At 41.4% G+C, this 115,111-nt stretch overlaps 3 protein-coding genes across 4 annotated transcripts; 2 read left to right on the top strand and 1 right to left on the bottom strand.

Moving 5' to 3' along the window:
- The first annotated feature begins 11,642 nt into the window (after positions 1-11,642).
- On the top strand, positions 11,643-34,138 carry slc12a1 (solute carrier family 12 member 1). The gene is made up of 26 exons (XM_052063715.1): positions 11,643-13,453; positions 15,609-15,749; positions 16,755-16,830; positions 18,020-18,115; positions 18,194-18,333; positions 19,590-19,700; positions 19,807-19,918; positions 20,930-21,057; positions 21,181-21,265; positions 21,470-21,627; positions 21,711-21,818; positions 22,405-22,528; positions 22,667-22,768; positions 25,924-26,079; positions 26,163-26,262; positions 27,692-27,803; positions 27,894-28,034; positions 29,560-29,666; positions 29,768-29,850; positions 30,180-30,305; positions 31,079-31,207; positions 32,089-32,200; positions 32,379-32,465; positions 32,538-32,673; positions 33,381-33,448; positions 33,535-34,138. Exons 1-26 carry the CDS (start codon positions 13,208-13,210, stop codon positions 33,668-33,670), a joined length of 3,120 nt encoding a protein of 1,039 aa, XP_051919675.1. The 5' UTR covers positions 11,643-13,207; the 3' UTR covers positions 33,671-34,138.
- Positions 34,139-35,066: 928 nt separating this feature from the next.
- dut (deoxyuridine triphosphatase) lies at positions 35,067-37,712 on the top strand. Of its 2 annotated transcripts, XM_052063737.1 has the most exons (7): positions 35,067-35,263; positions 35,858-36,008; positions 36,338-36,429; positions 36,559-36,603; positions 36,762-36,836; positions 37,407-37,477; positions 37,577-37,712. In XM_052063737.1, exons 1-7 carry the CDS (start codon positions 35,131-35,133, stop codon positions 37,631-37,633), a joined length of 624 nt encoding a protein of 207 aa, XP_051919697.1. In that variant the 5' UTR covers positions 35,067-35,130; the 3' UTR covers positions 37,634-37,712. The 2 variants fall into 2 exon arrangements, with proteins under 2 accessions (XP_051919697.1, XP_051919696.1); XM_052063736.1 differs by lacking the exon at positions 35,067-35,263 and having other exon boundaries at positions 35,275-36,008.
- Positions 37,713-38,455: 743 nt separating this feature from the next.
- fbn1 (fibrillin 1) lies at positions 38,456-107,870 on the bottom strand. Its single transcript, XM_052063740.1, has 66 exons — positions 107,594-107,870; positions 107,124-107,381; positions 103,933-104,015; positions 101,328-101,426; positions 99,545-99,640; positions 98,052-98,147; positions 87,567-87,764; positions 86,560-86,685; positions 85,568-85,693; positions 82,121-82,273; positions 81,780-82,037; positions 81,554-81,706; positions 81,334-81,453; positions 80,135-80,260; positions 78,255-78,377; positions 76,298-76,420; positions 75,411-75,563; positions 75,023-75,076; positions 74,629-74,754; positions 74,415-74,540; positions 74,203-74,322; positions 72,951-73,088; positions 72,833-72,883; positions 72,646-72,771; positions 72,327-72,554; positions 72,119-72,244; positions 70,013-70,141; positions 68,522-68,647; positions 67,945-68,070; positions 67,728-67,850; positions 66,623-66,748; positions 66,126-66,251; positions 62,493-62,615; positions 62,149-62,271; positions 61,929-62,054; positions 60,355-60,477; positions 60,122-60,244; positions 59,846-60,013; positions 59,211-59,279; positions 58,999-59,124; positions 57,235-57,357; positions 56,725-56,883; positions 56,576-56,647; positions 56,358-56,483; positions 56,161-56,283; positions 55,068-55,193; positions 54,869-54,985; positions 54,659-54,784; positions 54,458-54,577; positions 53,202-53,327; positions 50,922-51,074; positions 50,761-50,823; positions 50,568-50,693; positions 50,355-50,474; positions 49,941-50,063; positions 48,753-48,884; positions 48,209-48,334; positions 47,567-47,773; positions 47,263-47,388; positions 46,909-47,031; positions 45,384-45,500; positions 43,210-43,338; positions 42,997-43,116; positions 41,466-41,697; positions 41,193-41,376; positions 38,456-40,027 (listed from the first exon to the last, which is right to left on the bottom strand). Exons 2-66 carry the CDS (start codon positions 107,297-107,299, stop codon positions 39,641-39,643), a joined length of 8,727 nt encoding a protein of 2,908 aa, XP_051919700.1. The 5' UTR covers positions 107,300-107,381; positions 107,594-107,870; the 3' UTR covers positions 38,456-39,640.
- Between the last annotated feature and the right edge of the window lie 7,241 nt (positions 107,871-115,111).

Below are 115,111 nucleotides of genomic sequence, written 5' to 3'. Positions count from 1 at the left end.
CTGCTGCTTGAAAAGATTTGTGGACCAATGACTGACAGAGGCGAACTTGCAGCAAATGTGGGCATTCACTGTTTTATGTCTAATGGAATTACACTGTCTGGCAGACATATGCTCCCATGCAACAGGTCGAAAGCCATTTGGTTTCCCAAAACTAACATACAATCCATCGTGTCATGCCTGAATGTGATGCAATGTTTTCATTGTTATTGCTGAGCATGTGTTTAATATCTGACGATAAGCACTGCGACACCCTGGAATTCTAACTAAGAAGCTGTATGGTCATGCTTTCGGCAAGACGTCCTCTTATTACTGACTTCATGAACCCCCGCCTTTGCTGTTTTCTTGATCTCAATCTCTGCAACATTGTGCCAAGATGGAGAGATCGAAGTTTTGACTCTTAGCATAACTGAATGAAGCTATTTATAGATTTCTTCACCATTCATGAGTCACGGTGAGTTCTTGTGTGCATTGCAAATGATCTAAATTGAACATTTTGCCTACCCGTGACTTTATTTCTTCTTGGTTCGTCAGTGGATTAGCAGTATTACAGACTGTTTCAATTAATTTTACAGACCCCATCTGAAGCCATCACATCATCTTTGTCTAGGTAACATGCAACCAGTGACCCAGTCAGAGGAGAGATGAGGCACCTAGAAGTTGATTTACAATGTGTAGCGTCCACTACAACCACTCCCTGGCTGCCATGAGCGGAAACGACATGATGGCGCACTCTCTGACTCTGGAACAGAAGACGGCGTTTGCCTTTGTGGGGATGCTACTCGTGTTCCTGGGACTGCTGATAGTGAGGTGTTTTAGAATCCTACTGGACCCTTACAGCAGCATGCCATCCTCTAACTGGGCAGACGGCATCGAAGGTCTGGAGAAAGGGACGTTTGAGTATGCCTTGACTTAACACAGGGGGACAGACATCCATAGATGTCCTCAAAAAGCTTGATTATTTTAGGCTTTCACATGCATTCAGTCAGTCACTGATGGAACACACGCACAAACAGAAACACAGGTCATTGTTGCTTACTTGACTAGAGCTGGAAACTTAGGTTTCAATCAAGTGCAACTCAAGAGAATTTGGTTGATATCCAAAGGCGAATACTTTCCATGGGGATCACTTCGGTACAGCAGTTCGTATTTAGTTTCAGAGTCAACATAATGTTGTTTTGCAGATTATCCGTGCATGTGGTACGTGTGGTCTACATCGGCATGCAGTAAAATGTGTGTGTACGTGTTAGGTCAAAAAGTGAGATTTGGTTGTTTCAAAGACTATGGGACAGAATGATGCTTCTTTCTAAATACTTTATGTTCTCAACAAACCTTCAATTTTGTAAACTTTACATTCTGTCCGTTCATTCCCATCCAAAGTGTTAACCTTTGAGCATTTCTAGAGGTTTGGAACCAACATGTCAGTGACGGCCCAATGAAGACAAAAGTATTTGGTTGCCTGCCATGACATGCATTTGATCTTTTGTGGCATCCCATTCTTAATCCATGGGCTTTAATGTGATGTTGCGCCTCATCATGCAGCTCTAACAGCTACATCTCTAATGGGAAGCTTTTCCCCAAAGTTCAGAAATGCGATTGACAATTTTTTTTTTCATGGTGCACATTCTTAGGTCACACACTGATGTTGGACGTACTATTCAAAAATATTGTCCACCTAGTTCCAGTGAAAGGAACTCTGGATGCTTCAGCATAGCAAGAGATTTTAGACACTTCTATGCACGATGTTCTATGTTCATGTGCGAACAATTTGGGGATGGTGCTTTCATGTTCCAAAATTACTTTCTACCTAAATTACCTTAAGACATTGATGAGTAAATCTGGTTTGGACGGATTCTCAACTCAACTCAACTGTATTTAGAGCACGTTAGAACAGCCATCGCTGTATCCAAAGTGCTGTACATGTAGCAACTATCATATATATGTACAACAATAAAGCAATAAATCAGTAACAAAGACGGTAGAAAGCACCAAATAGTAGATCAAGTCTGAGTCATGCTGAGTCAAATGCCAAAGAATACAAGAAACAGTGAAGCTGCGATATAGGCAAAGGGAGGCCCGACGTCGGACTGAACCATATGGATTCGGAATGGCATGTCACTCACTGTAAATTCATACGCAAGTCAAGGCAGGTATGCAAATACTTTTGGTAATATACTGTAGTGTCCGTATGTTGATCATAGCGTTTGCTCTTCAGTCAGCATAGGCTGGTTTCTACTGCGTCTACATGGTATTGTGGGAGTGAGTGTGAGGCAAATGCTGCGTCATATTCTCCTTCAGCTCATCAAATGGCACGGAAATGGCTGAACCTCCCTTTAACCCTCACCCGAAAACCGAATATGTGCAGGCGCCCACAGCGAAAGGAGGACATGTAAGAGGTTTTGCGGTACACAGCGGTATTATTCCAATGTAGACTCAGGGACAAGTTTCCTTAAGTGATCTCTAAATAGCAAAAGCAATTGCACACCTCTGCACGGCAGAGTCGTCCAGCACAAGAATAAGTATGTGATTGGATACAGGGTATTGGTGTGAAACTATCATGTGGATTGTGTGAGCCAATCAAATCCAATCAGACAGTGAATTAAAGACATGATGCTGCTGTGCACACGTCGGTTTGAGAAGCCACATAGAGGACGGCAAATTGATTTGTATTATGGTGTTACTGTTTCTTAATGATGCAAAGCCATCATTCAGAGTTTGTACAGCTGTTATTGCTGCTGTTGAATGATGGCTTACTGTTTGGTGCCAAAGTCTGAGAGAACGAAACACGTTTACTCTCCATTTCATTTGTCTCGGAATGACAAATGATCAAGAATGTCTGTCAAGGATCCTGTCCACAGGTTGGCTGATGGAGCCGAAGGAACCAAATAAGGATTAAAGAACAAGAAAGGAGTCATTCTCTATCTTTTAGTGCTGCTAGACTCTCGTGACCTGTCTGAATAGGAGAAGGTCACATTGGAACTGGACATTTATTAGCACTGTAGAGGAAATCGTCTATTCTCAGCCAACCCCACTCCACCCTTCAGACAACACAGGACTGGATAGTTCAAGACGGAGAGCATCAGTCACGTGGCAGACTGGTCAACGTCTTGAGCTTTTCCTTTGCAAATATCTACACTTTCCCTGTAGTGCTGTGAATTTGCCTTACTGTGACCTTCATTGGGTTTATGTGCCTTCATCTAGAAACATTAGAGCTCCTCTATGTTGTGTGGGCATTCGTGACATATCATGATGACAGATATGCGGACCTGTTGCCTGCTCAGCTGCTGGTAGAGGTTTCTTGATGACATTTGACTCAATGATGTAAAATAAATGGAGTTTCTTCATTTAAAAGTGTGCATTTGAAAGCTTTGTGTGGGAAATGAGGGAATGTTGTCAATTTCTTGTCAGAGGTGTCAAATTCATTTTTATGCAGGGTGGACATTAGGACTCTAAAAAGCAAATCAACTTATCATGTTACGGCATATACAGTACATGATTGCCCCCGCAAATATGACAAACAATCATTCACGCTCACATTCACACAGAGGGAGAATTTATAGTCTACAAGTAACCTAACATACATATTCGGGGAATGTGGGAGGAAACCGCAGTAACTAGAGAAAAGTCATACAGGCACGGGCAGAACATTCAAATTCAACACAGCAAGGCTACAGCCTGAATTCCAACCTGCTAATGCTGTATTGTGAGGTGGATGTGCAGACTGATGGATGGATGGATAGATGAATAGATAGATACCCCCTCACTCTCTCACCCTCTAGCTAGCTAACTAGATAGCTAGATAGCTTTGAAACAAGAGAGGACTCAGGACCCCATACGGTACATCATAATATTACCCAAACTGGAATCCACGGTTGCATTAATATTTGAGACGGGCTTTTTCCTTTTGGCCAGACAGTGGCAGTTGGACTGGTCATCATTTTCATTGCCTTTGACAATGTCCCTGTCTCACCTTGGCCACTTGCATTCTTTTTTTTTTTTTCAAGCAGCAATACATACCGTATTGCCAAATATTACTGACGAGGGGTGGGGAACATCCTTGAAATATCCTTAAATGTACAACTTGACAACAGCACATACTTTGCTGAATACATTCGCGCAGCAATGCTGATCCCATCTTGAATGTCGTCTTTTGCAACAACCACAAGCAAATACAATCATAGATAATATTTACCTTACATCTACAAAGACACCTTTTTTAAGACGTTTGACGCTGTGGCTGTATTGGATGTGGCACAGTGAAGCAAATTGTGAATATGGATATGTATCATCAAACAAAATATGGAATTACTGCCTTTAATTGTATAATGTATATGTAATATCGTAAGCTCAGCTTTACGATATTATTTGCCAAATTTATATTGAATATTATATCGAATTTCAATAAAATAAAATAATGATAAAAAGAACGTTACAATATGAACTCTCTTTGTTAAATTACTTATTTCACTATAGATGACCAAAAAGAAAGAGATACAGCGAGACAGAGAGAGCGAGAGCGAGAGAGAGAGAGAGAGAGAGAGAGAGAGAGAGAGAAAAGCTATTCTTAAAAAGACAAATAGATTTTTAAAATGTAAGCCTCAAGATTGAATAAAACTGCATATAATTAGTTTTGGTCTTTAGGCTTTTTAATGCAAATGTTTTTCTATTTCAACTTGATTTCATGGAATCTGGCCTACATTTGGCTGAGAACAAAAGTCATCTGATAGGAAGTAGATGACTTCCCTTTGCAGGATTCATAATTGGCAAGTCAGTTATTAAACATAATACTTTTATGATCATTAAGAACACGATTCATGTCGCAGTAGAGAATCATTAATAGATCCAGTAAAAGGGGGCCAGGTTAGTTAGATCTCGCTTGACTTGATATTTCAGAGGACAGTCAATTGAGGAATTTGAGGAGGGGTATAATTTGCGTCAATATTTGCAGGAGCTGCAAAACTGTCCATTCCACTTATAAACCATTTCTTTAATGTCTTTTTTCTTCTTGGATAAAAGCTGTTATGATAATTTCTAATGAAGTACAAATAACACCAGCATCGTCTTTAGTACTGTTTTTAGAATTGCTGTTGCTCAATCAAATTAATAAATGTTCATGTTATAGTGGTTAAGGGCTGCATAAAAAGCTTCAATATTTAAAAAAGAAAAATGGCCATTGTATCTTGCGATCTTATCACAACACAAAAGGCTCGAGAAGTCCGAAGACCACAAGTGATAAAATTTATGATTTATAATCAGTAAAAGCTAAGGTTCATGATTTGTCTTCCTACTTGTTCTTACACTTTGTAACAGGTGTTCAATGAACACTAAGATCTACTGTGATTATAGTTGAGTCCTAATCACCTCTTTGACCTGAAAATGCTGATTTCTCCAAGGACGACTCTCTGTTATCCAATAGCTTATTAGGAGAGGGATTTTCCAAATTTGGGTCTGGACTAAAAAAAATAGATCACGAGTAAGGAAGAAACAGGTTTTAAAACTAAACTCTGATGTATTAATATTAGTAATGTTAGTACTGGTATTAAAATATTTCACGTCCCCCTCAACTCAGTACCACAACTATGAATAGTTTCATTTGTTTCTAAAATTGTTATAAGTGCACCAATGTATAACACAGTATTCTTGCTAATATTGAAGGACAAAAATAAATAAATATAGATCAACTTACTAAAAAGAATAAATTTATTAGTATTATACTCTTCTTGTTGTCTGGTTGGGAGGGAAGAAATTTCATCTGCGCTGTATGTTGCACATACAAATTAATAAATGTTCATGTGTGCAAATGTGCTGTATGTTGCGCATACAGCACATTTGACAATAAAGTTGTACCTGACGACTTGACTTATCAATGTTGTTTTCCATTTTCTCGACGAATTCCGTTTCATCCCTGTTAAACATGTTTCCCTGGTTTCTCTTCAGGTTTCAGGCTGCTCTCTGCTGTTGGGTGTGCGTTTACCTTAGAGCAGGGGTCACCAACTCAGGTTGTCGATGGCGCCAATCCATAATGTTGTAGATACTTTCCTCCTCCAACACACCTAATTCAAATGATCAGCGCATGAAAGCAATCCTGAACCTTTGAATCAGGTGCGTAGAAGGAGGGAAGCATCTAAAACATTGTGGATCGGGGCCCTTGAGGACCCGAGTTGGTAATGCCTGACTTAGAGCTGACTCCCTGTGCACACTGCCAATGAGAGCGCCACTGCTTCGTTCTGTAGTGGAAGTGCAATTACACTTTACCCCCTACAACTACCAATATCGCACCATGCACCCTCAGGGAGGCCCACCCCACTATATGAGCCTAGTTACAGATCACCACAAGAAAATCACCATATTTGTCCGCACTACAAAGACGCTCTGGAGTATATGGTGCACTCTCAATGAATCTCCTATTTTAAAACTGGTTTCATATATAAGGCGCACCACATTATAAGGTGCTTAGAATAAAAGCTACAATCATGGCTGAGGTTGGGTTAAGCATCCACTAAATGGAGCTATGCTAAAGGAAATAAAATATGATACAAGACAGCTTTATTTATATTGCGCTTTCACAACTGCATCAGCTGTAACAGAGAGCTTTAAAAAACATTTAAAATAGTCAAAGAAATCAGAATATTGATCTATATATAAGGCGTATCGAATTCTAAGGTGCACTGTAGGCGTTCGAGAAAATTGAATGCTTTTAGATGTGCCGTTAGTGTGGAAACTACGGTATGTCAACTGTTTTATTAATCAGCAAACATGCACACAGCTGCTTGACATTTTAATTTATGTCCGTAAAGGTAATTTATATGTATATGCCGATAAATGCCTAGATGTCAGCGTAACATCAATGTATATACTGGATGAACCATGGTACTAGTGGGGGATAATGGCGCAGCCAGGTCGCCAAGAGCAAAAATTCACGTGCAATTGATGCACTCCCTTAAAAGGACTTGTAAAAAATTGAATGCTTTTAGATGTGCCGTTAGTGTGGAAACTACGGTATGTCAACTGTTTTATTAATCAGCAAACATGCACACAGCTGCTTGACATTTTAATTTATGTCCGTAAAGGTAATTTATATGTATATGCCGATAAATGCCTAGATGTCAGCGTAACATCAATGTATATACTGGATGAACCATGGTACTAGTGGGGGATAATGGCGCAGCCAGGTCGCCAAGAGCAAAAATTCACGTGCAATTGATGCACTCCCTTAAAAGGACTTGTACTTGCCTATAGATGCCACAAGATGGCGGTGTGGATGATGCATTTGCACCAAAAATTCAGACAGTCAGCCATTCGCACAAGTTGGAAAAATTGAACTACAGTGCACTCCGCTTAATAGAACACCATTGGGCCGAAGCGCTTCTGTTCTACTAAGCGGAGTTTCTATTAACCGGAGATGGTCATCAGACACGTCGACGACCAAGTTATGCACGCAGAAAAACACCTGCTGACGAGTTAGAAGAGATATTTCGACTGTGGACGTCCATATCATTAATCAAACATCGTATCGTCTGAGTATGTCCTTCTTATCCGCAGGTGATAGCCCTCGTCTCTTGAATGAAGTTGAAGCCATTGTGACGTGCGTGTGTCTATGTGTGGAGTGACGCGTGCTACCTGTTATACGGCTAGAACTACACATTGCGCAACATTGTATGGCGTAATCGTAGGCGCAACAGCATAGCAGTGGTATCGCGTTTTCTCGGAGAACGATTGCTACACTTCGAAAACCACTAGTTTACAATTTTCATTGCTTACGGCCTGTTCTATTAAGCGGAGATCTGTTCTACTAAGCGGAGTATCTTTATAGGAAATTGCATTAGGCAAATCCGTTCCAGAGCCTTTTGCTCTATTAAGCGGATTACTCTATTAACCGGAGTTCTATTAAGCGGAGTGCACTGTACTATCACAAATTGCATTGCGGAAGCCATTCAGCTTCTAGAATGTGTAATGTCACAGTGTCGTACAAGTGATTTTTGATTCAAGATTTAACAACAATGGAGGAAGAAACAAATAGCACAACAGTCTGTCAATAACTTACTACATAACTCGAAGAGTAGCAGAAGCGCAAACAAACACACAGCTGGTCAGTTCGCACCAAGATGTATACAACAAAGCAAGCAAACAATTCCTGCTGGGACTGAGCCAAAAAGGAGATGGCATGGAGAATGGGGAGTGAGGAAGTTGGCGTGTCGGTGAGCGTATTGTTTACAGCCGACTGTCATCCAAGAGAACATTCAGTAGCAGCTAAAGTAACACAACCACCGGCCACCTGATTCACTAACCATGTTCAAACATTTTTTTTTCTGTCAGAGGTGAAACAGGAGCCCCTCCTCTTCACCGCTCTAAGCAACTACATGTTGTCCCCCTGCGAACAAATCCACGTGAGACAGCTGGGGCGATGCAGAATTTCATGTTCGGACTGAACATATCATTAGGATTGTCTTCTAACTTTAAAGTCTGTTCAGTTCATGCAAACAATGCACAACACTATAGACAAGGTAACATATCTGGCCTAATCTCCATCCTCAACGTCCTTGACCTGAGTGAAGCCTTCGATACAATCTTTCACCCCATCCTCCTCAACAGACTTTCTACCATAGGCATCACCAACACCCCTCTACGTTGGTTCCACTCATATCTCACTGGCCGCTCTCAGTTCATTCAACTCAATTCTTTCCTTTCATAATCCCTTCCTGTCTCTTTTGGTGCGCTCCTAGGTCCGCTCCTAGGTCCACTCCTTTTCATTATTTACCTCCTTCCGCTCTGAAACATTTTCCGCAAATTTGGCTTACACTTTCACTGCTTTGCGGATGACACCCAGCTCTACCTCTCCAGCAAACCCGACGCTTCTCTCCCACCCTCATCCCTCTCTCACTGTCTCTCAGAAATCAAATCTTGGTTCACCCATAATTTCCTCAAGCTAAACAGCAATAAAACAGAACTCCTACTCGTCGGTACCAAATCTATTCTAAACAAAGCCGACAGTTTCTCCCTCATAATTGACAATGCCACTATATCTCCTTCCCCCCAGGTGAAGAGTCTGTGTGTCATCCTTGACAGTTCACTATCATCCCACATCAATAACATTACCCGGTACGCTCATTTCCACTTTCGCAATATAAACCGCCTCCGTCCCTCACTCACTCCTCACACCACTGTTATCCTTGTTCACAGTCTCGTCACTTCCCGTATTGACTACTGTAACTTACTCCTCTTCGGTGTCCATCAAAAATTCCTCCATAAACTTCAACTTGTTCAGAATTCAGCAGCCCGGATCATCAGGAGAACCCCCTCCTTCCATCATATCACCCCCATCCTCCGACAGCTCCACTGGCTTCCTGTCAAATTTAGAATCAACTTCAAATTACTTCTCTATACATTCAAAGCCATCCATAACGTTGCGCCCCCCTATCTGTCAGATCTTCAAATCTCCATTCCCTCTCGCTCACTCAGGTCCTCATCCTCCCTCCACCTTTTTTACCCTCTGCCCGTCTCAGTACAACAGGGTGTAGAGCCTTCAGTCGCTCTGCCCCCAAACTCTGGAACTCACTTCCTCCCAGCATTCGTAATATTGACTCTCTTTCCATTTTCAAAACCCAGCTCACAACCCACCTATTCAAACTTGCCTATCCACCTTAAATCTTTCTTTCTTTGTTTATTATTTTATCTGTGTTTTATTATTGCTTTTGGTTGTACAGTATCCTTGAGTGTTATGAAAGGCGCTTGTAAATGTGATGTATTATTATTATTATTATTATTATATAGCATTGGTGTCATTGTGTTATGGCCTTTTAAGCAACAGATATTTGAAGACAAATGATGGAGCAACATACTGTATCTATACAGACATTATAACACTCCTATCAGGCATCTATTCTTTATCCTCTATGAAGGGCGGCTAATATTACCGCTGTTTACTGAGCATATTGGACCTTCTCCTGTATATCGCTGGTGTTGGGCCAGAACCTCCTATGTCCCAATTGAGTCCGTTTTCATCTTTTTTTTTAACAAATCTATATTATTAATCAGTCCCAGCTGCAGGTGTTATTTTTTTCAAATTACTGACCAATTTATAGAATTGAAAATCGACTGCACTCTTCGACAAATTAATGTTAGAGGTAGACCAAACGTGACATTTTGGGGGACTGGGATAGGCTCCAGCACATCCACGCGACCCTTATGAGGATAAAGCGGATCGGAAAATGGCTGTCAGTTTAACGCGTTTTTATTGGCATTAATAAATTTTATCGGGATAAAAGATTTTCTTGCGTCATTAACGCGGCACACGTCACAGCGGTTGTTACGTTGCTCTATAAATAAACCAGAAACAAAACAACAAGCGCGCTGCACAGGTCCACGCACATTTGTTTTGCCAGCCATGGCAGTGCGAGACACCTAAAACGGATACTTAAAGAGTTTATGAATGGAAAGTTTACTTTGAAAAAGTTGCCAGATTGTTCCACCGACAAGACCAAAGTTACCTATATGTTTTGCAGTCGTAAACTGAGCTATCACCATAGCACGTCGAGTCTGTAATACCACTTAATGGCCAAGCATACAGCTGACGTGAGTACCCCGCCCCCTCGTCTCAGACCGACAGCAATGGATAATTTCAAAGAAAATGGATGACACGACGAAGAACAAATTTGCTGATTTGCTGAAGCCATAGCTAAATGTATGGCTACTGCATGCAAGCCTGTCAGCATTGTCCACAGCTTGACTCAAGCTGAAATCATTCGCATTGCAGTCACTGCACAACGGATTGCCAGTGAGAGCCTCCATTACAAGCTGTGTATAGAGATTGTACGTAGCAGAGAAGGCAAAGGTACACCAAGTGGGAGAAGACACTGTTTCGGGAGAGTAATAAGAATAAAGAGCAAGTAGCCTGTCGAATACGATGTATGCCAGTGACGCGATTGTTACTTGTTTGGAACTATTTTGTGTGGAAGGTTACAGTGTTCCATGTCCATATAAATAAGGCGGGTGGAGCTTCTCTATGTTCGTCTGACAGTGACGGTGCGCTTATGCATGTCGAGATTTCAGCGGTGCAGTCGTAGCGACCATACTGAAAATAAAACGTCTCCAGTGTTGTCATCGAACCAAGTGCAGTCATCCGAAATGATGTTTACACAAAACCGTAGAGACTTCCGCGCAAGAAGGACCAACAGAATCAACATCGCCTGACTGCTGTGTTCAAAGCAAACTTGAGAAAAACGAAGTATGCAAACATGGTTTAAATCTACTATAGGCTGAGTACTAGTTTACCTTAGATGTGCACTTTATAATGTTATATTGCTGTTTTGATTACATAAAAAGAGCTGTTTAAGCAGCTGTTGTGTGACAACATATTTTTTTTCACTGTTGTTGATGGACAGTAATATTGTGTGAGAGATTATGTGTGAATAACTGCTCCAAGTGAAAAATGTTCATGTCAAATTGAAAATCGAAATTGTTATTTCAGTAAATATTTGCATTTTGCACATAGACAACTGATTCATGATTCCACGTTGATGAGAGCATTAAAATGGGGAAAAATAGGACAAAAAAAATATAATGGGAAATTCAGAAACGATCAAAAATGCGTGAGTAATCACAATTATTTTTTAGTGAATTTGAGTTAATTATGACAGTTAAGATGCACAGAAGCAGTTGAATCTTTTACTGACTGCATTCATTTTACGTCAGGGATTTTTCCTTTGTTCTCTGCAATGTACACTTCTCATGAGTTCACATTGCAGTGAGAGGAGCCACCTCTTAGAAAAGGCTGCAGTGTACTGTCTCCTGAGCCCCCTCAACAATATAATGAAGATTTCCTGCCTGCGCCGTTGCTGCCGATACAATTTGGAGTGCTCAACCCACTGCTCTGTCCTAAATGGAGTATACAGTTGTTTGAGGTGACCTGTAGACTGTAAATTAATGCAGACACACAAAGTCTAGTGGCGCTGCCAGTTTGAAGGATTTTTATATCCAGGCGGAAGACAGCAGCAAGAACCAGGTGTTGTCCAACGAAGAAGACTGCAGTATTTTTTTTTATATCTGTGTTAATGTCAGTCAAAATTATAAGCTGATAAAACAAAGATAAGAAGAGAGAAAAAAAGAAAGCCTTGATGCGAGTGTGGAAAATTTTCTGACTCAATCAGTTCAATTCCTGAAGAAAGGGGTTACAACCTAATACTGATAAGCCTTACTGCCAGGGATTGCTTCCTTTCTATATGTACATAAAACATACGCTGGACAACTACTTCTCCACATTGCAAAGCAGCCCCAAGGTCAGATTTCGAGTCATTAGACTGCCTTTCACTAGTGCATAAATCACAGAGCATGCCAGTAATAAGGAAGTTTACCTGTTAAAAAGTATTTCAAAGGCAATTCGGGAGTCATGTGGCTGTAGAGAAGTGCCTTGGGCATGTTCCTGTAATTCATAGTCTCACATTAACTCTCATTTTATGGCTAATTCTTCACTTCAAGTCAAACCACTGCTTTCCCTTCAAAGACTTTCCTGCAGAGAGTATGACGAATAGCATTTATTTCGCCAATACTGTAACAGATTCACTAAGTTTTAACCTGTATTTCATCCCGTTAAGCTACTTGATCTAAATCCAAGTAATCATCAAGGCATCATTAGTCTTCTATTACCGCTGCTACTTAGCTTTGCGCTGCTTAGTTATGTGAGTTTCCTCAATGGGAATTTCCTGCAGCAATGACTCATCCAAAACATGTTCTGGTCAAAGGAAATGCCCATAGCATCATAAAGTGCCACCGTTGAACAACATGTGCTGCACTTCAGACAATAATATTAGTGATCAATTCTCCAGCGTTCAGGCAATGAGCTTCGTTATCGCTCATTTGGCGTTTTATGGCCTGGTAAATCATTAAGCAATGCCTTTGTGATTGTGCAAGGACATAGTTGGACACCCGTCGTTCGGTTTTCTGAGGGTTGATCCTGAGAGTTAGCCAATAATTGAAATAGCTGGGATATGATCCTGGGATGTAGGGTATAAAGGTGGGCCATCGGAGATGACTCGAGTCTGTATATAAGGAGGAGCTCTTGGAAGACGTTTGCCTCAAGAATATATATGTCGATAAACCAGTTGTCAGAGGGCTCTTTTCTTAAAAGACATTCTTAGATGCCTGAAGACATCAAAGCCTTGCAGGTGTTGTTCCCTTGAATCTTTAAACCCGAAAAGATCCTTCAGCTTTCCTGATGGAGAAGGTCAAGTCGAACGGCGGGGAGCACGATAACCTCGCTTATGATTCCACTCTGGATGGGCCGCCGGTCTACAAGAACGACGACGATTACCGGACAGTCCGGCCCTCGGTGGTCAGCGCCTTCGGCCATGACACTTTAGACCGCGTACCCAACATTGACTTCTATCGTAATGCGGGGAGCATGAGTGGTCACCGGGCGGTGCGGCCATCGCTGCAGGAGCTGCACGATGTCTTTCAAAAGGTGAGTAATCAATTTGTGCTTTCTTCCTCATTCATGATCTGTTCTGTTTTGTTACAAATATGTGCCATTTACGTTGAGAAGGGAACCCATTTTCTGACACTTATTTTGGAATTGATGTCATGGTCCTGACCGACAATCAGAGGTCAAAAAAGTAGTCATACGAGCAATGTGACAAGATTTCCTGAAAATGAGTCTGCCAAAATATTGACTCTGACTGGACTGGCCCCTCTCACCAGAATACAACGCGCCACAGTTTGTGGAAACACTTGTCAAAAGCTGCCTTAGATTCAAGTAAAAAAAGTACAACTACCGGGTACATTATTCCTCAGCATATCTCCTTGACTCTCATTACGTGGGGAACTACTTTGATTTCAGTTCAAAATATCCACTAATAAGATCTCCAAGTAGACGTGTCAAAATGAAAAGAGAAGTGTGGGCAATAGATTAGACGATGGACTTCTTTAATCAGATATGTCATTTTTCATTATTGTACTCCTGTTGAAAAAAAATTGATTTAAGTCCTTACTTATTTAAAGTGAGAGGAAAAATGTACCGACTGTGACAGGTAAATTCTCTGCACGCAAAACAATTTATGAACCTACCTAGTGCAAAATGACCGGAGAGGCTAACAAAACATATTTCCATGTATTTGCTCATGTTTAACTAACAAAAACATACTAAATGAGTGAATAATAGCAAGGGGAAAATACACCTTGCCTAAATATCTCTTTTCGGATTAGATTATCCATTTTTGAATTCCAGAGGCTGTATTTTTATTTATTTATTTATTTATTTATTTGGTTTAGCATGGGACCAGGCACAAGGTAGTCACTGTGACAAGGCCATGTCGCCATGGATCTTGCTTCTCCAAATGTTTTGACTCTTGTAACAGTCCATTGTTATAGTATGGTATCACGCCACATGGTGGAGCCTCTTTAATTAACTATGTCAGTTGGCCACCCTTTTACCTTAAACATCCGGAGAACATTTTTGTTTTCATGAACTGTGCTCATGGTGAAGTTGAGGAACTCGTATTTCGTTGTTGAGGAAACTCGAGAGGTCTTTGCTCCTTCGGCTGTCTGGCGGTACATGTCCAGGGTTGGTTTCCTCCACGGCTCACACCACCACCTTACACTTTGTCATGTATTCCTCCCTGGTATATGTTTTTCCATGCTGCTGCTATTTCTTTTGTTCCTGCCTTAAAAAAACCCAAAGATTACAATTGCTCAAGATTCCAACTGCAGTTCACTTAGCCTTTCTATTTAGTTATGTCCTTTTTTGTTTTGTTTTGTTTTTTACATCTTGTGATGTCATCCATAGAGGTTACAAAAAACGCAATGAGCCTCCTTTAAGAAAGTCAGGACTACAAAGAAGAGATACCTGTTTTTAGTTGTAGGTAGTAGTACGTGAAAGTAAAAAAAAAGTTGTCAGATACTCTAATAAAGCTCAGAAACCTGTAATATCTACTGAAGTACAGTAACGATGTATTGGTACCTCCTCTCACTAGTCCATACCACATTTCACGTATTAAATTGAAAGACTTGTGAAAATGAAAACAAGGCGCTGGAAGTTATTCTTTCATTTAAGTGTTTGACACACTTGTGCCTTTTACTGCTTCTTTTATTTGACCTTTATAACACTTTCTATTGCAAAAGAGATTTTGTTTTATAGGCGTGACTGTATTAGCCTTTCTGGACTTTTTTTTCAGTACTTCTGCCTGCTGTCAAACTTCGAAATAAATCAAAAACGTGGAAGGTCATCCGTCAACAAAAAATGGCGCAAACAGTTCTCTAATGGATGAATGGCCTGGACACATAGTTTTGAACTGAATAAAATCAAAATTGCACAGAGTGCAATTGACCGAATTCAAAAGGACACCGACGCTATGACAACAACGAAATTAAACGCATGAGTGAGGTCAGACTAAACAAGATGCTGGGAAGTCAGTCGTTTAATGCTCTGTATTTGTCTTCATAGGACGCTAAAATCAGTTTTGTGTTTTTCTCTTTAGTTCTCGAGGGCACGCATACACAGCATAATCAATTGACAAATGATTGATAATCTTGATCCTGACAAAAACATGCACATTCTACTTCTAAGCAAACCCCATTAAGGTTTAAATGGACCCTACTCTGCTCTAACGCCTTTCCAACAGAACGGAGCCATCTCTGTTCCCGACACGGTGGAGGATGACTGTGAGGGGAGCGACGGCACCCCCTCGGATGATGTGGAGTCTGCCGTTCACTTTGACAGTGGCAAAGGAGCTGTAAAGTTCGGCTGGATCAGAGGTGTCCTGGTAAGTTAGGCTGCGCCGTAACAGGTTGCCATTGCTTTATAGAAGCAGAGTATATGGAAAATGACATGAAGGTTTATTTAATATCCTACTAGCTCGTTGAACTGTCCATGCATTGGAACGCTCTTTACCCGCACTAGTAAGACAATTCAGCACACTTGTAGAACGACTATCTCTTCCTGGTGCCATTTTTCCACCACTCTCTTCACCTACTGAATGAAATTTGTCTGCACTTGTAGAATGACTACAAATTGGTAGTGGAATGCCTATGTCTTCTTTCCAGTGACATTTTTTCCACAATTGCCTTAAACTTTTAGGTTACTTCTGTGCACTAGTAGAATGACTAGAATACACTTGCAGACCAACTACATGTCATACTGGTGACGTTTTTGTCCAGTACAACCAAACACTTGTGTACCGTAATACAGCAACTAGGGCGGACTAAAAGACCAACTGTCTTACTACTGATGTATTTTCCACTACTGTATGACAATACTACAAACTGCTCGAATGACTATGTCTTACCATTGAGGTTTCTCTCCACTACAACCAAACACTACAGTACGACATTTCTTTGCACAATTGCAACAACTGGGGCAGACTAGTCAAATAAATCGAGCCCACGAGTAGAATAACTGTTGCTAGCGAGGCTAAACTGTGTACTAGTTGACAAGTGTGTGCCATTTGTTGTAGTACAATTAGCGACATTATAAAAATATACTGGTTAAAATCTAATATTTCACTAGTACAGGTATAACTAATAGCACAGAGGTTAACTCCAGTACAGCTTTGCTTCACTAGTAACATGAACGTGCCTGTGCCCTTATTATGCTTGCGCACGAAAATGTCATGCCAGTAAGGTGAAAAAAAACCCCATCATTAGCAGCTGCAAGTCAGGCGGAATCCCTCAGACCTACAGGCAAATGCGTTCGTAAATGACACACTGCCCATTTGTTTTAACTTACGATGATAGATCAAGGGCTCACCCATGACATTTGTGGTCCACAGGTGAGATGCATGCTGAACATTTGGGGAGTCATGTTGTTCATCCGCCTGTCCTGGGTGTTTGGACAGGCTGGCTGGGGTGAGTTAGTGCTGCTGCACACAATTAGTCCAGTTCAGCATCTCCTGATTGGAATTGAGTGATGTTGATTTAGCTATTGGCCTACATACCTGTGCTTGTGGTACAGTAGCTATTGTATGAAAGCAATGACGGGAGTGACTGATCACAAGCAAATGTGTCTGCTCAACATGTTATGTAAAAAATACATAAGGAAAACTTATAGGGAATTGAGTGTAGCACTCATGTGGCTTTTGAGAGAACTAGGAAGTTTGATTTCACAGACAGATATGATCAGGTTTTGTCCTGCTGATCATCAAATGATCCATTAAAACAACACAAAACAAACCCGAGTTGATTGTGGTAAAAAGCAGTGTTTGTGTTTGACTCGAATGTTCGGTGATTGAACTTCCTAAGCTCGAACTAAGACAAGCCAACATTCCCAACAGTCTCAGACTGGACCATGAAATACATTTGAAATGGATTACTTTCCGCCAGTGTGTGAAAAACATTCTACAAATATGAGTAAGGGGACAACATTGAAGAATTACACTTTGCTACAATATAAGGTTGAAGCTTTGTGTGCATTTACTGTCCCCTTCAATCAGAATCAGAATCAGATTCATTGGCCAAGTATGCAATAAACACAAGGAATTTACTTCCCAGTTATAACTCGTTCAGAGGAACATAGACAAGACAGCAATAACCAACATGGTGGAGACTGAATGAGAAGCCTGGCGGGTCGCTGTTATTAACTCGTCATCACACAGCTGTTAGTGGCTAAAACCGCTGGCAACAGAAGTGCGGACACCCCCAAGTGAAAATGTCTAGACTGGGCCCAATGAGCCATTTTCGCTCCCCAAGTCCCACGGAAAGATATCATAAAATAGAAACAAAAACGTGAGGGCTATATTCACCTTTGTGAGAAACTATGTACTGAATACAGATAAAGCAGAGGGACTGGGGGCAGAGTGTATTTTCCTTGCACAAAAATGTATTGATCAGCTCCAGCTTTTGTTTGAAGGTGTTTTGAAAAGCTTGCTAAGACTGATGCAGTAGCTAAATCAATTGACGATAACCTACAGCCTCGGGCCTCTTTGCGACTGTGTGCAAAGGTGACTGTAGGTTTGATTTTTGCAAACAAAGAGCTTGACAAAAAATGTATGGCTGTTGTATGTGTCCATTTGAAAATAATGATTTGTGCACATTTTAGGTTTGGGAATAGTGGTTATTGCTCTTAGCTGTGTGGTGACAACAATCACCGGCCTTTCCATGTCAGCCATTTGCACTAATGGTGTGGTCAGGGGAGGTAAGTCAAAACACTCCATCAGATACCAAATAATGAACTGCATGAAGATGATTTCTCTACTTTGTGTGAAATTTTCAGGAGGGGCGTATTACCTGATATCTCGCAGCTTGGGACCAGAGTTTGGTGGTTCCATCGGCCTGATTTTTGCCTTTGCCAATGCAGTGGCTGTAGCCATGTATGTTGTTGGATTTGCTGAGACCGTTGTGGATTTACTCAAGGTAATATGAAAACGCCGCTGGTCAATGCACAAATGTTTAATTTAATTAGCCCAGCACTCTTATGTATGGAGCCATTATAAATGGGTATTAGAGCGTAGAGGGGATATTAATGAATCCAAAGCAGTGTTCAATTCAGTCACTCCCAGCCTATTTCAAAGCAGTGTTGCCCATATTGCCAGCTGTTTTAGAGAATTTTCTTTCAAGGCCCAGAGAATGTGTTTGGACAAAATAAACACCAAATCCATCGGTGTTAGTTCAAATCGGTAATAAAGGCGGTAGAAAGCACCAAGCAGTAAAATCAAGAACAAATCTCAGTCATGCTGAGTCGAACGCCAAAAAATACAAGTGAGTTTTGAGGAGGGCTTTAAAGATGGGCAGCGAGGAGGCTTGCCGAATGTTCAGTGGGAGGTCATTCCAGAGAGAGGGACCAGCAACAGAAAAGGCTTGATCCCCTCTGAGCCTCAGTTTAGTTCTTGGTACTTCTAACAAAGACTGGTCAACAAACAAAGTCGGCAACATTCCATCCCGCAACGTGGCAAACGTCCAATTTTATGGCCAATTTTAATGCAAAAGCCCAATTTTACCTGTGCAAAGTCTAGCAAAATAACAAAAGGAAGAAAACTCCACCCAAGCGCACAGTTAAACTGCGATTTGCGCTAGACTTAAGACCGGCACAAAAAAAGAGCCGTAAGATTTAAACAAATTAGCACACTCACAAATTACAAAGATCAGTTTAGACATAGAAAAATGGTGCCCTTTGATTTCTAGTACGTTGATACTCAACTCAATAGTACCGACCCAAATCTGTCCTGACCAAAAATTAGCGCAGGCTTCAGTACTCAACCATGAGCAATGCTGACTCACCACACGATCTTTTCTAACATTTCTAGCATTCCCAAAACACACTTTCTACTCCCTACTGTGACACATCCGCTGTTTCTACCATACAATATAGACAGTACTCGATCAAAGTATGAGGTGCCAAAACACGTCTGACTTCAAATGTGTTGGAATTTCTCTCCATCAAATCGACGTGGGAAGCCAAGATTCACAGCCCAACCATTATCTTCTTCTCAAAAACTACGGTGGTCTCAAAGTTAAAACGATTGAACAGCACCATTCACATGGCTCTGTTAGTCATTACAGTGGTTTGAAAACAGGAATTTCACAAAGAAGCTGTGAGATAATACCTGAGCACAAAAACTGACTGCTACTGTTGCTCATATGTGACGTTGAATTGTGTTCTCTCGCTTCAGGAGCACGATGTACTCATGGTGGATCCATTAAATGACATTAGAATCATTGGCGTCATCACAGTGGTGCTGCTGTTGGGCATATCTGTAGCCGGAATGGAATGGGAAGCCAAGGTTAGCGTCACATTGAATATTTCGTTTGAAAGCCCTCAGGCATATTGTGGTAATGTTTAGGTGTTGCATTGCAATAAATTCAACCAAATCCTGTTGCCACCCACAGGCTCAGATAGTTCTACTCTTCATCCTACTGGCAGCTATTGTCAATGTATTTGTGGGTACTTTCATTCCTCCCACCGAAGACAAGAAGTCCAAGGGGGTATTTAATTATGACGGTAAGAAAACAATTTTACAGACTTATCAGCATGTACATTTTCAGCAGATGCACTACAGTGGTGCCTTGAGATATAAATTGTTGTGCTTGTGTATTTAATTTAATTAAGAAAATTGCACTCTAAAATGTTGTACTTAGTAAACAAAAACAGAGTATTAGCATAATTAAGTACAATGTAGATAATTTAACAATTTGCACATCATGATTTAATGCTACGTTTCAATTCATTGTGATGCTCTTTCTGGTGTGCATTTCTTGGACACCGGAGGTCAGTATAATAGAGGATACAAACGAAGAAGAATAGTTTCATCACTACTGTAAGTGTGATGTATGTAATGGATACGAACATCGATACGAGATGCTCCTTTTGAGCTGCGTGGACATCAAGGAAACTGAAAAAAAAATGGATGCCGGCACGCTGTGTTGCATTTGGTTGCGTATAACGCTGTACAATTACAACAAGTGTACTGGGAATAATCTTTCAAGAGTAGCAATATTTTGGGAACTTTTGTCTCAGATGTTCTGTATTGATAGCACACGTTTTGGCATTGACAAAAGAGTAAACCTCATGGAAATCGGTTGAGAATTGTGCACAATATGACTTCATTTCAATGTTGATGCATTGCCTTTGATGGGAAAATCACCCTAGCGAACATGGCCCCCACAAAGGCATGAAGTTAGCTGAGCTGCTACAGCATCTAATCATCTACTAACGATGAGTGTTTTTGATGACTTGTTCACTATTTTCCAAACTGCTGCAATTTGTGGAGTTACCGGTAGTTAAATTGAGTTCACAACCACCATACAGCGCTCAAGTTTGTGCTCGAAACAAAAAATACACACATGTATATATATATATATATACATTTAAAAAAATAATTAAACTAATAATAATTAAAATGGCTTGATAACGGCTCAAAAAATCCTAAATTGAGTGACTCATATCTCAGGCCTATGTGTATTTATTCCAAGAGCACATTTGATGTGCTTTTCTCTTTATTTTTCTTCACAGCGAATATCTTTTTAGAGAATTTTCCACCGGATTTCAGGCAAGGAGAGTCATTCTTTTCGGTGTTTTCCATATTTTTCCCCGCTGCAACCGGAATCTTGGCAGGAGCCAACATTTCCGGTGACTTACGGGTAACTTTTCCCTTACAATCAAATGGACATTCCCCAACACTCTATCTTCTTTTTAGAGTCATTTTATTGTCACTGTGACTACAAATGTGAAATTGGCCAATGAAGATTTGTGCTCCTTTCCAGGATCCCCAGGAAGCCATTCCTAAAGGCACCTTATTGGCTATTCTGATCACTGGGATCACCTACCTGGGTGTGGCCCTGTCTGTCTGTAAGTAAAACATTACATTAAAAAACTAAAAACAAAAACAAAACAACAAAAAAATTAATAGAATGTGTATAGCTGACCGCAACACAATCCATTTCTTGAGGGAGTTCAAACTACACTTTTGCTTTTGATTCAATTTTCCTTATGAGAAATAATAAAAAAATAATTCTAAATTATTATTATTATTTTTTATAATTCTCTCGTCAGCTGCTAGCGTTGTGCGTGATGCAACAGGAAACGCAACTGACCTCATCACACCCGGAGTGTCATGTGGAGGTTCAGCTGTCGCAGCCTGTGAGCTCGGCTACAATTTTTCTTCCTGCGCAGTGGAAACATGCAAATTTGGTGCGATGAACAACTTCCAGGTAAAAGGCTCATACTAAGTGTCAGCCTTGCGTACTGTATGAGGGTTCTCATGAGGTGCTCTTTTTATTGATGTGTGTGTCAGGTGATGACTCTGGTGTCAGGCTTTGGACCCCTGATCATCGCTGGAACTTTTTCAGCCACGCTCTCATCCGCACTGGCTTCTCTTGTTAGTGCTCCCAAAGTCTTCCAGGTCAGTCATTTCCCAAACATTTACTCAATATGGGACTACAGTGAGACCTTGAGAAACAAGGGACCTGACTTTCGAATTTTTCAGTAAGCCTATCGCCCACTGAAGCAAAAATATCATATTGCATGCCTTCATTTCTTTTACTGCCCAGTGAAGGCCCAACGAAATTGAGCAAATCACTTACCCAAGAACAAATCTTTACATTCTATTTAATTTTGGTATCACTATGTTTTTATCAAACGATAGGCTCCAGCACCCCCGCGACCCTAGTGAGGATCAAGCGGCTCGGAAGATGAATGAATGAATGAATATTATTGAGTGCTATTTTCCTTTTTTTTAAACAAATGACAATTTTAAAATGTTTTGGGGAGTGAGCCTGGGATGAATTACTGGCATTTCCATTCATTTCAATGGTGAAAAATGATTTGAGATAAGCATGTTTTAAGTTACAAACATGGTCATGGAATTTAAATTCTCAAGGCACCACTGCATACAACTTACTTTGCAGGATTTGACAAATTTAGGTCCCGTTTGGATATGATTCAAGTACAACACTGCCCTTGACTCTTCATTTTGATCTGTGCCTCAGGCGCTGTGCAAAGACAACATCTACAAGGCCCTGCACTTCTTTGCCAAAGGACACGGCAAGAACGACGAGCCCCTCCGTGGTTACATCCTCACCTTTCTCATTTCTGTGGCCTTCATTCTCATCGGTCTGTTCAGTTGTCCTCATGGTTTTTTTTTTTGCCATGCAGTAACTACAACTAAAATACATATGTATTCAGCAGTCTTGAAATTGAAAATGTTTTATGAATGCTATTCCAATTTGTCCAATCTTTTTTTCTCCATAGGGAATCTCAATGTCATCGCACCCATCATTTCAAACTTCTTCTTGGCCTCTTACGCACTTATCAATTTCTCCTGCTTCCATGCGTCCTACGCAAAGTCCCCAGGTGAGTACCGAATGAGTTTTAAAACAATAGGATTACATTCTTCCAGGTTTTTTTGTTTATTTGTTTATTGAACATAAAACATATACAGTAATATTTTGTCACAAAATAAGGTAGATAAAATAGTAAAAAGAAAGAAATCAGTCTTCATTCAACACAGTTATTATGTTCAAGGGAGTAGGAAGAAGTAAAAAACGTATCTAGTCCTACCCCGTTATGTGTTTATATCTAATAAATCATTTTTAAATCAATCAGAAAAGAAAAAAAGTAAGAAGAAAGAAGTCTCCATTAAGGCTCATACTTTACCCTTAACCGTGATATTTTTACAACTTTTGGTTTGTATCGGGATTATATACATCCACACCCTGGCACTCTTGTGTCAATTTTCTCTTGTATTCAAAATGGATATTTCAATAACTTTCTCAATTTATCAACTTAGTTCTGACTTATCATTATATTTAATGTTTAGTATTTATCATTTTAACTCTGATTGATGTAGGTTGTTTGTACTATTTTTTTTAATTTGTTTTTGAACTCAGCAAGCGATTTACTCATTTTCAGGTCCGTTTCGAGATTATTCCACAGATTAACACCTTTGAGAGATACACTTCTTTGCTTGATGTTTGTTCTTGTTTTGAGTTTTTTGAATAAGTTGGTACCTCTTAAATCATAGCTGCTTTCTCGAATTTCGAAAAACTTCTGAATGTTTTGGCAGAGCAGGTTATTGTGTGCTTTTGTACATTAATTGGGCGATTTTAAAGTCAACCAGGTCATAAAATTTCATTGTATTTAATTTAATAAATAGTGAATTTGTGAGTTCCGTGTATTTTGATCTATTAATAATTCGAATTGCTTTTTTTTGTAGTTTGAGAATAGGGAGTGTGTTTGTTTTGCAGGCATTTCCCCATATTTCCACACAGTAGGTCATATATGGTAATAATAATGAAGTGTATAATGTGTACAAAGATCTCAAATTTAGCACTTCCTTGGTTTTGTAGAGGATCCCTACGGTTTTGGTTATTTTTCTTTTTACAGTATCGATATGTGGCTTCCAACATAGTTTTAAGTCTATTACTAATCCGAGAAACATATGCTCTTTTGAGCGTATGAAACTCAATTGAGTTTACCATAATTTTAGCTTGGTGTTTGATTGGTCTTGTGCCAAAAACAATTAACTTTGATTTTTTTGGGGTTAAGTGACAAATTTATTTCTGTCGAACCAGTTTTTTAATTTGTTTAATTTGTTTTCTACGGTTGTCAGAAGCTGTTTCAGATTTATTCCAGAACAGTAGAAAGTTGTATCATCAGCAAATAGGACACATTTAAATTGTTTTGAGACCTTGCAGATATCATTTATATATGAGATGAATAGTTTTGGACCAAGCACTGACCCCTGAAGAACTCCGTGAGTGATTTTCAGTTGATTCGATTTTTTTCTTGTTGAACTGCACGTACTGATCTGTTTTCTAAATAACTTTTTATCCATTTATAAGCTACACCTCTAATGCCATATCTTTCTAGTTTTTTCAATAATATACTTTGATCTATTGTGTAAAACGCTTTTTTTAGATCTAAGAAAACCCCAACAGTAAATTCTTTGTTGTCTATATTAGTGGCTATTGCTTCCACAAACTCCATAACTGCCATTGAGGTGGTCCGTTTTTCCCTGAAGCCATATTGATTTTCACTTAACAGCGCATGCTTTTGTATAAAGCTATCAAGTCTGCGAGAAAATAGTTTTTCCAATATTTTTGAAAATTGTGGTAGTAGTGATATTGGTCTATAATTTGTAAACAGATGTCTTTCTCCACTTTTAGAGATTGGAATAACTTTAGCAATTTTCATTTTTGATGGAAAGATACCAGCTTTGGATGACAGGTCGTATATGTGCGTGAAAGGTTGCACTACATATTCTATAATCTGCTTTATTATTGTCATATCAACATTAAAGCAATCAGTTGACTTTTTATTTTAAAAAGTTTTTATAATATTTGATACTTCTTGTTTTACAGCAGTAAGGAACATTGTGGAGGGTTTTTTTTCTATGTATCTATCTATTTCAAACAAATTTGTTGTATCAGGAATTTGTTTTGCTAGGTTACTGCCGATGTTAACAAAATACTCATTAAATTCAGTTGCTATTTCTGCAGTTTTTTCCAAAATAGTATTTTTGCCTTTGATAAAATACTCTGGATAATCCGTTTTTTAGGATTATTTCTGATTACTTGGTTAAGTATTTCTTGTGTGTTACTTTTATTCTGCTCTAATAGTGCATGATAATGATCTCTTTTACTGGTTCTTATAATATTTACTAGTTTATTTTTATAGGTCTTATATTTTTTTCTGCTTCTTCAGTTCTCAATTTTAAAAACAATTTATATAAATTGTTTTTCTTTTTACATGCGTTTTCTATGCCTTTCGTTATCCATGGCTTACTTGGGTCTTTATACTTTTTGGAGACTTTAGTTAATGGAAAATGTTTATCATATAAGGAGATTATGGTAGACTGAAATACTTCAAACGCTGTATTTGGGTCTTCGTTCAATCAGAATGCACAAACTGCAAACTGCACCTGAATTTCATATTATTTCTGCCAGCCAGTTAACAAAAAAAATACATTTAATAAAAAAATAGGAAGAAGCAGAAATTCCAAATATTGAAACATCTGTGGTAAAAACTGTTAATGAGTGCCTTATAAATCACTGTTTGCTAACCTTTTGTTGATGCGCATATTTTAGTGTAGTGTAATCTCACATCACACAGGTTAATTATGTACCATCCGCAGTCTGTTGGGAGAGAATTTAATTGATTTGACTGTCAATGTACATGATACATAATTTGTAGTATTATCAACAAATATAAATTTTCGGACCCCGTTGATATTCTAATCAGATATTCTACAAAATTCACTAGTCCATGTTTATTTATAACATCCTCGTTGATGAGACCCCGCCTTATCATCACTCTCTGCTCACCATGCATCTCACCAAGTTTGCACTCCAAATTTCTGTTCAAGCACTTTTATCAACCTCTCTATTCCCAAAGTCTGCACAAATTTTGGTTCATCTTCTTTGCAATTTTCGACCACAAACTGTTTTTTTTTAATCACTTTAAATTTCTGTCTTACCTGTCTGCTAACATTGCTCACATTTCAACAGGTTGGCGACCAGCATACAAATACTACAACATGTGGTTGTCCCTGCTGGGTGCTCTTCTGTGCTGTGCTGTCATGTTTGTCATCAACTGGTGGGCAGCACTGCTCACTTACGCTATCGAGATCCTCCTGTACATTTATGTCACTGTCAAAAAGCCAGGTGAGCGGTTTGTGTGCATGGTGGCCTAGTTTTGCCCTTTGACCTCTGGTATTGTGGCACTCACCCGTCATGATCCTCTCCAGACGTGAACTGGGGCTCGTCGACTCAAGCAGTGACGTTCGTCAGTGCGGTCAGCAATGCTCTGTCTCTAACCGGAGTAGAAGATCACGTCAAAAACTTCAGGTAAAGGGTTTGCAGATTAAAAAAGAAAAAAAATTACATTTATTTGCATGTACAGGACTATGCTTCTAAGCAGTGGGATGCATTTGTTACATGTTACAACTTGGTTCTTAAACTGGACAGTGATTTCACACTCGATCGGCAAATTGGTGCCGTTGTTAAATCCAGCTTCTTTCACCTTAGACAGCTGGCCAAAACAAAACCTTTCCTCTAACATGAACACTTTGAGATAGTAATCCATGCCTTTGTCACATAGCGGCTCGATTACTGGAATGCCCTGTACTTTGGAGTCAGCCAGTCCTCCATTAAGCGCCTTCAGCTGGTCCAGAATGCCGCTGCTCGCCTCTTGACTGGTACTCGTAAGAGGGAGCATATAACTCCTACTCTGGCATCCCTTCATTGGCTCCCCATTCATTTTAGAGTTATTTTCAAGATCCTCCTCTTTGTTTTCAAATCTCTAAATAATCTCGCGCCACTTTACCTCTCTGAGCTCATCCGCCTCTACACACCTGCCCGTCGCCTCAGGTCTGTGGACCAGTCTTTGTTAGAAGTACCAAGAACTAAACTGAGGCTCAGAGGGGATCGAGCCTTTTCTGTTGCTGGTCCCTCTCTCTGGAATGACCTCCCACTGAACATTCGGCAAGCCTCCTCGCAGCCCATCTTTAAAGCCCTCCTCAAAACCCACTTGTATTCTTTGGCGTTCGACTCAGCATGATTTTACTGCTTGGTGCTTTCTACCGCCTTTATTACCATTTCGTCTTACTGTTTATTGTGTATGTTAAATCGCTCCATGTACAGCACTTTGTATGCAGCGATGGCTGTTTGAAAGTGCTCTATAAATACTGTTGACTTGACTTGACTTGACATGGGCCCTTAGGACACATTTGAAATCTTATTACCAGTAGTTAAAGAATCTGTCCCATTGTTAATCTAGTTTAAGGTACATGGACCAGCACTACTAATTCTGAAGGCCATGGGAATTTGGGTGAACATAACAACCCATATGGTAGAATTTAATTGGACCCCCCCCCCCAAAAAACAAAACAAAAACAAACGACAAACAGTAAAACCAAATTTGATTTCTAGTGCAGTTGAAATCTCAGACCCTCTAGATGCGTCATTAGGAAATACCTTTGTCCTCACTAGGTGGACAACGACATGTTACCAGTGAAGCAAAAATGTGCAATTGTTAACAACCGGTAGGGCAGGTACATGGTTGATCGGTGTAGTTCAACGATTTTTTCACAATAAAGCCATTTCAGAACACTCCTGCTGTCATATTGCCGTACAACATGTCCATGGTTTGGAAGAAAACAAAATCAAGATGGAAACGATTCACATGAACCACAGAGTATAAAGCTAGTCTCAAATCCCGACATGTGGCCATTATTTGAAATAAAGAAGTGTTTTCTTGCTTTGATGTTTACTTCAGGCCTCAGATCTTGGCACTCACAGGGGCCACTCGCACCAGGCCAGCTCTGTTAGATCTGGCTCACTCTTTTTCGAAGAACTATGGACTCTGTCTCACCTGTGAAGTTTTTGTGGTAAAGTCACATTCTCCGATCTTATTGTTGTAAAGCGCAAAGATTTGTGTAGATCACCAAAGGCAATTTTTGTCCACTTAATCTGCCCAGGGTCCAAGAGTAGAGACCCTGGCAGAAATGAACGCCTGCGTGGAGAAGAACCAGCAATGGCTGAAGAAGACGAAACGTAAAGCATTTTACACCGCCGTAGCATTTGATAAATTTCGGGAAGGAGTGGAAACACTGCTGCAGGTCAGTATAATAAGGTGACACACACACACAAAAAAAAAAACCAACTGACCCAGAAAAATCTATTTTGTTAACGTATAACTGGAGAATGAAATGTACACATAGCAGAAGCCATTTTTATTGACCATTGTTGTCCCTCAGAGATACACCGAGTATCTATTGCTATGCTCTGGGGGAGCTGGCAAGATGAGTTAATGAGAAGCAGGAACACAATCTTATGGCTTCCACTATCACACCTCAGATAAGGCTTTTCATTGTCAGGATGTCTGACTTCAAACAGTGCGTCACTTTAAAAGCTAGAATTGATTAACACTGTTCTGGATGAGGGCCCCAAGACACAGAATGTCCAGATTGATCTGCTTTTAACTTGCGGCAATAAAACAGCCGGCCACACAACTTTCTTTGGGGAACCGGACAACTTTTTGGTCCTTTTATTTGTTTTCAAATACTGTGGTCTCCTAAGTTAATGGAAAAAGTTAGGACTCTCTGGCATGAGCCCGATTCAATACTCGACTGTTCGATGCACGGGTTATGATTGGATTCCAAAATATTTTTTTCAAGGTGCAATGGTTTGATTCAATTCATTTGAGTTTAGGAGTGATGCACAATTGATATGGTGTGACAACAATATGATTGTCGACATTTGTTGATGTTTCGGTTTGGGTTGTTTATTGAACATAAAACATATACAGTAATAATTTGACAGAAAATAAGGTAGATAAAAGTTAATTGTCAAGAATGCAATTTTATAAAATGAAATGTTTACAATATTTTACAGCCCAATCCCGAAACATTGTTGACTTATGGCACCGTAAAATTAAACAGTAACAAAGTACCATTTCAATGTATTTAATTGTACACATGAACAAAGAAAGAGAAGATAACTATAAAGCCTAAGTCAACCAACTCCTTGGGTCACAATAGCCGATCCACAGCCCTACAATCGAGGGTTCCTGGCTGATTCAAACAGATTATGGAGTCTTCTAGTGATGCGGCCATAATGCTTACCTTTACGAATGGCTATGCAGTCATATTAGTTTTCTTTGCTTTCTAACCCTTGCTAACAGCTCATTGGGATCCATTCATATTTAAGGCTCAGTTGTATCCTAAATAAATACTGGAGAATATATGGGAACAGACTTCATTATGTTTGCTGGCGAATCCAAATAAAAACAATAATATTTTTCTTGACCATTTCGGTGTGCTTGCCCCCTTTCACTTCATCAATCGGGTTAGTCACCGGCTCTGACATGACTCTGAACAATGGGCAGTAAACAAGTTTACGAAAAATACCACAACAAGCTTGTTTTCAAAATAATTGACCTAAAGGTGGGATGTTGAACAAGTCATAATTGACCCCAGAAAATGTGGATCAGAAAGAGGAAATACAAAACCTACGAAAATGATCTTTTCAGTACTGTACCGGCTATAATTGTGGTGTCATGTTTGGTCCACAAATTGAGTGCGCGTGTGGTCAAAGTGCAGGTCCGCTGAGCTAATGCAGGTCCATTTGTTGACATGTTGACAGGCCTCAGGTCTTGGCCGCATGAAGCCCAACACACTAATGATAGGCTTCAAAAGAAACTGGAAGACTTCAGGTTCTGAAGCAGTCCAGAGTTATGTGGGAGTGCTGCAGTAAGTTATTAACGTATATCTACACATAACTCCCACACAGTTGTTATGAAGAAATAAGACAGAACTTTTACTTGCATTAAACATTTTTCTTTTTCTGACAGTGATGCATTTGACTTTGAATATGGCACAGTCATCTTGAGGATGGACCAGGGACTTGATGTTTCTCATATTGTTGAAGCAGAAGGTCAGTATGAAAGTCAGATGCATCTTTATATATCTCATATATATCAGTTTCAAGGAGCACCCTTTGGGACAATGTACTTATTGTTTTTTATTGTACTTTTGTTTTCTTATTGAACAAAGTTCGCTGCTTGCTAGCTAGCTACATATATCTATCTATAAGTGCATTATTGTAAGTGTAGTTTGCAGCAGTGTGGAATTGTACTGCATAATACTGCATCATTATATTAGACATCTTTCAGCAATGTCCATTGCAGTTCAAAAAAATGTAACGATATGGCAATAAAAAGATGAATAGCCACTACATAAATGTATCATAAATGTTTTCTTCAGAGGAAATGCTAAAATCAGCAAAAGAGCAACAGGCGCTGGAGAGTGATTTCATGTCAAACGGAGTCAAAGCCAAAGGATTGTTCAGGAAGTCCAGAAAATCCTCTCAGCAAGTGCTCACCACCCGAGGTAAGGTTTAATGCACTCTATTCGCAAAGGCCCGTATCAAGTGATAAATCCTTCAAAACGCGACTTTAAATCTCCGATCTTGGCTTTGAAGAGCATTTGCCAAATGGAAGCAATGTCTTTCCATCCGTTTTTGGAAACTGCTCCAGAATTCCATTAGGATATAAGTGAACTAAAAGATTTGTTGAGGGAGTACCGGTAATCCAATATTTGTTTCAGCATCTATATACACACAGGGCTGCATCTTCCTAAAATGACAAGCAGTGGTAGAACCAAATACAACAATTTTGTTACTGTATTTATTTACATCTGTTGTTTACACTTTTCGTTCAAAACAGATGTCCGGACGTTTTACTGCTTCTTTTGTGAAAATAACTTTTTTCAACTTCCTCGGCTGACGACGATTTGAAGAAGACTTAACCTAAGAGTTGTAATGTCAACCGCTGTTGATTGATTGACATCCTGGCATTTGAAAACCCTCTGTTTAACCAGGGGGGGAAAAAAATGCCAAAATAAAAGATGTACTTTTTCAGTTGCTGTATCTATACTTTACTAAAGTACAAAGTGTGAGTACATTCGCCACCTGTGATGACAAGTGTCTTGTTTGTATCGAATCGGCATCCGGCCTCTGTGGAATTACATTAGATGTAATGGACGTCTCTCCCTGCTGAGGCAGTCATTTCCTCCTCCGTCTTCCTTCTGCCCATTCGCTCAGTGATTTACAATGCCTCCTCTCATCAAACTCTCACGCCTGCAATCGGTTGTCTCCCCCACAGTGTCGGTATGCGGCCCCCCGCCAGCACAGGTTGCCAAGATGAATGAGAAGCTGGTGCAGGCCAGTGCTCAGTTTAAGACCAAACAGCCCAAAGGAACGCTTGACGTGTGGTGGCTCTTTGACGATGGAGGTGAGTGACGCTTGTGTTGTTTATTCCTTGCAGTTAATAAAGAGCTACAGAATATTTGCAGCAGTCGTGCAGGTGCAAATCGCATCACTTAAGGACAACAAATTGGAAGGACTCCACATCTTATCATGTCAGAGTTAACTCGATGGCTGATGGACCGGTGTTTATTTGTAAAGAACTCAATTAGGAAGTATTAAGGATGGGCGACTTTTAATTTGGCTTTTTTTTTTTTGCTTTTTAATTAATTTTGTATTTTGACAAAATTATACTTTAATTCCTGATTGCGTGAATCAATTAGAATAAAAATATGTTGGCTCAAAAATTACACAAAAACTTGACGGTGCAGTGCGCCGAAACAGATTATGTTCAAACTCCAAGTGACTGCAAAGTGATCATAAACGTCTTTCACACACCACGGTGAGGTTATTCCAACACTGCCAAATTTGAATGGCTGAAAGAAGCGCCAAGTATATATTGAAGATGAGGTTTCACAATCTTGCGAAAGCAAGCTGTTTTCGAACACTGTGTCCGCTGAATACGTGAAACCACGCCCCACTGAAAAATGGATACAACATCGGCTGGCATCTTGCTTATGATAACACATGATTATGTTTAAGCCGCAAAGACGAATCTGCTTAAAGCCTCTGGTGGCGGGAGAATATCCCACCTGGACACCTTAGTGCTAATTCCCACCATAGCAAATAGGCACTCTAAAGCAGCCATGCCAGCACAAATCCACTGTCTACATGTTGGCTCTCACGTTGAAGTTGCGTCATTTTCCATGCGAAAATAGCACAAATTTACCACAAATTTCAAAATGTAAATCATAATAATCCATACAATAAAAGCAACTTGTTTCACTCTTATTCCTTCCTTTCTCTCAGGTCTCACACTGCTGCTGCCATACATCCTCACGACCAGGAAGAAGTGGAAAGACTGCAAAATGAGGATCTTCATTGCAGGGCAGCCCGGACGCAGCGAGCTGGATAAACAGGAGTGAGGGAAATCAGCTCATTGTTTCACTATAAATTATTGTCTAACGAGCATGGGTTTGATTACCGGTAACTGTCGATGTGGTGTGCCACGGGCGATGGGATGAAATTAGAGGAGATGTTCCTGGGCGGTGAATAAACATACAATTAACAGTTAATCATGTGCCTTTTCTGTCTTGTAGGATGACGTCGCTCCTGCAGAAATTCCGAATTAATTGCACTGACATCATAGTCATCGATGACATCCATGTCAAACCCCGTAACGAAAGGTATGTGTTGGAAAATCTCCTTGGTCCAATGCGGGACCAAGGTGCCTCATGTTCGTATTCGTATGTTCTCAGCTTGAAGAAGTTGGATGACATGATCGAACCTTTCCGCCTTCATGAGAGGACCAAAGAAAGCACGCAGGTTGAAGCCATGCGGAAAACACAGCCTTGGAAGATTACCGATGATGAGTTGGATGAATTTGAGGAGAAGGTAAATGAACACACGCATGATTACATCGTCTTGAATTGGAGAATTTGCAGGATGGTTTTAGATTTAAAAGACTGACTGCGTTTCTCAAAATGATCTTCATTTGACATACATTTCCACATTCTTCTGGAAATCTTGACAACCTCGACTGACACATCACACCATACAAACTAAAGTAGGAACTTTCAGAAAGACGGTGCACTTGTCCTCATGCCTTTACATAAACACAAGTTGTGGCAGTGTATGGGAAAAAAAACATTAAAGGGTTCCGCCACACCAACCTCTTTTGAACTGAAGCCATTGACAGCCAATGTCTTAAAATGTTTCTACGGTAGAAACATTTATTTCACAGAACTTTACAGTTTATACTTCAGTTATTTCACTGAACTCTACTCCTAACAATCAAGGTGGCACAACACTCTATATGAAGTGGGGTTAGTTCACGCCTGAAACTTGGCATCTTATAGCCTTCACAAGTGTATCAATATCAGGCGCCAAACTCATTTAAAGTGGGTGTCGAAGCGCCCTCTGGTGGACAGAATTAGCAACCGCATTTACATTTGGAATTGCCGTTCATGTGCAAAAGTATGCAAATTGAGACACTGCCACCTGCTCTTACAGGAGTGCATAAAAAACAGATCTTGTTACTGTACAGTGCACCCAGGAATTGTTGAAAGTCATTAAGGGCCAAAACCGCTTCTGCTTTACAGACCAATTTGCAGGTTCGACTGAATGAACTGCTTCAGGAGAACTCCAAATCAGCCAACCTCATTGTGGTGTAAGTTCAACAGTTTTAGCACTGTAACAACCACATGAAGTCACCTGTTAAAAAAATCTGACTCAGAGTCTCTGACCCCTGTGCAGGAGCATGCCTATCGCACGAAAGGAAACCATCTCTGACTTCCTCTACATGGCCTGGTTGGACATTCTGACCAAGGACCTCCCACCCACTATCCTCATCAGAGGCAACCACAAGAGTGTGCTTACCTTCTACTCGTGAGGTCCTCGCCCACGAATGTGCGTGCTTGGAATGAATGCTTCGGCTGAAATAATCCCACGTTCAAGGACCGCTCCAGAACCTTTAGATGTGAAGCAAAGTAGTGGGGTTACTAATCAGCGGAAAGCAACCCTCATGCCACTACAAGGAAATACTTTTCTGACTCTTTCTGGGGTCACAATATCAATAATGGACTCTTATGGATTGTTTTAAATGCATAAGATGAACACATCAAACATCCTGCAACCACAGTCAGATCCCTTCAAGTAACCTGTACATGCAGGTCCGGTGGACCCATGACCTGTTACTGTGAAATAAATGTATTTAGTACAAATCCAATATCATTCATCTGTATTTTTGGCAATAAAACAACATTTCATCAATGATTTAAGAGCATGAACTGTTATAATAATAGGCAACCCTATTTTATGTTTTAAAGTAAAAATGTAAAATATTGTGTTGTTAAGCTTACCCATGACATATTTTATTTTAGTTTAGATATATTTAAGGTTTTGTTTAGATAACCATTGTTTCATAATCATTCTGAATGTATGCAATCGAATGTCTTTCCATTTAAGTGTACTGTTGTGAGTACTTGGGGAAAAAAAATCATTTGAAAATCAAATAATATTTTTGCTCTTTTTGATTTTGTCTGTCATTTATTAGTATCGTTTGCTAAGAGATACAGTGAACTCCATATTAAGCATTGTAAGGTGTCCTTGAGTGTTTTGAAAGGCGCTTATAAATAAAACGTATTATTATAAAATGAAGAGTAATAGTTGGATAATTTCAAACAGGACGTTTCAAATGTCATGATTTAAGTAATGCTACAACATGTTAGAGGCATAAAAGATTGTATGAACAGCTTTAATTACTGCAAATTACTTTAATTACTAATAATTAATTAATTAATAAAGCTAATTTAATTCGTAATAAAAGACAGTAAAGTGTGGCTTTCTTCCACGGAATTCACAACAATGAACATGATATTTTGACATTAGTAGCAAAAGATTTATCAAATAAAATGTATTACTTATTTTTTTCATTTATTTTTTTAGACACGTATTCCGAGAGATCTCTTTGAGGGGGTTGCTTGTTCCGCAAACATATTCATCTTCTTGTGTTTTATGGCGGTTGGCAAGAAACATTCAGGTGATTACCGCCATCTACTGGTAAGGAGTGTGAACCAGGTGCTTTGGCAAACGTTCACTCGTGGAAAACAGCTTCCTGCCCGTTAAATTGTTTTTCTATCGTCATCATAATCATTTTTTTCAATATCTGCTTACACACATATTCATGCTTAATCTTATAAATGTAGAGTGTGAGGACTTTTCTCACCTCTGTGGTTGGTCCATGTCCAAGTGGCAAACGAATGAGGCGTCCTCACTCCTCACCAGCCACATCCAATATGGCGATGGGGGCGACGTCCGTCAGACCTTAAAGGCTGGTTATACACGTCTATAATGCCCCTTGATCGTTCGCAGACAGACAGTAACATGACACGAACACCATTGTGTGCATACTCTCTCAGGAACTTGTGCTGTACGAGTGTTTTTAAGAGATATTTTCACTCTCGGATGATCAATCGAAACAAAGGCAAGAATCTGACGACGATACCTTATGCGTAGCTTTGACATTAGCGTCATTTGCATTTGGGTGAAAGATGTGTTAAACATAATGTATCTGTATTGTGAACACGTAGACAACAACAACAATGCACCTGGATTATTATGCTCTTGTGTGAAAGCAACGTTATATTCGTTTCTCGTCTGTTGTTTGTCGAAGTCTTAAATCAAAGAACTCTCGCGGGAAGACAGTGACGCGTGTTTTGGGTGTCTTACTTAATAGTGACGTGTTTCCTGTTATGTTGTTTAAAAAGACGCGTTCATCTTTGTATTTTTCTATAAATGCACATTTACGTATTTTAAACGTGTTAATGTTTGATATCAAGCAGTTTTCATTCGTATAGTACCTTATTAGTCGAACAAATGTAAAAAAAATGCATGTTTCGGGGCGGGGCTAACGTCAAGCCCGCGATTTTTGTACAAAGAGCCGGGAAGACTCATTCACTCTCGTGTTTTCTTCACTGCCGGGGTCAAGGAAAATCTATTCTATTATTCTTGTTTTTTATTTTCACTGTTTCTTTTTGGCGTTTTATCGATTTTAATCTTGCCAACATGCCCGTCCTAGAGATCGCAGATCCTTGTGAAGTTTCTCCATTAAAAAGGCGCAGAGGCAACCCTGCCGAGGAGAGATCCGTTCTTCGCTTCGCCAAACTTTCAGAACATGCCACGACACCCACCAGAGGCTCCACAAAAGCAGCTGGATATGACCTCTACAGGTTACTTTTACTTTTCTATTAATTTCATTTTTCTCAGATGACCTTAAAGGATGCATCAATAACTCAATCGCATTTGGGATCAATTTTTTACAAGTCAATGAAGTCGGTCACTTTGGAAATAGCAATTAAAAAGTACTAATAATTTCATAGGTCCGTTTTGTGCACATAAACTAAGTCATTGCATTTGTGGAAACAAGCTATGAGGAGATGATTTATCCTTGAATAGTTTGAGCATGTGTTTATTCAAACTGGTAGCGCAGAATAAGCTAAAAAGCTAAAAAATCAAACAATATTAAATAAAAGTAACATTTTTCTTTTTTTTAATACAGTGCATATGATTATTCAATTGACCCTATGGACAAGGCCGTAGTGAAAACTGACATCCAGATAGCAGTACCACATGGCTGTTATGGCAGAGTTGGTGAGTTCTTTTTCCACACATATGTGCGTGCAGAAAAAAGAAAACAAATTCAACAAAAACCCAGCTCAACTGTTTTTGTCCACAAAAAGAGAGTAACTTGTTCGGCAGTAATTTTTCTGTACTTTTCAGCACCGAGATCTGGACTCGCAGCAAAGCACTTTATCGATGTTGGGGGTGAGTTGAGTGTTAGATTCCTCAATTTTTCTACACGGCTGACATGAACATCATACCTGTTTTTCCTTTGGAAATAAAAGACATTAAATTGGACTACAACCAACTTCATCAGTTTGATTTAAAAAAATAAAATAAAACTCCCCCCTATGTATTCTTAGCTGGAGTTGTTGATGAAGACTACAGAGGGAATGTTGGTGTTGTCCTATTTAACTTCGGCAAAGAGCAATTCAAAGGTAAGTTACTGACCTCTCATCGGCTTTCTTTTGTCAATACGGTAATCATCATTTGAATTCTTTTGGGATTTTCAAATGTAAAAAGCAGGTTTTGCCTGAAGAATTGATACCGCTGTTACTTGGAATATGCAGAACTTTAATAAATCAAAATATGATGATTTGTAAATCCTTATTTTACAAATAAGGATTTACATTATTTGCTTATGCAGTTGTTTCATAACTTGGTTAACTTTTAACCTTGCCTCAGCCTTTCTCCTTGTGACCCTTTTTGGGATTCTCCCTTTGACAACTAACGATGATACTCGCTGATTTCCAATCGACATATTCACCTGTGGAATGTTCCGAACACTTGTTGAATCTTTCCTTAATTTTTAACTGCTCCGATCCATCTCCCCTGCCCCCTAAGAAATCTATAAAAGACATCAAAAAAGAAACGCGAATATAGTGTATTTAATCAGTTTCAACATTAAACAATTTGTCTTTTGTATTCAATTGACTAAATGTTGAAGATTTTGAAACCCCTTCTACTTCCAACACGATGTACTTTGTTTTGTTTATCAAAACTTGTAGTGAAAAAAGGTGATCGGGTTGCTCAGCTGGTGTGCGAGAGAATCGTCTACCCAGAATTAGTTGAACAGGAGGTAAGAAGCCAAAGAACCCTTCTTCAAACATGTTTAAGTCTGTTGTTTTTTTTTTTCAACTAACCGACATAAATGATTACATGAAAATGTCTTTTTCAGAAACTCGATGACACAGAGCGCGGTGCCGGAGGTTTCGGGTCAACTGGAAGCAACTGAAGCCCTGAATGTTGAACGTTTTAAAGTTGGGAGTTTAGAGGTCACTGTTTTGAACTTGTTAATAAATATTTAAATATCAGTCTGATTTTTCCCTTTTATTTTAACAATGTTGCGTTTCTCCACATGGGGGCAGAGTATTACAAAGTTCAGAGGCAGTACAAAAAATACATAACGGTACTTTAGTTGTTTTTTTCTCTGTTGTAATTATTTCACCTACTGATGAGTTATGCTATCAATTTGTTTGTGCCATGACTAAGGTTAGTATAATTTAATGACCAACCTCTTCATTTGTATTGAGAATGGGAGGGAATGTGGGTTTTTTTTTCTGACTACTAAATCATCAGAATCGTTTTAGGCCGCGTGACGTCATTTCTGTCACGACTCCATCACGCATGGTGTTCAAATTCACCATAGGTAATGTGGTACACGGGAGGCTTCATCAGGAGGGGTCGAAGGACGCAGCCTTTGTGGAATTTAGGAACCACGTGCGGTCGACTCTCCAGTAGTGACGACATGTGGCCTTCGGAGGCTGCAATCTATCGATTTGGATATTGCCTGCGTCAACATGCATCTTTCCTTGTACTCCTCCCGAGGGCAGCTCCACAAGGGGTCACAAATCCTCTATACAAACGCCATCCCTCTAATTGCCCCACGGGGATAAAGTTTTCTGAATCTGAATCTCTGCAATAACCAAAACGATGTGGCATTTTTGCCACCCGTTGCGGTCACACATGTTGCTCATGCCAGAAACCACCACCTGGAAATAAGGTGCAGGATACGGAAGAAACAGGAAGTGATGAAGGGGCAAGTAGCAATCAGATATACACCAAAAGAATGTTTTTTATTGTGAACGTTCAACTAAACCCCCACTGATGTGAACAAAAACACAAGACTGGTGTCAGGCTGGCCTGTGGTAATGCGGCACTGATTGTACGTGTGAGAGAATTGTGTGGCCGTGAAGGCCTCAGTGCATGATCGGTAAGGTCCAGATTTGCCATCACTAATGTCAAAGGTGTGTGTGTGTATGTCTGTGTACAGATATGTGAATGTATACAGTTTAACAAAGAAAGTAGTTGGTCATTATAAGCACCATTACAAACTCCCGTATTCCAGGGGCTTCCTCTCGTTTACAAAGGCATCATAGATTAAAAGTGGCATTGATTATTACAATATAAACACAATTTACATGAAATATAAGAGGAGAGCGGTCAGCTTAGGGAAGATAGCAGACATGAAATTGGAGTGGCTGACGGAATATCAGAATTTGGTCTGGTAGTACAGTGCATTTCAAAAGCTATGTGGTTGTGTTGCTAGCACCAGTAAATATGAATGATCCATCGAAAGAGATGGACAAGCATTGTTTAAATACGCGGTAGGAATCGTTCAAGCCAGACACGATTACATCTCAATAGTCCTTCGTGGCTCCCTTCCCTCTCCTAACTGTTCTCGTCACGATTCGACAGCTTTGCGAAGGCAGAAATGTGTTGTGTCCGGGTTTGATCAGTCACTTACCTGAGGGGAGGAAATGAATTCATGTCAGACTAATGGGACATCCCTTTCTTCCACTCTGCCACAGTTGTACAAAAACAACCATGAGAGTTTCCGGTTGTCCTTATGCCTTCCAAAGTGGCACTGATTCCACATATCATACAACACGCAAACCAATAATTCTGAAACACATTTCCAATGGTGTTTTACACACTTCTGAAACGCAATGTGTTCATTTGACGGCGAGCTTTCAAGCCAGCATTTTTTTCCTCACAGCAATTGTATCTATGATATGTAGAATCATCTTTGGCAAACAAACGCTGTAATACCCCCCTCCCAACCCCCACCCCCCTTGCCCGCCCGTAGCCCGTCCCCCTCTTCCTTGTCTCTTTGGTGGCAAGCCCATCTCCCTGTTGGGGAAAACAAAAGTGATCCCCGCAGCCCCAACACTGACCCAGAGTTGGAGATGTTTAGCTTCTTGTGGATCATCAACCTCTGCCCGCCACAGGTTTGTGCTGGTTAATGCAGGATGATCTGCACCCTCATCTTCAGGATGTCCCCCAGTTGCCCTGTGAGGTAGTCTTTATCATGTCGGTCCTCCAGCGCCCTCAGCTCCTTCTTCCTGTACAGCGGGACGCTACTGATCTGAAGGTCGTACGCGCCCGGAGTGTGGGCCTTCTTCTTGCTCAGATGCAGGTAGCTCACGCCCTCCCTCTGGTTGATCTTGAAGTAGCCCGCTTCGTTTCCGTAGTCGATGTTGTAGCGCACGTGATCGGTCAAGCCGGTCAATGCCGGGATGAATTCGAGGATGTGGTCGCGATTGCTCAGGTCACTGATGTTTAGGTGGAGGTGCAGGGTGTCCTCGATGTCCATACTGGCCAGACTGATCATCTCATTCTCAGAAATCTGCAAAGTAAACATGGATCAAAAAAGAAGCTTCAAGACGATGTCACACTAGACATAAAACACACAATTTGCTCTAGAAAAGACCACTTACTTTAATACTAACACACACTGCAAAGCGACAAAGACATGCTAACGTTTTAAACGCAAAGGATATTTGAACACAAATGGTCACGCAACACATATGGACAGACAATATAATACTCATAGGCATGTATTCTTAATCCTCTATAAAAGGACGAACATTACAGTGTCTTACTGAGCCACCTCCAGTTGTTGTAGAAAGAGGAGTCTATTCTTCTTTATTTGTGTCTTTATGATTGTATTGTAAGATACTGCCTCTCGCTGGTCAAGGCGGGCACACCAGAAGGAGCTGCACAACAAATTGATTTTTTCTTTCTTTTTCCTCAGTCCACTATTTGCTCAGCCGTGCTTCGGAAGCCATGCTCTGTATTTCACGTTCTTTGGAACTGCGCCGACTTTAAGCCACACGTGTCCCAGACTGCTTCAGGGTGGAAGTTAATGTACTTATGTCTTTTATCATTTATTTTATGAAGCAACATGCTTTTGCAGTACAAAAGATGTGCATACATTTTTGATGATTGATTGATTGGACCATTAAATCATGAAGCGCAAACTGTTTAATTATTTCCTACTTAATTACACTGGTCAACAGCAAATTTTAATCAGAGATGGCTTTATTGGTCCCTAAGCAAATTTTTCATGCCGATTTCAAAAATGCCTTTACTTTTTTTTCAAACACATCAGGTTTTCTAGATGTTTTCTTTGTTTTTAAATTTGTACAGTACAATATTATGGAGTGCCAATTTTCCTCATTAAATTGCACAAACACATTTTTGGTAAGTGGGAGGGATTGTAGACTGGAACAGATTAACAGCCTTTCCATTCATTTCAGTGTGGAAATATGATCTGATCTACTTTTGAGTCTTTTACGTGGTCACTGAACGAGTTATTCTCATAACCCGCCCCCCAATCCTGCTGCTGTAGACTGCAAATTTCCCAAGTGTGGGACAAATAAAGATTATCTTATCTTATATATCTAGGCACCACTGTACTAATGGAAAAAAACACGTATCTCTCATGCTTTGATTGCACCCGTGCACACTGATAAAATGTGAAGCAGCTGAATCAAGCTTGACTGAATTACCTGTGTGTCATCCACAGGTTCACCCTGTGTTGAATTGGCGCTGCGTCGTTGGCGCCCTTTCTTGGGGTAGCCGTTGATCTTGCACTCATAGCAGGCCTCAGGAGACAGAGCATTGTCGTCCTCCTCCCCTCCCTGAGCAACAGTTTGGTCACCGCCACCAAAAGCCAACCCTGAGACACAGTGCCTGAAGCAAATATAAAAGCCATTAGGCTGTATGTGGTACACATCATCTGCAAGCAGCATTTAAACACAGGCCTTCACTTCACAGCATACCCTTGTCCGGCCCTGTAGTACCCGGTGGGACAACCGCAGAGGTAGCCCCCATCCGTGTTGGAGCATCCAAACTTGCAGGGGTTCTGGGTGGAGGAGCACTCGTTGACGTCTGAGCAGCCCCCGGAAGCCTGTTCGTAGTTAAAGCCGGTGGGGCAGAGGCAGCGGAAGCTCCCCAGAGTGTTGTGGCACGATGCTCCCCCGCAGATTTGACTGTTCTGACACTCGTTCTCATCTGGGTCACAGGAAGTTGAGGGGAAGTAAACAAGCACGAGGTCAGTGTACTCAAACGGGCCAAACAATAGTGGGAAAAAGTCAAATGTCAGCACTGCGTCGAGATGACTTTACAGACTTTCTGTAAATGCTCATAACCAAGATGTCAGTCTTTTGCCCACCCCCCAAAAGTTTGTGTGATGTCATGGGGAAAAGTACGATTTCCGGGTTTGCAGTAACCAAATTTACAGTCCTGTATTTTCTGCACTCGAAGGCACACCTAACAGCATTACATTTTCTCAATAGCCGACAGTGCGCCCAATGAAAAGAGCCTGTAACTCTCTTCATATTCCCCATAGAGTTGTTTCCCTGTTTGAGCTCCTATGCCATCGAGAGGTGATTATTAGCAGGAACCAATTGTAACCTAAAAGGGTTCTGCCCGACACTAATTGACATGTGCATTCGCCAACACATCACTCAAACAAACAGACATCTGCTTTGTGAGCTCCGCGCAGCCATTATGACACGAAGATAATACAACAAGCATAGTTAACTACTGACTAAACGAAGAAGGAAACAAGCTAGCTAGCTGTTTAATGCACGTGTTTGTGACCAGTTCTCATTGTTACAGTTGCAGTGGTTGTGAGGGCTGTATAAAAATAAAGCTGGAATGTATTGTATTTCCTATACAATAGGCTCATCTAGTGGATGCATAGCGCAAAAGCAGCCACTATTGTATGCGCATTAGAATGCAGTGCGCCCTATCTAGGAAAACAGGTTTAAAATAGGCCATTCATTGAGGGTGCGCCTTATAATCTGAAGCACCTTATAGTGCAGAAAATACAGGTACCGGTAGTTGTTTTGGGTGTAATTCTATTTTGGGCCACTAGATGTTAGCACAGTCTCATGTTTAAACACTGTAAATTTCCAAGAAGAGTGAGAGTGAAAACAGGAAACATTTCAAGGCTGCAGGTTCATTTTGTAATGTACAACTCTATGCGTATGACTATTGATGGATATTGTGAGAGTTCATTGTGAAAGTGTTTGTTTGGGAAAGCTGACATTTACTGTAAACGGAAGGATAGGTACACTGTTACAACGTTTGTCCAATATTTGTGTGTTATTCACCGCCTTTACTTTCTCGCTTTTAAATGTTTACTTCAAAGGTGTGTTTATGACCTTTAAAAAAGGGCAGTATTTAAATAGGTCACAGATTTCACTTTTGCAAGGGTGGTCAAGAATGTAACTGTGCAATGGGGTCAGAGGGGTTACTGCATACTGATAAGAGAAAGACAAGAGAACGAACCAGTGATTTGCTTACCCACACACTGGTTCCACTGGTAGTGCTGCAGATAACCTTGTGGACAGCTGCAGCGGTAACCACCCACTAAGTTCTGACAGCCATGCTGACACCTGTGGTTACCGTCACACTCGTCAGTGTCTTTGGGATGCAAAAAAAACATCAGAAAACGAGTCAAAACTTTTGTATTTGATCAACCGGGACTGAGACAATGCTTGCCATCTGTTTTCAGACCTTCACAGTTCTGCCCATTGGGGTCTAATGAGAATCCTCGCTGGCAGTCGCAACTGAAGCTCCCTGGAGTGTTCTGGCAAACACCATTGGCGCCGCAGAGATTCGCGTCTGTTGAGCATTCGTTGTTGTCTAACACATTCAAAAGAGGAATGGTTCGGATTAAAACAAAATAGGGCAGAAGTGCTAAATAGAACGGAATGGAAGAGAGCAGAATACGGTGGTCCGATATTCAGGCACTGGCCACAGCATTCGCTCCACCTGGACACTTTTTTTTTTTTTCGTGGAAGCACATGTACTGCATATCTTGTTGGAATTTCAGTCTTTTCATCAACCCTTCAGCTCTTTGGCAGACGGCATAACACCATATGTCACAATTTGTGATTGATATCCGTGCTGTATGTTACACATACAGTACATTTGACAATAAAGTTTATCCAATCCAATCCAACCCAATATACACTGATGCTGATATTAGCATGCAACAACTGAATGTTTTCATAATATTAATGTCACTTAAGCAACATAACTGAAAAAAATATATATTTGTAATCTTTCTGAGACGGCAAGTGGTTGCACAAGTTTGCACACCCTCTCATAACTGGAATGTGTTCAAAATGAATGATCGCATTCCAATTGTTAAATGGGAGTCAGTACACACCTGCCAACATTTAAAGTGCCCCAATTAACACCAAATAAAGTTCAGATGTTGGAGAAAGGATGTTTTTGTTTTTAGTTTTTTTTTTTTGGATTTCTGGTAGAAGACTGAAGGTTTTGAACCGTTCATAATTCCTTCCATCTTGACAAAGGCTCCAGATGCAGCTGGAGAAAAGCAAGCCGGATGCTGCCACCGCCATGCTTAACTGTAGGTGATAAGCAGTGTTGTGTTCGTGCCAAGCATACATTTTAGAATGATGGCCATAAAGTTCAACCTTGGTTTCATCCGACCTAACACATTTTTTTTCCCCACGTGTTCAGGAGATTTTGTTATACATACCGTACGTAAATTCTGTGTGGCGGGAATCTGTAGTTGTGATGTTACAGCCGATGGTTAATTTTATTGAGATGTCAGTTTCAAGAGTACAGTTATCGAAAGTTTGACCCTCAGACCATAATCAACATCTTATTGTGCATACTAGAACCAGTGACTGTGATGTAACCCTTGATTGTGAAAAATGAGTGGCTCTAAATTATGAAGAACTATTTATAGTGCTTCAAGTAGGCCATGAAAAGTGTTGATTTCCGTAATTGGGGTTAGCCTATGAGCAACTCCCGCTAATATTCAGAAACAGGTGTGTTGTGGACTCCCAGTTTCTCCAACAATTTTGTTGACAAATTAGTAACACGGGCAGCCCGGTAGTCCAGTGGTTAGCACGTCGGCTTCACAGTGCAGAGGTACCGGGTTCGATTCCAGCTCCGGCCTCCCTGTGTGGAGTTTGCATGTTCTCCCCGGGCCTGCGTGGGTTTTCTCTGGGTGCTCCGGTTTCCTCCCACATTCCGAAAACATGCGTGGCAGGCTGATTGAACACTCTAAATTGTCCCTAGTTGTGAGTGTGAGTGCGAATGGTTGTCCGTTTCTGTGTGCCCTGCGATTGGCTGGCAACCGATTCAGGGTGTCCCCCGCCTACTGCCCGAAGACAGCTGGGATTGGCTCCTGCACCCCCCGCGACCCTAGTGAGGATCAAGCGGCTCGGAAGATGAATGAATGAATGAATGAAATTAGTAACACACTACTATGTATGTGTCATACGCTGTCATCGGTTATTCCATCGTATACTTCGGACTGAGAGCTCTTTGCCTCTGGATGGATATGAGGTCATGGGAGCTGCTTTATGGTCTGGAAAAAAGCTTGTGGTTGTCAGGACAATCGATTGCTGAGTTCCATAACAAAGACTCCCGACGCCGCGCTACTACAAATGAGTATAGTCTAATAAGATAAGTGTGACATCAAAGAGGGTTCACTGAAGACGATTACGACGCATGCTTGAGGATACAAGAAGGGACGCCGGGAAGGGGGACAACATGTGCGTACGGGCTACAGGAAGTCACAAGCGCCTCATGACTCAACATGTTTATCCTGCTCATCCCTTTAAGGTATACACAGACACAAGAGCACTTCCGAGGACAGACATATTTACATGTGGAGGTCAATTCATGTTCTGCTTGTGTTCATTTACCAATACAGGCAGTGTGATGCTGGGTAAAGCCAGGGGGACACTTGCAGGTGAAGCCGCCGATGGTGTTGACACACAAGAATTGACAGTTGTGCTGTTTTGTCGAGCACTCATCCAAGTCTGGAAAGGAAGCGGGAGACATGACATCATCGTCGTTAAAGACTAGTGTGAGATGATTGCACGCACAACTGTATGGGGGGGGCTTCTCATTTGTGGGAGTCCAATTCCAGTCCATCTACAGTCAGTGACCTACAAGTGAACTGCAAATGAACCTGACGGCAGAAAAAAGGGGCAGTGGCGGTCCAAGCTTGAGTAGTGCCAAAAACGAGTGAACATTAGCTCCTCAGCTCATCGATCAATGAAAATGTCAATTTTCCTTGATGATGATGATGACCTCTCAATTTGTTTAGTAGGATAATCCTTAAAGATCTAAACACCCTTCCTTAGAAGAGCTGTAGATTTTCCATACAAAGGTCAGTGAGTTACATGCCGTGGCACCATGGGAAACCATTTCATGACTTGCCAGGGCTATTATCATTTTGGAATTTTAATTCCAGTTAGTTTCAGTGAGTTTTATTTTTTTATTGAGTTAGTTTTCAATCTCAGGTTTAGGGGATTTTTTCGTTTTGTTTTGTTTATTTTATTGTTGCTATTAGTTTTGTGTCAGAAAATTTTGAATAACAATACGTACAGTGCTGCTTCTAAAAGTTGAGTTGAATGCATGCACACACCCTAATTAAAAAAAGCTAGAATGCCTTTTTTGCTGTGTATGTATATATATATATATATATATATATATATATATATATATATATATATATTGAATGTATATACACACATATATACACATTGTACACACACACACACACACACACACGTTAGAGGACTAAGAGGACTACAATTCCCAGACGACTGTTTTACTGTCTGTTCTTCCAGCTAACGATCATGCAGCAATTTCAAAATAAATACCGGTACCTTTAAAATCAACCACAAAGGCTCCTCTATTAAATTAATAGCCAAAGACAAAAAAAGAATTACATTTTGGCTTTAGTTATCATTAGTTTTTTAAATGTAAAAGGTATTTTCATTTACCGGTAGTTATCGTTTTTTAAAAAGCATTTTTTAAAGCTTTTTTTTGTTAACAAAGACGTTTTTTTTCCCAATTTTGTTGGAATTATTTTGTCCAATTTCATTACCTCAAATAACCTTGGTGCACATTGTACATATCAAAAAGCGCCACTGCACAAAGGGGCACAATGGGGGTAGGGGAGCTCAAGTTTGAATAATACAGATAAGCGAAGCCATAAACACTGATGAGGATTTAGTTTTAGGCACTAAAACAAGCCTGATAAATAGAAGATTTGGGTGCATGTTGTGATTAAATGCAAGCACGCAGACGGCCCAGAATAGAACAAGCATTATACTGGGAGGGGGCCAGTTCTACTCAGCAGTGCTGCGGGTCCAACCTGGAAACAGTTGAGGGCAGCTGCTATATTAGAGGTTCTTTTGCTGTGTGTGCGCGTGTCACCTCTGCAGCTCTTTCCATCTTCCTGTAGAATGTATCCACGGGGGCAGGAACATAGATATCCACCCTCTGTGTTCTTACAAATGAAGTTACAAGGCTTTGGTGCCTGTATGCACTCATCCACATCTACAATGAAACATAACAGTGAGACACTACTTGATCTTTTCGACAAATACCGTATACCGTGAAAGCCGATGAGATCAGCAGACTCGGGCTGTATTTCTCAGGTGCGTGTGTGAGCTATCTAGCCGTGTGGTTTTAGCCCTTCCCAATGTAGCAGGGACGTAAACAAGAGGTCGGGACGGCAAGAAACCAGTCCATTAAATGAAGTGAGATGGCTGTGAACTGTAGGCTTACCCACACACTGAGAGCCAGTGATGTCTGTGGTGTAGCCGGGTTTGCAGACACAGCTGTACGAGCCAAGATTGTTGACACACTGGCCGTGCTTGCACAAGTTCCCGATCACACGGCACTCGTCAATATCTGAACAGAAGCGTTCATGTTAACAAAATGAAACAGAATAGTGTCAGCGTCTTTGAGTCTTTCGTGTCTCATTGTTAAAGCGTTAAAGTGACAGAGCGGTTACTTGGGAACTCCATGCCGTTTGTTCTTAAGGCTTCGATTCATTTGACAGATTATTTCACTCGAAATTCTCGAATACCTCTGCCATCAGTGGTGTATCCATGTCCCAGAGGGCACATTTTCTTGAAGTGGGTGGTCCCAGGGAGTGGACAAAGCTCACAGTTGTTGCCCCAGCCCCTGCCCCCATCACAGCAACACTCCGACTTGGTCACCGTGTTTCTGTTACTGGATGTCATCTGACACAGAGTAGTCAGGACCTCAGTGAAACAGAAGCCCACGCGGTTATCTAGATGTCGGGAGACACGGGGAAGGGAACGTGAGAGCGAGACAAGCAAAGAGGTGGCTAATGGGAAGCAGACAAAGCCACCCAGACAGCACCAGACGTGAGGAGATAACCCACGCGCACAATCACTAATGTCTGTCAGAAGCCAGATAGCAACTGAGACCTCGGTTTCCCTGGAGTGTTTCTCACTGGCTTCAGTACATCACTTTGATTCTGAAGTATATATTTAGATTAGGAAGGAAGCCTGTGAAACAATTTCCTTTATCTTGACAGTTACAAACACGTGGTTATTAACGAGATGGGAAAGTGCCCCAAGTGGGCTAAAAATCGATAAGAAAGCTGCACGACCATTTTCATCCACGTTGAACAAATGTAACATCAACTGTTTGTCCAGTTTGAACGTGTACAGATTTAGGTGCATATGGTGCACACACTTACCAATACATTCCGTCTGTGTGGGGTTAGCTATGAATCCCTGGTCACACTTGCAGCGATAGCTTCCCACCGTGTTCTCACAACGGCCATTCTTACAGATGCCCGGTTTGGCTGTACATTCGTTCAGATCTGAAGCGAACACACAAAAGAAGAACAAATGCCTTCATTATAAATGTTCACCGTCAGGACCCAACTGCATGACATCATACATGCAAGCATTTTGTTTGGGAAGAAATTGTCGAAACAAATGTAAAAATGTAGCTGTTTCAATTTGATATTGCTTTTACAGATACAGAGTGCAACGCAATGTGTTTTTAAAACCAACCTTGAAGGTATGGCTAAAAGTGGGCATTTCCATTTACTTTACTCTCTTGTTTTTAAACACTCTAAAAGTCTAAATAAAGCCCAAACAAATGTCTAGTTTCATAAAGAAGAAGAAGAAGAATTATGCATCTGATTTATAAGGCGCTTGAAATATACAATCTACACTTCTTGGGGTCTAATGCCACAATAAAGAACAATGAGCAATAGGTTTCAACAGTCTTACCTATGCAGCCATCTCCACCCGGGTGGCGCGTGTATCCAGGTGCGCAGATACACATAAAGGTACCTATAAGGTTCTTGCAGGTCATTCCTCTGCTGGCACAATCATCTAGACCGTCTTCACATTCATTTTGGTCTGCAAGACAAACATACTATGCATTTTCAACGATAGAAATAACAGCATGTACCTACAGTCTAATTTGCTGGCATTGGGCCGGAACCTCCTATGTCTCAATCTGGTCAATCTCACATTTTTTCCACATACCGTCTATTTATTTATCACAAATTATTGATATTCAAATTTTCAAACTTTTCCGCAAATGTTGTTAGACTTATTAGCTTTGAATGTTTCTGCTTCTTTCCCGATGTAGCTACTCTTTGCCATGCTGTCTACTTTGCCGTTACCTGTATTTTCTGACATTGACTATCATATGTACATGCATGTAAATGCCAAAAGATTAGAAAAGTTTAATGACTTAATACTGCTTGTGTGAAGTCCTCTTGTACGTTTGGTTTCCCATTCGTGATGTCACATCAATTTGTGTTATTTAGGCTTCTGCTCGCAAATACGACTGACTAATGAGTCTCACGTAAAGGTGATTTGTATCCATCCAAACATCCATGTGGTGGATAGTTTAACTAGTGAATATTGTCATCGATGTACCATGAATTCATGATTAAATACATCCTAGATGGGTGGTGTTGATGCTTTATGATCCTCTCCGTTTTGAGTGCTTCGTCACCAGCTGGCCATCAATTATTTGGGCATTTTCACTATTCATTGCAGAGCAATTCATCTGTTAATTGCTATATGCACACAGAGCCCCAATATGGTCTCCATTAATCTGCTCAATATGACACTGGCATGGAAAAGGAGTTGAATATCGGCAAGTAGTAAGAGAGGTGGTGGTCTGGTTGGAGCTGGGATATAAACAATGACGCTATAGACATTGAGAGGTTCCTTCTGTCTCGGCGCTTCCCTCCAAATGCAATGGTTGTCATGGTCCCCGCGCCATCCGAGACAGTGGAGGTGCAAACAGTGACTCATCTGGTTACATTTCCTCAGACTTTAAAAAGGCTTGAGGAAATAGTTATGCAACTTCACGAGGAGTGTATATAAAGTATTTTATGTGAAATGGTGTGTGACTAAAAGAGCTGTGTTTCGGACTGCTTAGTCCTGGAGTTGTAGTACCTTTACACATTCTCTTGTCTTCACGCAGCACATATCCTGTTGGACATTTACACTCATAGGAACCCACTACATTAACACAGCGAAATGCACACAGCAGAGGATTCTGAGCACACTCGTTGATGTCTGGAAGAGAGCACAAAAAAAATTAAAATGAAAAAATTACAGAAGTCCAGTGGTAACAAGATAAATGATATGCTAAAAACGGACAATAAAGTAGGCTGCTTGAAAAAAAAAAAGAAAATGATCAGATATGGACATTATTGAAATCAAAATCTTAGGTTTGAACCAAATCATATGTATAATTTGCGACAAATTAATAACTTTAGGTGTGACAAATTAGATTAATCTTTCTGAAGTTGGTTCAAAGTATCTTTTTTTTTTTGAGGTTAGAAAAACAGACTAAATTTCACACACCTTCGCAGGTCATCATCGGACCAGGCTCAAAGCCTTCCTCACATGCACACTCAAAGCCTCCGATGACATTTGTGCAAGTGCCGTTTCCGCAGGGGTTACCGATGTCGCACTCATCAATGTCTGAAATGGACATGCATATTGAATGCATGTTAATATCGGCCCATGCAGGAAAGAAAGCGAGTGACAATGGACAATAAGAGACACTTCACTTGCCTACACAATTGAATGTAAATGCGGTGATGTCAAGTTGGTACCCCATTTGACATTCACAGCGGAAAGATCCGTCTGTGTTGATGCACTGGCCGTTTTCACAGGGGTTGTTGACACACTCATCAATATCTAAGAGGGAAGAAAAGTTAATGTGATACGTCAGAGGATAAAGATTCATGGGAGATAACACTCATACCTTTCGTAAGCTCATCGATCCCACGCTCATATCCCTTATTTCTACAGAGAAGGGGATACACCTCTGCAACATACCACACAATTCATGAGTACCAAAACATGTCTTGTATGAATCTGCATGCCTGTCAGGGTGTTCTTTTGGCCCGTGTGATGGAAACCTACCTTCTTTCTTGTTAGGGCAGATTTCACAGGGATCTCCCCAGCCTTGACCCGGCATTCCGGTACAGCAGCATTCTTCCTTGGAAGTGTTCTGAGGCTTTGGAACCTGGCATCGTCCATTTTCAAACCTTGTATAGCAGTAGCTGACGCGTACATCTAAACATTGGCAAACACATGAAATGGAACAATAGAGGAGAAAACAATGAGACAAACAGATCACACAGTTTGAAACAGTAAGACAGGCCAAAATATTTTGAAGTAAGTCTAAGGATATGCTCAAAGCTAAGTGGGTGGTACTGTGAGTTTAATGCGTTCTGTTACCAAGCTCCTAAATCAGTTTACTTGCATATTAAATCAATATTCCCCAATGATATTCCGCGAATCTATTCAACCCTTTGCAAACCCTCAGATTTTTGGGGGGAATGTAATATAAAAATAGCACACTGTGTTGCATGAAATCACAATACAAAAAACAATGCGAATGAATAAACTCTTTTTATAAAGAGTATACTGTAAAGTGGAACCCGCTGGAGTCAAAATGACTCTGCATCAGATTGAACAGATTCCAAATTTGCCGGACTTTGTTGTCTGTCCGTGAATTGAAATACAAGGACATCAACAATTGTTAGCATTCGCTGAGCATGACAAAAAAAGTGAACTTGATTCAATCAAATATTATTGCGTAGTAAGAATCTCGCTGTACAACATTTCTACTGTCCGTCAATGCTTAATTGAAGTGAAATTACTGATGGGTGATTTTTACTTCACACTTACGTAACGGATTTCAATAGAACATTGTAGTGAGTGACAGAGTATTACAGTTCGGTGAGGAGGAATGTTTTTAGAACCACTGTGCCATCAAAGGAATTGTCCAATGTGTTTATACGGCTTTTGTCAGGTTTAAGGTTAAATATCATTCATTATGACTCTTGAACCCAGAAGTTGTCTGATCACAAATTAGGTTAACAAGAACTCCACTAAACCTTTGCCATACGGACTTACTGAATGAACACGTTTTTCCATAAAATTGTTCCTGTGAGAGTTTAAAGTTTAAATTTGAAGCTTAATAAGAATGTCAAAGGGAGTTGTTTTGTTGTTGTTTTTGCTTTATGGTAAAATGCTTGACACGACTTGGGGAGGTTGGCAAATGGAGAGGATTGTGAGGACTCTTGTTCTTCTTGGCTCTTACTTGTAATGAGAAGCACATGGTCACATTCTCCTGCTAGCTCTTCACCCAACTGCACAAATAAGTGTCTTGACCACCACAGACCGCGCCCGCCCGCGCGCGCACGCACACACACGCGCGCACACACACGCACACACACACACGCGCGTGCACCTGGCGAGGACATGAACACCTGGTGCTGTGTACACAGCGACTTCGTCTACTTGCTGTGCTCCACAAAACCAATCCTTGTGCACAGATGTTATGTGCAAAATTATAAACACGGACAAAGCACTGCTTTACATCAATGACAGATGGTATCACAAGAATAACATCAATGACACCAAAGACTTAGAAAACGTCATGAAATATAACTGATGTGACGCCAATAGGAAAGCTACACAGGGTGTCTCAAAAGTCACAACATTGATACATTCATTTCATATCGTCTTCATTTCGGGTATCGTTTGGACGGACATGAGACCATTAGCATTTGACAGCTGAGGCTTTGCAATGTCTGTAAGCACATCATTCCTTTTCCCACGATTCACCAATTAACATTGGAACAGTGCTGCAAATTTGTACGTTTGTAGTAGATAAAATATCAAATTCCGATGGCCACACATCAGCCTGAACGATACCCGAAACAAAATACATGTGTCGTGACTTCTTGGACAGTGTCGCTTTTTCCATTCTTTGCATGTCAATCATCCTTTTTGACAAAAGCAACCCTTAAACAATTGTGACAGGATTCCTCCTTGATCTCATTTATTGCCCGTGTTTCTCACCCTCCACCCTGCTGCGCTAATTCATCCTCCGCCCTTCGGCCAAGCACGATTGACGCAAGGGAGAGGGGTGAAATGCAGACTTTAATCCGCCACCTCAGAACAGGTGATCTCATCGCTTGAGTGTTTCAAAGGAACTCCCTAATAGTGGACTCGCCGCAGCCCCCACCCAAGCCCGAAACACGCAAACGCAATACATAAACACACACATGCGCGAGTGAGGAGTAGGACGGCGGTCGGTCCAGAGGGATAAAGCTAATACAGACAAAGGCTTGCGCCCCATCTATTGCATCGTTTCAAAATACTGTCGTCTTGTTTCTCTCACATACTTACCTAAACATCTGCGTCCCGAGGCAGACAGTTGGAAGCCCTCGGGGCATAAGCAAGTGAAGCTTCCCTCTGTGTTGGAGCAGGTTCCGAACATGCAGATCTCAGGCGACTGCAAACACTCATCAATGTCTGGTAAATAAAGAAAATCAAATCAGAATCAGCACAGAAGTTCCCCTTGGCGCTTGTTTTGTTTCTTCCGCTGTGTCAGGGTTAATGGCGATGAAGTCAAATCGTCAGTAAATCAGTTTAGTCAAATACAGTCTGTGATTTCTGAACAGAGCATGACAGGGGAATAACCTTGCTGTCATGCGTGCCGTCATAAAATGACCAGCTGCTTCTCTTAGTGATGTTCAGCATTTAGGACTGCTTCTCCCCGCTTCCAAAAACAGAGCCCTTTGTAGGAATGTGTTGAAGTCTGCCGAATATCTCTTCATCAGCACCACTACATAAACAATCCAAGCATTCTAGCTTGGGCCCACTCCCACGTGTGAGAAGGAGAAGAGAAAGAGGAATGGATGGCGAGCAGCACAGGCAAAACTTTGTTCTCATCGACTAGGAACCTACTAGAAATCAAAAAGGAAGAAAACTGACAAATTTGGGGGGGGGATACTTTAAAAAATCATTTTTTTTTCTTTTTAATTCAGGGAATTTATTTATTCTGTAAGCAAAGAAATTATGGTTCGATATTTTGGTAAATTTAGGCGAAATTTTCAACGTTGTTTTTTTAACTTCTTTCACCGCTGTGGATGTTTATAGTCATCATCGGGAATCCAATTGGTAAATGTTCGTCATGTACGTTTTTCAATGAGTGGGAATGGAAAAGGGTCTTGCCTGTGAAGTTCATAGTAGTAACAAACTGTAACAACTAACAGATCCCTGTGGATAGAGGAGTTGCATTGCATTGGCAAAACAAAATGTTTAAAATGAATTATTTCCAATATTTTCCATCTTAACCTCCCAAGGAAATGTACCTGAAATTTCCCACAAATGTTCCACCCGTTTGCAGCCCATTGCATATCCATGACATGAGTTGTTCAGCATTTACCCCTGCACCAAGCAAAAAGTGTAAGGCAGCCATTTCTGTTTGGGCCTGTAGTTTAATGTACGTTTGTATATTACAAGCATAAAACCAAAAACTATGTTCCAATATCTGCAAAACTTAGCGAAGGGATATGGAATGGAAGAAAGCATTTTGGTGAGGATCTGGACAGGCCTCAGCACTGGTGCGATGCTTCTGCCTGCTTTCATTTTAAGATTACCTTTGCAGGTTTCTGCATGGAGATAATATCCAGGTGGGCAAATGCATCTGTACGAGCCATCCAGATTCAAACAAGTGCCAACGCCGCATGTGCCAGGATTTACGACACATTCATTTATATCTGAGAAGAAAGGGAGCAGTTTTAAATTCGTACATCATACAGTACAGTACAGTACAGTTGGAAATAGCAAAACTTTCTTACCAACGCACAGTCTTTTGTCTGGCGAAAGTTCATAGCCATCGTTGCACACACACAGGTAGTTGCCCACGGTGTTCACACATTGTCCGTTACGACAAGGAGCCCTCTGGCTCGAGCACTCATCAATGTCTTAACACAACACAAAACAAATTTGTTCATTACCTTTAAAACACATGCTGCGGTTCTCATGTCCTTTGCATGCATGTACAGTACCTATACAATCACTGTTGGGTGAATTCTGGAATCCGGGGTAGCAGAGACAGTTGTACGAGCCTACGGTGTTCTTACAGGTCCCGTTGCCGCAGGGTTGTCGCTCACACTCGTCCATGTCTAAAAATGTCATTTTAAGATCAAACGGGCTAGCGTTCACATGTAAGCAGAACAACAATGGCAGGGTAAAAATATGTCTTACCAACACACATTGACTGATCCCGGGTTGTTTTAAACCCATTGGGGCAGATGCATCGGAAGCTCCCCTGCATGTCGATGCACTGACCAGGATTGCAAACACCGGCGTTCTCGACACATTCATTACGATCTGAGGAAAAGACAAACAATCTCATACATAGACCCGGTAAATTCAAGAATTTTCAGCAATTGCATGTGTTTTTACAGTATACAGGGAAGTCCGAATTCAGAGTTACACGCCTTCAGTGGACCATGACACTGTGCCACAACAAGCCGGGTAAGCTGGCACTGAGGTCTTCTTGAAAAGGTGAAGCGAAAGAGCAAACGGCAGAGAGCATATACGCCTTTGGTATTCTTGTATGCTCTGTGTGCATTGCTGCTTCATGTGTGGTAAAGTAGTAGCTCAAAGCTTGAAATTTACCAGAACATCTTTGCTAGTTCCCAGGACCTCGTCTATGAAGTTTTACATTATACGTTAGCATTAAGCTAGTGGACTTTGGTTGAATGAAATGATATGGTTGGAAGAAAATGTTGGTATGTAAACATACAATGTTTCATTCTCTTTTGTTGTATGACTTGGTTTGACAGTAAACCTCAACTGGGAATGACAAATAAACAGCTTAATGACATCTGGCATTGCCTCTTATTTGAAGGGCACTTCAACACTTTTAAATGTTGAAAGTATTTTTTCAAACTAAGTTTGAAAGAATTGCGGGGAGGTAAAACCATCCAAAAATGACATAGTCAACCTATTTTGCTGATTTTCACCTATTGCAGTTGGGTTCAAAATCTATCCCCTGCGACAAACAGTGGATGCCTGTTTATATTCTACTTATTGTTTAAATTGTGCATGGCATTAATGTAATAATTCCGCACCACTAACGCGATAATCCATGTTATGTACAATGTCATCTACAAACGAGTGTCTGGCAAGAGCAGCTTCAGCTTCAACCAGTGCCCTCTCTGTTGTTTACATTTCTACAGTTACTACCAGAGCTTTAGAGTATTTCCTGACAGATCAGGAGTCATCGGAACCACTGTAAATTGAGTGTCAAAGCTACATTCAAAACACCTAGTCATGGAAGGACATACTGTACCTAGGCATTGTCCCGTCGGGCTGAGGCGATATCCAGGTTTGCACTCGCAGCGGTAGCTCCCAGGCATGTTTAAGCAGGCTGCATTCTGTTGGCACACAGGCCCATTCTGACACTCATCGATATCTAAGAACAGGAGGAGAGGATTTTGTATTAACTTGAGTTGACAACAAGAAAAGGAAATTCGTTCAATCTTGTACCTTCACAAACCAGTAGCTTGTCATTGTAGATGAAGCCGATGGGGCACTCGCACCTGAAGCTACCGATCATGTTGATGCATACACCATTCTCACACACGCCTGGGATTTCCCGACACTCGTCAATATCTAGTGCAAAGGAGCAAGAGCAATATTGAATGCAAAATAGCTTGTAAGCAAAGTCAGTAAACGTGGCTCATTGGTCGTCAGTCAACTTTTACCGATAACTCTTCCAGTAGTGATGTCGATATAATATCCTGGTCTCTCACTGCCGCACAGGTTGGCAAACTCATCTAAGCGGAGACAAATTCACTTTTGTTTCACCCATTCTTTGATATGTTTGTGAGTGTGTGAGTATATGGGACCTCACCGCTGCTGGGCACAGGACACTGCTCACAGGGTTTATTCCACGCACGGCCAATGTTGTAGGCACAGCAGCACTTCTTTTTGGTCATGTTGAAGGTTAGCTCTCCGTCACATGTTCTGTTGTCGGAATAAAAGTTCCTGTAGCAATAGCTCTTCCTCATATCTGGAAGTGATTACAAAATAGAAATTGATTGCTGCAATCAAGTTGATTGTCAAAGTAAACATAAAACAAAGGGAATTACACTTTGTGTAGTTAAAACAACCACATACCTTTGCCTTTAAGGATGCAGGTTTATTGCTAACACACAATGGGAAATGAAATACAAGGGCTAAGGAATAGCATTTAAGTGACGGCATTACAAGGCCTTCAGCAACGGATATTTGAACACAAACTGTGTTTTGAGATGTGTTTTGAATTACACGAGTATACTGTATCTCAAGTGTCTGATAGTGTCATTGTTGAATTTAAAGTGACAAATAAACTCCTTGAGGACTTCATATATATCAGACATACCCATGCAATTGTTGCCTCCATTGACTTGCATGTAGTCCACGGGGCAGATGCAGGTGTAGTTTCCAATGGTGTTGTAACACTGGCCAGGCCCACAAATACCTGGACGCTCGCACTCGTTGATATCTGCTCACACAAAAAGATTATTCGATTCACATTATTCACTCATAACTTGCACTGTCGGAAAGTATTTGCCCAAAGTATTTAACAAAGTAACCATTTTATGACAGCGTTTTTTGATACTCTGCATTCAGGTTTCCAAATGAAATGAGTGGTTCAATCCAATGAACACATATTTTACTTATTTATACACATTTTTAAATTTAAGGAAAGATTCATTTCAAAGCTATGCTACATCTGTGTTCTATTTTTAAGACAGTGTGGTTTTACCAAAAGACTGAGTGCCTGTCCCGGCAGTATTAATAAAAGTCCAGAATAAAAGTCCAGGAGATTGATTGTGCGTTTGTGAAAAACATTTGTGGTTCCAGAGAGAGATAAGTGAAATCGGATCATTTGTGAGTTCGAATGGGCGTGGGAATAAAGATTTTTTTAAAAAAAGAAACGTGATAACTACACCTCAGTAAATGTCTATTTGTGGTTGACTCAAAGCTACAATGGACTAACCCCATGAGCACAACAAAATCTCACCCAGTTGACAACCGTCCAAACTTTACAATGCAGGGAATGAATGTACAGTATTGGGCAACAATAGCATCCCTTTGGCCTTTTTAACAACTCATCATAAAGGACTTAAACAAGACTCAGAGTTAACATTTTCGCGCTTCATGCTGTGGTCAAGAATTCTTATATTGATACGTTATTAAAAAAAATACATAGGAGTCATTGTGACTACTACCGAGTTCGAACATCAGTCCTTGCAGGTCAGTTTTAGTTGTCTTGCATGAATGAATTCAGAAAGGTAAAAGAGAATACTGTAAAAGAGAGAACATAGTGTCTGACGTCATTAAAATTCAATGTATGTCATTCAATGTTGTTGCGCCTTTAGAACAGTGCTGGTTGTAGTTTTTATCTCCTACTGCCTTGCTAAAGGGTTTTATTACTATTGGTCTGCCCAAACGTCGTCTGATATTTTTACACATTATTCAAATTTTGAAAATAGATTGAGAGCAAATGTTTTACCTTTCTTGAACACTCAAATGTCTTCCCTTATTTTGAGGGAGCCAAGTGGCATTATGGTGGCTCAAAATTGATTGTCCGGATGTTTTTTTAAGACAATGAGTGAACATACTGTATATAGGTTATATAAATGTGGGTAAGCCTGTTTAGTTCAATAACTGTACGACTGCAGTGCACAAGGAACTGGTCAGCCTCTGAGGAAAGTGCAAGCAGATTCATTTCCGCATATTACACGGTTTTGGAAGTTAGTTTTTGATCGATTGCATCATTCATGGTTGCTGCACCTTTCAAAAAGACATTTAAGAAGAAGAGATAACCACAGTCGTTTGCTTTTGTGAAGTATGACTGTGATGTTGGACGTCTAGTGCTGGTGGACATGTCTTAAACTTTTAATCAATGGCAACATTATATATTAGCATTTTTTAAAACATGTTTAAGTAGGGACTGAACAGTATTTTGGGACAGTGTTGTACAGTATTGGTGTTGATGTGCATCAGTATATGACAGCAATACAAAGTAATGTGGTAACTCAAGCAAGATGTTTTGGGGGTTTTGGGGGTTGGATTTCCCAATAAAGTTATTTTGGAGATGCCTGACGATATGTCTGTTGGGTGCATCATCATTCAATACCTTCACAGACTCTGGTCTCTTGGTTGAGTGCAAATCCTCTTGGACATTCACACTGAAAGCTCCCAAAGGTGTTGATGCACTCTCCTCCCTGACACAAGCCTGGCAGTTCCTGACATTCATTGATGTCTGTCAGAGAAAAAAAAAATCAAACATCACAATGAGGGTGTCATTTCCGTGTAGGAGTCATTCAAGGTCAAATGTTTGCATCTGACCTTCTAAGATGACAGTGATGGGGTTCGGTCTGAAGCCTTCACCACCTGGACACAGGGTCTTATACTCGGCTGTGGGGAGCAAGGACAAATCATAAAAAAACATCAACAAATCTATAGGAAGGTCATCTGGTGGAGCTTTGTTCCTGCGAAACATAGATGGGAGTGCATAGAAAGCATTTCTTATAAGGTTTCTGACCATATGCTAGCAATTTTCATGCGAGTTGCACAAGGCGCTCTCATTTTATCAGTCACATCAATTATGGTAAACACACATATACACACTCAGCAGTCAGTCTGAAACATGAATGCTGGCAGTGTACTGCATGACAACATTTATCCAAGCCTGACATTTCTGCTGACAGGAACAATAACAGGAAATGACTTGGAGTGATTCAAGGGTTCTCACGAGCAAATTGGTTCATTTCCTGTGAGTAATCATACAAAACAGCTCACTGTCACTCTTCACAGTCTGTAGGCTCACACACTCATTTTTTCTTGTTTATAGGGGGTTGACATGCTCGCTGCAATTCCACAAGCTGAGGAAAACTTCAAACGACCTCACGGTACAATAAATTTGCAATACGAAGAGACAAGTACAACACACGTCACGTCAAAGAAAATACTTGTTGACTCACTGTAGTTGAGAGACGGGCATAATTCACACGGGTTCCCCCAAGCATGGCCCTGCGAACAGCAACAAGATGCCTTAGAAACACCAACTCCGATCTCATTAGAGCAGTCCAAACTCTCAGATGAGTCTCCTCTGGGATGCACATCCAGGTAGCAACTTCCAGAGCGAGTATCTGTGTGTGTAAAAAAAACAACATTAGTGTATTTTCCACCCCCCCCATCCACCTCTGTATGTTGTTAGGAACTAATCATGAACATGTACAGGATCTATTGCATCTCACCTACGCATCCCACTCGGGTTGGATTAAGCTCAAAATCTGGGGGGCAGTTACAATGGTAGCTTCCAGGGATGTTAACGCAAATCCCATTAATGCAAATGGTTGGGTCTGCACATTCATTGATATCTGAGAAAAAATGAAAAAAAATCCCAAGTGTAATTTCCATACAAATACATGAGCACAATATATTTTGTCGACAAACTTTTCTCAGGAACAATTGGCAATGGTCATCAGACCTGTGCAGTTGCCTCCACTCCTGTCCAGTTCGTAACCAATGCTACATTCACATCTGAAAAGGCCTGGAATGTTCTTGCAACGCCCATTGACACAGATGTCAGCAAAGGTACATTCGTCAATATCTGTGAAATAGACAGGGAGAGGAAGAATGAAATAATGAAGACGTGGTACAAGAGAGAAGTTGGGGGGGCAGGCCCAGGGCTGAGGGATTATGGGATCATGGGTGGAAAATTGCCAGCTTGCTAGAGGAAGTGAAGGCTTCACTCTCCAGTTTGACACTTTTTGGGGTGGGGGAGAAAAAAATGGCATGACATCTCAAGACTGATACACACATAAAGTATACGAGGTGTGTCAGAAAAGTTCCAGGACTAGTGTCAAATCCAAACAGCGTGTTTTCCCTTTTGAACTAAGCCTCCTGGACTCAAATGCACTTTCTCAGCCTTCCCTGTCATCCTGATGTTGTGCAGATCTTCAAAACAGTTTCACCGTATGAGGAAGAGGAATGGCACGAAGCCAGATTGAGTGGGTAGAGAAGTTGTCCCAGCCTGGTGATGTTCGGTTCGGCAAGGAACTGTCAGATGCTCAAGGCAATGCGAGCAGGTGCGTTGTCACATAGGTTGATCGTCTGACCCAATTGAAGGACCCCTTCAATGTGGGTCAGTGTTTGAAGTTTCGGTTTGAAACATACTGTATCTTTTATGATGATGATCCTGAAACATTTCTGACACACTTTGTACAAAACTACAGAAGTTTACTAAATATTTCGTACTGTGCCCTTTTCCCTTTCCTTGTGAGATGAGAAAAGGAAGAACAAGAAAAGGTCATCTAGGGATGCCCGATATAGGGCACACAGACTTCAGTCTAGTCATTAAATTAAAACCTGAGACTTAATTGCTTGAATTGTGAATCACAGTCATTTGCTCCTGTTTTTTTTTGGGTGTTCTTTTCATAACTAACAGTAAGGTCAGCTTCTGTAATGCAATAATCCATTACCTCAGTTTCCGAATCAGGTCCATGAATTGTCAAGTGTTAACATAAGGTGACCAGATGCCCCCATATCCCTCACCCCCAACACACAAACAAACACACAAACACACACACGCGCACACACACTTATTTTGGGGACTGGAGTCATATCTTCAGCATTTCAGTCACTGTTTACGCAATCATTTGTAGTTTGGTGTTTTGATCTGGTCTGGGAAAATTAAACAATATTGTCACATACTAACTAAACACTTTAAGAATGCTTTGTTGCAAGTTGATCGATTATTTATTAATCCGCAGATGTGATGATGGAATGATAAACTAACCTTTTGCTACATCTTTTTGTGAGTAGGTTACTTTATCCTGCCTTTCGTTCGTGTCGCTGCAACTGAATCAACCAAAACAAATCTGTTAATTTGTGCATGACTTATCATGCCCCATTCCAATACCTCATGAGTCCCATTTGAATACATTCTCTGTTTGGATGGATTTCTTTTTTCCGAGAAGATAAACAAGTTACCGTTCATGACAAAAACATTTTAAATCAATAAAAATGGTCTTAGGCACTGTTGCCACGATCTTGTCTTACCCTCACAAGCCTTGCCGTCAGCGGTGGCGATGAAGCCCATGTCACATTCGCAGCGGTAGCCGCCAGGCATGTTCAGACAGTGGCCGCTCTCACACAGGTTACCATTCTCTGCGCACTCATCACTGTCTACAATTGGAGGTCAAGCAAAACAGTCTGAGAACACATAATAACATGTTACATTGGTTCAATCTGAGACAGGCTTCTGGTTTGCATATGTGACCTGAGCAATGGAAGCCATCTCCAGAAAATCCATCCTTGCACGCACACCGATATGAGCCCATGGTGTTGAGACACTCTGCATTGTTGCTGCACATGTGGGTCCCATTGGAGCACTCATCAAGATCTTTACAAAAAAACAATTAAAAAATACATTCAAACATAACATGAAATGTGATTCCGATTTGTGTGCAGTATAGTAAATGGTCAAAAACATTTTAACTCACATCAAATTGCCAATTCTGAACAAAAGTACATTATGGAATTGTGTTTTGAGGAGGTGGGTTATTATAAAGTCTACATTTGTAGAATCCACATTTTTAAAAATGTTTTTAATGTTTGCGTTACCTGTGCATTTGAAGCCGTCGCCAATCCACCCTGGAGCACAGTTGCATTTAAAGCTCCCTGCTGTGTTGGTGCATGTTGCATGTCGGTCACAGTTGTGCGCTCCAATTTCGCACTCATTGATATCTGTCAAAGAGAGGAGAAATAAATTGATTTCACATAATGGTTACACTTCACATCATCGAGCTAGTTCCATTTTAACTGCATCAAAGCAGAAGTGAGAAATCGCAGAACTAAAACCTTTGTCCCGGTTGACAACCTTCATCCGAGAAGAGATTACCTTTAAGGGTGAAGACAGTATGGCATTCTAATTATCGCTTCTACAAAAATTCCCGCCGGTTGGTGTTTAATTGTTTAATGTAATATACTGCATCCTACGTTAGCAAGAGGTATAAAAGTGGATATGAGACGTAATACATTAGCACAAAAGCATCTCTTTTTTTTCCTTCCTTTCGTGGTGAGTTCAAGTAGTGCTTCAAACAAGCAGCAAGTTGTCCTGTGGGTTGTTGGAGCTGCATGTATCCATACTATCCTACTAAATATCCTACTTTATTAGGGAATTGTAGGCAAGGAGGAGATGACAACCTGGCTCCTAAAACCTCCCTTAAAAGGTTTTGGCCACCAAGGAACATTTGGAAAGGACCCCAGTACAAAATGAAGTTTGAAGTGATGGAATTGGAAGTATGAGTGGAGGAGGCAAAATAAACATGGAACTAAATTCACTCTGTGAAAGCCATACTATGTTTGATCTAACTCGCCCTGAGTGAGTGGCAATTGGGTGAAAAAGGATATGCCCATCCTGTGTAACTTTGCATTTCCAATTTGTGACAGTCTGCCTCCAAATATGCTCTCTGAGAGGCCAACACCAATTGTCACAGTACGCTGAAATGACAGTGATGTACAGAAATGTAGAGTTGAAAGGAGTATTGTCAAGATCTGGTGATCTGCCATGACTGCTTGTGACGGGGCTGTGTGATTGCAGAAGTGGGTAAGTAAAATGAGGGTATCTGTTTTGTCCTTATCTGTTTTGAACTCAAAGATATTCCTTCCTGTGAGGAAAAAAACTAACTCTTTTTGAGGGTAGTAAATGAGTCCCTCAAGATTTGAGATCAGTTCTGCTGTTTTACCGTCTGCCCGAAGAAAGGTTATGCCTTAATCACACTGCACTTCACGATGGGGTTAATTTGAGGGCTGAGAGCAAATAAATCTCCCTGGATCACGGAAGGAATTAAATCCAATTCTCCTCCAAGCTTTGATGTTAGACAGCACATGAAACAAGCACATGAAGCTCTTTCTGATGTGCAAATACAAAACACAAACAAGGCAAGAAGTGTGTCGGCGTCCACAGCTGGTGTCAGGGATAAGATTCCGTTCAATGTGGCAAATGCTTGACAGATGATGGGCAACAAAGGGGAAACAAATAAAGAGAAATCTGCCAGCTGTCTCGGGCCAGCTTCGCATCCTGTCTGAAAGTAAAAACAATGTTTGCTATTATGGCACTGCACTAACACCTGCGGTGGAAAAGTCCACCAGTTAAGAAGATCCCCTTGATATTCTTCCGAACAGCTACGACGCCACCCAACTTGTAACCCACACTAGAACTTTCCAATCAGCTCCTCAACACACAAATACAACAAATGATAAAAGCCACAGACCCGCCCTGTGGTTTTCATTGTTGTGGGATACAACTGACACGACAATGTCATCAACAGCTTGACCAGATGTTGTGAATTCTCACACACGCATGACAATTGATCAAACGGCAATTGGGGACCCTTGAGATGAGTGAAAGGGAAAACTATCATCACTGGCAGGACCAGATGTTTTTTGTTTCTTTTTTTTTAAATCAAAATCACAGTGACTTTCACATAAGAAGACAAGACAACTAAGTCAGGTGGTCTCATTCCAACTCACACTGGCTAATTAGTTCACCGTTACCGTTGTGAGTGTTCTCAGTTTACATTTGGGTCTGTGCTAAAATGGCACCAGTAACTGCCGCTCTTCTTTTTCAAGTGTACAAATGCCAAATAAAATGTAAAGTAGCTAGTTGGTTAGAGTCCAATCCCGTTTGTCACACTTGTAATGGATGAACTGTTAAGTCCCAGGAAATTCATACCCTGGTCAAATTTGGAAGAAGCTGTCAAAGATAGCAATGAAAAAGATTTGCCATTTTCATTGGTGTCAAAATTAGTTTTGAAAACTATTCATATCCCTTAGCCCTAACTGGACTATCCAATTTTTGCCATCACTGATTAAAGATCCTGGTCATTTCCATCATAATATAGAGCAGTGCAATCAAATATACAGTACATTGAGAGTAGACCCATTTTTACAAAGCCAAATTCTGTTTCATTCAAACATTTTGGACTACATTTGCCTCCCTCGGCCACAACAGTGGGAGTAAATTTTCAGAACGGATCAACCATGTTACAGAGGTACCATGCCATGTATCTTGAGACAAAACCATATTTATATTTTCTCATAATTTCAAAGATGCCTGGGTTGGACTTTTTTTTTCCTGTAATTGCTGTGCATTTGCATCTGATATCCATGTTTCAAAACTTGAGAGGAATTGCTGCCATGGTTCCACTGTATTCTGGAGCTTAAGTTCCCAAACTGTGAATCGGAATTGGCTGCAGTGGATATTTCGATGGGGCCAGGAAAGCAAGTGTGTGCATAGGTACTTTTAATCACACATCAGACAGCCTGTTTATTTGTGTCTGAAGGTAGACACGCTGTTGCTGAGTTTGCGTCTGACTCATTTTAGAGAGACGAGGCCAGATCAGATCACAATCCAAGTTGTCAGCTGGTTCTCTCCAACAGTCTTTTAAGAGCTGCTGTAAATCAGAATTCACTCAGACTAGACGAGCGGCTACTTTAAACTCTCTCGGGCCGGATGGACTTTGTATTTATGTGTTCTGGGGTCATCTCAGGTGATTACAGGCTACAGAGCTCCTCCAACTATCACGTAATGTTTAACTCACCTTAATGAAAGAGCAGCGACGGTATAAACAATGGTGAGATGTGCTGCATGCGTATGAAAGAAAGAATCACTGCTCCCGTCGCCCATGTTGTGAACTGTGCGTGAGTGTGTACGTGCGTGTGCGTGTGAGTGTGAGCTCTTGCTTGAGGTCTCAGATGATGGTGAGTAATGTGAGAGCTACCTCTGGTTAGCCAAACATTCTCCCCACGATATAGTCCCATGTTCAACCCAACCACAGACACAAACTGTTTTTTACTTGTTCACTTTCACTTGTTTTTAACACTGACAGGAAGAGGTGTTATATATACACTCACGCTGTACTTAAATGGAATCTCAGATGTGTAAAAAAAGTAAGACTGGTGAAAGTACTAAATAACAAAAGAAAACGTTAAATAATATTTGTCATTTTCTACATAGCGATGGCTAGAAAGCAAAGCAGTCATTGAATGAAGCTAAAAATCATTGCCAGCAGTGCCTCAAAATATCCATACTCTCTCCTTCATTCCCACTCATTTCCTTTCTTTGTGGCAATCTGCTTCCTTGACAATTGCGCCATGTTTTTGTGGTTCAACAATGATCCAGTTTTACTTCAGTCGTTTTGCTGCTTCGCGCACGACAAGAAAACACGGGGCGTGTATGTGAGTGCTGCTCACCTGTGCAGCCTGTAGTTCCTTTGCGTACCGAGTATCCCAGTTCACAGTGACAGATGAAGGATCCCTTCGTGTTTTCACAGTTCCCACTCAGGCAGATGTTGGGATTGAGTTCACATTCGTCCACATCTTAAGAGTCAACAAAGGCAAGAGGGTGAAATGATGGATGAGCATATGTTTTATTTTACTAAGCAGCACAATGGGCACTTGTTCCGGCCCATACAAATCACACTCAAATCATTGTCTTTTGGGCTTTTTGTTTTCTTTCTCAGTTGAACCAAGCATATAAATGTCACACATTCCTCTCCACCACAATGTTCATTTTAATATCATCAACAACAATATCACTCACTGCTAGCTCACGCACTCTGAGTCATAATATTCTATTCAACTGACTCATCTTTTGGATAACCGCTAAAATGATCAGAAGTTCCCCCATCTAAACCGATTCATTGTTCAGCTGCTTCATTTTGTTTTGGTCATAAAATGATATTCGTTACCGAGGCAGGTCTTCATGTCCTCGGATGACATGAAGCCATCGAAGCAGAGACACTGGTAGGTCCCCGGCGTGTTGGTACACTGGCCACCATCACAGATATCTGGACTCTCCTCGCACTCATCAATATCTGAAGAGAAAAGTATCACTCATCTTTAAGATGCAACAGTAGTCAATATTTGTAAGGTCAATAATTGTTAAACTTAACTCTCAATTCATTTTTAATATTTATGAATGTCAATAGTTGGTTTCACATGTACATGAACAGCAACTTTCTGAATATGTGATTTTTCATACATACGTACATGAAGCATGTAGCAAATTTAATTCCTTTTTTTTTTTTTAAACAGCATCCTGAGAAAAGTGCAGCACAACCATTTGTTCTTTTAAACAAGTGAAACTAAATGGCTATTTGACACACCACAGAGAAAAGTGTTGGCAACCAAAAGCCCCAGTCCAAATTTTAGCTGCAAGTCAGACAGTTTTTCCCCTACTCTTTGCTCTTTCAGCCTCTCTCTGCATGAGGTACGCACACTCACAGCAGACAACTAGGCTCTCTAGAGAAAGCACTCCAGTGGACTATGTTTTTGGACTACACTTAGGGAAGGTGTATTTTCGGGGCGTAGGTGTAGCCAGCTGATTAACTATGTCACAATTGAACAAACAGAGGCACTCAAGCTCTTATTAGGTGGGAGAGGGGCGATGCACGCCGGACACCAAGGTGTGTTGCTAGCCACGCCCCCCAAAAAATCTGGACAACTAAAATGATGAAAAATTGTTTAATGCTATAGTTAAACAATTCTGTACAACGTAGGTTTCTAATTCACCTTACAGGTTCTTTCTTTAAATATTATTTCAAGGATTACATTACAGCTGCAATTTCTTCCTTGACAAAATGTTGTCTACTTCCTTCAAAGATATTGCAATAAACTCACTACAAACACAGTCTTTAAAAAGAAATGGTTTTGTTTGTACAACTTTTGACGTTTCAACCACCTCACTACGTACAGCAATTTGTTTGGCCAACCATGGAAAAAAATACTTTCAAACATGAACAGCTGTGTCACACCTAAAGAGGGTAGTATAAAAACGTAACGCAGGCTAATTACCTGTGCAGCTTCTCAGATCAGGCATGAGAGCATATCCAGAATGGCAGCTACACTCATAACTGCCTTCTGAGTTTGTGCAAAAATTTTCACACCCTCCATTCTCAATGGTGCATTCATCGATGTCTGAGTGGAACAAAAACAGACAAATAAACATGACATACTGCTAGCACATACCGCTATTGTCAATATGCATATCTGTAATATCAGAAGCACTCACCCACACAGTCCACTCTGTCCGCAGTAGATTTGTAACCTGTGTCACAGACACACTGGTAACGTCCAATCAGGTTGACACATTGGCCATGCCTGCACAGCTTGTCGCTCAGGTCACATTCATTGATGTCTGGGGAGAGCAAATTAAATGTACTCATATAGGACAAAGACATGCGCAAAAGATTGCTAGGCTTCAGGCTCAAAACACACATCATATTAATTAACACAGAAGAAAACTATAATTTGTGCTTTTCAGTTGTTTTGTGTTGTTGTTGTTGTTTTTGGGGGGTCAAGTCTTTGGTTCTCATGCATTTATCAGCATCTAAAGAGCTGACTCAAACACTTGGACCATACGCTGAGCTCCAGAGAGCTCAGAGGGGGATGGACGAAAAGGAGCCAACACTTGACAGTCTAACAGTCCACTTAATGGCAAGCTTTAACCACTCATCATCTATCCACCCTTTTTTATTGCCAGAGAGCCAAAGTGAGAGTTTAATTTGCCAAAGGAACGGATGAAGGCTCAAATGAAAAGCTTTTGAGTGGTCCGCCCAACTCTTCATTCTGACAACCGCATCACTCACCGAGACAGGCCGAGCCATCGGGAGCGATCTCATGTCCATCGGGGCACACACACTGGAAGCTGCCTTCGTTGTTGACGCACTCGCCTCCCCGACACAGCAAAGGATTGCGTTCACACTCATCGATGTCTGATGGGGAAGAAGAACTCTCAGATGTATGCAAAACAAACAAAAAAAATCTGGCTGTCTGGGAGGATGTGACCTTCATGACTCCGAACAATTTATTCAAATAAAGTCACTCATTAAAAGCAGCGTAAATCATGAAGTCTGCCTTCCCGTCTTGAACCAACCTGATTTTTAGTGTTATTGTGTTGGCAATCGTGGACTAACATCATCAGCCAACAAAAGCACTGACGTTCACAATTTAGTGAGCACTAATCAGGTTGGCCAAACATAATTTAGAACAGAAATCGAGCAATACGTATTTTCTCAGATGGTAAGACCGGAAACGTCACATATATTTTTTTTGGTGCAGGGTCCAAGTGCAATATAATGCAAGAGTTCAACGACGTAATAAAAGGCAATTATCTTTATGATGCCATGAAAAACGATTGAGTGACGGGCTGCAGGAATTGCGTGGTGCAAGGGGCTTTACATAACGAATAAATCAGCCATATAAACAGTAAGTTCCACGTCTGACATGTTAGTAGAGCAGAGGTGGACTTACCATTTGACAAACACGGGCAATTTCCTGGGGCTCCAAGATTTCACCCCATCCCTCCCAAACTTATCATAAATGGCTTCATTCACACGCTTAAGAAGACACCAAACTGCTGGATGGATTGTGATCATTTCAAGTGTTCCCTCCGCCCTTGCCATAAAATGGACTATTCCATCTTCAGATTGCAAATGTGCAGAATTGATAGAGGGAAAGGGTAGCAAAACAAACCCGTTGCCATGTTTGATGGAAAATGAAGCAAAGTTATGTGGAGCGCAGAATTGGAACAGGTGAGATGAACACAAACGGTTCTTATGAAAACGACCAAAACCTTCAACATTTTCCACAGTGACTAAACGTGTGTGTGACTGACACCGGCAGATGCTCTTGCCAGTTGCTGTAGCGCCGCTGACAGCGTCAGCTGAGGAGGGTGCAGTACAGATGAAGCGAAAAGTAATACAAATGATGCTTTCATCAGGAAGATGTGAGTATTCAAGCAGTCAAAATGTTAAATGATGTTAAAGATTGACACATTTTCTCATCAATTTAAGCTAAAGTGGTGAGGTGATTCAATTGTTATCGATAATAATCCTCAGATTCAGTCACTCAATAATCTTCAGAAAATAGGAGAATTTTCTCAAATTCCCACTTTTAGTTGATAAGATTCCAAATGACTGAATGGTCGCGTCACACCAGGTTTTCAGAACTTCACCCAAAAGATCTCTCGCATGCCCAAATTGTTCCAAGAATAAAAAAATAAACCCTTCAAAGCCACAGAGCTAATGCAATATGCATCAAATTATGCAAGCGTGTGCGAAGGAGGATGTATCTCTCACCCATGCAGTTTTTCATCATCATGAAGCCGCTCTCATAGCCTTCAAAACACTCGCACTCAAAGTCTCCTGGGGTATTGACACAGCGCCCCTGTCCACACAAGTCGGGAGAAATGCGGCACTCATCAATATCTACGGGGAAGAAAAACACAAAGCAAAACATCAAACAATAACAACGTAGAGTTATTGATTTGTTGACCTTGTTGAAAAATGCACAGCGAATATTTCGAACATGCAATTTCATGGGAAATCAATAGTAGAATGCTGTTTTTTATTTCATCAAAATGAATCAACTAGACTCTACACCGATCTGATCAAAGTCGGTCTATATTTTTTTAATGCAATAAGTGACTGATTGTCATGTCATAATTTGCGCAATCCATCAATGAGATCATTTGCTTTTGTAAAATAAAAGATCAATAAAAAGTAGCTTCAATATTTGTTTTATTTATTCAAATTTAACATCCCTTTGATTCAAACTAGCTTTCATCACTCAGGGCAAGTTAACTTCCAGCCACGCACACTCAACCAATCACAGATGCAACCAGCAGGCATGTGTGTTGTTTGAACTAACGGAAATAGCTCCGTTGTTGACAAGACGAACCAAACATTTACTAAACGAGGATACAAGATACCCTGCGGTCACACCGTAAGTGTGCGCAGCAATTCTCGCGACACGATTACATATAATGTCAATATTGTAAATTTCCCCAGTGTGGGACAAATAAAGGATACTTAAGGATCTTATAATACAGCTACACTGGATGCAGCCAAATGGGTTTGAAAATGTGCTACTTCGTCACAGACACAGCACATACCTTGGAAGTTCAAAAGTCGACGAACAATGAAGGTGAAAATACTCATTACGGTCCGTTAGTAGCGAGCTGTACACTATACAGCTTCCAAAATGAGCCAAATATTCAAATTGTTGACTCAATGCAATAATGGATTACTGTATATCTTTGTTATCCCCTTCCACGTGCACTGCTCAGTGTGACAAAAAAAAGCCCAAATTGTACACCCGCGTCATCTCGCTGTTGGTGCTCCTTCAGGAGTTAGACTGGGACATTTTGAGGGGATTTTTTTTTTTAATGATCACAAGGCAATTCATTGATGGGATGGACTTCAAGTTAACTAACTCGAACCTAAAGCGCGGTCAGAAATTGGCTGACAACAGAGCACTACTTGGAGAGTGGGTGTGTTCAGAGAGGTAGAGTGTGATCCACTCCCATTCATTTCTGAATGCAGCCACCAATGCTGCACCGAGTCCCCAGGCGGACCGCCTAGTGCCTAGCTCAATTTTCGGTGCAATCTGAACAGCCGAACGACATGTTGAGTTTTTGAACATTTGAAGTGAATTATTTCCCAAATGAATAGGTAACTGAGTGACTCACCACCACCATTCCCTGCCCTTGGAACAGAAAAAACAAGAATTGTATTGGAACAGAATGGCTACTTACTTGTGAACTTTAATACATACATACATAAGCCTGACACATTTCTGATCAGCTGTGCATGGCTAGAATCAACACCCATGACACTGCCCTTGTTTTCATGTCTTGATTGTCTTTGTTGTTTTTAACTTTGTTATTGAATTGTTTTTTTATGTTCAATTTTTATTTAAATAAGCAAATATCACATTCACAACACATTTATTTTAACAAAAAATGTTACTGTATTATTATTTATTTTATTTTTCTCTTTAGGAGTAATTTAAACACAAAATGATATTTTTACAAATTAGGGCAATAATGTAGCTTACGAGAAGGCCTGATCCAACACCATCAAGACCTTACCAGCCAGAGGTCTTGAAATACAAGGAGCTCTCAGGCATTAAAATCATTTTCCGCTGATTGATGGAACACTTAAATTTAATGTGTGCCAGTCTGTGTAAAACCACAATGACCAAATTTCTTGGTCCAGAAATAGATTTGTATTCACTTGTTGGGCACACGGAACAAAACATACGTATTAAGTGGAAGTTTAAGTGTACGGTAAGTTGAAGTGAGCCAATGGCATGTTTTGTTGAACCAAAAGCTGTCTATGTGTTGTTCATCGGTTAGGCGGATCATAGTCTTTGTATGACATGATGACTTGATTGTTACTCACCGGTGCAATTTCTCTCATCCGAATCCAACGCATATCCATTATCACAACGACAACGGAAGCTTCCAATGGTGTTCCTGCACTTTCCATTTGAGCAAATCGCGTTGATCATCCTGCATTCGTTTATATCTGAGAAGAGTCAAGGGACAATGAGGCGTAAGAGAGATAACGCGGCTTGGACATTCACCCAACCTTTGATCAAAAGTAATACCTTTGAGGAAGGGTCTTCCGTTGATGAAGTCACCACGGTGGGAAAAGCCTGGTCCACGAGGGCAGAGCTGAGTGTATTCCGGGGTACCTTTCTCGGGACATTCATCGCATTCTGGACCCCAGGCTACTCCCACTGAGCAACAACAAGCATCCACGCGGTGTTTTCCTGAGATAGGAGCTCCACAACGTTCATCCTCATGTGTTAGGTAGCAATGCTCTGTGCGCAAGTCTGGATGGAATTGACAGGAAATTTGCATCAGTTTTATTGCTCAACACATATGCTTTCAAAGATACGTCAGGTATGAAGTTGTGAAACCTACCGATGCAGGTTCTCCCGCTAATGTCAACGGTCATTCCGGGAGGGCATTGACAGAAAAAGGAGCCGTGCGTGTTGACACACTTGCCATTGATACACACTCCAGGAAAAACTTGACACTCATCCACATCTGAGGGAAATATTTGTGGAATTATGGTCAGATCCAGACAAAGAGTCAAAGCAAAACTTACCTTCACACACGTTTCCTCTGACTCGAGCAAGGCCCTTACTACAAATGGGATCTGAGAATGACAGACAAAGCAATTTTAGATGCTTTACTGGACCAAGTAAACTTTTAAGCGAGCTTACCTTTTTCGCATTTGACACAAGGGCTGTTCCAGGCCACTCCTAGTGTGGCACAGCAGTGAGACTTGAGCGTTGCCCCGTTGATGTTGACTTCACAGACATCATTAATCATCTTCAGCCAGCAAGTGCTCTTAGTTGTTTCTGATTCAGCCGACAAATGAACATACAATATAAACTCATATTTAGTAATGTAGAAAAAAAAGTTCATGTAAGTGATTTGAGAACTGATCATGTGTTTGAAGTATCTTACGATTCTGATGTGGCTCTGTTCAGCGTTAACCAATCACATTCAACCTCATGTTAAATGGGAGTCACCACACACCAGCCACCGTTTAAATTGGCCTCTGATGAACCTCAAATTAGTTTCAGAAGTTCAAGTAGGCTTTTCCTGACATTCATTTTGACTTGCCATCAGTAGCCTGAGGCTTTTGTGCTGCTAGATAGAACTGTTCATAATCATGAAAATCTTGTCTAAAGCCCCATGTGCAGATGAATAAATGTAGTCCCAAAGCAAGATGGCATTACAACCAATTTTCACTGCAGGTATGGTGTTCTTTTGGTGAGGGGCAGTGTTGTGTGTCCGCCAAATCTACCTTTTGGAATTACAGGTATGGCCAAAATGACAAAGTTGCGGGAATTACAAACAGTTCCAAACAGTTGTCATTATGAGCATAAAACCTTCAGGTTACTTCTAGAAAGCAAGAAAAATGTCCCGAAAAGCCTATTAGTACATCTGAAACGTATTTAAAATAATTAAATTTGGTTCATCAGATGCAATTAAATTGTGAGTGTGTGCTAACTCCAATTTAACAAGGGTTCGAATATTGTTGAGAAATGATTTCTCGTGGTCTCATTGTTTTCATATCCCAAAAATATCAGGAGCAGAGCTGTGTCGACGTTTTTATATTCACTTTATACTGTACGGATGTGCCGTGATCGAGTAGTTATTTCCGATGAACATGTATTAAAAATACAAACAAAAAGAAGATGTAGATTGGACAGGTGTGTGAACCAGATTTCTTGGGACAATTTTAATTTAGTTGACATTAATTGTCATATTCTTTTTTCTAATATTTTAATGTATAATATACATGTATATTATAATAATTATTATTTTATTCTTTTTTTTTAACGAAATGCACCCAAATTTCGTTGTTTGCAATCAAATGACAATAAAGGTGATTCTGATTCTAAAGTAAGACAGTATACTAATTATCTGTAGGATAGCATTGTTCAAAAAAAAAAGTCTACTTACCAATGCACTCAAGCCCAGAGCTGTCCAGGGAACTGCCCGTTGAACACAAGCAAACAAATGACCCTTTGCTGTTCACGCAGTCCGCATTTACACAGGGATTAGACACACATTCATCCACATCTGCCGGAAACAAAATGAACAAAATGACGGATCCCGTATTTGCTCCTGGTTGCAGACGTCCTATCATCATCAAAAGTGAATACATCACAGACCTTCACAGATATCGTTTTCCGGACTGAAGCGGAATCCTTTGGGACATTGACAGCTGAAACTTCCAGGTGTGTTCCTGCATAGGCCGTTATCGCACAACTGCCTGTTAACCAGACATTCGTCAATATCTGAGGAAAAACACACAAATGAAGATTTTGCACGTGCCAGCTTTTGATGTCCAATATTTTCTGCCTGGTGAAAAGCCAAGCCCCTTACCAATACAGTTTTTGCCACTCAGGTCGACCTCAAAGCCTTCATTGCAGGTGCATTTGTATGTTCTCAGCATGTTCTCACAGACGCCATTATGGCACAGGTCCGGATCGAGGGCACACTCATTAATATCTGAGAGGACAAAGACGGCCATTTACACATCCAAAGAAAAAAAAATATTCGGTGTTGATCGACATAAACATGATAACTTATCATCATTTTAGAATTTTTCATTGTCAAAGTTAAGAGAACTTCCTGTAGAAGATCTAAAAACCTTTTCGGACTTTCCTTGGACACAACTGTCGCCGTTGGACGCCATAAAAATAAAAACAATACTATAGTAACTGATTTCCACAGCCCTGTCGTAATAATAAGAAACGGCACACAGTGGCATCCGTACCTCTTGCATCTCCAGTTGTGCCGATGCCATTTGGACATAAAGCCAGGAACTCAGCTGCAACACAACACAGTTTAGTCAGTTCAACCAAAACCTTTTCTAAAAATTCAAGACATCCGATACCATGCTATTATCGATTCATATGCTTTGTCATGCCTGGATGGTATATTTAGCCGTCTCTTTAATGCGGTGCAGTGTTGGCTTTCCGGAAAGAGATTTGAATTAGGTGGGAAAAATTGAATTGAGATTTGCCTGTTTGACGTATGTGTATGTGCTCTTGCTGGAACCAGCGTGTCAAAGCAGGCCAAGTGTTTGGGGCATCCAGTGTCAAATCTGTGTTTTGAATTAAGAGGGTGGGAGGTGACTCCATATGTGACTTGAATGTTCTTACCAGAGTTTTGCGGTGGGCAGGGTTGGCAGGGCTCCCCATAGGCGTACTCGATGCTAGCACAGCAGCACTCGGATTTGGTCACAGCTCCAAATAAAGGCCGAACACATTGGCCTCGCTTGTAACCGCCGTAGCACGAGCTGCGCATGTGTGTGTCTGTGTCATATGGACATACCAAACAGAGTGAGTGTGTGAGAGATGAGGCAGAAGAATCTAGGGGGAGGCTCACAAGAGAAACAAGGAGGCAAGAAGAAGTAAACAACAACAGAGGGAAAACATGCCGTTGTTTCCCTCTATATAATGTCCAGAGGTTTGAGGCATTCTGCTCCGCTGAAATCATCCTGGTGACAGTTGACCCTCAACAAACATCAACATTTCATTACCATGACAACACCCACAGAGATATTAGGCGTGCGAAGCTGTTCATCGTGAGACTGTGACAAATCGTGACATAGTTAATTTTCTTTCTACATGGTTAGGTTATTGGGAAATATATATCAACACTGAAGTGGATGATATTTTGCTTTTCATTATTGTTTCAACCAAATTACTAGGTTAATGAGCAATTTTACATCGGTGACTTTGTAGGCTTAGAGCTTTTAGAACTCCCCAAAAGTCATGTGTTCAGTATCACTGAAAAAGTGCCAATGGCGTCTTCATTGGAATCACTCAGTCATCTTGAAAATGGAGCAGTCATGAAACGCCAAGGTCCTATTATAAGCTGCCAAACATTTGCACGCATACCAGTACAATGGGCAGTTTAAAATGTGTTTCCTTTATTTTATTTGGCTCGTCACTGTTCTTGATGAGGATGTTTAAGAATGAGTGTGTCACTCTGTGCGCAAGGAGCCTCGAAGCACCCCTGGACATCTAGCAGAAGAGTTTCTTACCGACACAGACACGTCCATCCAGGCCAACCGCCATCCCTGACATGCATTCACAGCGGAAAGATCCTTCCGTGTTGACGCAGTGGCCATTCATGCACATACCTGGAATCTCACACTCATCAATGTCTGGAAGGAGATAAACAAAAGAGGTTGGGCTTTTTTTGAAAACAATATAAATTCAACAAAAGAAAAATATTGTGTTAAGCCACTTTCTGCCAACATGTGCGATTTTATTGGATAACTGAACAGACTGAAATTCTCAACACATGGAAAAAAAAGTGCCCCGTGAATTTACTTCCAGCTGCAGCGTGGCATGGCTACTTTGAGTATGACTCGACTGATTGGAAATTGTCGTGAAACGTGTGGCCCTGAATCAATTCCATGAACTCCCTCACACCATGGTCTTGAGCATATCACATTGATGATCGTGATAAACGACAATGCTGCAAGCATGCAGATGGTTTTTGGTTTGCTGAGAGAGACGGGGGACTCCAGGGACCTTTCTGACTCACGTTTCATTAATGACTACATACGTCAGCACACTTCACACACACCCTATGACTTAACTAGGTCAGCATCTCCATACCAAATCCCAAATTGAACAACATGACTTCAAGTCATCTTTTTCCCTGTCTTATTTGTGAACAATTCTAATGCTTTCAATTTTGTAGTTAAGAAGCCACAGTTGCACTTTGTGTTTGACGAGACAGTACAAGGTGTTTATCCAAATTAGCTGCCCCGTACCATTCAAAATGTTATGTAACATCACAAAAAATATATATTTTTTAATTGTACAGTATTGTCCCATCTCCATAATTGAGGCAACACACGATTACTGTTTGGCACGCCAAAAAAACAAAACAAAAAACATCCAACCAGTGAGCCACTCAAACACACTTCTGCTCAATCACAGTTCCACAGTGGAAGACAGACAGAAGGTCATCAAATCTAACATACCTGCTATTACATTTGTAGTTGACAGCAGGATATCATAGATGCAGCCATGTCTGCTTTGGTATAGAATAATTTTTCCAAACTCGGACTAAACACGGCAGTGGAAAATCCGTAACGATAGACCATCGGAATATCCCAAAACCTGTCCAAAACCGGCAGTTTGCGTTGTGGCTGCAAAGCACTAGTGACAGTATTGTAGCCCAACCTATTTAGTCACCCAGACCTAGTTTTCCACCAACACACGGTACACAGGGCAGTGTCCGCACATGCTTTTGGCTGTGCAGTCAAATATTAATTGTGTTACACTGCACTGCAACAGTCATTTCGTTCTGATCATTATTACAATTGTTGAAGTTTACATAGTTTGTACAAATAACTCAGAAATCCTCATGCTTTGTTGTGAAATGTTCACCATACTGTATTTCCAAGGGTGGGGCAATGTTAGAAAACATTCTGAAGGAGTTTCAAAAGTTTGTGGAAATTTACTATTTATGTTTGGGTTCAGTCCCAATCTCCCACGAATAGCAGGGGTCCATTGTAGTGTCTGATACAATCCAATTGGCATTCAAGGATGTATTTGATGTACTGAGGGTAACAGCAGACTCATAAAGGTGAATGTTTGACTGTCTGTCTGTCTGGCTTGTCAGTGGAAAAGCTGCTTCTCCTCCATCTTATGTTAATTTTACGACAAGGTCTTTTCCCTGTACATGAGCATGTTTAAGATGGTTGGCTGCTCAAGAACGTCAGAGCAGGCAGGCCCCAGCGATCCACATGTCCAGCTGGGATGCTGCCAGGATGCTGAGGGATTTTTGCAAGGCTTTTAAGGGGATATTTTTTTTGTTTGTTTTCTGCCCTTAGGACACTCACAACAGAACTACTACAAACAAGGCATGCGGCCACCCTCCAAGTTTACCGAAATAAAGCCACCTACGCCAATGACACACTGGACAAAGTGAGGTAAGGATTACCAAGTATCAGTAAGCATAGAAGGTTGTGACAAACTCACCTACACACATGCGCCCACTAGCATCGAGTAGGTAGCCGGGTTTACAGATGCATTTGAAGCTGCCATCCTCATTGATGCAAAGTCCATTGAGACACATGTTTCGGATGAGACACTCGTCTTGATCTGAGGACAATCACAAACTAGTTAATGGATGTTATTGCATCACCAACTTGTCATTCGTCACACACGTCCCAAGCATGTCTACTAGGGGCTGACATTTTTTAGGGAATGCTGCGGCTCTAGGGAATCCAGCGGTGCGGGAGTGGGAGTCATTCTGAACAGGAGCAGGAAGGAATTGGAGTCATTTTAACCAAGATGAGACGGGATAGGATTTTTATTTATTTATTTTTTAACTGTGGTCAGAGAGGGTCGGGCTTTTTTTTCCGTGGACGTGGGATGGTACAGGAGAGAAAATCCACTTCTGGGTCTCTCTCTAATGACTGTGATTTCTCATTAACTCACTACTGATATAACTTTTATTGTGTTTGAAAGTGAGTGTAAGATATGAGAACTTCCAATTTTAATGACTATGAAACTATCGAGATGAATTAGAACAGGGGTCTCAAACTCATTTTTGTCGCTGGCCACATTGTAGTTACGGTTTCCATTGGAGGGCCGTTGTGAATTTTTGGAAGCCATATACTGTAAATGTTTAATCCCCTCCACATGTTACATACACAGCGCACAACAAATTGATGAATAACTAGCTTTAAAATCAGAAGTCAAGAATAATGACTGTTATTGTGGATTACATTTGACATTTTGAATTTTTGGGTCAGACTTTAACAAGCATCATGAAACTTGACATGCTTGATTTGCTTTCACGGGCCAGATAAAATGACGTGGCGGGCCAGATTTGGCCCCCGGGCCTTGCCTTTGACACCTGTAAATTAGAATATCCACACGCATCTTTTGCCTATAGCTAATTGCATGCAACAGTTCGAGAGATAGTGTGATCTGGGCTGCAGATTCTATGAGGAGGCCTTCACCGATGTTGATGGCAATCAAGTGGATCATTCCGATCTCGAGGAGGGCTGCAACCAAGTACAAAACGGACTCAAAAACTCAAAAAAACTCTGTGCAATTAATGTGTATTATGAACACATTCGGGGTGCTACAGCTGGGATAGGCTCCAGCATGCCCGTGACCCTTGTGAGGATAAGCAGTTTTGGAAAATTGATGGATGAATGGACGTATTAAGCACTGTGTCTGCCTTTGAAGGGTTAGTATTAAACATCAATGTCCCGGTAAGATATAGGTTACTTTAAGCGATCTTAGTTCTAGTCCACCCATTCTGACCCATTTTTGACAAAGCATAATACTATTTGGGTGTAATTTTAGAGTTATGTGAAGAAAAGTATTTTCTTGGAGTTGTCTGATTTTACAATTGCATAATTTGTATTAGCTTAGAATACGCAACCCCTTCCTCCCAAAAAACCCCAAAAACAAAACCAAACATTAGCTTTAATCTGGAAACCATCTCATCCATTTACAAATAAAGGGGGATGTCTGCTTTTGCATTTGAATTCTTTAATTGCATTTGGGAGAAGACTTTCTCAAATTTCAACACTTTCGTTTGTGTCCAGTGGCTTGCTTAAAATCAGTGGAAGGCTACAACTTGTAACCTTGGAAAAATGTTGGACTTGACATGAAATATATGACATTAAATAATGAGCCAAACAGACAACACCCTGGCATGAGCAGTTGCTCATTATAGCACCAAACAGCCTTGAAACACCCTGTTTCCAATTGCCAAAAGCCTCTTTGAGCATAGACTGAAAGAGTAGCAAGGTTCATTAGACAGGATTACACTGACCACAATCAAAAAAGAAAAAAAATCCCCAAACTTGTATTCCATTAACGCACTTGTGTTGACTCACCCTGACAGTTTTTGCCATCCGTTGAGATCTCAAATCCGGCATTGCAGACACAGTGGAAGCTGCCCTCTGTGTTCACGCAGCGACCGTTGTTGCAGATACGACCATTGGCGACACATTCGTCCAGGTCTGAAAAACAAGGCTGTCATCACGAACAGAACATTCTAATGTGTGTGTGTGTCTGTCTGTCTGTCCGTTGATGCCTTTGTGTGCATATTTGAGTATGTATGTGTTGGTGAGTGCAGTTGTCCCATCAGCAAACTAATTCTGCAGTCCCTCTCACACATAACTGAAATCCTCTCTCACTCACCACTGAAATCCCTTTACACCACACCAAAATACTCATAGCAATACCGAAATAAACCTTCAGTTATGTGTATGAGAGCATTTCAGTAGTCACTACTGTGAGTAGCATGTGAGATTATGTCAGATGTGTGTGAGTGAAAATAAAATCTTTATCATGTGAGAGTGTGTTTTAGTAGTGAGTGTAAGATCATTTCAGGTGTGAGAGTGTTTCAGTACTGCGTGTGAGAGGTTTCCCAGCAGTATGTGTGAGCATTTCCGTGGTGTTAATGAGCAAAAAAATACAGTGGCATATGATATGTTTCAAGGGTGAGGAGGAGAACATTTCAGTTGTGTGAAAGAGAAAAAAAAATCAAGCTAATGTGAGAGCATTTCAGTTGTCTATATGAGAGCATCTCTGTCGTTCGTGTAAACGTGTTGAAGTAGTCACTATTGAATGTGAGTCCAAAAACAAAAAACTGTCGTTTGTGAGAGTATTCAGTCGTGGCTGTGCATATTTAGTTGAGAGCATGAGAGTGCTTCAGGGGTTGGTGTGGGTGCATTCCCATTGTGTGTTTGAGAGCACTTCATTAGGGTATGTGAGCAAAATATCAGTGGTGTATGTGTATGAATTTTAGTAGTGTGTGCTAGAATATCTTAGTAGCAATAGTGAAAAACATTTCGGTGGCAAATATCACAGCATTCTCAGGAGTGTGTGAAAGAGTAGGTGAATGTGTGTGACTTTTGTGTATAACAGTGTTTCAGTTGTGTTTGTTCATGTGAGAGAAAAAAATTATTGTGAGTGACAGCATTTCAGCATTTCATAGGGTGTGTGAACGCATTTCAGTTGTCTGTGTGATAGCGTGTTTTGTGTGTGAGCGAGGTTATGCTGAATGTATGTTTATGTGTGTGTCCGTCACCTCTGCACTCTGTCTTGGTTGCTGTGGACTGGAATCCGACGGGACATCGACACATATAAGACCCGGGGGTGTTCACACACTCTCCATGAGCACAAGGGCTTCTCTCACATTCATCCTCATCTGCAGTGTAAACATCAGGTGCCAATAAACATTGTCACCATCATGTTTCTTCTCTCCAGTAGAAGAAATAACACACTCTCTGAATCCCGCAGTGGCTTACCAATGCACACGTTTCTCCTGTCCAATGTGAAGCCCATGTTGCACTCACAGCGGTAATTAACACCCGGCAGGGGGATACATCGGCCGTTCGGGCAGAGGTTACGATAGGCTTGGCAAATGTTGGTGATATTCTGGGTTTGGATGATGACTGGACCTGACAAAAATAGGCACAAACATATCATAAAGTGGTCATTTCATCATCATGTCTAAACTGTCGTGTGGTGTACCTGGAGGAGGCTGTAATGGTAGCTGTCCTGGAAACTCGCCTTGACCCGGGGGACGATCCGGGGTTAGATCTGGATAATGACCCGGCGTCCAACCAGGTCCTGGTCCCGGTCCTACTCCTGGTCCTGGGCCCTGACCAGGAGTATGGCCCGGGATATGTGGGTAGATGCCTGGAATGTCAGGACTCCCCGGACCACGTCCAGGTATGATTCCCCCAAATCCAATATCGGGTAACTGGGTGCAGAGCTTCTGGTACTCTTCTACAGTGAAATGAAAATACGTCTTAGCAATGAAACATGACAGCACATGAAAGGGAGATGGCTCATGCGAGTGTTAAACCGACCTGCTCCGCGAATGGGACACATTTCCGGAGTGGAGCCATCGGACCAGCATCGCCCGCTGTCACAGCAGCACTGCATTTTGGTCAACAGCTGTGAGTTTTGGTTGGCACAGCGCCCATTCAGCAGGCTGGCGAAACAGTAACCGCCGCGAGCATCTGTGGGAAACCCCATGGCATAAAATCAATGGGACCGATGGAACATGCCCCGTGTCGTCAGCGTGGTGAGGAATAAAAAAATATATATATATATAAAAATCCTCATCTCACCCCTCGGGTGGTGTCCGTCCCTCATTCAGCTCGGGTCCTCTACCAGAGGCCAGGAAGCTTGAGGGTTCTGCGCAGTATCCTTGCTGTTCCCAGCACTGCACATTTCTGGACTGAGATGTCCGATGTTGTTCCCGGGATCTGTTGCAACCACTCATCTAGTTTGGGGGTCACTGCCCCGAGTGCTCCGACCACCACAGGCACAACTGTCACCTTTACCTTCCAGGCTCTCTCCAGCTCCTCTCTGAGCCCTTGGTATTTCTCGAGTTTCTCGTGTTCCTTCTTTCTGATGTTTCCATCACTTGGGACGGCTACATCCACTACAATGGCTTTCCTCTGCCCTTTATCTATGATCACGATATCTGGTTGGTTCGCCATTACCATCTTGTCAGTCTGGATCTGGAAGTCCCACAGGATCTTCGCTCTGTCATTCTCCACCACCTTCGGAGGTGTTTCCCATTTTGAGCTTGGGGTTTCCAGTCCATACTCCGCACAGATGTTTCGGTAGACTATGCCAGCCACCTGGTTATGGCGTTCCATGTAGGCTTTCCCTGCCAGCATCTTACACCCTGCAGTTATGTGTTGGATCGTCTCAGGTGCCTCTTTGCACAACCTACACCTTGGGTCTTGTCTGGTGTGGTGTATCTGGGCCTCGATGGCTCTGGTGCTCAAGGCCTGCTCCTGAGCAGCCAGGATGAGTGCCTCTGTGCTGTCCTTCAGGCCAGCCCTCTCTAGCCACTGATAGGACTTCTTGAGATCGGTCACTTCAGTTATGGTCCGGTGGTACATCCCGTGTAGGGGCTTGTCCTCCCACGATGGTCCCTCTTCCAGCGCCTCATCTTCTGTTCCCCATTGTCTGAGACATTCTCTGAGTACGTCATCCGTTGGAGCCTTCTCCTTGATGTATTCATGGAGCTTGGATGTTTCATCCTGGACAGTGGCTCTCACACTCACTAGTCCCCGGCCTCCTTCCTTTCGGCTTGCGTACAGTCTCAGGGTGCTGGATTTGGGATGGAACCCTCCATGCATGGTTAGGAGCTTTCGGGTCTTAACGTCCGTGGTCTGAATCTCTTCCTTTGGCCACCTTATTATTCCTGCAGGGTATCTGATCACTGGCAGGGCATAGCTGTTTATTGCCCGGGTCTTATTCTTGGCATTGAGCTGGCTTCTTAGGACTTGCCTCACTCGCTGGAGGTATTTGGCCGTATAGCGGCTGGATAGCTCAGTAGCGGCTGGATAGCTCAGTTGGTAAGGCATCGGTTTGGCATATGGGAGACGGTGGTTCGAATCCCGCTTGGGGCAAAAATGAGCACATAACACCATCCAGTGTGGGTCCTTGGGCAAGATCCTTCACGCTAATGCCTACCTCATACAATTATGAGAGACAATAAAACGAATGACATGCCGGCTCAGACGTCGCCCGGCCAGAGCACCATGATGAAAAATGGGCAACTGGAACAAAGCGGAGATGGGCGAGATGCGATAACATGGCTCTGTTGGAATGCATGGGGTTACATGCAGAGAATGTGGGCTAAATGGTTACTTCGAAACCCACAGTCACGGTTGACCGCGAAACAACTAGTAGCTCAGTGTTCCAACATCCACAAACGGCAACTGCTGTCACAACTTGAGATAGATGAGGTACAACGCAGGTTCCATGGTGAAGGTCCCCAGGCCGCCAGATCAGAGGAGGAGGTCATACAAGAGATATATATATATACGATTCACATTTTCCATCATTCGCGAGATGGAATCCATGTCAACAGTTCCTGGCACTGGAGATGCGCATGACTAACACTAAGCTTCTAGTTAACACAAATATATCACTTTTTTTCTTTCGCACCCAGACCCAACTGTCTTCATGTGGTGAGGTTTGACTCAAAAACATGTGCTCGATCCTCCAGGCAAACGTAAGAATCAAACCAAAATGTTTGGTGTAACTAGACAGAAAGCCTCAGACATTCCCTCCACATAACAACCTCTCCTAGTGAGAAGAGTGAATGTCTTTGTATATTCTATGCGCGTGTGTGTGTGTGTGTGTGAATTTTTTGACCGCCTGGACCCAAATTCCTCGATGGTGTGGGTCAAAGTGAGCTGCACTTTACAGATTTCTTTTGTGATGATTGCACAGCAATTAGATATATAAGATGCAATGAACTTACATTAGATATAAACTAAACCTAAATAAATGTTTCAAAACAACCCGTTTTCAAGCTTTTGATGCACATGTACCTGAAAGTTAAATACAACCGAACTGTAGCTGTACCTTAATTTGTGCCACACTACATTATTTAGTCAAACAAGCATTGACACTCACGTCAACGCTTAAGGACAAGTTTGTTTTCAATGACAATTGGTAGCAACGTGGAAGGAGTCGGAAAACCCGCAGAAAACCCAAGTAAGCACGGAGAGAGCATGCAAATTCCACACAGGAGCCTAGAGCTCAAACTTTCAAACTCCTGCCTCAGAACTGTGAGGCGGATGCTCTAACCACTCACTTGTTGAGAACATGTCAAAAACAATGTGGACTGTGCACCCACAAAAAAATTGTGCTTTGAATTTATCCACTTTCATTTTGTCAAGTGGCTGCAAAAAATAGATTCGTCAGGTGGTTGTATTTCCTGCAAACACTTGACGGGAGAAAATTGAGTAAATTCAACACTGATATTTTTTTTAGTGTGGATGAAAAAAACATACAAAAGAATTTCGACAGTCAGTCACCAATTGCAGCTGCAGACGCAGTTGGTTCCACTCATCTAAAACTTTATGCAAGATGCACTTGGGCACATTCATACGGGAGCGATCAAGAGCATTTCCCCAAACTTTCCCAGCAGAGTTGAAAGCACAAAATGGTCTACATGTTTTGGGCGGATGAAAAAATCAAGATTGATTTCATGCTGAATAATTAATTGCTTAATGGGTGTGCCCCATACTGAGAAAGCAACTCATTGTTGAGGAACTGGAAACAAACAGCTGACCTAAATTCTACCAGCTGGAAGGTTGAACCAACTTTCTTTCGCAAGAAAAAAAAAACAGAACAGGGGAGATGTCATGGAGACAAAATGATTCCCTCAAGCTGTTTTTCTCACGACTTATCTGATTTGGTCCAAAAAAAAAAAAAAAATCACGACTAGCCGATAACCACATGCAAGGTTAACAACAGCTCGCCCTGCCAAATGGACTCACCTATACACCTGGAGCCATCCATCGAGACGTAATATCCCTGCGGACACTTGCAGAAGTAACTTCCGGCAGTGTTTGAGCATTCGCCAACGCCACAGACACCCGGAATGTTGGAACACTCATCAAGATCTAAGCAGAGGACAGGTGTGATTTTCTTTCTCAAAATCGTTTGTTTGTTGCAACTGGAATGTAATCACAACCGGAGATGAAAGACTTTCTAATGGAAACTTGAATCTGTGTCAGAGTGACCCAAGCATACACAATCTACCATATATTATGAAGGACATTGAATACTTGGGCCTCTGTTGCACGTCACCAGACACACTATACTGTGACACACAACTGTTGAACACATATTTTACACTGTCCAGATATTTTCCAGCAATTATTTTCAGCCATTTAAAAAAAATAATAATTGGGCATAATGTACTGTATTTTACCATTCGTATGAATACCACAAACTGCTCAATGTGTTTCCCTCGATTGCCGTCTGGAGTTAAAATTGGTCTGGAATTTCTCATATCCATGTGTTAATGAGCTCTAATTTTTCACTGGCACACGACTGGTCTTAGTTGAGGAGCCGTAGGGTTACCAAGAGTTTTGCGGCACTGGTTATACAAAACAAAAAAATGATTCCGCACTCCCGCCGAGAGTTAAATGTCTCCCGAGCTCCATGTGGCTGTAATATTCAGATGGTTGAGCCTCACTGATGGGGAAAATAAAAATTCAAGCCCATTCAGAGTTACAAAAACCTCAATTTGGATCAAAGAACTAAGAGAGGATGCATTTTTGGTTTAAGGCTTGCCCAAGACCCAAACGCGCATGTGTGGTCCGTGCTCGCAAAGCAATCATCAGTTCACCACGCCTGGCATCAGCTTAACCACAACTTGACAAACACTATACTTTCATGTTTGTTAATGAAACTTTTAACTCAAGTCATTTTTGGGTGTACTCTGTCATTTGATTTAATAGGGCTGCCAGAGCTTGATTCTTACCTTCACATTTCTGTGAGATCTCATTAAATTTGTGTCCAGCGGGGCATGTACATTCAAAGGATCCCACTGTATTGATACAGTTTCCACCCTGACAGATGCCAGGGATTGCTTGGCACTCATCCACATCTGGAAAAGCACAACATATTTATCGTCAACGCTGGCTGTCGCATGTACACGTGCAGTTCACATACGAAAGATACCCGGAAACAAAAAGGCTAAAGAATGTTTGTCCCGTCACGTTCACACTTTTCAACATAACAAAGGAAAAAAAGAAAATGAGAAAAGAACGTTTTCCAGAAGGAGAGCACACACGGAAGCCAAGTCGCTTAAGGAAATGGAAGACACAGAGACACTTTTGCACAATGTGATACAGCTCTTGTGCTGGACCTCATTCGACTGTGAAAGGGTCTGTTGATGGAATAGGATTTGATGAAATGCAATGGGATCATAGGGGCTTCTGAGATTCTTAAAAACGAACATTTCTGCATACCCAGCTTTATATTAATAATCGATAGTGTGTAAATGACTTGACTGCAGGCTTCAAAGTGAAACCGTCTCAGAATTCAGTGACCTGATGCCGCCTGAGCATACACCAGGTTGCCCGGCATTCTGGCTCGGGCGCTCATCTCCTGTGGGGGTTACAATGTTGTTGGGTCTGGAGAAGGCAGCCGGCCCGAGGGACGCCTTTCCAAAAATGAGCTCTCCCACATGGCACCACCACTGACCCGTGTTACTGACTCTGACAGTCTCAGCACAGTAGGGGACTGCGGGCATTCCATACACATGTGGGAGGCATTGCCACCCACCCCAATTTAACCCAATTAGAACTAATCCTCTGGAGAGGGGATGGTGCATAGAGATGAGGGGTGACAGAAGGAGAGAGTCAAGGCAGACGAGAAGGGTAATAAGATACTGTAAACGCGTCAGGCAAGACTAGAGCGGAACTTTTCTTCCAAAGCCCAAACAAAGCGCCAACACAGAAAGAGAGATTTAGGCACAGACTTTACCTTGGCATGCTCCTGTGCGGTGGTTTGGTATGAAGCCTCTCCGGCACGGTTGAGGCTGGGCTGGGCACATTTCGCACGGGTGACCCCATGCCCGTCCCACTGTGGCACAGCACAGAGTCTTTGTGCACACAATACCAGTGAGCTGGCCTTGACACATCTGTTTGTTCACTGAGGCGAAGCATGGACCGGTCCGATAGTCTGTGAAGGAAGGCAAAACAAGAGTGAGTGCAAATTGTGAACTGGGATGGAAAATAATCATACAACTGGAATGGCACTCGGTTAACACCGACGCCACGCCTGAAGGTGGCAATACTGCAATGATCATGACAAAGTTGATATGGGCTGCCGCGCACCGCAAGCTTTCTTCAGTGGAGCGCCATCTGTCTTTGCACTGCGTGTAAAACGTGAATGCGACGGCAAAATAATTGAATTCCTTGCTCGATTGATTGAATCCTTGGTCTAGTACTACAATTAAGTGTTGTAAAGAGTTAGAATATTTGTGGGCAAATTTCCATTCAGGTTGTCACTAATTAAAGGGACAAACCTACATTTGATACCGTACTGAAACTTTACCATGGCAAAAACTGAAAGGGAAAGTCAAGTAAAAAAAACTTCTTTGCAATATATGTTCAACTATATGTGCCTTCGCTAGTCTAATCACTGTATTGCGTTTGTGCTTGTGGAATATGAATAAAGGCGAGGCGCATGTCATACGTAAGATAACTCAATGTGCTTCACACAAACAGAGACATCGACAAGCATTTCCAAACAAAACAGTTACCGACATTCAGAACCGAAGCAGAGAAAACAAAAGTGGTTGACAAAAATTACCACAGCGTACATTGACACCATTTAAACATACAGTATGAACAGAAAACGTAAAAAAGAAATAAGTAAAGAAATAAAAGTAGTTTGTAAAAAAAAAACTAAAAGAAAACAATCAATTCAAATAGTTTAGATGTCTTTAATCAAAGGTTTAAAAAAAGTAACATTTGAAACCTTAATAATAACACTCAAATCCAAAAATATTGTTTGACAAGTTTCATGAGACAAAAAGCTCATAAAAATCGAATAAATTTCGGTTTATTTATCATCATTACACTTTTAGGAATCGCCTAATCTAGAAACTGACTGACAGCTCATGTTTATGGCGGTGATTTCCACCACACTAAAACCAAATCTAAATGGCTTTCGTTAAATATGAGCAAAGCGTCCTCTGTCTCTCCTCCCCTTCAAATTGGCTTGAGAAACTCATTCCCTTAATCCCAAAGTGGGTATAAATGTATCTCCATCCATCAGTTTCTCCCCATACACCAGTCATTTATTTCATTTTGGATTGGGCAATATCAACAAATCTTTTTTCGGTGAAAACCTTGGCAGATGGTGAACAACTGATAGGAACGGCTAGAAATAAAGTGTATGGAGGGGGTGGGGCGAGTGAGGAACTTGTCCCTCTATCCAGTAAATAATCCCCCAAAAAATCATTTCCACATTTCACAGCAGACAACAGACAGCGAGAGAAAAGACGGAGACAAGTTCCAACAGCGCATTTGTTTCAAACAAACGGGACATTGTGCGTTCCCCATGTGCATGGACCTGGGCCCGGCCCAGGCCCGTCACGTGCACCACGGCCTCCACCGTGTCTCGGCCTCTGGCGGCAACTCTGTGTGAACCAGAACTGGGTCATCCCTCCTTCTCCTTCCCTTCCTCCCAACCTGAGTAGCACAATCTCGATTATAGACGTATGTTTGCCATTGTTCCACCACTGCCTCCTCCCAACCACAAGAGGAAACTAACTGCGCCTCAACAGAGATGAACTGTTTAGTTGTTGCGAATGGCGTAAAAACAAAAACAACGACAATATTGAAGTTACCTGTATGCAAAGGAGAGGTGGGTAGTTTTACATTTACTGTACTTGATTACTGCAGTAACCTTTTCATTGAAATTTGCTTGTCAGAGTAGTGCACTATATTTTTTTATTTGGGTGATTCTGTTAAGGAGAAAGGCTATTTTCATTCTGTGACTTTAAGTTACATTCCGTTTTCCACACTGCAAAAAAACAACTTGTATTTTGGCGGGGCTCAAACAGTCATTTAAGTTAGGATCAACTTTAAAATGATTGATATGTATGGCAACAAAGTGAATTAGCACAACAAAGCATGCAAGTTGTTTGTTCCAAGACAATTTTCTGAGTTGGGTGAACTTAAATTTTTCAGTTGGAAGGTGACAATACAAGGGTTTTGTAAACTCGTATTTCCTTGTTGTGAAATGTGGAAAAGATAGTTTTCAAAAAAAGCTAAACATTTTGTAGAATTTTCCGACTTAAAATTGGATCCCTTTGATGCCTTGACATTTAACCCATTTTTTCTTAAAGAGTGTGCTGTAGTGTACTACAATCTACATGCGGGTATTTTTTGTTGTGTCATGTCTATTTCATCAATCCAATGGAGCCAGGGAGTCACTTGGCTGCAAAGTCGCCAAGGCCCTACGAAGAAGCAAAGTTTGACACGTTGCGTGCAGCATGGCAAACATCTCTGTTGACCTTACAGAGAGGCTCCAGTTCACCTTAACCCAAGCGAGAAAAGAACGGCTATGTCATATCGACTCTACTTGGAACTTGAGATGTACACGAGAGGCAGTCTTGGTTTGCATTTTAGAAAATGTAATGGCCTGTGGAATAAGAGCGGCAAGTCGGCCACAGCACGTGAATGCAAATGTTATTTCCTCCAACCCAATCAGGCCTGGTGGCGTTCTTTGTTCCTCGCTGTTGAAAGGGTTGTGCACTCTCAAAAGGAACAGTGAGATAAGCGATCAGCAGTGTACACGGTGTGCCGAAGATAAAAGTGGTAAGTTGGCGAAACTCAAATCGTTTTTGAGTCATGAAACAGATGTCAGCATTGTTTTTACATTTAATAATGTCGGGTGAGTCTATTGTCCCATTTCACATTCATGAAAAAATGGAAGTCAAGACCATTTCTTGTGGCTGAAATCGACTTCATAGCTTATGTTATTGATAAAATGTTATTTTGAAGTGATGTTGTCGGGCATTATTTGAATTTGCGATCAGATAGTTTCGTGTATTGAACACTCATGTGCGATTTGAAATGAACAAAATAAAAAGTTCATCACTGGTTACTCAGCACCTGAGCTTCGTACCCAATTATTATTGGAAGACAACTTTTTACTTGTATCGGAGTTTTATTATGCTAAATTAACAGTACTCTTTCTTGAGTATGATTTTTGGCTACTCTACCTATGGTATGTAACTTTGATGGAAAAACAAAATTTTCTGGGAACATCATTTCATATAACCATTTTTTATACAGTCTATAAATAAGCGAGGCGGCACAGTGTCGACTGGTTAGCACGTCCGCCTCACAGTGCAGGGGGCGGGGTTCGCTGGCCTTTCTGTGTGTAGTTTGCTTGTTCTTCCTGTGTCTGCGTGTGTTTTCTCTGGGTAATGCGTTTTCCTACCACATTCCAAAACCATCCGTGGCAGGTCAATGGAACATTCTAAATTGTCCTTAGGCGTGATTGTGAGCGTGGATGGTTCGTCTTAGTGTGCCCTACGACTGGCTGTCAACCAGTTCAGGGTGTCCCCCGCCTACTGCCAGAAGACAACTGTGAGAGGCCCAAGCACACCCGCCGAGCCTCGTGAGGATAAGTGAATTAGAAAATGGATGGATGGATGAATAAGTGATAAAACTTTTTGTAGTTAGTCCCTTGCTCATCCCGAATAATTCATGTTCGCGTCACTCACTTGTGGCTGCTCCCCCTTTTCATTATGGACTTCACTAAAAAGGCACTTTGAACAATCATGGCATGACATCATTTAACTGATTTACAAGATACTGACTCACAAAAATAAAGACGGCGTGTTTTACTTTCCTCTATAGACATATAGATTTTGACCGGGACGGCCAGATGTTTAACAATAAACTGTGAGTAGAACAGTTAACTGGAGGAGCTGTTAACTGCAAAAAGCACAAGAGTATAGTTGTGAATTCCAATGAAATGTAAGTGTTGAGTTTAGACAAATAGGGAGAGGCTGAAAGTTGGAGGGGGAAAGTAGTGGTGTCATTTTATCTGTCCCCTCTCCCCATGAAGTGCGTGCAGCTGGGGTGGGGGATCCACCCACGGCCTGTTCAGCTGGGAGTGCTTGCACGTGTGCACGCACGCACACACACACACACACACACACACACACACACACACACACACACACACACACACACACACACACACACACACGGTCAGAGTTCCGACCCGCTCATCTATAGTCTAGCCAACGATGATCTCAAAACAGACCAAAATTCACAAGAATGTCGGGCTCTTTGTTTCACTGCTCTACTTTCGGAAAAAAATCATTCCTCAACTATTTTGAAAAATGTTCACACACTTTCACAAGTGTTTCGGTAAACATGTACATGTGATGTCGAAAAAGAGGGTTTATTTCAAACTCAAGGCCAGCTATTTAATATCGGTACACGTCCAGATATTTTGAACACAATAGAAATATCTGCCTCCCCAAGGACATGCGCACTGTATGCACAACAACAACCTTGCCAGGCAGGAAGTGGGTCCAAGCGTTTGCTTGGATTCGTTCCAAATCGCACAAAAACATTTGAAGAACTATTCTGTAGCCACTGTTTGTCAATGTCAATGACTATATTTCCGCATCCCTACAACTCTTCCGAATAAATTGTTAGCCTCACTTACAGTCTCTCTCAAACGTAAAGACATTCTTCAAATTTTTGTAAATATGATATTTCAGGGACTATAAATCGCTCCGGAGTATAAATTGTAACAGTCAAAAAAAATGCATCATGAAGATGTAAAAAACAGATAAAAGTCACTCTGGAGTACCATGAGTCACATTTGTGGGGAAATGTATTTTACAAAAACTGAGACCAAGAACAGTCGAGCTCTGCTTCACTCCAACCTTTTGGAAACTCAGAGGGTTGTTCAAACGTGCCGCTCGGTTGTTCGGAGTGCCCCATAAAAGGAGTGCCGGAGCCCAGTGTCTCAGGCAGTACAGAAAGAAACCGCTCAAGCACAAACTGCTAAGTGGTTTCCAACATAAGCTGCATTTGAAAATTAATGGGAGGGAAGTGCACTCTGCCTCTCCAAACACACACAAACACACACACACACACACACTCAGAGCGGCGTTACTTTAGCAGAGTGAATTTCGAATTGCACCTCGAGTGGAGGACAGCAAAAGATTCTAGTTGGACAAAAACTTCCTCTGCTAACTATAGAAAATATTTTCTTTTGAGTCTAAGATCACATCAACTAGAATCCTGCGTTACAGTGTCACTAAAGGTTATCGTGCCTTTCGATGCTATGAATACTTGTTGCGGCGTAAGGAAGCCACATGCTAATCTCGCGATACGTTACACATTAGTTGCTGTGACTACTACTTCTTCCTTTTCTTCCATTTTGTCTTGTATTTTCTCTTTCCCGTTGGCAAATACTTTTGATGCAATACCGCCACCAAATGTATTTCCCGTCCGCCAAAACAGTCAACAGGATTAGGGAACGGGGATTTCGGGTGGCAGTCTATGGTCTGAATTTAATATGTACAACAGAGGCGATTGCTCTAAAGGGCCGTTCACACGGCACACATTTGCTCCGGTGCTGCACCGAGATATTTTGTTGCGGGATATTTTGCACCGCAGCAAATTGTGTGGAGCGTTCACACGTATAAAGCCGCTGAGCGGGGCAGCCCCGGTACAGTGTCGGGGCTGCCCCACTTGCGTTCACACGGCAGTTTCTGCAGCGGAGCAAAACGACAGGAAACAAACGAGCTGTCGTGTTGGTTCTTTTTAAAACGTACTGTATATACACAACTCAACCGACTACTGGACCGGCACGTCCTTCTCCTTCTCGGTTTCCGTGCCTTCTGCTCGAGAGTGACCGCCCAAGAAAACGTAAATGAACGATGACTTCAATGACACTCAGATAAGCAAACACTAATGCACCAAACAGAAAATCAAGAGAGGAAATCACAAAATAAATTCTATGGGGCGCGGGGGGTTATGAACAAACAACAAAGGAACAAACAACTCCGAGACAGTCCAGTCTCCTACAAAAGGAAAGATGTTACTAGCCAAGTCTTGTGTCGTTATGAATCAACACATTACGGGAGTCCGACAGAGCACGAAAGCAACGCATTCTCGCCATACGTAACTCTTCACAAGCATTTGCTCTGGAGCTAATTTAACCCAGTTGCGTTCACACGTGCAAATTTACACCGGTGCTGCTTCGCAAACGAGCATTTGCTGCGGAGCAAATATTTGACCCACCTCCCTGAGGTGGGTCAAATTTGGTCCGGTATAAGCTCTTTTCCGGGGCTACGCTGGAGCTAATTTGCACGCGTGAACGCTCTACTGGGGCAGCCCCGGTGCAGCACCGGACCAAATCTTGCCGTGTGAACAGCCCTTAAGACTGAAAGGGAAGCTGAACTTCCCCGAAAATAAGTGATCAAATATATGTTTGGACATACAATTGTGTGTACATGTCATTGACTAAATATGCGCTCCACTTTTTTCCGAATCAGCTTCTTATTACTCGTTACGACGCGACACTCTTCTCATTCATTCCCGCAGCTTCACTGTGCTTTAAACTGTGTGGACGCTGAGCGTCTACAGCGCGGACGCTGGGCATCGAGAGTTCAGAGTAGGTTGTCCCAATGCATTGAAACGAGACGAGTCATTGGATAAATGCTGGTTTTGTCCCGCCCATCGGACGCTCAGCGTCTCTGGGAGTCTATGGACAGTGGCCGTTTATCGGCTGCCCCGGACGCCCAGCTGAGCTTTTCTGCATGATGATTGGATGATTGTCTGAGGCTGAATCTCTTTTTGATTGACAGCGAAATGAGCCAATCACCGATCTTTTGGTGTCGGCATCGTGGGAGCATTTTTCTATTCTCATTCCGTTCCGAGTTGAACTGGAGACTTCTTCTAATCATCTGAGCGACGCTCTCTTTGTTGAAAAGGACTAGCAGTAAATTAATCTTTTATTTCTGGGGGGGTTGACTGTAGTTGCTGGAGTTGTAGGACACTAGTTAAGTCGCTGGAAAAGACGCCTTGTTGGTATGACAGGGTCACAGATCATTTTCTTGAAAAGGAACGGAGTGTATAAATAAACGGACCCATTTTAGGATGTAGGCCGAAATTGAGCTTCTCCTCCTTGACAGACCAGCATCCGCCACTGATGCACAAGTGGCACCTGAGCGTAAGCATTGGGAATAGAAAATACAGCCAAAGTAGGAGGAGCATCGGCACACACCGCCATCTTCAAAGCCTCAAATCAGCTACTTTCAACAAAACACACAACGCTCGACAGAAAACGCACACAACTTGTGGCCATCTTTCCACTTAGGTTTGCACTGGGCTGGAACAGACAGAAGCAGATAGAAGCAGATAGAAGCGAGGCATTGAAGGAGTCTGCGGGCTTCACGTGCTGCCTCATTTGACCAACCCAAAGTTAACTCAAATGCTTGGAAATGCTTGATTTTATCAAATGAGTGCATGCGATCATCGGCCTTATGGACAGCTGTGGCTTACCCCGCATTCCAGCCAATAATCACATTTAGGAGCAACAAAGAAAATATTGACGAACCCGTGTGCATTTTTGTCCGACTAAATCATGCACGGTGCTATAGCCGGCCGGTCAGCAGACATGCTCACGTGGGAGGGGAGACTTTTCACATCCCTGGATGACTCTAGCTTCAGGTCAAGTGTGTGTGGTTGTGCGCTCACTAATAGGATAAGATCTAGCCGTAATGGGACACAGCTCTGTTTCAAGCATGAAAACTGTGTGAGTCTAATGTGTTCATGTTTGACTGTGCACATGTACTTCATTTATTCAGTCGTCAAGGAAATGCCTGTGAAAGTGACTTAAATGTAGCCAAAACACAAGCGGGTCCATTTGTCCTCTTTTTGTCTCACTGAAGACAAAATACAACATGAAGTAATTGGAAGTATAAATATCACCCCGGGATAAATGTTTAGTCTATAAAATATGACAAAATGTCAGCTCAGCACTTCCAACGGCTAATTATAGAACATTGCCCACTATAAAAGCTTTTAGAAGCCATTCAGTCATTCAAACCAACTTATTTGATTTCCTTTTGATTGGATACATCATCTAGTTCACTCAGTGGAACTGACCACAAAAGACAACATTGTCATTCTTAAACCAGCCCAAAAGGCAACAAGCACCATGATAACCAGTAGCCACATTTAATTCCAATTTGAAGTGATCAAACGTATGCTTGAATCCACTACTAAACGCTGCGTTCTTCATTTTCCTTTTGGGTAATCCACAGTGGCACGCTCAGTTAATGCAACGCAAAGCAAAGTTTATACATTAAATAGTAGCTTCTTCTGCTTCTGGTAGCCTTTGTGTTCCACTGAGCATCATCACACATTGTCCTTCATTTCATTACTTTGTCTCATGTGTCATCAAAGGCAGCATGTGACAAGGAAAAAAAAAACCTTCGTCCATGTGTCTAACAGCAGTAGCCTGTGTCTATTCATAAAATAGTGATGGACTATTGCTGACTTGAAAATGCTCGTTGTGTTTCCGGTTGCTATATAGTACCCCAAAAAAGGGTTTGTTTTGTTTTTTCAATTTGGTTATTTTCCAGTGGACGTTGGAAATGGTTAGCTGTACAGTGAAGATCATTCTTACCTGGTGGTGGCAGAGTGGCCAAATTGAAAAAGACAGAGAATCAAACCTCCATCATCAGGTTTGTGAAAGATATTTCTCACAGATATGTGTAAAATGTTTGGTTGAGTTACAACCCGCATTCCATTGAAACATCAAAAGAGCATGTTTGTGCCATGAATCGGCGCAACAGAAAAGTCATGCTCAAACGATCCATCCCTTTGTAGTTAGATAACAGCAAAGTTGACTATCTACGGAAGCCGAAAATATGCTAAGTCAAACAGTGTGAGTCACCAAAATAATCCAAAAGGTAAGAAAAACTGAGCATACCTGTTAAAATACAAATAATGGCTGCTTGGTCTCCCTTCCAAGTAACTTACTGTTATGCAGCAACTTATTCTAGACTGACTCTATAGCTACACGTTCAACAGTACAGCAAAAAAGAAGATGGTTTAAATTATCATTCAAAATTCGGATAAAGAATGTGTGACTTCATTGTGAAATGTCCAGTTCATTTGAAAATATAGTACCTTACGTAATTATTTCTCAAATTTTATGAAAATAATGGGCACTTAATCACATCGAAATTGTGACAAAAAGTGAATTTGCATTTTGTGTGCATTATTCCTATTTCGGGGCAGAGATTTTGTGGCCATAAATGACTATTTTATGCGCACACGTTCATGTGCCATAATTTCACTTATCTCATATCTGGTACTCTGTAAACATCAACTCCCGGGCCGAGTAAAAGGCCAACAGCAGCCCAAACTGGAACACACTTTCAGCCATATGCATAGGACAAAGCACAATTACTTATATAGACAAGCATGTTTCTTTAAGGTGTTTCAAACGTCTGTTTCATGTGCCTACTTTTTGGGTCTGATATTCTAAAATATAAATAATTCCTCATCTCACCAACCAATCGCAGGGCACACAGAGACGAACAACCATTCGCACTCACACTCACACCTAGGGACAATTTAGAGTGTTCAATCAGCCTGCCACGCATGTTTTTGGAATGTGTGAGGAAACCGGCGAAAACCCACGCAGGCCCCGGGAGAACATGCAAACTCCACACAGGGAGGCCGGAGCTGGAATCGAACCTGGTACCTCTGCACTGTGAAGCCGACCACTGGACTACCGGGCCGGCCCCTATATATATATATTACAGTTATCATGTCACCTGTGATGCACGTACAAGAGATTTGAGATTTGGAAGATAAAAAAGTGTGTGCAGATAGGCCTTGCCATTTGAGAAATAAAAACATGCTCCCACAACACTAAGCTTCAACACAGGAAAGGAACAGAAAGCAAAGCCCTGTGTGTGAAAGTGTTTTTCAGTAGATAAGGCGTGTTGCCAACTCATCCCAGCTCGTAGATAGCGTCTTAATAGTTCGAGGGTTGAAGAAAACACTGAAGTGTAAACCAGGACAAATCATCCATCAGACGCCTCTGAGAGGCTGGACTGGTTAAAGGGGATAATACTACCGGTAATTAAGAGCTCTGCTTACAATCCAAATATTAGCTTTACGAGGTCAACGCTTTGACCTCTGCTCCTCATCACTGCAGCAGACCTCAAGCAGCTCTCCCATGTTTGACTTATGACATTGAACAGACTTTTCTACTTTGGAGCGTTCACACCCACAGGAGGTTGCGAAGAGCATAGATTGTATATGCACAACAAACCTCATTCGGTGGCACAAATAACCAAAAGGGCTCTTCGGTTCCAGAGGGGGAAAAAAAAATATTCAACACCCAGTTCTCACTTTGGTTGTGAAGGATGTAGGCAAGAAAAGGAGTCATCATTACCTTTCTCGCACTGCGCCCCGGTGAAGCCGTAGGTACATACACATCTGTTGGGAGCCACACACCTTCCTCCATTAAGGCAGCCATTTTCACAAACCGCTGTACAAAAAGAGGACAAGGGTTATGTTTTGTTGACATAACATATTATTATCTCTACATTATCTCGTCCTTTGAGTATACACTCTGTTGGATTTCTTGCAACATCTTCCGAGCCGCTTGATCCTCACTATAGGGTCGCGGGGGGTGCTGGAGCCTATCCCAGCTGTCTTCGGGCAGTAGGCGGGGGACACCCTGGTTGCCAGCCAATCGCAGGGCACACAGAAACGAACAACCATTCGCACTCACACTCACACGAGGGACAATTTAGAGTGTTCAATCAGCCTGCCACGCATGTTTTTGGAATGTGGGAGGAAACCGGAGCACCCGGAGAAAATCCACGCAGGCCCGGGGAGAACATGCAAACTCCACACAGGGAGGCCGGAGCTGGAATCAAACCCTGTACCTCTGCACTTGAAGCCGACGTGCTAACCACTGGACTACAGGGCCGCCACTTCTTGCAACATGTTAATCATAACTACTGACAAAAAGTTCTGGACAACTGATGCGTTGGCTTGTTAGCATTTGGGCTAACTCCACGGCAAATTCCACTGTTTGCTGCTATGTGCATTGGTGTAGGCAAATAACTGAATAATAAACAACTTATATGAATCACAATTTGTTGTTGCTAATTACTGTTAAGTCATAAATGGAACAGTTTGATTCAAAATCAATTGTGTCAAGTGCCGTCCAGGCCTCCTGATGTCAAATTCTAACAGATCCAGTTCGTGTACTGTATTCATCCATTCATACTCAAATACCTGTGGTGAATTGTTCATTTCAGCTCATTGTTTGAAAACAGCGAGTTGTGCAAAATTGAAACACTCAACAGTTGGAAATCTACATTAAAACGTTAAGAGAAGGTCAAATTAAATTCAGTGAATCCCACGAGTTTCATCAACACTTTAGTACTTTGGGAAAATGTCATTAAAACTGAAAGAATATCGGTGTACTATTTTTGGCCCATGTTGTAAACCCCGGTGTTGTTATCTCAACACATGTGTGATGATAGAGGCAGAGGAACAATAACAAAATCAAATGTGTCCCGATGGGTTAAAATAATGTTACAATCACAATATATATTGTGAATAATTCAATTCTATTCTACATATCCCCATGACCCATGCGGATCAGAAAATAGGTGGATGGATGGATTTTACATCTTTCTGAGGGTCATTCGGAACTGAGCTAAAACCTGTTTATTATTATATTATTTTTATACAAATAGAGGTTCTTGTTGTGGTGTTTGCCTTAGAATTGGGTCCAAAAACAATAGACTGAATTTTGGAGATTTGTTGAGAAGGCAACATTATATTCACTCAACACACTTTATGTTGTTGGTAGTTTTGACGAGATTCTGTCAAAAAGACCAATGAGGCAAAATAAGCAGTACTACTTACGTTGACCACAGTGGTTTCCCACGTAGCCTTTCTGACAGAGGCAGTGGTCCTCAGCACAAGTCCCCCCATTCATGCATCGGATGTTACAGTGCTGGACTGTGGGCAGAACGATACAATCATGTAACACCTATTTGATTATTAGTGGGGCATTGAGTGGGTATTGATCCTAGTCAATTTAGCAGACGTGGACCCAAAAACTTAGCAAACTAACAAAAAATGTTGGCCTATAAGTTGGTACACTTTAGCCACCAAAAGAGGACCATGTGAATATATAAGGTGAACTTTCTAAGTAAAAACGTTCTCAACAGGATTATAGATTGCATAATACTGATCCCCAAAGACAAATGATATGTCATCCAATCAAATGTCCAATCAGTCGGATGCTATCCAACCCAATCACTGATTTTTAATCGATCACTTTTTTATTTCTTTATTTTTTTTAAGTAACTCGACAGCAGTGGTCCCCAACCACGGACCATAAACGTCAGCAACCCCACAACCTCTACCCCATAAATTATCTTCCAAAGGGCAGTACAAGTATGGCTGAGCGATGATATGATTGACAACCGTGATATTACAGTGTACGGAAGCATGGAGTTGCCAAAGTGGTGTAAAAAGTGACAGACAAATACGTTCAAAGGCATGTGCGAGTACGTTCAAGCATATTTAAATATATTCAAACGTAGTCGCAAGTATGTTTGAACGTACTCACAAATGTGATCGAATATACTTGTTGGCCAAAGGCTACAAATGTAGCATTTTCCCATAATGCCACGGTACATTGACTTGCACATGCACGATAACTTTAAAAAGATTTTTTTTTTACATTTTAAGGCCTATTAATTATTCCTTTTAGTAATTCAGTGTTATTTTATATCATTCTACATTTGTTGGACTTTTGAGTAAAAACCTTTAAAAAAATTTCGGTGTTGATCATTCAAAAGAAATGCTTCATATGTTCATAAACTGTTTAAAGGGGGGAGTCAAGTCAACTTTACTGAACAATAATCTCTTCTACGGGTCCCGATTAGTCATAACACTGCATTCTGAATTATGTTGCTCTTGTAGAATATGAATTAACCAGCAAAAATCCAACCATTTTTCTCCATCTCATGTGGCGGCCAATTTGCCATGTTGATATCACAGTTGCTCAGGGGTAATGACCAATCATGACTCACTTGTTTTCTGCATTTGGTCAAGTGACATTCCCAAATTGGGTCCTTAGGCATTGTAATGTCATGATCAGGTCACATTATTGTCAAGAAAATTCTGACTTGACTTTCTCTTGAAGTATTTTGTATTTTCTTAGGTTTTCAGTTACGGATGCTCTAAAACTGCAAATTTAAAAGCAATTTCAAGTTTTGATATGATGTTATTTTTATTTTATTTTTTTAAACAACACATATACGGTTATTATCTTGTTTGGCTGACGGTTTATTTTAGCATTTTAAAGTTGATTTTAAAGTCACTTTGAAGTTTTCCTATTTGGGAAAAGTACACGTGGGAGTCTTCCCTATTTTCATTTCTTCGAATTTGATGTTATACCACAAGCCTCCTATTTCTTGACAGCGTAAGAATGAGAACTACGGAATACTTTATAAGTGTGTTAACAGCATCTCTATATTGTGCTTTTTCACCTATCACTGTCTCCCCTTCACCCCCATATCATGGGGGTGAAGGGGAGGGGCACTGTCAAGCCAATTTTCACTGTAAAATGCAACAACAAGTCAGTAGAACCAACTCACTGTGTCCAGGTAAGACATGACAGATGCTGTAGCCCCACCTGATTTGGATCCACAGGACGTGGCGACTTGGCCCGTGGGACAGGTGCACATGTTGGGTCTGGAGCAGAAGCCATCTCCGCAACTGCTTCGACATATGGCTGCAAAGAGCAACGTAGCACACCTTCAGCAACATACATGTTTCATTTCAGGAAGTCCTCAATGTGCGTGAGAGAGCGCGGAAGCGATGCATTCGCTGAAGGTTTTGCCTTTCACTCGCAAAGGATGTAGCTATGATCTCAACCTCATTAAACTCTCAAAATTTCAAAGCGGCTCCAGTGATCTTCCTTAACCCTAATCATGGTCATGGAGTAGCTGGCGCCACATGTTGCTGAGCCATTCTCTTATCTGACTTGCTATAAAAGTGCACCAGTGAAGTGTTTTTTAGTTGCTGCTGCCTTTTTTTTTTTTTCACTCCCCGGCTTTCTTTCCCACAGCCTGTTGTTGGCATTGCTGCGTAGTCTCAGCTCTGGTCAGGTAGAGTCCAGCCACTGACCCCTACTCCCTGAACCCCACTGCTAAACAATGTCATTAGAGCTGTGACAGGCATCCTGGCAGCCGGCCGGCCCGCCAGACTGCAATCATATGAGACTACGGCCTCTCAGACCTTCCTGTCTACTGAGGGAGGGGGAAAGAACGAGAACAGAAACTCTAAAAAGAAACGTCTGAAAGAATGCCGGTGTAAATGAAGCAGAATTAAAAATTTCCACTGGCATGAGGTCACGTTGTCTGCTCGCACTTTATTAAGAGGATTTGTCTCTCCTTTGAAAACATCATCCATTCGCCATTGCAATGTCGGTCCAATTAATTCAGCAAATAAGTGGGGAATTGGAACTATAGGACAACACTTCCTTCTTTGCTTATTTGCACAGTGGCGAGCCCTCAGCGGCAGCAAGGCATTTTTCGGGCGGGCTCAACACTTTCACATTCCACTGACCTACATTAAAGTTCAGGTGTGAAGTAAACTTGGCCAACCATCTTTTGAGTCATACTTCGGGCTAGAACTATTTCAAGCATGCTTTCATTGGTTTTTAACATACCCCTCCTAGATTAATAGTTAGACCCGGAGCAACGCACTTAACAATGAAAATGGTTTTGGTGGGCAATCTCCGGAGAGTGATGTCATTTCCAGAATGCAAAGTGCCAGTTAGCCATTGCACTGCATTGTTGATTGTCCCATTAACCGCTCTTTGCCACCGTTACCGAGTTATTCGGCGAAATGCCTCGGCTCTGTGTGGCGATGCGCTGTTCGTATTCAGGCAAACAGTTGTTTGAGTATCCAAAAGAAAAGAATAGGGCACATAAATGGACCCCAAAATTGGAAGGATACAGTTGCATTCTCTGAAAATGAATTAATTTCATGCCGGTGTCGACAAGCATTCTTTGTTACAAGCACTTCAAAGATTTTTCTCAACCGGATTTGCAAAAAAAGGTGGGTGTGTCAATCAATTAATAACTCTGACTGTTGTTTTCAAAAACATTCAATTCAAAGTACTAAACACGTACAAGGATGTAATGCTTTACGGAAACATTCAAACTATGAGTGCATGGAAGGAATCCTCTGCAATGGTTTACAACTAAATGCTGCCGACATCATGTGCTGAGTGATACATGAAACAAAAAGGAAATCCCATCATGCGCGATTTATACCACGGCATGGCATTGAATAGCAAACAATGACAACTGCGGCCTATCGAGTTTTCCGTTATTCCAATTCCAATGGGTCTCATCTCTATTCCATATCCGGCCATTCAGGCACAACATGTATGGTCCAATATACATCTTGCCTCTTCCTCCAACTCTTCAAACACATGGATCCCCTCAGATAAGTTTGAAACGTAACTTTGTGAATCGATTTCTGACTGCCTTTTTACACTTTCCAAAGTGAACTCCGCTATTGTTGTCTTAAAGTGACGTTACACTTCTTGGTTTGACGCTCGTTAGGATCTCACTTCGGGAAAATGATTACTTTGTCATATTTACAAAATAGATTTTTTTTCATATTTTTTCAGTATTTTGTTTAATTTCTTAACCTGTGATACAAATATTTTGTTTGTGATTTTCTAAAATTACTTGACAGTTGACCTTGAACAACGTCAATTCTAATATTTGCTCATGAAGCTATGCAATATTATTCCCAACAGTCTGTTGACTTTTTAAAATAATATTTCTCTAGGCTCCACAGAACTCATTTTGCAGTCATCCGACTGGTTGGTCAGAGCAAAAGCCAAGTTTGACAAGCTACTTGCAGATGTCAATACATTTAACAATCAGTATATCTGGTGAGTATGCTGTATTTTATGGAAAAAAGTATTTGTTTTTGTAAAATCATTAGATACATATGGTGCTGAATTGCTCCAGTTGATGAATGTTTCTTGATGTATGGCATGATTGTGGTGGTATATGGTGAATTTAGTCCTGCCAGTCTCCACTGTAGACTCAGTTATAAAATGCACTGTTTTTGTTGGACAACAAACTGAGCTGCCACAAATGAATTAGATGACTGTTCCTGACAGAGTTGAATTTGTTCAATAACCAATGTTCAAATTTTGTGGTCAATAAGGCTGATATGGTCTGTCAATCAATTTTTGGGGGGGTGATACTTACGGACAATGCACTGGTTTCCCCCAATCAGAGTCTTCCAGCCTGGACAGCAATAAACATTGTTCCTTGAGCCGCATACATTGGGTCTGTGAAGAAAAACCAAAACGTATTCAACAATTCACATGCCAGACATGAAACCCTTTCACCCTAATGAGATTCTAGACAAGTGAGTTGCTCAGTTTACTGATTTTACTTTTCCTCTCAGTTAGCTTGATTACGTAGCCAAAATATTAAAACGCCATCTCAGAAGCGGTGGCCAACAACCTCAATTCTAATATTTATTCCATCAAATGATATTAATTTCATCTCACAATATTCTCTTCATCTTATTGCCGTTCTCTTGGCCAGACTGCTTCCAGTGTGTCGATCTGTCTTTCCAGTGTGTCTTATCTTTTTTCCCCCAGTCCAATCAGATTTCAGTCTCTATCATCTTGCCGTGTTAATCTAATCTGCCAAGGTCTGTCTGATGTACCGGTAATTTAAAGTACAAACCTAACGTATGAGTTTTCGAGTTATGAGTCGGCAATTCAATCAGCTTTTAGCTTTGACTTGCAAACTTGAGATGTGGATGCTGCACAATGAATTAAACTGCAACAAAAATCAAGAGGCTCGCTCTAATTACTGGAATGGCATTACCATTCATTTCAATGACCCAAAGATGACATGCCGATATGAGTATTTTGTGTTATGAGGTCGGTCATGGAAGGAATTAAACTTGTATCTTAAAAACACTGCTGTATATTAGCAATGGGACTCTTTCTTTAGCCAATTGGATGAATCGCCTGCATATCTGATGAGTATGTGGCATTTTATTTATTTACTTTGGGAGTGGTTGTTATTTGATATGCACTCATTCTGAACCGCTTCGAATGATGCACGTCACAGTTGCGTGCTGTTAGCATGTCGAGAACACTCCTTCTACTCTGAAAAAAAAAATTGAATGATGCACCTATGCAAACATTTCCTGATGATGTCAATGCCTGAGAGCCATCCTGCCTACAGGTGTGCTCGAGGCCTACATAAGTCAAACTCAAATCCGTGTTGACCTGCAGGTCATCGGATATAACCCAAACCAGATCAATGAGGTAATCACGAGGATGTCAGAAACATTCTTCTGGTGGTAAGTCAGCGTGACACAGCACACAGCCTCTTCCTGACGCAGATGTGCACATAAATGAACTTAAAGCTTGTCATATAAAAATGTCTACTGTGTGACCTTCATCAGCTGTTTGCTGTCATCACTGGCGCACAGATGGACTCTTTTTCGGGGTCTTTCTTCTCCAGCCTTGCTTGCTTTTATTCTCACATATGCACATGCTAAGCCACACTTACACTCCAGCAGAGAACTGTGTACAGCTGCAGATGTGATTTATCCACATTTTTTGGGGGCCAGAAAAAGGATTAGGTTGTTTCTCTGTCTCTCTCTTGGTCTCTCTTTCTTTCTGCCACAGCCACACACGACCAATGGCCTCCTTTGTTTGGATGTAATTTATTATTGCAGGCAGCAGGAATGTGATCCCCTTGCCAGTATTTAATTGCTAAGCTTTGCTCCAAACTTCCCCATCATGGACAATCTTACTCATCTCAGCCAGCCTTGCATTGTTGTTATTATTAAAACATGCACACACATATTCTTTGACCTTCAGGGCTCATAAAGGACGTGTGTGTGTGTGTGCGCGCGTGTGTGTGTGTGTGTGTGGGTACAGTGTTCCTCTGCTCTAGCCATAAACAGCGAAATTCTGCAAGTAATTGATGTCCTTCCCCCTGTTTTACAATAGCCTATACTGTAGATGCCACAAGAAACACTACTTCTGTCCAAATGAACAACCTCAATTCACTTCAACATATTTCCTCGGTGCCAAAGTTAGATTGTAATGAATTACATTTCCTGCGTTATTATTACAGAAGTGACATTTTGGGTGAATCGTACTTATCATCCGAGCTTTCACTAATCCACCATAACTCCTCGTGACGTTTGACTCCTTTTAACCAATCAAACAGAGCCAGGCAGTTACATGACCGCACCCAATTGCCACGACTCAAGCTACCTGAGTGAAGACCATGATAATGAAAAGGAATAGTTAGCTCATGTGCTGGCATCCATCTGCCTAAAAATGTTGACAGTTCAGCCGACAAGAACTCCATTTAAAACTTGAGAAAACGTGTTGTGGTTTTACAATCGCTGCCCAGTGCTTGTTTTGTGCTTTTTGTGCAAACACAGAGAGTTATTTACCATTTCTTGTGGCTGAATTTGCCTTAATCTATCTATCCATTTTCAGTATGGCATGTCCTGATTATGGTTGCAGGTGTGCTGGAGCTGATCGCAGCTGAATTCAGACTTGAGGCAGGTTACACCCTGCACTGGTGGGCAGCCAGTTGCAGAGCACAAAGAGACAAACAGCCATTGACACTCACATTCACACCAAAGTCAAATTTAGAGGCTTCAATGTATGTTTTTGGAATGAGGAAAGAAACGGGATTCAAAGCCCCAACCTTTCAACTCTGAGGTGACTGCGCTAACCACTCCTCCACTTCCATTTATGTAATCTTTTTTTCAATGGTTTTAATTCATTATTGTCCAATGTAAAGTGTTGGGTAATATTTGAGTTGCACATATTCATTTGATATTTTTGGCTATTTGATGGCCTAATAAGTAGTTACTCAACAGCTACGCCGTAATTGAGTATTATTTTTCACAGGGTAACTACTGGACATACTCAAGTAGTTATTTGTTAGTGGTTGAAAGGAAATAAATTTCATCTGTGCTGTATGTTGCACATAGAGCACATTTGACAATAAAGTTGACTTAAACTTGAACTTGACAATGTTTTACTTGTGTCATAATTTACAAACGTATTTTTACTCAAGAATCCTTTTTGGCAACTCTATCCACCTCCTCTTGGGACCAAGAGGCCACCAGTTATATATATATATTTTTTAATAGCTCAGTTTTTCTGGAAATAACAGAAAACCCCCCAACCAAAAAACACAAGTAAGTGAATTTGCAAATGCCAAATTACGACCGTGCGGGGGTTCACTGTGTATGACTGCATGTGAACACAGTAGCAAGAGATGTTCATTGAAAAGACAAAAGCACGTGATTCTCCAGAGAAGAATGAAGAGAAAAAGTGGGGGATAAAATCAAGGCTGCCCATATGGGTCTAATGGTTGAGGGATTATCATAGTCACATTACCCTCTGAGCACGTCCGTCCCTCCCTTCCTTTTGGCTCTGCTGGTTCTGGAGTCGGTGGTTCTAACCTCTCCGGTGTTCAGAACCTCTGCGGCGTTTCCGAGCAGGACACAGAGTGACAGCTGGGCCACCAGAACCAGCTGCAAGAGCCGCTCTCCTCCGCTCTTACTGTCCTGCATATCCACTCCTCAAGTGTGCAATGGGCTTAACCCGCTGTCCAGCCCTCTATCTGTGGAACTTGTGTGCAGTCTGGAGTCAAAGCTGCAAAAACAATAAGAGAGCAGAGGAGGGTGGGGGGAAGAGGCAGAGGATTGTTAAAGGTCAAAACAACTCCATTGCACTCAGTAAAACATCTGGTGCGTCGTGATTAGTCCGTATTTTGAAGTTGGTTAGAGAGTCGCAAAAACACGCAGTATAAAAAAATAAATAAAATCAAACAAACAAACAAAGAAAAAAAATGATCAATTAATTACCTTGTCTCGCGAGGAGGAGATTCGCCTCAAACCAAGCAGAGGAGTTCCTCACGCTTCCACGCAGGTATGACAATGATACAAGTTTCAAGAGTTGAGCGCAAGCTTCCGAAGGGCGCCTGTGAATAGATGCGCACGGTCACGCGCGAAGTAGGCCCGTGCGCATCCAACTGCGTGTGGATCCACGAGAGATCATTTAGAGCAGCTGATGCATTCCACAGGAGGAGAGGGCTGAAAAGTCACTGAGACTTTCTCCCTTACTCGGCTCTTTCCTCATCCCTTGCCTGCTCCCCCCTCGCCCCCTCCCTTCCACACCAACCTCCACCACAAAAACTCCCCTCCCGAAATCACACCACCCGATATACACCCACCCAAATTTAGCTCTCGCGAGACTCATACCGGCAATGCCAAAAATGCTAAAGTTGCTCTGGATGTTTGGTTTGGACTTTACTATCATTAGAAGTAGCAAAATTGTACTTAGGTTGCATACTTAATCAGAAGTACAGATACAAAAAAAAAAAAAAAAGACTGGTAAAAAGTACAGTAGGGGTGATGATTTAACTCACTCCACCACTGATGGGGATGATGGTGTTAGATGGTGTTTATCCCTCTCTGACAGTGTCATAATCGGTATTATCATGGGAAAGGAAGACTTGGAAAGCATGAGGCTGTGTAGGTGTACCTAATGTTGGGTCCAGTGAGTATGATGTGTACTGATTGGGGAGAAGACAGGACCAAAAAAAATCTCTTTTAATAGTATGTATTATAATAATAATTATAACATAATATAATGTATTCTTTTGGACAAGAAAAAAAATCTTGAAGTATACATTTTGCTGAGGCAGATGAAGAACTAGACCGTTGTAAAAGTGAGTATAAACATGCCATTCACCCAGTATTGAATTATATGCTGTTCATATTTACAGTGCGCACGTACAGTATGTTTGGAGGAATTTGGTCCAGGCAAGTGATATTTTTCACACACACGGCTTCATGTCGGCGGACCGACCCAGCAAATAAAGAGCCTGTCTGGTTGTGCTCGAGCGTTCTGTCATTCAAAGAGAGTAAGACCTGTTCACACACTTCTACTGATCCTGGTTACGTTTCCTCCTTTTGATCAAATGTTAGTTTCTGGACATTCGTAACTAGCCCACCCTGTGCGCATCTTCAATGACAATGAGTTCTGGTTGCAATTGTGATAAGCGATGAGGTTTATCAAGGAAGGACAGTTGTTGTAGTCTGCGGCGGTTTTACATGGAAAAAAAAAATGATGGGGAAGCAACCACCTAAGTATAGACCACATACCATGCAGACAGACTACACTATTCGCTTTCTGTCTGGTGTGCTTTTTTTTTTAGTTTTTATATGAACTTTCAATGACAGTGTTAAAAATAGCGCAGGCATCGGTCTGTCGGTGAAGGCCCTCGTATAGCGCAGGCATCACAAATTCTGAAATATAAAAGATCAAATCTCAAAATATGTTACTGATCAAAAACAGTTGTTCTATTAGTTTTCTTCTATACAAATCACGCCTTTAAGCCCCACGCCAGCCATGCAGACTGTCTTAGTTGAAAACATAGAGGTGTTAGTGCAAATATAGAGCCCAAAATGCAATTTATATAGGTTATTCCTTGATTAAATGCTTGCTCTGTATTAAATATAAAAATGCATCGGGGCAACACAGCACCATTTTCTGGCACGCTGCCTCCTCTGCCCTAAATAATTGGCAGTATTGAGTCGCGGTGGGAGGTTGAAGTACAGATACTTTGGGGTGGGGGGTCACTGGTGGTGATTCAACTCTCTTTAGTAAAAAAAAAAATCTTAACCCAGACACCTGCGGTTTTTGAAAGCAGCTCACCTGCTCCTCTTCTCTGACACTCAGTCGGAGGCCCTCATCCGCGACAGCTCCATTTGCAAGTCTTCCCACCACGCCAAACTTAGTCTCAACAATACTGCACTACTGTCTTTCCCTCACTGTGGAAAGTCCTGCCCTCTGCGAGGCCTCTCCATCACGCCTTGAGTGCCAAGAGTTTTTGTTTGCCTCAACACGGCCAACTGTCAGCTCGGGCGGCTTCTGATAGCAAAGTAACTGCCAGCTATTTCGCATCAATGTCTCAAAGATTTGTGATATTTACTTTATTTACAGTATGGCCTGTTTGAACACCTGCAACTCCCTGACACACGTCCTCCCCAAAATACCCCGCGACCACTCCCACAAAATATGGAGGGCAGCTCTGTCTGTCCATAAATCGGAACAGCCTTGTTCTCAGTTATCAGTAAGTCCAGTCTGGGTCATATGACCCTTACATACTGTTTGGGTCAAATTTGACTCATTTTGACACTTGACGTTTGTAGAAAAATACACCAGATGTCATTCTTTGACCCTGACATTTGATTACTTTTCCGTAAAGGCCCGAAAATACACCCAAAAATAATTGTTGTTGTTGTTTAAAAAAGGGACCAAGTAATATATGCATGTATCTACATGCCAATTTCAGCGGGGAGTTTTGAAACAATCCTGGAAACGGTCTGTTTCCACCACGTCACACAGAAACATGCACCTGTTGCTCTTTGAAGGGTTGTTGGGGAGTCCTGAAACCGTGAAAGAATAAAATGAATGATCATCCTTACTGAAGCTATGGAACCGGAGTCATATTGAGGTCAGAGGGTGTCTTGACACAAGTCTAAGGTCCGCACCTGCAAAAAGGAATGCTCGCTCAATGGGATTTTTCCATCATCAATTGCACAATGACTGAGATATGTTTGCATTACTGCCATTTGAAACAACAGAATCATCACTGTCTGAAGTTTTTAACAAAAATGGCCAACGTGTCCTGTTAAAACGTAATGGGGACATGCTTAGAAGACTACATCATTTGTGTGTTCAGCTTTTTCTTTGACAGGCAGACGTACAACACTAAATTAATGCAGACTTTAGAGTCCACTGTACAGTATATGTAGATGACATGTCTCATAGTCATAAAGTTCTTAAGGCGAGGTCCCGCCGACACACTATTTTTCTCTGAGACTACAGAGGGGCTTCTGCACTGAAAGCAGAGAAATACAAAGTCCTGAATCTCAAGACAATGTCCAGGGCAGACCAAAGCTACAGAAAGAAGAAACAGAGCTGATGTCTTGAATCTTAAATGAGCTCAGCCAATGGCATATAAAAAGGTGGCTGTATACTTTAGTGAACATTGATGCCTTGATGATAGAAAGAGTTTAATTTCTTCTGTGAGCCTGTTTCTAAACTGAACCTACGGGAACTCAAATCATCTTTCCCCATTGAAATTGATTTGGTTTGTAATTAGGAAAAAATAGCACTCTCTAATATCATACTTTATAAAAACATAGTTATGACACCATTAAAAAGAATGTGAAGAATCAGTTTTTCCACATCGTTTGCCTCAATTCCACGGATTTTGAGATTTTGTCTATTTATCACTCTACGTGTATTGCTCCAGCATTTGTGTTCAAGTATGGTTACGCCATCACAACACTGATGCTGTTTTTCTAAACCCATCAATGGCCTTATTTATTTATTTAGATTTCCTAAGGCTAAGCTACGTGGTTGTATTAAATACATGTGTAACTATTTGTTTTGTGTTTAGTTGGACAGAGAAAATAAACTTTGGGTGGCAACAAAGAATTATTTACTATCTGCTTCTTTTTGCTTCTTTTTGTGACATGAGTTGAATTGAGTTCATTGCCACCATAAAGCACATGCGGACACACACACACACACACACACACAGTTTTTGGCCAAATTAGTGTGCTTATCTGAGACAACCCTCACAGTGCACTACTCCATTTTGTCCTTGTCTTGGAAGTAACATCATGGTCAGTTATTTTGTCAGCGTGAGGGGACCGATCAGCAAATAAAGTGTAGCACCCATTTGAAAACGTTTCGCCTGTTTACTGAGCAAATAGAGAGCAACAATATATCTCAAATGTTATTTTATCTTTTGTAGTTAAACAATACACAATCAGGCAGATTCATCTTTTCAACATGTTGACAGCTTTATGAAGACTCGCAGACATTTAAACTGCCAGACTCTGTTGTTGCGCATATGATTCATGGCCATCATCCATTAGATGTGTAGTGTATATAAGCAAATAAGATGCCAAGCAGGCCGGACGTGCAGCGCAGAGGAGGCGACATCTACAGGAAGAAATCAGCTCCCTGGCCCCATCTTCAGTCTTCCACCCCGACGCCCTTTTTGTCTCACTCCTGTTAGTAACTCAGCGTGGGTGTCATTTTGCTTTTTTTTACTCCCTTAAGCGGCTGAGCTTAGAATCCTGATAGACCAAGAATGTCGCAGAGCTTTGCGGAATGCTTTTATTTGAGTGCTAAAACGGAACGTCTCTCCGTGCCAGGTTCCAGCTGTACCGTCCGGGTGTAAGAACCCAACACATTCCGAACATCCTCCTTCATCAACCAAACTTTGCGCATGCATCGCAATCATTCTTGCATTAATCTCCACTCTCGCCTGTGTAGTTCTTATTTCCCAAGGCTGATCTTAATAGCTGAGATGCAGATAGTCTCCTCACTGGGATGTGGGCTGCAACCTAGTGAGACTTTCTCACACTGTGTGTTGTCTTTGGCTCTGGCCGCCGTGGTTCATTTCCTTTTGTCTTGTGCAGCACAACTTTTGCCAATATTCATGCGCAATGTTTTAAGAAAATGATCTGCAGCAGCAGGTTCGTTGGGCTGAGTTGCGCCCGGTTCGTTTTACCATCTTTCTCACCGCACACACACACACACACACACACACACACACACACACACACACACACACACACACACACACACACACACACACACACACACACACACACACACACACACACACACACACACACACACACACACACACACACACACACACACACACAGGCAATATAGCTGCACACAATCAAACACAACCGCAAATAAAGATGGGGAATCTCCCTTTCACTAAGCTTTTTTTTTTTTTTTACTTGTGAGTGAGTGTGTTTCCTTGGAAAGTTGCTTCCTAGAAGTTGTCGGAGCATTCAGTGCTACAAGTGATGACTTTCGACATACCCTTCATGATGAAGATGCTCTTTGGGGAGGAGGATAGAGAGTGAGAGAGGAGTACCAGCATGAGTCATCAGTCGTTAAACAAGCTTTTTTCTCTCTCTCTCTCTCTCTCTCTCTCTCTCTCTCTCTCACTCTCTCACTCACTTCACTCTCTCTCTCTCTCTCTCTTTCAGGCACACTCTTGCTTCAGACGTCACTCCTGATTGGGAAACTCACAGATGGCATTGCATCAGAATATCTCAGACCTGCACTGTTAACAGTGATAAAAGTATTCTTGCTCTGTACTTAAGTACAAGTATCGATACTTGTTTAAAAAAAAAAAAGACTTTTATTATTAACATTGTGATGAGTGTATTCATGGGAGCAATTAACACGCTGAAAATGTCTTAATTTATTAGTTTATGGTCCTCAAAAGAATACGGTGATATTGGAGAGAATGAGATAGTGACGCAAGAGTCAGATTCGGACCTCATGGGGAAAATGACCAGTACATGACAGATGAGTAAAACCCCGTAGCTAATGCTTTCAATCCCTTGAAAAAAATTCTAGAAAAAAATGATGAGGAGTGTAATGAACAGCACTATTTTGGGGTTAGAGGCAGTCACTTCCTGTTTGTTGTAATGGTGGGAACGGATGATTAAAAAAAACATTCATGTGAAATAGTGTTGATGTTACCACATTTTAAAGCGAGAAACGACCCCCCCCCTCTCACCAGTAACAATATGCACTCAGTGGCCATGACATCACAACATGACATACATAGGTATAATCTATTGCATTATCAAGAACATAATACTGAAGTTTTGAGGAAATGCTATTATTTCAGTGTGATCAAATTTTCACGACACCCTACAAAGACATCAAATACTTCAGTTACTTTATCTACCTGCAATTTTAAATGTCATGCAGTTCATTGTTAGCTCACCACAAACACAATAATAAACATATTCTCCAAATGATGATCAATAGATAGAGTGATCACAGGATCTGGAATGGATGGATGGATGGATGGATGGGTGGGTGGGTGGGTGGGTGGGTGGATGGATGGATGGATGGATGGATGGATGGATGGATGGATGGATGGATGGATGGATGGATGGATGGATGGATGGATGGATGGATGGATGGATGGATGGATGGATGGATGGATGGATGGATGGATGGATGGATGGATGGATGGATGGATGGATGGATGGATGGATGGATGGATGGATGGATGGATGGATGGATAGATAGATAGATAGATAGATAGATAGATAGATAGATAGATAGATAGATAGATAGATAGATAGATAGATAGATAGATAGATAGATAGATAGATAGATAGATAGATAGATAGATAGATAGATAGATAGATAGATAGATAGATAGATAGATAGATAGATAGATAGATAGATAGATAGATAGATAGATAGATAGATAGCGATATAAATCGAGATAGTCGCATGTATTTTGTGTGATGTATGAACACAAAAGACTAATAGTCAGTGTATGTCACCTATTGAGCCCAGCGGACAGTCTCTCTGGCTTTCTTCCAGACGGATTCTGCCGCCCACGTATCTTCCCTTCATGTGTGATTGATGCAGAATCCCGCACACACAAATCTGACCATCTTAGGTATGGAAAACATTCCCTGTCGAATTTCGCCACCAGAGGTTTGCCGCCACCATCTGTGAGAGACGCTCAGGCACAGAAGTAGCGGTCCATAAACACACTGCGTGGAAATAGACACGTGGAGATCCTAATATAGCACACACTACTTCTGAATTTGTCAGTTTTTTTGTGTGTGTGAGCATTCGGACAGACTGACACAGATTCAAACATGAATGTACTGTATTTTTACGGTTTTAGATATTTCATGGCTCTCGACCTGTATGGTTTTTGTGTTGTCAGTGTTCAATTGTGCGCATGTGCTGGAGACCTCCAACCGCTTCTCCACAATTGGTTGCCCGTGTTCCCAACTCAACCCACCAATCAGTGTAAAGGAAAGAGGCCCGATCAGCAATTTGGTTCCAGGCTGCACTAATTACCACCACTTTTTAAAAAGGCCTCTGTTGGCCTTAGGCAGGGCTGTCTGAGAATGAATGCGGGCAGTCAATCCCTATAATTCCTGCGCGTTTTGCACTGCTGTGTTTGGGTTGCAGTGCGTTGTTCTTGTGTTTGTACAATAACAATCTTCAACTCATTTTTGCAGATAGCGCTGGCAGAGTGTCGGGATTCGTGAGTGATGTGCTGCGCCTTTGCTCCAAAAGATCATGGCCACTTGTCATGTACGTTTTCATTTTTCTACTTAGATCCAGCTGTTGCTTCCATGTTGAACTCTGAAGTGTCATAAAAATACGCAGTTTTTTGTTTGTTTGCTTATTTTTTAAGAAAGTAACAGCCAGAAAAGAGGAAGTGTTTCTGAACTAAAGTCCCTGAGAAATGTGTCAAATGAATGAGCGTTTACTGCACTCAA

Source organism: Hippocampus zosterae, chromosome 4, assembly GCF_025434085.1.
Source record: "Hippocampus zosterae strain Florida chromosome 4, ASM2543408v3, whole genome shotgun sequence".
Taxonomy (NCBI): Eukaryota; Metazoa; Chordata; class Actinopteri; order Syngnathiformes; family Syngnathidae; genus Hippocampus; species Hippocampus zosterae.
The sequence above is the reverse complement of the archived record's forward strand: the minus strand, read 5'-3'. Positions and strand labels throughout refer to the sequence as shown.

Coding starts and splice junctions, on each gene's coding strand:
- slc12a1 (XM_052063715.1), top strand. CDS start 13,208: ATGGAGAAGGTCAAGTCGAACGGCGGGGAGCACGATAACCTCGCTTAT. Junction 13,454..15,608: donor TGCACGATGTCTTTCAAAAG/GTGAGTAATCAA, acceptor CCTTTCCAACAG/AACGGAGCCATCTCTGTTCC. Junction 21,819..22,404: donor GTGCTCCCAAAGTCTTCCAG/GTCAGTCATTTC, acceptor TCTGTGCCTCAG/GCGCTGTGCAAAGACAACAT.
- dut (XM_052063736.1), top strand. CDS start 35,671: ATGTTTCGGGGCGGGGCTAACGTCAAGCCCGCGATTTTTGTACAAAGA. Junction 36,604..36,761: donor GCACTTTATCGATGTTGGGG/GTGAGTTGAGTG, acceptor ATGTATTCTTAG/CTGGAGTTGTTGATGAAGAC. Junction 37,478..37,576: donor CAGAATTAGTTGAACAGGAG/GTAAGAAGCCAA, acceptor TGTCTTTTTCAG/AAACTCGATGACACAGAGCG.
- fbn1 (XM_052063740.1), bottom strand. CDS start 107,299: ATGCAGGACAGTAAGAGCGGAGGAGAGCGGCTCTTGCAGCTGGTTCTG. Junction 74,541..74,628: donor GAGTGGCAAAAACTGTATTG/GTAAGGGGCTTG, acceptor GTTTTTCCTCAG/ATATTGACGAATGTCTGGTT. Junction 62,616..66,125: donor AGGAACTACAGGCTGCACAG/GTGAGCAGCACT, acceptor TCTCTTTGACAG/ATATCAATGAGTGCGAAATT.